The sequence below is a fragment of the Salminus brasiliensis genome, chromosome 7, assembly GCF_030463535.1.
Source record: "Salminus brasiliensis chromosome 7, fSalBra1.hap2, whole genome shotgun sequence".
Classification (NCBI taxonomy): Eukaryota; Metazoa; Chordata; class Actinopteri; order Characiformes; family Bryconidae; genus Salminus; species Salminus brasiliensis.
In genome coordinates, this window is record NC_132884.1 from 10895473 (window position 1) to 11039651 (window position 144179).

Consider the following 144179-nt stretch of genomic DNA (forward strand, 5'->3'; position numbering starts at 1 on the left):
CTAGGGCACTGCAGCTATAGCTACACTGCTCCTCAATAGCTTCACAAAGAGAACAGAGAGCGCTTAAGTCCACATCTCAGCTTCCTTTATAGCCAGCCGGGATTGAATTTCCTTAAGGCTTCTTTGCACAAAGAACATTGTTAAATGGTAGCATACCAGGTAAGATCTACAAAGCTTTAGGGAAACTGGCCATAGATCTGGATATACATGCAGATAACATCTGAGTATAGCCATTAACTAACAAGCTAACATGCTATCAGTGTAGTAGTCTACAGCATACAGTCCCTACTTCACATTCATTTTAAATGTATTGCTGATGGAACATTTCCACAACATGAGAAGATGAAGAAATGTTACTAGATATGAACTTAACTTGACCTAAGAAGCAGTGCTGCCCTGCTGGCCATATGGGCAAAGATATACTTACATAAATAGGATGAAGGGTCTTGTACGACCTCTGTCTCTTATTGGCACAATTGAAGAGAAAAACGCATTGCTGCAGGATTTTATTTACAGTCATGGGTAAACATATCGGCACCCCTGAACTTCTTTCAGAACATGCATAATTTCCTCCAGGAATTTGTTGCAGATACAAATGCTTTGGTGCAACACAAAATAATAAAATCTGATATAATTCCACACAAACCACCAGGAATTGACAAAAATTGTAAAATAATAAATAATTAAATAATTAATAAATCATTTAATTCCAGTCCTGTGATGCTTTTTTCATGTGTATTTGTGGCAAGAAACTAGAGACAATCAATCTTAGTGGCTGTGTACCACACTAAGCAGAAAAAAATGACAAGAAGAAATGCAAGAATGAAAAGAATTGTCAGAGAATGTGAGAACCAAAGTCGTGAAAAAGATCTCAAGACTCATCTCCAGAGATCTTAATGTTCTTGTGTCCACTAAAGAAGCAAATGTTTTACAGTCAGTAGCACTGTAGCTAAACTCCTTGGATGTGGACAGAAAAGCATAATTGATGTAAGATTGTGAAAAAGGATTGTTTGAATAGTGCCTGAACCTGAATCAACTTTCTAACAAATATCAGTGTCAGACTGCACTATCCGTTGTGACCTGAATAAAGTGGAGCACTATGTAGGAGACCCAGGATGACCACACTGAGACATAAAAAAAAGCCAGAACTTACCTGAGGAAGCCACAATCCTTCTTTGAGAATGTCCTGGACAGTGGACAATGTGGACAGTTGATACCAAAATATAGCTTTTTGATAAAGCACATCATTGTTCCATTTTTTTTTTTTTTTGAACATAACCTCAATACGCACCTCAAAATGTTTTAAGATAAAGCACTGGAGAGTTCTGAATTGGTCAGCAATGAGCCCACCTCAAAATCCATAAAAGACCTGTGGAGAGATATCAGAACAGCAGTTGGGAGAAGACACCTGTCAAATCTGAGCGACCTGGAGCAGTTGAGGAAAAGGGTTATGGTTACAGAAAGTCAAGTCAAGTCAAGTCAAATTTATTTGTATAGCGCTTTTTACAACTGTTGTCGTCACAAAGCAGCTTTACATAATTAGTACTTGATAAAGGACAGAGACAGAGAAGAAAGAAGAAATAACATGAAGTAACATGAACATGAAGCATTTCCAGAAAGCATTTATATTTCAGTTACTATTTTAAAAGCGTGCTCTGTGGAATATTAAGTTAAGGGTACCAATAATTCTCACATTTGTCTTTGCTTTTTTGTGTTGTAGCAATGGAAACAAGAAATAAGTATGTCTATGCCAAAGCATATGTAACTGCAATAATGTCTTAGGGGAAATGGTACATTTTCTGAGAGAATAGTAGGGTACCAATATTTTTTGCCTATAAAACTTATTCAAATTCAAAACCTTTGGGGCTCCAAGTGGCTCAGCAATCTAATGTGCTAAACCTGTGGCTGACATCTGTTCAGTGGTGCACAGGTGTCTGTTAGCTGGTGCACCTGGTGCTTCCCTCCGTGCATGTCGGCTGCTGCCAATAAAGCATTGGTGGCAGTTTGAAAAAAGACAGGATGAGACAGGTGCCCTTACCCTCCTAGGGTCAGGAGCATTTCTAGTGCTATGAGTATCTGTGAATGGGTGGGTTCATTGGCAGTACCAAAAGGAAACATTCAACAAACAACAAAAAAATCTAAACCATCAAGCATTCTGAACTTAAGCTTACTGGCAGGAGCGACAATAAAAAAAGATAAGTACAACATTAATAGGTGTTTGTAGAAGGTCTTATCATCCTCCCAGTATGGGCTAAGCCTGCCAGTGTCCCCACTTGACATCAGCCCTGCTTTTCAGGCATCATAATCATTTTACCTCACATTTATTATGCTGAGATTTTGAAAAAAAAAATGGTGGCATGTTTACTTGAAGGCCCATGTAAGAAATATCTTGCAGAAGACTAAACTGAGGTGGAGTAATCATTTACAGCAAATGTTAACATACTGTTGGATGGAAGATGGATGAGATCATGTTGGCAACACGATGGCTGTGGAGAAATCTTTGGTTAATTTGCTTATTATTTTAAGTAGCCTAAATTCACCACAGCATTACATCATAAGCCGCAATATGTCACGGATCGTGCCTCATGGAGAGTTGTTTTGCTTGCATAAATCACCTTGTCATCATATGTGTTCTTTTCAAAAGTGGAAATGTACAAGGAGCAGTGGGATGCATTGCAACTAATAGCATTAAATTTGGGTCTGAGACAAGTTATGTAACTAATGTTTCTGAGGTTTGAACAGAAAAGTGGAATCCCTCTGCTACCATGGAAACCCCAGTCCCAACTGGCTTCTGTTGTGCCACAGGACTGCCAGGCAGATACAGCCATGGGCCATTCCCTGAAAACACCCACCGCATGACTGAATCTTATTTGGAGGACTGAGTTTTAATAACATTGGTATGTATATTTAAATCTTTCCAGCATATTTCCCAGCTTTTTCCTCACTGACATTTCTGATGTACAGTTGTGGGTTTTTTCATGGTCAAATATTGGAGCATAATGAACGGTACTGCATTACTTCATGTGAAATGTGAGTACTCTTAAGAGAAATTAATCATTTCAGAACAGCATGAAATGGGTTTAGTCTAATCCTGGTCCATGAGCACACTGCAGCTACATTTTGTGCATTTTTGCTGTTTCTGACACACTTTACTCATCAACCAATTAACAAGCCTTTCATCACTGTGAAATGGGTGCATTTGGTGGCTCCAGAGTGGTGTGGACATCTAAGCGTTCTCTCTCTCTGGGTGGGTGGGAAGGCCTTCTAGGGCAATGCTAGTCAACGCGGGCATCTGTTAGCTGTTATAACAGAAGCAGTGCTTGAAGCAGGCTGGTATATGCATAGTACAGGCACTTTTACATTTGCATACTGTGTACCGAGACTTTCCATAAGCTGCCAGGTGATAACAAAGGTGTTAAATGTCCAAGATTTCCCATTGATTGCACATCAGTGTTTGCTTTTACATTCTGTACATTTCTACAGATTTAAATGCAACTGTTTCAGTCCCACCGTCTCACCACCACTATTGGTCTACATGTACCTGCATTTAAATCAGCCATTGAACATGTACTGGCAGTACGGGCAGTACCTGCACTTATTTCCACTTTAAGCACTAAACAGAAGTAGAAGTTAGCATTTTTCTTATATTGCATTGTGTTAGCAATAGTTTGAAAAGAGGTAGTGCTTCACTTGACACAGAGTAGGTGGTAACATCATGTTTAGTTGCTCCAGGACCTTAACCTGAGCAGTAGAACAGTTTTATGTGGTGGTACGGTGACTTTTATCAATATTATATATAGTTTTCCTTGACACTGTCATCTTTGGCTTGCTCACTGGGGGTCTTAGGTTTCAATGTCTTGTCAATCTCTTGTCCTCTTACTAATTAGTAATTCTGTAAAGCTGCTTTGTGACAATACCAGTTGTAAAAATCGCTATACACATAAATTTGATTCAATTGGATTTATAACCATAACACTCAATTAGCATCTGTTTAAAATGTGAAAGCTTATGTGATGAAAAAATGTGATGTGTGATAAGAGGAGGCTTAGCTATCAGAAAGAATTGGCTTTGGGTGGAAAAACTGAGGAGAAGGACCTAACACATAATTTGTTACACAAGGACAAACACTAAAACACACATCATGAGGGTGGTCCATCACTAGACATCTAGATTAACATCTAGATTATTTATAATTTTTTACTTGTTAATTATATAACTAACTCAATAATCTTTGGATTTTTTAAAAAACGCCAAACAATGACAACTGCATATCAAACACTGCATAGCCTGGGCAAAAAGACAGGACAGCATCAACAAACTCTAATCCAAACTCTAAAACAAACCATTCATTGGAGTTTTGAGGTTTCCATTCATTTAATGTTAGTTTGGCTTCACAATTTGAGGTCTGACCCCTAATAACTGGAAACGCTGCCAAAACATATATGGTTAAAATGAACAGAGATCACATTAAAGCTCTTAAAAGACAGATCTATTTAAACTCTGTCAGAATACATTACATTCTCTTGTGCAGGGGAGGGGTAATAGCAGCACATAGCCTATATGTATGTTAAAGCCCTCATTTATTTTGACAATTTTGTCACTTTTTTAACTCTCCTACAATGAACGAATTAATGTAAGCTCTTTATCTTCTATCCTGAAAAAAGAAAGTTAGCTAATTGCACATAAGGTAAGTGGGAGAGTAAGTGATGCATGCTCAGTGCAAAGAGTACAAATCCATGTTGATGCTTAATGTGGGTGTCTGAGATCTGAAATCAAATAACACAAATGGAAATGCAGCATTATTGAATTTGTTTGCAATAAAAAGGGAGTGCTCTCAAGTGGAAATGGTAGTGAGTTGGAAATGTTTTTTTTAGCCTGAGTGTCTTTCGCTTGCTAATGGCATCCTAACGTTCTGCTCTGGCTGGCATGCTCAATTTGCCATAGAAATTTCATTATGGGTGCTTAACTAATGTGCTTTTGTTGTCATATTCATGTTGCTCCCTAAAAATGCAAACATAATTTTGCGGAAAGATAATATGTTTACAGAAACCACTGACAAATCAGCCTTATGATTATGATTGCCTGGAAGATGGGGCAATAACGCCAAAAGAGCAGTTTATCTTAAATGGAGAAAACAAACGGCCTAAATGCACACGTAATTTGGAAAACTGATATGTGTGCAGAGACCATGGACAACTCTGGCTTTATGATGCCTGGAATCCAAGGGTAAAAATCAAGAATGACAGTTATAACTTTTAATTGAAGCAATGGTCCATTGATTTAATATATTTGACCATGTCAGTATCATCCCAGTTGAATGACCAGATTTATTTTGTTCCCATGTATATAAACTCATGCCTAAACAAGTGTGGATTTATCAGTCTTTGCCTACTGACATAACAGAACTAGTTAAACTACTACAGAAACTTTGCCATGGAGAGCCTGTAACTGTGAAATAGCAACATTTATAGTGTTTAGGTTTGAAGACTGCATTAATAATTTTGTGTTTGCTGATATACTTTGTTCTCTAAACATTATTTCTTTCCAAAATAATTTATGCCTAGGCACATCTTCAGTATAGCATTGACCAATTATGTGTTTTCATTATTTAATCTGAATACATTATCCAAAATCTAAAACTAGGCTTGTATAACCATGTAGATGACTATACAGGCCTACATGCTTTTAGCTACTCAAAAAAACAAAACAAAAAAAATTGATTCTTTACTACTGCAACCACAGTTCTCTAATACTGAAACGGTAAAAGAAGAGATCTGTCACACCTTGGGATTACCAACTGTGTGGAATATCATTAGGAACAGAGTTGGGTGATAACAGAATACATGTAATGGTGTTACATAATCAAGATACAAAAAAAGAGTAACTGTAATCTGTTATAGTGAAGAATTATAATTAGATTACAGTTACATTTTATAAATAGGCTGATTAATAGCAGGATTTCATTACAGCCTAAGGATTCCTACTCATGCCATGTTTGTTTCTAATTAAGTGGCCATATGTGTGTTTGTGAGATGCTGCTGTTGTTCGTCTTCTTTCTTTTGTCATGATGCACATGGAGCTAGCTCAGTGTAATAGCCCCGCCGGATGCGCTTGCCTTCTCTGCATGTCTGTGAAAATGCATTTACTAATGGAAACTTTAAACGAACTTAAAAATAACTTTATTTTTAAAAGTGGGGCAAACTGTTGCCTCAAACTATAATAATACTATAATCATATTCTAAAAAAGACCTCATATGGTTACGCAATAAACTTCTCCTTCGCTGGAGTTAAGGGGCCTAGCCCAAACTCAATTATTAGAAAGATGGTCATACAGTGGGGAAAAAAAGTATTTAGTCAGTCACCAATTGTGCAAGTTCTCTCACTTAAAAAAATGAGAGAGGCCTGTAATTGACATCATAGGTAGACCTCAACTATGAGAGACAAAATGAGAAAAGAAAATTCTGAAAATCACATTGTCTGATTTTGAAAGAATTTATTTGCAAATAATGGTGGAAAATAAGTATTTGGTCACCTACAAACAAGCAAGATTTCTGGCTGCCACAGACCTGTAACTTCTTCTTTAAGAGGCGTCTCTGTCCTCCACTCATTACCTGTATTAATGACACCTGTTTGAACTCGTTAACAGTATAAAAGACACCTCCCCACAACCTCAAGCAGTCACACACTCCAAACTCCACTATGGTGAAGACCAAAGAGCTGTCGAAGGACACCAGACACAAAATTGTAGACCTGCACCAGGCTTGGAAGACTGAATCTGCAATAGGCAAGCAGCTTGGTGTGAAGAAATCTACTGTGGGAGCAATAATCAGAAAATGGCCTACCAGAGACCTACAAGATCACTACTAATCTTCCTCGATCAGGGGCTCCACGCAAGATCTCAGCCCGTGGGGTCAAAATGATCACAAAAGCGGTGAGCAAAAATCCCAGAACCACACAGGGGGACCTAGTGAATGACCTGCAGAAAGCTGGGACCAATGTTACAAAGGCTACCGTCAGTAACACACTACGCCGCCAGGGACTCAGATCTTGCAGTGCCAGACGTGTTCCCCTGCTTAAGCCAGTACATATCCGGGCGCGTCTGAAGTTTGCTAGAGAGCATTTGGATGTTTCGGAAGAGTATTGGGAGAATGTCTTATGGTCAGATGAAACCAAAGTAGAACTGTTTGGTACAAACACAACTTGTTTGGAGGAGAGTGAATGCTGAGTTGCATCCAAAGAACACCATACCAACTGTGAAGCATGGGGGTGGCAACATCATGCTTTGGGGCTGTTTCTCTGCTAAGGGACTAGGACGAATGGTCCGTGTACATGAAAGAATGAACGGGGCCATGTATTGTGAGATTTTGAGTGCAAACCTCCTTCCATCAGCAAGGGCATTGAAGATGAAATGTGGCTGGGTTTTTCAGCATGACAATGATCCCAAGCACACTGCCAGGGCAACAAAGGAGTGGCTTCGTAAGAAGCATTTCAAGGTCCTGGAGTGGCCTAGCCAGTCTCCAGATCTCAACCTCATAGAAAACCTTTGGAGGAAGTTGAAAGTCTGTGTTGCCCGCCGACAGCCCCAAAACATCACTGCTCTAGAGGAGATCTGCATGGAGGAATGGGCCAACATACCAGCAACAGTGTGTGCCAACCTTGTGAAGACTTACAGAAAACGTTTGACCTCTGTCATTGCTAACAAAGGATATATAACAAAGTATTGAGATGAACTTTTGTTATTGACCAAAAACTTTATTTTCCACCATTATTTGCAAATAAATTCTTTAAAAATCAGACAATGTGACTTTCTGTTTGGTTTTTTTCTCATTTTGTCTCTCATAGTTGAGGTCTACCTATGATGTCAATTACAGGCCTCTCATCTTTTTAAGTGGGAGAACTTGCACAATTGGTGACTGACTAAATACTTTTTTTTCCCCACTGTATATTGGCCATAGAGTGTGTCATAAATTCTGCAGTGTTTGTTATTGCCTAAAATTAGATTAGTAAATATTAGGTACTGTTAAGGGCCAGATGTTTTTATTTATAGCCTAGTTTATAACACACATTATTTCATCCTAAATCTGAAACAAACCCATCCTTTATTATCTTATCCAGGTTTTTGATATTAGATCATAGAGAATTGAGAGGATCTTATCTTTTCTATTAAGTTTAGCTCGTGTGGAAATTCAATAAAGAAACTTCGGGTGAATATATTAGGGTCAAATGAAAACTTTTAGTGAAACGGAGTCAATGTAGCTACTCAGAGTGTAGCTACTCATAATACTACTAATATCCTCTTGCAGACAAAACAACGCATATAAATGGCAACAGGGTGTTGTAAACGGCTGTGCTACATAGACTATTGTAAGGCATTTTGCAGTTCGCGAAGCGTATGAGCACGGATCCGCATACTGGGTGCCTTTTCCGGAGCCCGACAGACAGTGGTGTGGCGATCCTGCCTCTTCAACACATACAGTACAGGCTCACCACACGTGATTCCTTAATCAAAAATCCAGTATGGCGGAATCTGACAGCGGACGTTGCTATCGCTACTGCGCTTCACATGAGGACTAAAACAAACTGGGCTTTCTTCGCCGAATAAACACTCCGTCCAACCGCGTTAAGGTGAGCCGGCTGTTCCATCGACTATTGTCCGGTTCGTGTGTTATGTGCTGACTGAAATGGGCGATATCTCAGGCGGCAGTGGTGTGGTATGTAGTCGCTTATATACGTTATTGGAAACAGAATAAACACACACTGGGTGACAAACCAGAACGGGAAGCGACGAGTGAGTTTATTTACTTATGAAATTTTGAGTCGTTATCAGCCGTTTTGTCATGAATGGGACCAAATGTGAGCCGGTTTCAAATGAAAACGAGCGCGCTTTTTTCTAGGTTCCAGCAACAACATAGCACATCCACTGAATGATGTTTGGGGCGGTTTGTTTTTACGGCGTTGTAGTGGTGCGAGGAAATTTCCAGCGGAAAGCCGACGTGTGGCCGACCGAACGCGGGCTAGTTACGACGTTAGCTAGCACTACTAGTATTATGCAATTGTGTGGCTAAGTCACTAATGGCCAATGGTATCGGTGGTCTACGGATGGGCGGGTGTTAGACCATGCGTCGACCATTTTTGTGAATGAGGTGAAGAAGCTGGAGCTGAACCTAGAGACAGGCAACACAGCAGAGAATGCATTTCACAGTCATGGTTCGTGTTCACCAAACAGAGGTGCACGTAGCCTCGAAGCCCATGTATGTGAACTTGGACACAGATTTGGCTGGGGTAAAGCCGTGGCTTAAGCAGCAGCAGGCATATGTAGTGTAAGCATTTGTTGTTTTGGATAAAGTTCAAGGGGCCATTTTATGGTATATGTGAACGAGTAGTAGCTAGATAAAACTGAACATATTACTCAGTGTTTGTCACGTGTATTAGCCATCACGTAGACACACTTAGTTATTTAGTAAGTTATTTATTAGTACATGCCTCACTTCCCAATCTTCACTATTTTGTGTCCTGCCAGTGACAAGGTAAACAATGCTCAGTGTGGTCCATACCTGCCCTTAGGATTGTATAGATATATATTTTTTTGATAGAAAACATTGAGCACAGATCACTTGTCAACTCCAAAGTGAGTAGTGATGCAGAATTGTATATTGATGTGTGCTGTGCAGCCTCTCTTGGCTGTTTGGGGGACAATAGATGCACACACGCAAGGCCCCTCAGCTTACTCAGTGCCCACATGGGGGGACTTGTCCTGCCCTGCTCATGGACTACGCCCTCCCCTCCCTGCCCTCAACCACAGCCCCATCACAGGAGATTAGCATAGATCGACTCTGTGACCGACTTTCTTTCAGTTTCACCCTCCTCCTCCTCCTCCTCCTCCTCCCTTCACCTCTCCCTTCTGCTGTCTGGACATGGCAGGGAGTGGGACTACAGGAAAATGGGTAAATAGCCAATGCTGGCTCATGGTACCCTGACAAGACACCATTGCATTTGCCATCACTGTGTGTTGCACATTCCAAGGGCAAAATTCTGTAGTAATGTTTTTGAAGGCCAAATTGTTTGAATATTTAGACTCATCATAGAATTAGTTTACTTCATTAATTTGTTAAATGTTATTCAGACTGGTTTGATGTAAAATGGGTTAATTTGGAAAAAACTACTGATTTAGATTTCTTTACAGTGGTGATAACAGAACCCTGGGGTCTGCAACACAAATACAGATTTCTTTTTTTGCTATTTTAAGTCACTAGTGAACTACACATGTACACAGAAGACATTTTTGCTTTTTATTGATAATAGTAAACCATGAAAAAAAAGTTTCTTGTGGACTATTTTGCCTATTGTGAACTAAAAAATATTTTATACCAAACCTATTGAAAATCAATATTTTAAAACAATGTGCATACACTGGAACCATATAAAGTTGATTATAAAGACATTTAACTCTTGTTTTTTTTTTATCACCACTGCTATGAACAATTGTGAGCTTTACATCGAAGACACTGTGGCCACATGCACAAAATAACACTACTTTTAAAACTGGTTGGAGAGAAACATTAAATACTGAAACAGCTCAGTACAGCTTACAGAGCATCATTGATGAGTGCAAGTAAAGGCACTTAAACTCGAATACATACTGTTTAAAGACACAGTCTGCGTGAAGAAGCTCCATTGACATCTGTCCTTTTCTTTCTTCAAAACGTTCTTGAAGTAACCCTGATTCTTTTTTTAATGATATTGCCATGAAGGCCTCGATATTCTTGGAGCGAAATGAAGCTTGCAAGGGCTACCCAGCTTTCAAACAACTTTGGCCTAAACTGGTTTTTGAATTTTGTACCAGCAGTCGGTAGCTATCTGGTTACAAGTTTGCATGCACTCTGTGGTTTCATTTTGGCATATGGGCACTCCAGTACTGCAGGTGGCACTATGACATTTTATGGTAATTTCCATGACTGTTGGAAGAGGATTGCATGCTATAAAGAACCATCTTTCAGCATGTGATTGGTTTGTGCTAACACAAACCAATCACATGCTGAACCCTATCTTACACCTCATTGCTATTTTACACCCCACCTAGCTTAAATAGCAACGTTGCTTGCCATAATATCTACGCCGATGGGTGTGGTGGTCTTGAAATGAGTTGTGTTCAGAAAAAAATCTGGTGTATTGCTATCTTGGCAACGGAAAACATGTATGTCACTGACTGAAAACAAAGTTGATGTTTATTGCTATCTTGGCAGTGACCGGCGTGAGCCTAGCGCGTGTACACCCCTGCTTTGCGTCATTGAAATAGTAATCTGCACCTGGTTTTTAAAGGGAATGGCAAAGTGACACGTGGATTGGTTTATTGCATGTTATGCCCAAAACGCACCCATGATTAACTTTGAATATGCTTTTTGCGTGTTATGAGCTGCATAAGACATACTTTTCCCGTCTTTACGATAGCAAAGACACACTGATACGCCCTAAATCAAGCTGCGTAGTGCACAGTGGACAACTCGCCAGAAGACGGAGTTTGTTCAACTGCCATGTGCACACCATGGCGCACAAAGCCTCCATGCAATGTCTGAAGTTGTAAGTTTTGAAGTTGATTATGTATAAAGAGGCCTGTAAGGGGTTTATTCTCATGGGTGCGAAGTTATGATGATGATTGAGTTTATGAAGTTTGATTGAGCAAATGTCGCATGAAAACTAATGAAAGCAGCTGAAAAGTTGCTGACAACAAACTGTTAACTCTTTACTGCAGTTCAACAAATGTCGCAAGCACAATTTCGTTCTGTTGCTTGGTAGTAGAGCCATGAATGTAGCTTTTAATATGTTTTAAACTGAGCATTTTTTTTTCTGGCAATTCTTTTGTCTGTTTGTTATTGTGTAGTCTTAATCTGTTTCATTTTGGTAGTTCTTGTCTTTTGCTCAGGGCATTTACGCTACTTCTTGGTTCATGCTTCTCAAACAAGCGCACTTGTGTGGCTAGAAAAGTGTTTTGTAATATGAATTAGAAGTGCATTGTGGGAGATTATAGTGCCCTCAAAATCACGTTCTAATTCCACTTTACAATATGGACACTCGACTCATAAGGCCCTAAAGCATAAATAGGGATCCATTTCGGTCACAGACATTTATGTATTTATGGTAACAAATGCAGTAAAATCAATAAAATGCTGATATTTTTGCACAGCAGCCCAGCGTTCTGTCCCCCCAGAGTACAATCAATAAATCATCTGATTTCAGTTTGAGACATAAATCTAAATATCTCGTCAGACAATGAAGGATTTGGGGCTACCTAGTGTAGGGTGTACACAAAGAAACTGAGGCCGACCAAGGAATAAAACGATGAAAAGCACTTTACTGGATGCGGTCAACTCAAGATTTGGCACGGTTAAGAAAGAGCCATTGTACTCAGTTGCAACTCTCGTGGAGTTTTGTAGTCTTATATATCCTACATATAGGCCTACGGATAACGTTGTTTTATTTAAAATTGTAATTTTGTATAGACCTTGCAATTTAAAAAAGAAATGTGTTTGTAGTAAATTATGCAGGCCAGCTATGCTTATTATTAGCTGATAAAGCTTATTTCTTGTAGGTATTTCACAAGCTCAGACTCCCTGCAAAAGGCAAAGATTGCTTTGACAATCTTTGGTTGGGAAGATGGAAGAAAAAGGTCCTGCAACTGCCTCAGCTGTGCCAGTTTAGATGAATCCACATGTGGATGCCTTGAGTCAGGAAAAAGAACTGTCTTAGTGGCTTAATTGATTAAATCTGGCAACCTAATGAATCAAGTCATGTAAGCATGAGTTGTACAGTCGAAATCCACGAACCAACAGTGTCTCGGTCAAGCAATCCATTAGAGTGCTGGAGAACTAGCCGAACCCAATTTTATTGTTTATACGCTGACTTTTGTTTATTTATGAGGCTTTATGTTACATGCAATTAACCAAGCACCTCAAACCACGATGTATAGCCATATTTGGAGCATTTAGGACAGAGTTGGTTTTGGTATCGGTACTCTGTATCGGTTCGGAGATACATATATATATATATATATATATATATATATATATATATATATATATATATACACATCATGTACAGGATTGAGAGGTTTCTAGAACTGAGCTATTTGAACTGTTGGTTTGGTTGTACTGATAATTGTTTCCTTATCAAAAATGGGTTGCTTTGAAGTTCCTAATAAACAAGTCCCTTGTACTGCTTTCTGGATGTGAAACAGTTTGTTAAGCACTATGATCAGTGAACAGTTCACCATGTTCACCATGAACAGTTTGTTTTTCGCTTCCCAAAACATTCATTTAAATGGTGTGCTCCATATGCTTAGTGGGCTCTGTGTTTGTGTTATCCTCCATGTTGCAGACTGGATGGGGCAAAGTCATGTGACTACACACACGGTAGTATGTGTTTAATAGGACAGTACATGAACACACAGTGGGGAAAGTACTCTTTTAGTAGAAAGTAGTCTTTTAATGCTGTGCATCAGGCAATACTGTGTGTTTAAATAAAAGGTGCTAATATTAAATGTTGTAGTAAAATCACTGTGGTTTTAGTAACACATTTATATAATGAGACATTCTGGACTGCTTTGTTTAGTTTAGTAGTGACTTTTCTTATAATGAATTCATTAAAAACATAGAAAGGTGTGAGGTTCTTCTACCGGTAAAACATGTTATGTTTTCATGTTCCAATATAAAATAGTTCCACACTGCAGACGCAAAAGAATGCTCCTCAAAACGTGGAACTGGATTAAGATTAAAATAGCCATCTGCATTGCCCCTGATTCTTATCCACCAGATTGGATTTGGACATTCCTAGTTCATAGTGTCTGTAATTAGGCACGTTGCCATAATAGTTAAAACCAAAAAATTGGAACTGGATCGAGCCAAAAATAGCCAAAATTATGCATTGATATATGCCTGGATTAGCACCAATCATTATAGACAGCAGAAGCGAATGGCCAAAGTTACTTTCTTTTTTGATCTGTTGCAGTCCTGAACACTATTCAAGCTGTAGAGATGGTAAAGACTAGCATAAAGAGGAGAAAAACAAGACACTACACATTGCCAATCAATCAGGAACAGAACGGCCAGGTAACTGTTTGCTAAGAAATTACATTAAAAAAACTGTAGCATTCTAGGACAAAGTATTATGGACAGACAAGATGAAGATTAACCCGCACCAGAGTGATAGAATGAGGAAAATGTAGGGGGAAAAAAAGCTCATGAATGAAAAGTCTGAAGCTGACTGCATGTTCTCACCCACCGAATATGTATTTAATGTTACATTTTAATTTAATCTCCAGTAACTTAATAAACAGTAGGTATATGCCCTTTTATTATGTAAAGTCCTTCTGATTATGTGACTGAGTTTAACCAGTCAGTAAGATTTCATGTGTTTTTTGGGAGGTGCTTTGGTCCTTGACATTGTGCTCACAGGTTGTCTTGTACTTATGCTTGCATCATTACAATGCCAATCAATGTAGGCGTCTGCGATCTGACCATACATCTCTTTGGCAACAAGAAATCATATTTCTCAGTCTAAAAATCCAGTTTGATAAAAAACACAATTTTCACTGCAGTGTGAACAAAGCTAAATTAGGAACATGCTTGCATCACCATTATTTGATATTTGTTTATATCTTTGTATGATATGCTTTGTCTCTCCTGCAGGTGGATTCCACAAGACGACAATTCTCTTTAGCTAGTGTTTACTGGTGGCTGAACATCATTGCTCAACTGCTTCAGGAACTTACCTGGACCATACCTATCTTTAAGGAAAATACCTGCCACTATTAACAATGACCTCTCATGGTCAGTCAGGTAAGGCAGCTTTGCATAGTTACAGTTCTTCCCTTTAGCTTGAGTTGAGTTTATAGCTTTTAGATAGAGACAGATCTTGTGTTAAACGCATAATGGCCAATTGACAGGTTCAAGTATTAGTAAATACTTGAAAAAACATTATTGAAGCTGTTATGTGGATGATAATATGTTATACATATGACAGTCAAGCTACAGCAGTGAAAGAAATATTTTCTGCTGACAAATACAGTGTCAGCAAACCACAAAGACAATGGCACATATGACACTTAGTATAAATTTAGCCCAGACTTGGTGCCATCACAGTTCTACAGAAGTAACATGTATGTTCACACTGAGGAACACTTAAAACATAAATCCATTACCAAAAAACATTACCACTGTTTAGCAAAAAAACAAACAAAAAAGCATAAAAAACAAATACGTTTTGGTCTAATGCACGCCCAGGAATCTATGGGCAGTCTTTGTTAGTACACAAGTGTCAGCCTTTTTAATCCAGGTTCTGCCTAATGATATAATGGATTTTCCCATCTAATACCTCTGTAAACACCTACACTTGATGCTACTGGGTTCCCTAATCCACTTTTAGAGAGATCAAACCAGCATTAAGCTATACCACGCTGTTAACTGTGTCTGTTTATTTGCAATTTAACATTCCTTAAGAGTAGTCTAGATTTTATTTTTGATTAGCTGAGTGGCATCTGTGAGTAACAGTTTCATTTTTCTTCAGAGGGCCGAGTGTATCAGTTTCTATATCTGTTGTATTTATTGACTAATATTTCAGCCTTATGTAGTATATGATTGTGACCATCTATGGATGGATGATAGAGACGCTGGGCAGAGCAGGCATCTTCGTCTCATTTGTTAAGAGTTTGTCCCAGGGCTATAGCAATCTGTAGCTTTGCCTTTTTGTTCAAAGTTGTGCATTTTTTTGGAATTTCTTTCTTTTTATGACATTGCACTGATTGACAGTAAACATAAATAAATGTAATAAAACTGTATAGAAACCCAAACACCATATCATATGTGCTTTTTGAACAACTTCCATTCAGGTCGGACACTTGAGTGGTAGGGCCTTGCACACGGTCTGCTTCTTAGTTTGTCCAAACGTATTAATTGGGGAACTCAGTGGTGAGTGTTGTAGAATAGAAAATTTAGTTACATGCTTTAGAACTTGGTGATCATGCACTCTGAACTATATGGTGTGTTTCTTAGATTATCATATCAGTGCAAAACATTTTTTCAAATACTCCATCTTCTTTTTTCTTTTTTTTTTAGAATCGAAACATATTTCTGTTACTAAGAGTCTTGATTTGGGCACTCTATTCCAAGCCAGTACTGTTTATGTTATCCAAAATATAGCTTTAAGACCCAAACCTTGCATAATAATGAAAGAAAGAAATGTAAATGAATGTGAACTAAAGGGATGGTTGGTGCTTACAGGGAGTTGTTGTTGTTAGTAAGAGTATCTTTGTTAGTTCTTGGCTTGTTGGAGTGCTTTTGGACGGCAGCCTTAACCAGACTAATTGGGTTAATCCCACTAATCCCACTAAGGAACTGTGCAGCTCCAGAGACAGTGCGCACTTACGTTCTCTATACTGAACCATAGCACAACACTGCTTGTTTTAAACTGAGATACACAATAGTTTTGCTTGTCTCATGAGACCCCTTAAAAGGACCGGAAGTTCATGTGTAGATTCAGACATTGAGGCCCATGCAACTGAGGACTGGGGAGAGAGGGAGTCATTTTCAGTAGTGCACCCCTTTTTTCTACAACATAATGCATAGATTAGTGTGGGTCTGTCAGTCATAGTCATAGAGTTTTTTTTTATTTATTATTTCATTACACTGCTTAGCTCACTTGTGAGACGTCTCCAGTGGTACTGGATTTCATCTTCACGTTTATTCACCTTGGGTGAGGCATTTTCTGTTTCAAATATCATGCATACATTGTGTTTTATGTGTGTTTTATGAAACAGCATGGTCAGTGATGCAGCTTGTAAAGGTAGCTTGTGTATGCCAGCACTGTATCCACAGAGAAGGCTTTATACTTAAAAAAAAAAAGTTTCTGTTAATAATAAAAGGAACCGTATTGAAAAACTTGCTTTAAATAGAAATCTGTGCAAATATAGATAGACTTGACTGCTACGCTATCACTACACACTATGCAGGTCTGGAAGAGCACTCAATCAAAATAATTAAGATGGTGCATGGTATATAATATTTAATAATGGTATTATTATAGAGTTATTATACTTAATATAAACATAATTCTGATATAATTAATTAGATTGTAATATACTGTCAAATTGATTAAATTATAATTAATAATAAATATAATAATTGATATAAAATTATATATTAAAACATATTACCTATAATAGCTATAATGTAATAATATAATTGTAATGTAATTAAAAAATAATATTAATAATTATGGTATAATATCAGCTGCAACACGTATCATTTTGCTATGAACAAGACCACTGCATCCATCCAGTCATTTTGCTGTCAGTGTATATGTAATACTGGCTAGTCATGTATGCTTTTCTCTGTGGCATACCAAGTACCAGAAAGAAAAGAGACGGCACTGCAAGAAACCACTTTTTTTATTCGTATCATGAGTGTGCACAATGCACGTATACACTTGTACTCGGGCAAAAGCTGTAAATCAGCAGCCACATTCGGCTGGCATGTATTAATAATCTCAAGTGTGCTTCACTGTGTGGTTAAATTTTGTCTCTCTTCCCTTCCCCTGATCTGATAAAGATTTGGATAGATTATGCATTTGGTTTATGTTTTAAAATAGAACTCTTTCACTTGGAAAAGCTGGATCTGAAATTGCCGCACCATCCAAGGTGACAGGTGTGAAATGCTCAGAATACATTCAGAGGTGACACAAAAAACACATCTGTTTGACCCATGGAATGGACCCACTGATTGGACCCATTCCAGTCGTCTTCTTCTTAATGATGCGGCATGAGATTGGAGTTTCATGCACAGCCTAACATCGCCTCAAACCTCAAATTTCTTTAAACATAATTATAAATTAAACTTCTGGTGCAGTAATGTGGATTTAAATGGGATGCAGGTGAGTACAGATGGTTCTGTACTCAAATTCTCTTTTTCATGCTTACCTCGCTTCTCCCCCCTTCCTCCATAACTCTGCATCTCGCTTGCTGTGATCTGTCTCCATCTTTCTGTGTTTATATTTATCTCAGCGTGCCCTGTGTTGAATGCTGGATTAAAAGCCTGTTCTGCTTGAATGGCAGAGCGGCTTAACCATGCACTATTTATAGATCCTGCACGTGCACCTTCACAAACGTGCCAATTGTTTTTGTCCCCCATATCCCACCCACACCCATTCACCCCCCCCCACACGCACGCGCGCGCACGCACACACACACACACACACACACACACACACACACACATATACACACACACACACACACACACACACACACACACACACACACACTACCAAGAAGCCCCATCCCCCTCTCGCTTAGCTCTGATCTTTCTCTGCATGTGTTCCAGGCTAAAATTAGAACAGGCCTCCACAATACACTCTCGACATGCTAATACTTGCTGGAGCAGCCACCACAATAACTAGTGATCAGCATTTGTTGATGGTGGGAGACAAAAATGTCTCTGAACTGCATACTTTCCAGTCTGATTGAAGTCACCCTGCTGTGGATAAGAGAATTAAGGGCTTGTCTGTTCCCCGATGATGCAGTCATGATAACGGAGACACAGTAGGACTCAACATTTATAGTTATAGTTGAGTTATATGGCCGCATCAGTTACTGAGAGTGCACACACTTCAGTCTGGGCAGCTTAGCACAGTAAGGACCATACAGTGCATTAATTAATACTTGTGGGAACATCAACTTAAAGCAACACTATGTAAAATTTAACTTAAAATAAATGATGCTCCAGTGACTTGTTGTACTGAGAATACCGTATGTATCATTGCTATTCTGGGCTCGGCATCCAGCTAACTACACTATGTAACTGGTGAAGTGGGCAGAGAACTTGAGAGCTGCCTATAGTCCTATGCATGTAAAATACATTTGTTAAATGCATTTGTCTTCACTTTTTGTAAAGGTTCTGTATGTCTCAACTTGTAAAGAAATGCATATGTAAAGTATGCCCTTTAGGGGTGGCCTAAAGCGCAAATTACACTTACTGAATGTAGGGGAGCCCAGGATCAAGAAATGACAATTCTGGCATAATGCTGAACTCTCTCTGAACTCTAAACTTGGACATTGTCTGATATAGTTATGTTTTAGTAGTCTCTACGTAAACAGCACAGAAATAAGTAGCTGACTATCTAACTGGTGTTTGGTGCAGTGTACCACCTTCCCTGTAGCAGACTAGGCTTTGATTATCTGGCTGGGCAAATGCACCCTCCTGCACCAGTAACAGTTCTTGTCTGCTAACACTATATGTGCCTTCTGCTTCAGGTTTCATGTTATAGTTTTGCTTTATAGCCCGTCTTTATACCGTCTTTATATTTGTCAGATATCCATCCTGTTTCTTCTGGGCTTTCAGATAAACTCTCGACTGAGCCTGCTGCGCTAATACGTCTGCCACATGGCAGTCTCTGGCACCTCTCAGTATCACTGATGGAGCCATTAGCCTCGTAGTACAAAGTTATTCCTGCTAGAACAAAGAGCTTGGCCGGCAGGCCAGGGAAAAGGGGATGTAGTTAGGACTTGTATCAGGGTTTTGCGCCTGTTCTCGTTTCACAGAAGGTTATGTGTGACTGCGCTAAACAAATAGGGCCTTCATGGGGTCTAAGCTTTGTTTTCAGAGCACGCACGGAAGCGTGCTGATTTTAATTGGAATCAGGGCACAGAGAAAGGAGTCCGGTGGGGAGAGCAGGAGGTGTCGTGGTGTCAGGGTCTTTGTGCCTATCAAGAGGAAGAGAGAGATACTGGATGTTCTGCCAAAGTCCTGACAGCACCAATTACAGTCTACACAGATACTGTCCCTGCCATCCGGCCTTTTGACATTTTGCGCTTTTGTCTGCGTCCATGTCAGACGTTGACGTAAAGATCATAATGATATCAAGTCCTAATTAAGGCGATGATGCGGTATGTCCCTAATTGCATTTTTTCTCGTTTTTTCTTTCTCTCTCTTTTTGTGCATGTCTCTTACTGTGCAGACTTACCCTGAAGCATCCCTGTAAACCAACAGGCAAAAAAGAGGAAATTTAGGTTTATAGAGTAAGTTTGCTAATTCAAATCTAATTAAAATTACTTTACATAACAGAAGTACCTCTTGGCCTCTGTTAGGTAAATCAAGTGGTTTTTAACTTTTGGATACAGTCTGGGTCTCCAGAACAAGAGCTGCTTACCTTACTCTTTATTCTAATTTGTGTCTCATCTCTGCCTTTTAAGCAATCCCAGAGTTCAAAGGATTTTTTTTTCAAGGCTGTTTGCAGTTAATACTTCATTTGGTTAGCTTTTGTAATAATGTAATCTGTACATTAAAACAGTACATGAACACAGGTTTTCCCCTTGCCTTTATGCCCTCCTGGGTTTCATGTTTTTTGGCTGTTTGATTTGCCAGTTGCCATGCTATTGCTCTGCAAACATCAATGGCTTTTTCAGAATGAAAGTGTGACAGATAAAATCTGAAATGGTTGTGAGATGACATTTTCTTATTGTGACTAAAGAACACTAAGCAAATGTGTGGTTTTATCAAAAAGAGCTTTATACTGACATCCCATGTCGTGTAGCCACTTTTTTTTTTTTTAACTGCATTGCCTTGAAATGGACCTTAACCCATGATCCACTGTATTATAACTCTTTATCAATGTTCTTAAAAGTAGTTCACCCTCACAAATGTGTTAAACCAAGGTAAGGTGAGGAAGCTAAGTACGCATTGTTAGCACAATGTTAGCAGTTATGTTTCTAGAATTTAAATTTAAAGCCAATTCTAGACCAGACCTGATTAAAGAGGACCAGCATAAACAGAAACTTAGTTGCTTATAGGTTGTTGGCCTGTTACAGAGAGAATTTGTGACTGTATATTCAATTTACATTTAAGGCATTTAGCAGACGCTCTTATCCAGAGCGACTTACAAAAGTGCTTTGCTATTTACCCAAGAATAACCTCAGCTAGTTTGAATAGGCTAATAATTTAAAGATACCTAAAATAAAGTTTAGAAACTACTAAACACAAGTCAGTAAGGAGACCACTCTGAAATTGCAATGATGTGGGTAGTAATACTGGAGTCTGTTTTTTTTTTTTCTGGGGCACGGGGATGCTTCTGAATCTTTGTCTCATTATCAGACCAGAAAAAAAGCTTCCTTCCCATTTATCTCAATAGCTCAGTTGCTATTTAGGGGTTTGGCCCAGATCACTTCTGATTCTGTCTCATATCATTGTCAGGTTGTACAGAAAGTAACTATGGACCTTAAAGGAATTGTAACCTGATTTAAAGATTTGAACTATATGCATTTACACTAGGTAAACAAATTTGTTTTTGGTTTGTTCAATTGAAATCCTATTGATATGTGGAGTGTGCTATGCAAATCGTATCAGATATGACAACCAAAGACATGCAATGTTCACAGTAGCAGTTGCCACAGGCTGAAGTCATCTCATTTTTATCTTGCTTCTTATTCAGGGTGTTTAAATGTAAATGCTGTACCTTTTAAGGTGAAAAAAATATATATAAATGAAAGTTACACACGTGGACAAAACTGTTGGTACCGCTCGGTTAATAAAAGAAAAACCCACAATGGTCACAGAAATAACTTGAATCTGACAAAAGTAATAATACATAAAGATTTTATATTGAAGATTAACATTGACCATGCTTTAACAGTAAAAAATAATGAAACATAAATGAATGAATAATAAAAAAACTCATGAAACCAGCCTGGACAGAAATGATGGTACCCATAACTTAATATTTTGTTGCACAACCTTTTGAGGCAATCGCTGCAATCAAACGATTCCTGTAACTGTCAGTGAGACTTCTGCACCTCTCAGCAGGTATTTTGGCCTACTCCTCATTAGCAAATCGCTCCAGTTGTCTCAGGTTTGAAGGGTGCCTTTTCCAGACGGCATGTTTCAGCTCCTTCCAAAGATGCTCACTAGGATTTAGGTCAGGGCTCATAGAAGGCCACTTCAGAAGAGTCCAATGTTTTTCTCTTATTCTTGGGTGTTTTTAGCTGTGTGTTTTGGGTCATTGTTGCAAGACCCATGACCTGCGACTGAGACCAAGCTTTCTGACACTGGGCAGCACATTTCCCTCTAGAATCCCTTGATAGTCTTGAGATTTCATTGTACCCTGCACAGATTCAAGACACCCTGCAGCAGCCCCAGAACATAACAGAGCCTCCTCCATGTTTCACAGTAGGGACAGTGTTCTTTTCTTGATATGCTTCAGTTTTCCGTCTGTGAACATAGATCTGATGTGCCTTGGCAAAAAGTTCCATTTTTGTCTCATCTGTCCAGAGGACATTCTCCCAGAAGCTTTGGGGCTTGTCAACATGTAGTTTGGCAAATTCCAGTCTAGCTTTTTTATGATTTGTTTTCAACAATAGTGTCTCCTTGGTCGTCTCCCATGAAGTCCACTTTGGCTCAAACAATGACGGATGATGCGATCTGACACTGATGTTCCTTGAGCTTGAAGTTCACCTTTACTCTCTTTAGAAGTTTTTCTGGGCTCTTTTGTTACCATTCGTATAATCTGTCTCTTTAATTTGTCATCAGTTTTCCTCCTGTGGCCACGTCCAGGGAGGTTGGCTACAGTCCCATGGATCTTAAATTTCTGAATAATATGTGCAACTGTAGTCACAGTACCATCAAGCTGCTTGGAGCTTGCACCTTTAACATGCTTGTTATAATTTTCTTTCTAATCTCCTGAGACAGCATTCTTTTGCTTCCTCTGGTCCATGTTCCTGCATTAGTTGTGGTGATTTAGAAGCATCTTGATATACATGAAGGTTGGAACGGACCATTTGTTAGTATATTCTAATCATCTAATAATAAGTACCATTAAGCATAGGCCTTCTTTACTTCTGAATCTTATTTGCAGACTCAATCTTTTTTACTTTCACTTTGATTCCTTGCTCAAGTAGGTGTGTTTGATACCAAAAGTATTGGTTCGGAGCACCATAATTCCAGTAAACGCAGTTCTACTTCTTCACAGGCAGGGTTGCAATAGGATCATGTTTATCTGCTCCAGAAAGTCCTATTATTTTGGAAGTGCTTCTCTACAGGGACTGGACAAGCTGTGTGTGTAATTGCACAGCCATGTCAGCAATGGGTGCAACTTAAAGTAGCTTTGGACACATAGTGTATGACTGGAAACTGGTTATACATTTTGAGAACATTAACTCATTGAACAGCTTTGACAACATTATGGTGAATAATTCCGGATTTTTTCTTTGTGTAGATGTAAGACTTTCTGGCTCCCAGTACCACATACCCTTAGAGGTTTTGGTCTTATTTGTTACCTGGGAAACACCAGCCCCAGGCATTTCCTTTTCTACAGAGCAGATGCACAATATGAATAAATGGATCTGGACAGTAAAAGCCTATTTAACTTTGAGTGGATGCTTGAGAAAGGCATTTATGTTGTCTCGTGTTTAAAAGCCCTTTGTGTTTAAATGCACTTTACCAGTAACCGTCTTATATGATGTTTATATTCATCCACTTACATGATGGTGATATTCTTTGCATTTCACTGTAAAAATAGGTAAATCTGAGAGATTTCATTTGATTTGTTTAAGAGTCACATGTTTGTTTGAGAGCAGCTTTTTCCTCCTTTATTTACACCTCTTGCGTAGTGACCCTCTAAAATGCAGAGTTATTGCATATATGGCTGCTTAAAACTCTAGTACAGTATATTTTCTGACACAAACTGATTCTAAAACCACCCCCACAGTCTGATAACTATACAGTGTAAAGTTTTAATTTTAAGTCAAATGATTATGTATTGGGGACCTACTCTCCCATAGTACACATAGATTCCATTTTGTTCTCTATTATCAGTGTAAACAAAGCTAGCTTCTACTCTAGAACCTTCAGGCACACATGTAAATTAATTGTGGTTTACAAATTTACCGGAGCAGATGCAGGCTGTGTACTAAACCTTGCTGTGTAAAGATGGCTTCAGATGCCGCCTTTGCAAGCCTTTGTGTAGGCGTATTTCAGAGAATTTGCCGTTTTGCCACACATTCACTAAAAGGCAAGGTGACCTACAGTGTGGCTCTGGCAGCCTCCAGTGTCTATGTTTAGCTTTGCGCTGCCCTTAATTTGTTATTTTTTAGTTTCTAGTCCAGTCTTTTGGACCATGGCAATTGCAGTTTTTTGGTTCATCAGCACTACATCTGACACGTGTAAGTCAAATAACATTGAACCAAAGCTGTCAGCTTCCTGGATTCCATGCAACTGGGTATATTAATTCAATCAATTCAGTTCAGGGATTACACATTCTACACATCTCAATAAATTATACACATGGCATAATTTATTGACATGTATTGAGAAACAAAGCCATTTAGAGTGGTGAAAGATGGTCTGTTGTAGAGAAGTGTACAGACCTGGATTTTCTTTACAATGGTGGCGATAGGCCCTATTTTAGCGATATTTTGATGAGCCGTCCAACACACACCACACAGCTTAATTTAGAGTGTGTCAGTGTGTCTTAGCTATCGTAGGGTACTAAGTCTCCTAATTAATCATGGGTGGGTTTTGAGCGTAACATGCAATAAACCAATCAGTGTGCTGCTTTTCATTCCCTTTAAGAGCCAGGTGCGATCAGACTTTGGCGGATTGCTATTTCAGTGGCACAAAAACGATGGTGTACGCGCCTTTGTTTACAATTTACTATCGAGATAGCAATGGGCGTATGTTGAAGTCTGCCTAGGTTGTTTGCAGTCAGTGGCGCACCTGTGTTTTCTGTTGCCAAGATGTCATTGCGGCAGAAATGTATCTAACCACACCTCATTTTGAGACCACTACGCCCCCTGGCGTAGATATATTCACAAGCACTGTTGCTTTTTAAACGATGCAGACGGAAGGCGTAAAAATAGACTGTTTGCGGGGTGTAAGTATAGGGCCTATAATATCTGAAACCATATAAATTTCTTTTTTTTTTTAAACCAGCACAGAAGAGCGCGCTGAAATCATAGCCTAAAGGTGGAAATTGGTGCACTGAAATCAAGCTCTGTAAACGGGTGCACTGCTATTTATGTCTGAGTTTATAAATCTGGGTAACAAACCATTAGTTTGATGGTCCCCTGCAGATCCTTTGTAGATGATCCACTGTCTTAACATTTATTTTAATTTCCATTAAATGCAACTCCTGCAAACACCTAAGCCTAATGCTAACTTTCTGAACCTAATCCTAAACAGAGCCCTAACCTTAATCCTGTTCACAATTAGCTTTTTAGTCAGTGTCAAAAGAAAGTTTGTTGATAATTTGAGTATCTATGAATAATCTCTAGAGGTTCAAAATAAAGTATGACTGCTAACAAAATCATTCCAGAGTGATCCCTAATCAAGCTGGCTGTCATGTACTGTTGTTAAGATCTAGCTCCATGCTGCACATTTCTATGTCACCCACGCCATAGTGTGGTTAAAAGAATCATGGAAATTTCTATAGAAATAAAGCCAAAACTGTCCACCATGTCGTCATATTTATAACCAGAGTCTACGCAGTATAGAGGCCAGAAGCGGAGCCATACTCTCCTTCTCATTTGGTCGACCTGCCCCTTTCTCTCAGACCAAGTATCTCAGACTGCTTTCATTAAGTTTACAGTGCAGCCATAAAGGACTAAAACCAAAGCGGATTTTCCTCTGGATACCCAGTTTGTCCAATAAGTGTAATGTTTAACCGTACATGTGCAGTTCATGTAGTTATAAAACGATTTGCATTACAATGTTCGCCACTGAGATGAACCAAGCCAGTATGCTTATGTTAGCTGGCTGGCTAACAACTAATTAGATCACATTCTACACTTACTGAAAGAACTTTGAGAACTGACCACGCAACTACAATTCAGCTTCTCCATTGAACAGGTCCTGCAAACTGTCTGTTTCAGCCAATGCTGTTAATCACTTCATTTCAGTGTAACCTGCCTTCTTACAACAGTTTTAAAACTGATGTAGAAAAATATGCAAATATTAGCAAAGGGAAAAGTAATTCAAGGAATTAGACACTCGAAGTGGTAAGACCGTTTAGAGGAAGAAAAATTAGAGCTGTTTTGATATTAAAACATATGAGCATGGGCTGAGCTTCACCTAGCCATCAACCAGACAACACTAGACACCAGACTAGGCACTAGACCTGTGGTTGCTTCACTTTTGAGAGACGTGGTACTGTACATGTATTTTTCATTGGTAAAAACAGTACAAAATGTCTGCCCTGTAAAAAAAAAAATTGTTGCTCTCCAACACCAGACCACAGACGACGTACACTTGTTGTTTCACTTCTTTAATTTTTGCCACTTGGTAATGCATGAATGCAAACTACGGTTGACCGCTGTGACATGCTACAATGATGAACCACGCAAGAGATTAAACGCTGCTAAAGCTTAATGTATAGAAGCACTGATCTGAGAGGAAGTGACTTTCATTGGGTGGGTTTTATTACTACAGTGGTTCAGTCACTTGTTCAGTAGCCAGTGATTCACTAGATCACTTTAAATTTAGGCCACATGTCAAATTAATCAGTGCTAGTGTATGCAAAGATGCAAGGTGCTCAGATTGGTCCCGGATGATTCCAGTGTGACACAGGGACTGAGAAAACCTGAGAGAAAAAAAACATGAAAATATCAGTGTTCACAATAGACCCAGTTTACACCTGGCCACTTCATGTGACTTGTATCCTGATAAGATTTAAGTCACATGCAATTGCACTTGGTAGTCAAATTCATCCCTGGTTTGTCTGAAATCCGATCACTGCGTTGGACACGTTTTGCTTATCCGCTTGTTGCGTGGTAATTATTACTGATGTTTTGGTTGTACTAGGAGGGGTTTTGGTTGTTAAGTGTATCTTGGAGAAATGAATGCATTTGCACTGTTATAACGTTGCTCAAATACGTCCCAGACCACCTCCTGACGTGATTGGATTTTTTTCTATACAGGTAATAATGGCATTGAATGATGTTGATTGCTTTATCTGAAGGTAAAGCCCCCCTAAACCCAATCAAATGTAACACTGTCCCATCAGTGTATAAGGTATCAGACTCCTCTTTCTCATGCAAACACAAACCAGTCAGCTCAGCTCAGAGGAAAGCTGATACTGCATTGATGTATTAAAAATTTCCCTGGACCAGTGCAATCAACCACTAAATGTTTTTTGCAATAGGAAACATCTGTTTAAATAGTCTCTCCAGCATCAGAAGCAGCATCTGCTTTTCTACATCTTTGATTTTTGCATGCCACTACACAGATAGGGCCCAGCATTACCAGCATTTCCATAACTACACAAATCTGATTTTGTTGTATTGTGCTGTGGTTTGCTGTGCATGTGTCCACTCTGATACAGGGCTTGAATTACATTGCTGGTGCTGAATAGGGCATCTTCTAACATTAAGACAACAGCCACAACTCATTGTTTTAAATGAGGATGGCTATGCAAAGTGGCCTCTACTTCCTTCTTGGTGCTGGTAACCACTGCATATCAATTGCACATATCAATTTTTAACCCTTCTCATGACCTGTGCGCACTACTTGTACTCTGCATTTCCCATGCAAATCCCCACAGACTTGCACCTGTGTATGTTTCAGCTTCAGACTAATTTGCCCATCTATCTGTCTGTGCCCGGCCTGCTTGAATAAAATGCTTCTTCTTGGGCCTCTTCAGATTTGTAAGAAATGTCTTAAGGTTTAGGATGCAAATGAGCACAGTTAAAATAAAATCAAAGACCAGTTGTTCCAGGCAAGGTCCAACCCAGCAGCTTCTGAGACCATGGTGAGGTTTTTTTTTTTGAGCAATTAGTGGAGTGTACTATACAGCCAGCTCTTTTTCAAACCTGCATGGACTCTAGCAATTTGACTTCAGCAATAGCATAAATCCAGGTTTACCTTTAAGGATGAGCAGATGGCGGGTGATCCGAGACAAAGGCAGCCCCTGGATGGTGTGCTGCTAAAAATAGAGATGCACGCAGAAACACACACACACACCCTTTTGCTGACTGATGCATGCCGTATTTTTTTTATTATCGGGGGTCTAATTAGAATGCTATCACCGTATTTGCTCAGGGATCATGCGTCCTATGATAATTCTCCAAAAAAGAGCTTGGGTAGAGCATGTGGAGCTCTGGGAGGACGACGTGAAGTTTTCTCTTTTCTGTTTCCTTTTTTTCCCTGGTCCACTTTGTTCTCAGCATACATTAAAAGTAAAATAGATCAACAGATTGAACGAGGAGACGTTTCAGAGGGGAAAGCGGGTTATTTTAACAGGCTATTCCTGACAGTGTCTGGGCTCTTTCTCAGAGCTGAAATCTCGCACTTTGTGTTATTGGAAAGGGACTGATTGTGTGGCTTGGTCTGTATGCCTCCTTGCATACTGATTCTCTCTCTCGCTCTCTCTCTCTCTCTCTCTCTCTCTCTCTCTCTCTCTCTCTCTCGCGCTCTCTCGCGCTCTCTCTCTCTCTCTCTCTCTCTCTCGCTCTTTCTCCGGGTTATTTATAGCCAAGTCTAGCTGCGCTGGGGCTGCTGGGGGACCATGAAAGCCTTTTCATGTTCTCATAGTAATTACCACCGTGGTGCTTGATCTGCAGGAGAAGGAGAGGGGGCAGTGTTGCTACTGCTGCTTCAGACATGTGCTGTTTTCTATCAAACTACGGACGCTTTCACAGATCTGTCTTTTCATCGCCGTTTGATTAGCCTTTTATGCTACTTCTTAGTCATTTTTTTCTGTCCCCTAATTCGCATCCAGACATCCACATGCATCACAAGGAACAGTCATTTTCTTCAGTGACCACTGCCCAATGTGAGAGTGCTACTCATTTGCCATTCTGTGTATTTGACCACTTTTCCAGGTCTGTCTAAGCTAAGTAAGTAATTGGGACTGAGCACACTCTCTCTTGTGTATTTTTACCCGCACAGGTTCACAGATGGAGCAGCCTGTGGAGCTCTTGAAGCAGTCAGCCTTTGACCACATTCCCACAGGTAAGTGTTCATATCTTCAAAGCCTGTGGAACAGTAGAATTAACAACAGATAAAAAAGTGTAATTGTGATTTGCAATGTAATAAAAACAAATTGAATGAATTGAAAATGAAAATAAATTGAAAAAATGATGATGGGAAAGAACATTTGCATTAATGTTAATGAAAGTTAATATACACATGCTTCCAGAGAAATGGTATTATGTGCCAAGTTAATGTCTTACAGACTTAAAATGTTTTGAGTAAACAGAACGTGAACAAAACTCTTTAGTTTTTCATATATAAAACAGTTCTATAATAAACAGTTTATTATACATATTTAAACAGTTCTTTAAAAGCAGTCTGAAACACCCAGCAAATCAAAGAATTCCAGCAAGCCTTCAGAAGAGTTTTCTGCATGATTATTGTTTAAAATGTAAACAGTCATTCAGAGTAGTTTGTTGTGAAAGGCTGTGTTCTAAAAAAAATGCACTGAATCAAAATTGTTAATGTTTCTGTTGATAGTAAAAATCAGACAAGATAAGTTGAATGCATGAATACCTTAAGGAGTTATTCCATTCTAAGTGGTTCTAAATCGCAGCCTCATGATTAAAAAAAGTTTGCATTAAATCTAGGAATGTCCCAATTAAGGCTGCAGCAGAGATTTTAAGGGTTTGATGACAATATCACAAAAATATCACAGTTTTACGGTATCACAGTATAGTATTTCACAATTCTTCCTCTTGTTGTTGTTCTTCCAGTATATCACTAGACACACACAAGGTGACTTTATTAAAACAACTAGGAGCATTTTAAGAAAAGTCGCTACTAAACTAAATAAATCAGTCCATAATGTTTTATTATAGAAACACCAAAAAATAAAGTATTCAATAGTATTAAATAGTATTTAACAGCTTGGACTTGGATCGGATCATGGAGCAAAATAACCTGTCAAAAACAACCCTTTTTAAAACAGATCTGATTGTTCAGGTTACTCGCAGCACACAATAAACATTGTAGCAGTTCATTCAAGGCATATTGCAGCGTTCTGGGACATCAGAGGGCAGTAATGGCTAATAACTATAGCTGACCCATGCCATTGATAGACAAACTCAGAAGGTTTGTAAACACACAGGTTGGTAGCTCTACCGACTGGACAACTTGCATTTGGAAGCAGCTCATGTTAGTAAATCGTTAAGGAACAGACTGACCTAATACATTTGCGTTCTGTGGAAAATCTGACTCGTAGCCCAATGTGTACTGTAGACTAGAATAAACCTTATTGTCCAACCAAGGCTGGACTTCTTTGGCCTCATCTTAGATACATGATTAAAACATCAGTTACACACACATTACAACACACATCACATACATGTTAAAAGGAAAGAAAAGGCCCAGTCAGTCTCTTCTGGTCTTGTTTAAGTATTCTTTATTTATTTTTTTGCTTTTTGCCTCTTACCTGGTGTCCCTAGCCATATTATTTTACATATTGGCTACTAAAACAATTACAAAATCATGGATTCACGCCCTCCCTCTAGTGATTTAGAACCAGCAGCCGGAGTCAGAGAGAGCACAATTGGCATTTCCTCCCCATAACACTCTTAGTGTGATGTTGGTTAGCACAAATGTTTGTTAGCTGGTGTGGCAGAGCTGGGGAGCCACACTTTTCTTCAGGCATGCTGGCTGCCTAGCGATGCTGGCTGCAAGACTGGTTGGTTTTCCCAATTGTGGCACAATTGGATCTGTCCCACTCTATCACGCTGAATGAGTTGTTGATGTGAGATGAATTGTTTAAAAATAGAATTTAATGGCCATCTTCCATCAAAATAGCATTAGCAGCTTATGTACTAATACCCAATGTCCAAGGAAATGGAAAAAGTGTTTTAGAGCATTTCCAATGCATTGGTTTAAGAAAATCACACTGTTTCAATGCAGCACTGCCGGAGTCAAAGAGAGCACAATTGGCATTTCCTCCCCATAACACTCTTAGTGTGATGTTGGTTAGCACAAATGTTTTGGTATTGGCATCATCCAGCCAGAAGTAAATTCATTGTTGATGTAACACTGATTTCTTCTATCGCATCACCACATTTCAAACTGTTGTGTTGAGTCTAAAATAGGGAAGTTAACACCTTTTTTGTTTGTTTTGTTTTTTTAGAATAAAAATATGCGAAAGGAATTCTAGCCACACAGACACCGTAGAGGTGCTTTTAAATGCCTTATTTGGAAAAAAAAGAGCAAACAGGCCACATGTATTAATTTCATCTCATTGTAACGCCTTTATTTAGCACACTGAATTATAGATGAGGTCTTAAGTGCTAGGCAGGGAGGGACGAGAGGAGAGATGGAGGGTGGAAAGGGTTTGGGAAGGCTACAATAGGAACCCCATGCAAATGAAAAATTTTGCATTAGCATTTCAAACCACCAGCATGACCAGATGATTTCAGCAGCTAGGGCTCGCCCGGTTCCATCTGTTCTCTGCTCCCACTCTCACTTTCTTTCACTCTGTCTTCATTTTTGTCCTCCATGTGTGTGTGCTGTTAGCCGTCCCTCAATGTATTTCAGGCCTTTTGTTCCACCTGCTCTAATTTTGTTCCTCAGGCTTTCAAACTTTCTAACTTCTATAGCCCTGCGGCACCCTGCTCATCTCCTGCTCATGTCCTCCTCCATGTCACCCTGCGTCTTTCTCCAGTATGTCTCGGCATTTCATATGCAGAAGGCTCCACACAGAGCCTCAAAGAAGGAGAATGTGTGCACAATGCAAAATTCTGTTATTTATTATGGAAAAATAGATTTGTAATTTTAGATATATATGTATATATGTGTGTGTGTGTGTGTGTGTGTGTGTATATATATATATATATATAATATTGGATAAACAGGGATAAACATATGTAATGATGCCGCTTTAGCCATGTAATGGCCCCACTTGTGTAAATCACATGGCTAATGCATTACATATGTTTATCCCTAATTAAGCTGTCCCTTAGAGAGACGTGCTTTACTTTAGGAGGTCTCTATGTAAACATGCTATGCCATCTATTTATTTTTTTTAGTATCCAGTCAGACACAGCAGTAACTGCATGTTGCAGAAGCGCCTTCATATCTGAAATGTGAATAGAGATTAAAGACATCTCGAGTGAGATAGTTTAAAACCTTTTAAACAAACATGTTCACACCACCATTCTGCACTTTCACAAAACTACCTGAAAACACATAGTTTTATTTCATAAAGTGTAGTTCTTTTTAAACAGGCTCTGCTGCAGACTGTTTAAAATTGAGTACTATTCCCTGAAGAAAAAAGTCTGGACACACATGAAGTAGATGATAGTGCAATTAAGCCAGTAGTGTGCAAAGCACAGATTATGCAATAAGCCATCTCAGGCCACTACTGCTTTATCCTCAGTCACAAACATAGTAACCGCTCAGTCAACCATCCAGTAATTGAGTCTGCGTTCATTTTGTTGTGTGGGATTACTTGCAAGAGCAAACAAGAACTTTGTTTGATATTCTTTTGTTTCTCCCCAATCAATGCTTTGCTGTCAACCATTCATCCCCCTGGGGTTTGTCAAACGCATAAACATGCTGGTCAACTGCTAGTACAGCTGCCTTTGTGTGGCAGCAGTGACCCATAAGCTGTGAACGTACGTAGAGCGACAGTAGTAACTGTTCATGATTTACATGCTATCGCCTTGGCCTTCATTCATTACACTCCGAGTGGCTGGATACCATTCCAAATAAAGGATGCAGCATAGCCATACTGCTGTTTCAAGACATTTTATCCCTCAAACAGATGGCTATCTATGTCTCTGTTGAGATGAGCAGATTTTAAAAGGAGGACGTGCGGGTAGGCCAGGTAGGACATCTCCAGCTCATGGGTAGATGCAATTCATCAGGCGTCAGTACGCAAGTCTTGTTGTGACCTGCCTGCTCCCCTAGGGTGCTGAGGTACCTTAGTCTAGATGGCCACATATTCTTCATATGGACAACTCATCTCCATAAGTTGTGTGTTATATTTGGACCCCATGTAGCTCATTAAAATGGAATTAAAGTAGAAGGTCACAAGATCACATTTCAGGTGCTTTTTGAGTACATTTAGGTATTTACATAACATACACTAGTTTAATTTAACGTATGTTCTTCTCTCACTGGTCTGTTTAACACCTTGACCTTTTTTCACTAATGATCTCTTCCTGTAGGTAAAGATAATTCTCTACACATCAAGCAGTTCAAAAGTGCATTATATCTAGATACGTAGCTTATCGGAACATAAACCATTTGCTGCATCTTCTGAACAAGTTTCATGTTTTATTTGTATATTTCTCAACATTATATGACTGAAAATCTACATTATAATCTCTTCAACTGGTGTTCAAACTTGGTATACATAAATGAATAATACATACATAAGTTGTTTATCATTTTTAGTAAATATATTTATAACTGTTTAACTAACACGATCAGAATGGCTGTACAAAGGAATTGTTAAATAAAGAAAAATAGTAAATAAAAATTGGAATTTGAAATTAATTACCAAGGCTAATGTCACTGTAAAGTTGGACATTTTGTCCAAAAATGCATTTCTGTTCGTTCTGTTTATTACATTTTACAAATTATATTTCTTCAATTGTGTGTGTTTAGTTGTCCTACCTCCATCTCTTAATATTGTTTATACATAATATCATTATGTATAAACAATATTATGTATATAATGTATATATAATAACATTATATCCAGTACTGTATTTGTAAGAGGCTTGTCGCTAATGAGAGAGCGATTCTCAACGCTGGGTAACTGGGTTCGTGTCCCAGAGTTGACCCGAGAAAAGGTCGCTCTCTTTCTTTCCTCTGCACAAATACAAACAAACACGTGTTATCACTTCAAGTTTATTATGTCAGCCCACAGTTGTCGTTTAACGCTTTCAACAAATGATTTTTCAGGGGGAAAAAATAGTCAGCAGATTTCTGATTTGTGCTAAAACCAGCAGACAGTATTGTAGCACAACATAAAGTAATACTGAGTAAAGTAGATGCTGTGATTACAGGAGCCACATGTAGCCCAACATTTACATAAGAACTGGGAATGGCCTGATATGTTTCAGTGAATCTGGCTTGGGGCTGATTCAGGCATATTTTAAGGTGTTGTCTATTGGCTATTTTAGGTTCGGTCCACGTCCATTAATTTGTTTTTACCGCAAAGGGTGACATTAATTGATATTATTCATAGCTTGTAAGCAGCCAGGCACATTCTCTGTTTCTTCTTCTTTTTTTATTTTACTTTATCAATGTTCCTTTATAATTTCCCTCCAGTTAAGTTGTTTGATTCCACACACTAGTACCACAACCTGCCAATAACTCATTACTATTTGATAGCTGAACATGCTTGGAGGAGAATGCTAACTTCCGATGCTGTTAAGGCAGGTAACAACATGCTGTCTATCCTTGCAGTAAGTGATAAGGGGAGATGGAGAGCCATCCTTCCCAGCCAGAGAGAGCAAAGCCAGTTGTGCTCTCTCTGATTCTTGCATCTTTTCTGATGCCACAGATGGTCACTGTCCTAAATTGCCATACAAATGTGATCAAATGTTTGTTTTTACTTGATAGATTTTAAAGAAATAATTTGTGTCAGTCTATTCTTAGAAAATACATGTTCTGAAAATATGCTTTTAGGCCATCTCCACAGAATGAACAATGCTGCTTGCTCAACAGTTATACCACTTGTTCTCTGCCTTCCTTTCTTTTTCGTTTTCTTGTTGCTTGTCTGTAAACGATATCGGACACAAGATCCCAACTCTCCTCCTCCCGGCTCCTTCTAACGTCCATTAGTCTAACAAGCAGCGGCCCAAGCATCCGACGCCCAGAGATCATAACAGTTTGCAGGCATTAAATCACAGTGCCCAGGCATTGTCTGACTAAAATAGCCCAGTAATATGAATCGACAGCTCTGGGCACAGTACAACTAACCTAGGCCTGAGCAGAAAAAAGAGAGATGGAAAGATAGAAGAAAAGCAGAGAGAGGAAATGGTGGAGACCCGACCCATCCTACTCTGGTCAGAACTATTTAAACATTATTGATAAAAGTTACCAAACCAAATACAGCAGATAGTTAATAGTGGTATATAGTGGTAATAGTTAAGAGTCCATTTAGGTTTTAACATGGTCATTAAACAAAAGAGAGTGTTAGTTCTGAGAGGAATTGTATGGAGGGCAGAGAATGTTGAGCAGTATCAGAGTGTGTCTGATAAGCTAGAGTAATGCATTTGCAGTTGCAGTTTGAAATTCCACCACAGCCAATGATGAATGATGATTAATGAGTAAGTAGTGGAACCTCAGCTGCAGGCTCATAAATAGCACAAGGTGACTTATAAATAAAACATTGCTTGTACATTCCTCACATTTCCTCTTTAGGGAGCATTGTTTTGTTTTAATGTTTGTCCTGCGATAAAAGAATGTAGGCAGATTAGCAGAGCTGACTGTCTGTCTGTGTGAGAGAGAGAGAGAGACATAGAGGTTGGTGTCTTTCCCCATGATAACAATAACAGCATTATTTATTCATATGCCCTTCTGTCTCTTTCTACCTGCCTACATTTAAACTGGGTCTTAAGTAGCTGGGCGTATAGTTTAATGTATATATTAAAGACATTGACAAATAGTGAAAAGTGATTGAGAATGTAGTGCAACAGTAGGAGAGTGTCACTGTCGTATGTTACCATAACAGTGTAAACCTCTTTTCGACCTGCCACCAATGTGTCTCCGGCTCTGCTGCACCAGCTTATAGATGGCTGAGGGGAGAGAGCACCATCTACCCACCTAGAGAGACCAACCAATTGTGCTCTCTCAGGGTCTGGTCTCTGATGGCGAAACAGCATGGCTCAGGTTCTCAAGCCCTCTAAACTTCCTGTTGGTGATCATGATTGACTGCAGCTGGTAGTTTCTTTGTGCTTATATGAAAAGGGTTAGTTTGACAGCACTTATATAGACCAACACACAATAGAGAAAGACCAAACAGAAGGATGGTTGTACATTTTCACAGGTCAGAAATGTTGAAATTATTGTTAAACAACTGCAGATAATCCGTTTAAGCAATTGTGCACAAATACAAGTTATTGTGAGATGTCTATAAGAAGACTCAAACCATTACCCTCAGCTGAGAGGAAATTGGTTTGGATGGTCAGGAAAAACCCAAGAACCACCACTCTTGGCACAGGCCGGCCATGAACTGTAAGCTGCTGGAATATCCGTGTCACTTTTTACAGTCAAGCAAGTTTTGAAAGACTGCCATCTAAGGTGCACCCTCCTTATTAGCTTAAAAGTTAAGTCACTGCCAGGAAATCAACAAATGTAATTGAACCAAACCAATTTTGCAGAGAAGAGTGTTTAAGTAACCAAAGATTTCTGAATTCTGCTAAAAGCTTGTTCAGGGCTACCAAAAGTTTTTGGTCAACTTACTAAGTACTTTATTATTAAAGGCATTTGTTTTATTAGGCATTTGTAAGTTTACCATTATTTTAAATTACAATCTATTTGAAAACATATAATATCTAAATCTATTACCTGACAGCACAACATGGTTTAAGGCGTTAGACACCAAGTACATTTGCTCTTCACTAAACATTTTATTGAAGTGCAGTTCAGTTCAATTCAGAAATTATGAAATTGTTTTGACTTGAATGTAGTGGACGGTTTGCTGCAAACTTCCCCAAACAAAAAGTATTTGTTTGTGTGTTTGTTTTGTCTGGTCAAATGAGAAGGCAAGCACTGTTTAATGCGGCACTCTAGTCCCTACACTGGTGTTTATCAAAGGCTGCTATGTTGCTGCCTGCGTGCCGTTCTCTTGGCAGTGGTTGCCGCTAACCTGGTCCAAGAAGCCATTATTGTGAGCGTGAAACGTGTCCGGACGCAGGGAAAAGATTACGTAACTGCAGCTCCAGCAGCGGGCTGACTAGCATAAACGCAGAAGATGCCATGCGGGGGGTGGGTGGGTGTTTAGGGGCTTGAGAGTCATGTTGCATTGTTTACCGTTTTTGGAAGTGAAACGTGTCTCTTATCTGCTTCATTTCTGTAAACCTGAGGTAGGCTTTGACGTCAGAGCAGGCCAAGATGGCAGATGGGAAAGATAAGCCCTGCACAGTCATTTCTGACATGCCGCTGACCTGCTCACACAGGGGTCCAGAAATTGAAGTGAATAGAGCAATCCAGATAATGGTGAGGCTGTCCAGAGAGCTGGAGCACCGCAAAGCTGTACTTGATCTCTCAACCATTTTTTGTAAGGTCATCAGGGGTATACTGCCTTCACATAGCTCTGCTGCCATCACACACTAAAACATCTCTCTTTTACTTCCAGCAACCTTTTACAACTCTCACCCCACAAGATCAAATAGAGCATATTCATCAATATAACATTACAAATTTTACATTACACAACATGGTAACCTCCATAAATAATGTAAACTTAAAGTAAACTGTAATAATATATTCCAAATAAGTCATGTAACCTATAATAATAAATATATTGTTAAAATAAATAATGTTAGTTTAAATAAATAATGTAAACTCTAATGATGAATGCCAAAGATAATGTAAACTTAAATAAGTAGTGTAAACTATTATAAACATCAAAAATAATGTATTGTATTTTATTCATAATGCATGAATTCCACAAAATGACTAGCTTATTCAGTTTTGCCTGTCCAGTCAACAAGTATTATATTATATTTTTGCAATTAGCACAACATAAAATTTTTAAAATACTTTTAAATGCGTTTTTTATATATTGTAAATAAAAAAGTATATATTGTAATGAATGTGACAGCCAATAGCCCCTAGCAGCCCACCACAATCCACAAAGGACATGGCGCACTGTGTTATGCATTTTGTTTATCTCCTGTTATGTTTTTACTCCTATTATTTTGCATCCATAAAATTCAAAGTCAGGTTGAGGTTGAAGTACCAAAGGGAGCTACAAAAGCTGACTCATTTGACTACTAATCTTGAGCTATTTGCCAGTTTTACAATAAATGAAATGAGAAACATATATTGAGGAGGTATGTGAACAAGTTATTACTATTAATAGTGTATTCCTATTTAAAGACTAGGTCTTATCTAATCATTTGACAAATTCTTGTTTTCATATATTTTATTCCCCAAAGGTGGTTTCAAAGTGGTGGTGCTGACATCACAACAGTGGTACAGCAATAATTACAGTAGCATTTTTGTCAGGTTTACAGTTGAAAAACTTGAAAATAAAAATGAAAAATATAAAAAGTATAAAATAATGTGTATGTCACCATTCACATACAGTGTATAATATGATTGAGATACATTTTGTATTAGGCTCAATCAGTAAGCTGCTATTTTGAGCTCTGTATGCTTTGTTGTCTTGACTGCATTGATCACAGAGTGTGTAAACTCTGGTAGCTAAAGAGAATGAAAACAGTACAGTAGTGCTGGGCTGTGTACAAGGTCGGCTGTAGCCCTCCAAAAGCTGAATGAATGCTCTTCCCTTGTGTTACAGAACAGGGTTGTCAAGGCTACATCCGTGTTTGAGAGCAACGCTCAGGTTCTGTCCTCGAGTGTGTCTGGAGCACTTTAGAATAAGATTAAGTATGGCAGTCTCAGTGTGTTGTCCAGTCACAAATTGACAACACGCTCCAATAGGGAGAAGATAAAGCAGCATATCTTTACCACGCTGCCCAGTGCTTTCCTGCTATTGATTAGCAATCGCTATTGATTTGTGTCTCAATGGTTTAAATAACCTGCCGAATCACACTTCGCCAATTCCCTCCGGTCTGTTGAAGCTGGGCGCAAGCCGATTCTGTCAAAATTAGGCATCCATGCTGATAAAAGCAGACAAACTAGTGCATAGTTCTTGGAAATGCATGTGATATGATAAGTGATAAACAGTTTTTTGTAATATTTACAACCTAGCATAAGCCAATAAGCATATAAAGGCAAATGTGTGGTTACATGCTGCTTAATTGCATCTTGGTGAATTAATTATACCAGGTTTCTGGGATTACATTTGCACTTGACTATAAATACAATTGGAGTTGTGCTCTGCTGTTGTAGCATAAATGTATGAAGATTGGAACTGGTTGATTGAGTTGCTTGAGTAAACTTGAAATCTAAAGGTTGTACTAAAGTAAACACAACAAATGTGTCCTTACCTTATTACTTCATATAACAAGTTAATATCACTAAGAAAATTTTGATTTTGTGGAGTTTTGTTAATTTATTACTTTTTTATTATTATTATTACTTTTTTTTATATATTTATTTTTATTTTATTTAGTTATTTTGTCTTAAGTCTTAAGTCACAGGTATTGCCAGCGATGATAAAAGGTATTAATTATTTATTCTTCAGAACTTATTAAAATAAATGTGACAATGTTCATTTTATCTTTGTGCATTCTGCCTCATCTTGTCTTCGTGCACTCCAATGGAAAATTGAAAATCCACACTTCTTTCTTTATTAACTAATTTGTGACAAGACTGTGAAGGTGAAGCCACAGGACATGAAGTTGCATTTTGTGTTGCCGAAAAGACACTCTGTTTCCTGTACAGTCCTCATATTCTACATTTATTGTCATTTCTTGACTTCAAAAGAAACAGTTTGGTACGTCAGTACATGAATTGAAATTAAATTCCATTAATCAATATGTCAATACTTCATTCCCAAATAGCAAAAAAAGAAGAAACAAACATTCTCAACTCTCAAGTCAGTGTAAAAAATATTTAATTCAAGACATTTTGGAGCATTATTGGTCCATTCATTACGAAATCAAGGAACACAATGAAAAACAAATAATGGCACCTTCAGAATAATGTAAAAAAAAAAGTTTAAAAAAAAAAAAAAGAAAGAAAGAAAGAAAAAAACTGCAACGACAGCGAAAATGAAGTTGAGTGGATTTGCTGAACTTAAACACGTCACACTTGTGTAACAGAAAAGGGTTGCCAGGGCTACATCTGTGTTTGAGAGCAACACTCTCTTTCTGTGCTCAAGTGTGTCTGGAGTGCTCTAGAATAAGATTAAATATGGCAGTCTCATTGTGCAGCCCAGTGGAAGTAGAGGTGCCCATTGGAAGTGGAAATTCAGTTAGAAGGTTAGATTCTCAACATCCCATCAACACTGCACTTGTGTTTGTAGCTACGGGAGCAGATACTGAGACTCTGAATTTTTTAATTTGTTAGAATGTTTTTGTGTGTGTAAATAAAGTCTTTACAAGTGTTAAAAGATAAACATCCCTTACAGTTTTGCCACAGCTTTTAGTTTGCCATTTCTCGACATCAGAACAACTGAAAATGAAAAACAGGGAACCTCAGATTCTTTATGCAATTTCTATATATAATTAAATTTCAAATTACAAATGTAAATTGCACATTGACACAATTGCACAGCTGTTATTATATTTTATTATTATTATTACCACCATTATTCATCATTACCTTCATTGTTCTTACCATCTCTACTATGATTATATTGTATTGTAAATGTGTGGGACAAACACACAGTTCATGTAAGCATTCAGCCATAGACAAAACTCCCTGATGTCAACAGAGAGAGATGGAGGGAGGGAGGCAGAGCAGTAGGGCGTGAACAAAAAGAGGGTGGGAGGGAGTTAAGAGAGTGCAAGACGGAGAGAGCGTGAGTGAGAGCAAGAACACCAGAGTAGTGTTGGAGCACTGATCAGAGCTGGTCTGCTCTAAAGAGCAAGAGAAAGGCAGACAGGCTGTCCCAGAGAGAGCTTTTCCTACACTCCTCCTCAGCACTGATGGGTAAGAAACATACGCATACACATGCACATACACACAGACAACACACTGTACTAAATGTCTGCTGCAAGATTTTAATGAGCAGTTTTTGTTTAAGGTGTTCTTTGTGTAAGGCAGGGGCTGATGTACAGTTACTTTTGCAATTGTAGTTAGAAGTGTCTGAGCTTTCTGATCCCTCCTCTGCCACACAACTAGTGTTGCTTTGATATTCTGATAAGCTGTGTTTTAGGTGCTCAGTCTGGGTCTGTACAAAGGATTTTGCATTTAGTGTGGGAACAGATCTTGCCAGGAAGTTGTTAGGTTTAACAAAGGCTGTGGTTACGTATCCACTGGTGCTGTTTGTCCATCAGTGATAGCGGAGATTGATCTTTTAAATAATGATAGTTTACAGACAGGATGTATGGTCAAACTTTAACTTTTGGATGCAATTACTAATGTACACTGAGCTGTTCCTTAACTTGGTGTGTGGTCTGATTGACTTGCAGGTGTCGAGGAGAGTTCATTTGAGATTTTTTTTTTCTTCTGTACTCTGTACAGTACTGTGTAAATGTCAGACACCACCATTTATATACAACCTTATGCAAATGTCTGGGTACCCTTGGTCAAATCCCATGTGCAAATGAGTACAAATACAGAGAACACACTTCTGCTCATTCAAAACTGTGTATTTGCTTAATTTAACATATTGCAAAAAAGGGGCTTGTGCAAAATAAAGGCACACTAAACATGTGATGTTAAAAGTAACATATGAGTAATTTTTAATTTCCCAAATATGTTTCCTTCAGAAAATAAATAGAAAGTGTGCTCTGAAAAGTATGCCTGTAGAGCAAGGGTGGGCAACCAGGGTTGGAGTCCAGCCCAGTTTGCTCATTTCCCTGCTGTAACAGACTTACTAAATCTGGCAATTAACAGGTGAGTTGAATCAGGTGTAAAAACTGCAGAAATCCAGCCCTCTCTTGCTGTATAGGATTTGTTTACACTTTTTTACACTTGGTGCATTCTCAACAACATATGTCAACTGTGTTATTTCTAGTCAAGATTGTCAAGCACAACACATTCTTTTCTTAGGAGATATTCATGAAGAAGTTAGATATAAACTAATCCCCTTGCCTATGAAAGGGAACAGGAGTAAAAAAACTAAAAAAAAAACTGATACACCCCCAAAACTGCCCCATTAGATGATGGGCACTAGAGAGAGGAGAAAAACAAGCTCCGCTCTTGCCTAAGATGTGAAAACATCCACAGGTGTTTCTGTCCATCCTTCCACTGTCAGAAGATGACTCAGTGCTATGGATCTATGGAGCCTTTTCCTGAAAATGTAAGAAATGAAAGTGGTACTACACTGTGCTGTAGTGTATCATGTGAATCTTCTTTTCTACTATGCACTCTTGATCAAATGCCTTAGTTTTATTGTTTTAACATCCTCTAAAATCTATTGTATAATAGACAATGCTAATTACATTCATAGCAATGTTCTGGTCACCAGCTGAGCTGAGGAAAGTAAATTTATATTATTGTCTGATTTGAATTACTTTGGTCAGGCAAGCAGATACTTCCAACTTTGGCTACAAGAGCGTCGATTTGCTGGCGCCGTGGGTGTGTTGGTTTTGGTGCGTGTGAAGTCATAAGAGCTCAAACTCCAAAATCTTCCATCATATTTCCATACCCATGTGTGGCTGTTTAGCTTCCAACAGGGTGGTAGTAAGCGCGTTTGTGCGTTTGCGCGCGCGCGCGCGTGTGTGTGTGTGTGTGTGTGTGTGTGTGTGTGTGTGTGTGTGTTATGTGGCCTGAAGTGAGAACATGGGCACACTTCCCTGTTGTGAAATGAGGCTTGTATTGAAGCCTTTTTCTTTGCCCTCACACAGCTTTTCTTTTCTGCTATTCCCTCTTGACTTCCCTGCTCTTTTATCATCTGGAGATCAATAATTAAAGACAGTGCCCTCCTCTCTCTGAAATGTTAGTCTATTATCTGAGCAGTGGGAGTTCGTCTGTCTATGTGGAATGTTGTTACTCATAACGCAGCTAGAGCCACTTGGTTACTGTGGACTACCCTAAAAAATGAGACAGAATATAGATAGTTAAACCAATGCATCCATTTAAAGGGAAAAAAGAAATCATTTGATCCCAGTAGCCAAAACTGTACCCAAAATGTAACCAAGAAGTAATGAAAGGTTATACCATTCCTATTGTTTTACATCATCAGCCACATGCCTTAAACTGTGCCTGATCAGTAATCTTAAAATAACTCATTTATGTGGTTTATGACACTTAATGCCTAGCTGCTATCTATAGACAAAACATTGAGAAGAGAACATGTTTCTTAATCTAAAATACACTTACAATCTCCTCAAGTTTTGGAACTGCAAGGCATTTGGGTTTGATGTTGAAAGGTGAGTCATGTATATAAGAATGTCAACCTTTATTTACTGGTATTTACATCCATCTATCATCTCATATTCATCCTTTGATCTCAAGCCCATATTGTCTTCAATGTATATCCAAAACAGAAGAAATGGCCTTGCTTTTCCAATATGTTCTGTGTGTGTGTGTGTGTGTGTGTGTGTGTGTGTGTGTGTGTGTGTGTGTGTGTGTGTGTACTCATTAGCCTCATGTGGTTTCGGACACTGTTCATTAAATGACATAATGCTAAAAAGTAAGTAGAAAGTGGTTGGTGTGGCGCTATGCATAACACCACTACCTGCCAGTGAGCTACCACACCAATTTCCGGTCTGGGTGACTGTGCTGCACTACACCAATAACCTTTGGCAAGACTCCTAACACTGCATTGGCCCACCTCTGTAATACAAGTAATCGTGTAAGTCGCTTTGGATAAGAGCATCAGCAAAATGCCGTAAATGTAAAAACTGTAGAAAGTAAAGACAACATTCAAGCAAAATGAATGGATCCTGTTACAGTTTAGTGCAATGTCAGGGAGACTGGAATTGACCATATTTTGCTCCAAACAGGCCATTGGCAATCGGCCAATGTATTACTTTGATTTTGGCAGATTTGTATTGCATTTGCCTTGCTTTGCTTTGATTTTTTGTTACTTACATAGGCAGCTTTTTTTTTTTTTATTATTTAAAATGTCAGTTTTGCTCAGTAAAAATTATGTACATCGCAGCTTTCAGTAACAAAAAGAAGTTGTCAAGTTGTCATAGAGCTCGGTTAGAGAGTCGTTTTTATTACTATCCAATGAAAAAAAAATTTAATCATATTTGTCTGTAAAAAATTACTAACGTCTAAACAAGACTGAGCCCTTTTAGAAACAAGTCATGTGGACTGATGATGTAAAAATAGAACTTTCTGGCTACAATAAGTAAATGTATGTTTAGAGAAAAAAGGGTGCAGAATTTCACGACAACTGATATGATGTGAATAATACATACAATAATACACAAAAGATTCTCAGAACTATGTTAAATCCAGCAGTCATGTTGAATTTTCAGTGATGCTAGAAGCTTAGCAGCAAAAGTGCTGCAATCTACCCCTGTACAGTAGCATCTGCCATGTTAAGTGCATTTGCATTCTGCATCCAAGGAAACATCAATTCATTACCAAAAAGAATCTGCTGTTAACGTCCTATAGTGCCGCTGTGCTTATGCAACGTTGGCCAGCCATTCTTGGCTGCGTATTGCTAACTCAGCTCCACTGCTCTGATCTGCTACTCTGATAATCCACTAGCACCGGGCTGTGCCTCATTTATTTCCACATAAAAGAAACACCTTGAGAAGTGCCATGCTGTTAATTTCCCCAGAGCCTTATGGGCTTGAAAAGTACTATGAGCTATTACTGCTACGGCTTCCAGTGATAATTTGACAATGAATCATAGCTTCTTGGCGTCTGTCAGTGATGGTGAGGGTATGTGTGTGAGTGTGTTTTTGTGTCTGTGTGTGAGGACCAGAGAGAGATAGTGGTAGAAAGTGGGAGAGAGTCCTCATGTAAAGGGAAAACTCTTTGAAAGCATGTGTAAAAGGGAGAGAATTTGTCCACGCTTTGCATTATGGCCGGAGGGTCATTAACAGCAAGCTTCAGACAGAGCTGCAGGTAAATGTATCAGCGCCTCTCGAGCTGTTTGTTAGCCTGTAAACAAATATTTCCCCCCTACCGCTGGTATTTATTCAGAGCTGATGTGGAGGAAGCCGTTGGTCTTGGAGTGTTTCCTGATGTAGGTAGTGCTGGACCGCCGGGCCTGTTCCTCAATAGACTCTTTGTGGCTTTGGCTGGCTAATTCTCTGTACAGCTCCACACTGCACTCTCTGCCTGCAACCTCTGGGATCTGCAGCCGCTTGCTTTATTGAAGAATCAGATAATTGGGCACCTTAAATAAATGTTTTCACTCTCTTTCTAACATCTCAAAATGTAACTAAGATGTTATGCCTCAATGGACTGGCGTCTAAGCAGAGCAAGATTTGTCATTAGGAATGGTCAGCTGGTGGTGCAACCCATGTTAAGAAGATAAAATAAGGTTTTATCTTATCTTCCTGTTTTTCTTTAGCAATTTGGAAATGTTTAATATCCATTGGAGGAGTATAGCAGCGTCCAACACCTTTTTTTCCAACCTGAGGCAACATCTGCATGGAAAAAATCCAGATGGGTCTAATCAGGTGATCGCTGATTTTACTGAAAAACAGTAGGTAATTCAGCCTGTAATTTTATCAGAGTACGACAGAGGAAAAACACAGACATTGTCGACCCGGACGAGAATAAACTCACAGGGGCGAGAATTACCCCAAAACCTTATGTAAGTGTAGTCCTGTGTAAATATGGCTTAAACCTTTTTCTAATAAAAAGGATCTGCTGCTTTTTTCAGTGGTGTTTGAGCATTGTGCCACAGACACTTGTTTTTTACCGTTGGGGAATGTTGGGGTTTGTTATAGAATATTTGGTTGTTATTCTCTGGCCTTAATACCACCACACGTTTAAAGAAAAAAAAAGTAGCACTTAATGAAAACAACATCATGTTAAGCATGGGTTAATCCATTATGCTTTAGGTTGTGTGGCTGCCATTGGTGCAAGAAACATTAAACTGGTGCTTTAAAAAAGTTTTTGCTCCCTTCCCAATTGTGTTTCTTCTTGTATTTTGCATATTTGTCACCTTTAAATTGTTACATTCTCAGGACCACCAACATTCCTGCAATTAGTGGCCTAATGCTATGTCAGTATTGCAAAAGCCATTATCACACATGTCTAACCCCCTTATAATATTATACATGCCTTGTTCAAAACTTTGATTCTCTCTCTTTTTTTATCTCTATCTCTGTCTTTTTTTTTTTTTTTTTTTTTTTTTTTAAAAGTTGACCTGAGCTCTGCTCTTCCTCTGAGAGTTCCCCCAGCGGCCATTCCAATGGACCTGCGAGTGGATTCGTCTCCTGGTGCTGGTTCGGGTACAGGCACAGGCCTAGTGTCAGATGGAGTGGACTCAGGCCTGCGAGAGCAGCAGCTGCAGCAGGAGCTCCTGGCATTGAAACACAAGCAGCAGGTCCAGCGACAGCTTCTCATTGCTGAATTCCAGCGGCAGCATGAGCAGCTTTCACGTCAGCATGAAGCCCAGCTGCAAGAGCACATCAAGGTCAGGGATATTGTTACTCCCTCTTCACCTTTGGATTGCCGTATTCCTTTGTTTTCTTCTTTTGTAGATGAGCTTTGCCTATTGTACCTTAAGTAGAATATGAAAAACCCTTCATTTTAAGGGGACAATTAATTTCCTAGAAACCAACTCTTCTAATAAGCTCTAGTTCAACAAAAGTAGAGATGTACTCTCTCTCTCTCTCTCTCTCTCTCTCTCTCTCTCTCTTACTTTTGATATCATACACCTGCGCTGGTTAACATTGTGGTGAATGATGGGATGAGGGAAGGACATCCTGCCCACACAAATGGAGAAAAGCTGTAGCATCGTAGTGGATCAAACCTACATTTATGATCGAATGATCAGGCCAAAACACTCTTTCTCTGCTTTTAAACACACTGTTTTGGGCATGTGGTATTGCCACTTGTCCATAATTTCTGCAATAGTTTGCATTTAAGCAGTTGTGACAAAAATGTGATATGGCATAGTAGCTTTGCACACACACTTTACATACTTATAAGGTAAGTACGAAGGTGGTAAGTGCAAACGCAGGTAGGCACGATATTCTTCAAATCTTCATTTTCTGCTTTAAAAGTCCACACTGCAGGCATTGTGTTAATCTACTACTGTCTGTCTACCACAGTGTTATTATTAGGGTTGTATAGTATAGATATATACAGTGTCGAAAAAAAGTATTTAGTCAGTCACCAATTGTGCAAGTTCTCTCACTTAAAAAAATGAGAGAGGCCTGTAATTGACATCATAGGTAGACCTCAACTATGAGAGACAAAATAAGAAAAGAAAATTCTGAAAATCACATTGTCTGATTTTGAAAGAATTTATTTGCAAATAATGGTGGAAAATAATTATTTGGTCACCTACAAACAAGCAAGATTTCTGTCTGTCACAGACCTGTAACAACTTCTTTAAGAGGCTTCTCTGTCCTCCACTCATTACCTGTGTGAATGACACCTGTTTGAACTCGTTAACAGTATAAAAGACACCTGCCCACAACCTCAAACAGTCACACACTCCAAACTCCACTATGGTGAAGACCAAAGAGCTGTCGAAGGACACCAGACACAAAATTGTAGACCTGCACCAGGCTTGGAAGACTGAATCTGCAATAGGCAAGCAGCTTGGTGTGAAGAAATCTACTGTGGGAGCAATAATCAGAAAATGGGAGACCTACAAGACCACTGCTAATCTCCCTCGATCAGGGGCTCCACGCAAGATCTCAGCCCATTGGTTCAAACTGATCACAAGAACAGTGAGCAAAAATCCCAGAACCACACGGGGGGACCTAGTGAATGACCTGCAAAAAACTGGGACCAACGTTACAAAGGCTACCGTCAGTAACACACTGCCGCCGCCAGGGACTCAGATCTTGCAGTGCCAGACGTGTTCCCCTGCTTAAACCAGTACATATCCGGGCGCGTCTGAAGTTTGCTAGAGAGAATTTGGATGTTCCGGAAGAGTATTGGGAGAATGTCTTATGGTCAGATGAAACCAAAGTAGAACTGTTTGGTACAAACACAACTCGTTGTGTTTGGAGGAGAGTAAATGCTGAGTTGCATCCAAAGAACACCATACCAACTGTGAAGCATGGGGGTGGCAGCATCATGCTTTGGGGCTGTTTCTCTGCAAAGGGACTAGGACGACTGGTCCGTGTACATGAAAGAATGAATGGGGCCATGTATTGTGAGATTTTGAGTGCAAACCTCCTTCCATCAGCAAGGGCATTGAAGATGAAACGTGGCTGGGTCTTTCAGCATGACAATGATCCCAAGCACACTGCCAAGGCAACAAAGGAGTGGCTTCGTAAGAAGCATTTCAAGGTCCTGGAGTGGCCTAGCCAGTCTCCAGATCTCAAACCCCATAGAAAACCTTTGAAGGGAGTCTGTGTTGCCCGCCGACAGCCCCAAAACATCACTGCTCTAGAGGAGATCTGCATGGAGGAATGGGCCAACATACCAGCAATGGTGTGTGCCAACCTTGTGAAGACTTACAGAAAACGTTTGACCTCTGTCATTGCCAACAAAGGATATGTAACAAAGTATTAAGATAAACTTTTGTTATTGACTTATTTTCCACCATTATTTGCAAATAAATTCTTTAAAAATCAGACAATGTGATTTTCAGAATTTTTTTTCTCATTTTGTCTCTCATAGCTGAGGTCTACCTATGATGTCAATTACAGGCCTCTCTCATCTTTTTAAGTGGGAGAACTTGCACAATTGGTGACTGACTAAATACTTTTTCCCCACTGTAAATACTCATAGTATAAAAACACACTACCAAACTTTTTAATGCAATCAGAACAGTGGAATCTGCAGACCATGTTCCATGTCATTAAACATATTAATGTTATTTTACAAAGCCCCCCCCCCCCCCGATCATTTGTCTCTTCGCTGTTTAATCATGGGTATCTGATGTAGTAAAAACATTTAACAGTAAACATCAGTGTGAGGGTCGCCTGCCTCGTGATCCCGAACCAAGGTTTCACAGGAAGCACAGAATGCTAAGAAAACACAGTCTATGAAATTACATCTAATTAAATTAATCAAATATTGGCACAGGCCTGGCTACTTAAGGTCTCTGGGTGCAGCGTATACTGCAGATGCTCAGAGCCGTGTTTACTCTCACACAGGTCGAGAAGCTGGCTGGTTTGGAGGCATGTCCTTGGCCTATTGTACACAAAGCCATTGACCCAACATCTCAAATATCATTACTTGCCATGTGCCTGGCTTGTAATTAGCAATATGTGCTGGGTGAATGGAGGTGTTGTCCAGGGCGGTACCCTCTAAGTTGACTCACCAGCTTATTAGCTGCTCTTGGTTCAGATAGATTCTGGATGTCAACTAAATGTACTTACTATGTGTTTCTATGTATTTATTTATATATTCATTTATTTTTGTATTTTAACAAGTGAATTTAAGTTAAAACTGCAAGCAGAGGTTTGCGAGTCTTTGTAGGTGACTTGTTCTGCTTAACATATTGGTCACATGCATTAGTTGTGCGCTTAAGGGTGTTATGAAAAAATGCAAAGATACTTGTAAATAAACTTGCTTTGAAATTTGTAAAGATAATACTGAGAAGGTGAAATTAAAAAGGTACTGCAGTCCATAAGTAGACTTATTATAAGTAGTCTTATTGTCACTTTTATGAACTCTTGTATCTCTGTTTTTACTGTTTGTTTTTTTTTTTTACTTTTTAACATGATGTAAATCTACCAGTTGTTCTTTACATTGTGTTATGATAATTGTGTTAACAAAGTTATGATAGAATAGAAATGTTTAAACCGCCCCAACAGATTGAGTGCATGTTCCATGTGCCACTCACTCACTACCCTCCTAAACACGTACATTCCCCACACACTCTTGGTGCATATCTTTCTGTCCCAGAGGGGTTCCCAGCCCCTCAAATTAGGGTCGATATCCAATCATGTTTAGTTCATTTTTAATATGACTCTGTAAAGGAACTGGGAGCAGTTTTTGTTGTTTCCCTTCACAATTTACCACAAATTGTTCTTGCCCTGATGCAGAAGGATATCCAAACAAGTTAGCAAGCCAGTGGTTTAGATTTCTCTGATTAGCAAATCAGGCTTGAGGCATGTGGACTACCTGAAGAGACAAACATTTTTTGGAATTGCCTTAACAGTTCCCAGACCTAAACTTCATAAGCATAAACAATGCTGCTAAAGCTAGTAGAAAACATAGTTTTTCCAGCTTATAAAGAGTTCATCCTGCTTCTGTTGGAGTAACTGTCTCTACTAAGGATAAGGATAGACAGTATAGACCGTTACTCCAACAAGGGCAGGATGAACTCTAACAGTGAATAAGCTGGTGTCCCACGAACATTGTGTGTGTGTGTATAGTTGCTGTAAGGCAAACATCTTGCATCTCCATTTTTGTGTTTCAGGTTTTGACACTGTGAATCTGGCAGTTGTTCTTTACATCATTGGCCATTGGCTTGCTCACTGGGGGTCTTTTCATGTCTTTTTATGTTATTTATTTTTTCTTTTTTTGTCTTTTACTAATTACTGATTATGTAAAGCTGCTTTGTGACAACAACAGTTGTAAAAAGTGCTGTACAAATAAATTTGACTTGACTTGACATTGTGTCATTTATGATGAATAGACCAATACAAATTCTCGACAGTTACTCCAAATGAAATATTTATACATTGACTTCTATTAAAAGTTGTTTTCCTTATTGTAAAAATCTTCCTTTTTGGAGATTTTCAAGGTTTTGATTAATTTATATAAAGGATCTAACTGTGACCGTCTACACTTGAATTAAGCTCTAGCGCACAATGTAAAACCCCTTAGTTATACAAAGAGGAAAAGATACAGAGAAAAAAGCAGGATGAGAGTGGGAAGGAAACATTGTAAATACAAACCATTTCCAAAAACTATTTTGTATTTTTTCCTAAAGCAGTGCTGGTAAATATATATTTAAGAAGCTGCGATTTCATTATGAAGGACTTCTCATTTTCTGTTAACACTAAGGTATCAAACCGTAGACAACACCCACACACACGGAGCGCTGCAGCTACAGGTGCCAGCTCATCTGGAGTGGTTATTTATAGCACATACCTGAGGCACTGGTGTTCCGCTTCTGAGCTCCTGGGGGAATTCTGGAAGAAGAAAAAACAGTTCCTCTTTTATCTGCTTTATCAGAAGTGCTTTAAGTCTGACCTCATGCACATCTTCTTATCATAGTTTAATGGATGTAATTGTTGCTAGCTTTGAAGTTAAAGTGTAAGATTTCTTTATCCTGCCATGGTCCTCTCAGTCAATGGTTATGGTTAATATTTGTAACTATGCCCTGTTCACTTTTTTTAGGAATCAAAAATTTTGGGGTGTTGTTTGAAAACATAGTGGAGAACTTGCAGTGCACTCTTCCAATTCAACATTATTATACATTTACATTTACGGCATTTAGCAGACACTCTTATCCAGAGCGACTTACAAAAGTGCTTTGCTCTTTACCCAAGGATAACCTCAGCTAGTTAGAATAGACTAATAATTCAAAATATACCTCTAAGCTTAGACATTACTAAATACAAGTCAATAAGGTGACCACTCTACTATTCGCCCAAGTATTCTCGGGAGAGGTGGGTCTTCAGTCTGCGTTTGAAAACAGCAAGCGACTCTGCTGTTCAGACACCCAGAGGAAGTTTGTTCCACCACTTTGGGACAGAGAAAAGCCTGGACGCTTGTCTTCCGCGGATTTTGAGGGATGGCGGGTCGAGCCGAGCCGCACTCGAAGGCCTTCTCGGATCGTCTTTTGACCATTGCCATCAAGTACGGAGGGGCTGGTCCGTTCTTGTCTTTGTAGGCCAGCGAGAGAATGCAGCAGTGGAGTGACATGGCTGAATTTAGAAACGTTGAAGACGACCGGTGCCGCTGCATTCTGGATAAGTTGCAGGGGCCTGATGGTACACAGAGGGAGACCAGCCAGAAGAGAGTTGCAGTAGTCAAGTCTCGAAGTGACGAGAGACTAAACAAGCACCCGGGCAGCCTCTCTAGAGAGGAAGGGTCGAATTCTTTGGATGTTGTACAGGAGAAATCTGCATGACCGAGTTATATTTGCAACATGACTTGAGAACAATAACTGATCATCCATGACTACACCAAGACTTTGAGCTTCTGTAGAAGGAGTGACCAGTGAGTTCTCGAAGGAGATGGCAAGATAGTTTTTAAGTCCAGCAGTTCCCAGGATGTACAGCAGCTCTGTCTTGCTGGGGTTAAGTTTGAGGTGGTGAGCCGCCATCCAAGAAGAGACGTCGGCGAGACATGCTAAAATGCGGGTAGAAACCTGTGTCAGACGGTGGGAAAGAAGGGATGAGTTGAGTGTCATCAGCGTAACAGTGGTAAGAGAATCCATGAGAGGATATCACTTTACCAAGAGAGCTAATGTAAAGTGAGAAAATAAGAGGAACCAAGAACCGAGCCTTGTGGAACGCCAGTGGAGAGACTACAAGGAGCGGATGTGTCCCCCTGCCATGTTACCTGGTATGAGCGTCCCTGAAGGTACGATGCAAACCATCGCCATGCAGAGCCAGTAACTCCAAGGCCAGCAAGGATAGTTGCCGTAGTAGCAATGCTGGAAATACCAGTAATGTACAGAATGTGTTACTACTGTAAGAGGGTGATGCTAGTGTATGAAATGAAACACTTAAATCGCTGGTTGTGTTCCTCATAAGAGTGTTCCATGTGCTATTCCAGATTTCCATTGTATGGAGTATTATTTACATAGGTGACCATTTTAAACTCAGCAGAATTAAATTAAGATCTTAAGGGGCGTATTTCCCCTCTACTCAACACAATGCTAGTCAGTGCTGTTAACTGATGTAACACAACTTTCGATTTCAGTCTCTTCTAAGCACTTTCCATTGTGCAGTGAAGGTGTGTTAGCCGCAATTTGAGAACACATGAGCTACTCTTTCCTCTTCCAGCGCTGGTAGCATCGTGTGACAACCCAAGGGTGGTGTTATGCTGTCTGTAAGTGTTTAAGGTGTCTGACAAGGGTCTGATGAAATAATACCTATTCCTCTTTCCTTCTTCAGCATCAGCAGGAACTGCTGGCTCTCCAGCATCAGCAGGAGCTATTGGAGCACCAGAGGAAGATGGAGAAGCATCGTGTGGAGCAAGAGCTGGAGAAACAGCAACGGGAGCAGAAACTCCAACTCCTCAAGAACAAAGAGAGGGGTCAGGAGAGTGAGTCCAGTACTTTTTTGTTTTTAACATTAGAGTTGAATGTAATCTTAAATGTAGTGGTGTTGCTAGGTAGCAGTATCTTTGCTAGCAGTAGCTTTAACTGTGTTTAGAGTAAGTGACTATATGTAAATTAACAGTGACCGCCCTAATCGATATAGGACTTGCAAGATAATAGCAGCAAGCACACATTGTGGAAATGAAAGCAAGAATCAAAGCAAAGATTTAATGTACATGGTCAAAAATATACATGCAGCACCTAATTATATATGGATATGTGGTGTGAGTACCTGTCCTTTTGAAACACCCACTTATTATTATTATTATTATTCCTGCCCATCCAAACCAGTTCCCTCTGGAAGGAAGTTAAGGACTGTGGCTTCTTATTAACAAAGCTTATTACAGATAAGGCCTAATATTTAGTACCTGCAGGGACCTCTGTGCAAACAGGTGGGGATATTCCTCATTAATAGAAGTAAAATAACTGGTGGGCTATTGGGCATTTAAGTTGCTGTATGTACGTTTCTGGCCCTGTATGTATAATTTTGGCCATGTTATAATTTTAGAATATTAGTATCTTTGCAATAATACAGCAGTACAGAAATGCTGTTGTGAACATAAACTTGTAAATATTAAGCACCCAAATCATTTAAAACATGTGGCTATTATCCTATATTTAAGTGCCTTTAAAGGAGACTTTAAGAAGATGCAAAGATCGACTCCAGAGGGCTAATTATACTTTCAGCACATCTTTAAGACTTGTGCCTTAGTTTAGCCACTGAATCTGATCACCCCTAGTTGCCAAAGGTTTACTATACAGAAAGTAATATGTAGCTGCACTTCTGAGATCGCTACCAATTTTTCATTTTCAGTCCTCTCAAATTTGCAGCCAACTGTGCCTTTAGACCTGTGCTCCATTTTGTTCGCAACACACAGGCAGAAGTTGTACAAATTGCACCTAATACTATCCACATTAGATGCTGCTGTGAATTTGAACTGCTGTTAATACAGTTGTATCGAGTTTTTAGCAAATTTAAAGCTTTTTTTTATAGGTTTATGTACTACACAAATGTGAAGTGAAAAACAGCAAAAATAGAGACACACGATTTTGTGTGACCGCGATGATAAGTAAATTTAAAAGTGCCTTCAGGACATCATTTACCATATCTTGCTCCAAACGTCACAAACACTATTGATTCCCTTCTGCCGGTCCGAGCTCTGAGCAGCCGGCCTGTCGGTTTGTTTGATTGACGCTTGTTGTGACAAGTGGGTGTTTATGGAGGTAAACATGGCAGTATCTCCAGTGGCAGCAGCTGTAATTCAGGATGGCAGGAGCCTCTCTGGCCTGCGGCCTGTCACTCAACACCTTCTTCCCTCGTCACAGCCTTCTGAGACTCATTTGCAGCCGACAAAGCCAGGAAGGCCTGAGAGAGAGAGAGAGCTCAGCTTGCTGGAGTGCTGCGTAAGAAAGCATGAATAGAGTTCAACTTAAGATAGGCCTGGGTTGGCATTGAGGACCGCTAATAATGGTAATTTAAAGACTGTTAAAAACTACTGTCTGTCAGAAAACTACTGTGTCCGTTTGGTAAATGTATATTACTTATGTCAAATAAGTGAGCAAGTTGTTTCAAGAGCATCTTGTACGGATGAATATTGCATACAACAACCTAGATTAAAAAAAGCAACTTCTCAATCAGTTGCTTTTTAACTTTGCACTGGAAAGCTAATGTAGCTATCACTAACATTTTTTGGTAAAAACAAAAGAACGCAGTAGAGAAAGATTCACTGATGAATGGAAAGAGGAAAAAATGTGTTCCTTCTTTGGGGCAACCTAGTTTTTTGTTTTTTTTTTCTTCCAATTTGTTACTGTCAATTAACCCACCTGTTTATAGCTCCCCAATGTCAAATGTTTAAGCTCAATGTGAATGTGAACCTCATCCAGACGCCACACTTTTGTCTGTTTTTAAAGATATACATTATGTAACCAGGCCGTATTTGTATGTTGTATGAACATAGTTGTTCCGAAATACTTAAAAAAGAGAACTGAAATGACTTCCTTTAGTAGAACAGTTCCAATACAAAAACTCTAGGAAAAGTAAGTTATTATATTAGTGAGTAAAATGCCTTTTAGCACTACTCGTTTCATATGAACTAGACATTCATCTTTGGGTCTGCTTTTTGACTTTTTCATTTCCTCTCAGTTATAAAATTTAAGGAAAAAATTTAAGGAAAAAATAAGTGTGGTTTAGTTTTCATTCTTTTATTTTAACACAAAATTAGGTTTTTGTACAAGCATGATATCTGTCTGGCATTGCAGCTACAAACTTGCCCAATCAGCTTCTTTCGTCCAGTCTCTACATTAACTTGGTTTACTGTCACTGAGCAAAGACCAAAATTACCAAAATAAAAGGACAAAGTCCCTGTCAATACCCTTCATTCTCTGAAGAAACATTGCATGAGCTTTGAATAACGTGATCCTGTAGTGTATGATTATCAGGTTCACATTTCTTTTACATTACAAAACCAGAATGTCTTAATTCATCTGTTTTTGTATATTTGTGCTCAGGTTTATCAGTTAAACATGTATTTGTGTAATGAATTGTTGGTTAATGCCACAATAGCAGCTTTTGTAGAGAAAGGCACAAATCAGTTAATCCTCAGATCAGTTTATACCAGTCTTTTTTCTAAATTAACCCAACTCTCCACATTTTAACTGATATCCATAATTTAGACTATTTCATGATGTATAAAGAATAGAATGTTTGAGTGACAACTGGGGGGGGGGGGTGAAATGTTGACATTTTATTGATTTGCAACCTTATAAGAACAAAGGTTATGTTTCTCTGTAATGCTAATCATAATTTCTGTACTTTATAAGTTGTTTAATTATCAGTTTTAGAAACAGAAAATGGATATCTGCATCTAACGTACCAACTAAATGAATAAACCAACCCTTCAACATCTAAATCACTTCTATCTCATATCACCCATACTTGCGTAAACTCATTTTTTTCATTGTTGTGGACAGGTGCAGTGGCCAGTACAGAGGTGAAAATGAGACTGCAGGAGTTTGTGCTAAATAAGAAGAAAGCACTCGCCCAGCGAAACCTTAACCACTGCATATCCAACAACCCGCGCTACTGGTACGGGTAAGAGAATGTATACAAATCACATTTTTGAGGGTGGACTGCCTGGTGCCTTTTACACCCTGGGTTATTCATTTGCATTAAAGAAATATGCCTTAAAGGTCAAAATGTACAAAATAGCATTTTTTATATTTGTAGATTTGTCATTGAAATACAGAAGATTTATGTATTTATTTGATTTACATATTTAGTCAGGCAATTAATTTAATGCAGGTGATTTGTTTTCTCTCTCTTTAATTTGAATGCTTTAGGTTGCACCTTTCACAAACCTTTTTAACTTTCTCTCCATGCTTGTGGTCTCTCAGACAACACTCTGAAAGAAGTGGTCCAACATAAATGTTCCTTAACTTAAAGCACAATTTGTTACGTTTACCTTGTTGGATGGGTCTAGAGCAATGCCCACTTGAAAGAAGAGGGATGAGCATGGTAGTGCAAACATAAAGAAAAACTCTTCAAAAGCACAAGCAGTGGACTTAGTAAAACCTGATACCCAGTCCAAAACACATTTGACTGACTAGCAAGTCAAGTCAAGTCAAGTCAAGTGGGTTTTATTGTCATTTCAACTACATACAGAGTACACAGTGAAACGAAACAACGTTCCTCCAGGACCATGGTGCAACATAGACAGTGCATACAAGACACAAGTGCAACACAAACAAACAAGTGCGGACAGACAACACAACACAGTACAGACCAGAGAATAATAAATAATGACGGTAGTGTGCAAATTGTGCAATGTACAATAAATGGAGTCCAGTGAGGTAGTAAAGTTATTAGTGCAAATGCTTGTGCAAAAAATGCTTCCCATGTTATCTGGGGTAAATGGTTGGAAAGAGAGAGAGAGAGGGAGAGTGTACATGTACCAGAAAGATATCAGTTTGGAAGTTGAGTTGTGTTGAGGAGTCTGATGGCTTGGGGGAAGAAGCTGTTGCAGAGTCTGGACGTGTTGGACCGGCAAACTGTTTACCCGCATTATATATCTGACATGCCCAGAACAAGATGACCTGGACTTTTTTTTTACCACCTGTGGCAGGTGCTATTTATGCATGTCTGAACACAGAGAAAACAGTTGGCTCTTTGAAGAGAAGAGACCCTTCTGCGGTACCCTTTGTTGTCTAATGTGTCAACAGCAATACATTCAGGCACATTGTCCCCTTTAATTCATTGAAATCTGCCACCAGAGCAGTTACTGCACAAGGTTGGCATAGTAGAGCCATCTGTGTGCTACTGCAACTTAGCTCTATTTTAAGGAAACAAACAACATGCATATGGATCCCTGTATATACTGAGCAAATGTGCACACATTAGCGTTGGTAAATTTATAAGACTACGTACTGTATTGCCAATTAAATGGAGCACCAGTACCAAATGTGAACTGGAGTGATATATAACGCCCCCCCCCCACCACAACTTTGGCATTCTGAAAAGTGTTCCCTGAGGTGATTAAGCATCATTGAATACCATATTAATATCATGAGCACTGGGCAAAAATAATAAATCTAATCTAATTCTGTAACACATCTAGTCTACTGTTATGTTAAGTTGTTCAAGCAAAATGCCCTACTGTTAGATGCTCAACCCACAGGAAGTGCTTTAATTAATAATAGCTTAAGTTTTGTATTTTTTTAAAGACAAAATATTGGTATCAGCTGATATTCAAAGCTCTATTTAAAAAAACGTGATTGTTATCAAGCCATCTCTAGCCGAGAGCCATTTGTGTTCTAGGACTAATCATCCAACATCGGTACCTGACCTCAGTAATGCTCTTAGGGGGGTGATCCAACATCTTTCCAATAGATTAAGAAAGAAGCGGTTACTGCAGCAAACAATGGGCAAACTTCCTATTTATACCCTTGGAATTCTGAATAAATTGTAAAGGAGCAGACTTGCACACTTCTGGCTGTATAATGCAGGTCCATACCATAGTTTAGAGGTCCATCAAAACCAGAACTATAACAATAACATGAGTACAGTGAATGTTTTGAAGCATGTCGCTGATGAAAGGTTGCCAGACGTGCACGTCTCTTCCTGACACCTGCCTTTTTGAGGTGAGTGCGGTTTTCAACGGCTGAGCCCCCTGTACCCTGTGAAAAGATCTAATGCAAACATTCAATAATGGTTTATTACATGCTGTTGAGAGGCTGTTGAGAGGTTGTTATTTTTCTATAATCTTGAGTGCTCTCGGGCGCTTACTGCTGTCAATGGTAGCTTCAGGGTAGCTAGTTCCTGACTACTTGGGATCATTCTGTTTGCTGGCATGAGTACTGAGGGCAATGTGTAGACAAAGCAGACTAGCACCCTGACCATTGGTGGCTAAGTTGCCTTCATAACAGTGTGTTGTGAAACATGAGGTGGTACAGCGGGAGTGTGTGGTTTGTGGTGTCTGAGGCTAGCCTCAGCAGAGAGGCGCTCTGTGATTTTGAGAGACTGTCCTGCGAATGGGAGGGCTGGCCGGAAATGTGGCATGAAGCAAGCTCAGCAGAGCAGAACATTGGTTTGGCTTTGGCCCATCCTAGGCCTCTCACTGCCAGGGAACCATGGAGCCTGTTTTTATGTGGATCATGGTTACACCTGACGCCCAGAGGCTTTCCTTGAGTAGCAGAGCAGCTTCCCAGTCCGTGCAGTATATATAGAAACTAAGCTGCAAAAAAGTTATTTTCAGTGCATTGTTTTGTGATGTCACAAAACAGATCAAAGATAAATATACTAATTATGGCCATGTTTTTGTTACAGTAAAACGGTCAATGGAAGGTTTATGTTCTCTCCAATACTACTATTAGTGTTGTGCAAATGAACAGGTTTGGAATAGTTAATAGAAAGATAAATTCTAATTGGGTTCCATGTTGTCCATAATTTGGTATTAATGTTACCTCTTTCTCAGTGCCTTTCCTCTTATCTGTTTTTACAGGAAAACCCAGCACAGTTCTCTAGACCAAAGCTCTCCCCCTCAGACTGGAGTGTCTGCTTATAACCACCCTGCCGTGGGTGTCTACGACTCCAAGGACTTCCCACTTCGCAAGACAGGTGTTGCACTATGTCCACACACACACCCAGACTACCACATATACTTTGGTTTAACAGAGCAAGCAACAGAAATTTTTTGGATTCATGAAGGACTGTAACATGATATATGTCCCAGTTCTGCTGAATCAGCTGCACTGAAAGTCATTGTGACGTTTTGTGATAATGGACTCCAGCTTTAAGAGAAATCTTGAGAGAAAATGTTTGAGAATATCTGTGGATGTGCGCAGTAATTTAACCCCTCCTTCAGAATGGTTATGTAGGATTCTAATGGAATGTATGCATAGGAAACCATTATTGGGTCGTTAGGCAGTGCAGTGGCGCTGGTACTGTATAATTATTCACTTAGCGGCAAGGCCGATGTGATGCTGTTGACTCTAGCCTCACCGCTGGAGATTAGCCAGTTTACTCTGGCTGCTGGGACCACATTCCACCCTGCTGGGATGGATTAGGGAGTGGACTAGTATGTGTGTGTACTTGCATGTGTGTATGTGTGTACGAATGTGCTGTGTATGTGCATGTACGTGTGCTGTAGTTTTATTAGTTGTCTGTGGATCTAATCTCTGACGACTATGCACAGTTAAATTTGGCCATAATGGTGGAACATGACTGACTGATTTTGCATGTAGTTAGTGGTTAATAGCAGTAGCTGCCCTGTTTGCAGCTCTGATGGATTCCGGATCATGCCACAGATAAAGTGAAACTGCGCTGTGCTGTAGGTGAGTGGAAACTATCGGTTGTCTCCACCAGGAGCAGGAGCCCTCCTCAATAACCTAATTCATTTCTCCCAGCCTTTTTCCTCTACAGCAGTGACAAGTTTGTGGGATTTGCTTATGTTAATGACGTCCCGTTAGTTAGGAGAGCCTTTATTTAATGCCTGTTCCATGCCATGCGAGCGTCACTTCCAGTAATGGGCAAATGAATCAACGAAGCATTCTTTTCTCTCATGGCCGCACAAATGCAAAAGGTTCTCTGCACACAGACTCACAAAAATGCAGCCTGACACACTAATGCACTCCCTGCATCTATACATTACACTGTAATTATAGTCTTCAGTTGAAACATGATTTTTCTGATCACTGCTTTTCTTTATTATACTTATGCCAGTGTATAAAATCATGTGAAAAAGGTAGGACACTCCATAAAAAGCTTTGTCTTCTAAAATATTCACAAACAAATTGAAATGATCTTATTTTATTTTATGAACAATACTACGAAATGTTGGTAATATAACAAACAATCAAACTGTAAAATGTAATTACTAGAAATAATAGAGATGTAATTTTCTTGTGAGGAAAAAGTCATCCTCCCTATAGCTGGCATTTCCCCCTAAAATAACTTTAGTTGGATGTTTAGTTGGATGTCTTTCAGTCTCTGACATCAACTGGGAGAAAGTTTTTTCCCACTCCTCCATACAGAATTCCTTCAGCTGTGTGATGTCTCATTTGTAGTTTCTAGACAGATGTTCTCACATTTCCCTCAAGCGCTCTCTGATGCGATAAAAAAATCCTAGTGGATTCTATGATGGAGAGCTCTCCAGGACCTACTGCAGAAAAGCAGTCCAAAACCATGACATTTTAACAGTTTATATGGGTTTTTGTGCTTAAATACTGTGTCTGATTTACGCCAAACATTCTCTCTTCTCCAAATAATTCAACTTTGGGGTTATTTGTCCAAAGCACATTATTCCAGATGTCTTAGTCTTGCTCTGGGTTGGGGCAGTGGTGGCTTAATGGTTAGAGCACCGGAGTATTGATGACAAGGTTGTAGGTTCGATACCCGGGCTGCCACTGTTTGGGCCCTTGAGCAAGGCCTTTCACCCTCACTGCTCCCTGGGTTCCACAGCAATGGCTACCCACTGCTCCGGGCTTGTGTGCTCACGGTCACTGTGTGTGTGTTTGATCACTAGTGTGTACAGTGGGGCAAAAAAGTGATTAGGTACACTTCAACTATGAAAGACAAAATGAGAAAAAAAATCCAGGAAATCACATTGTAGGATTTTTAAAGAATTTGTTTGTAAAATATGGTGGAAAATAAGTATTTGGTTAATAACAAAAGTTCAACTCAATACTTTGTCACATAACCTTTGTTGTAAATGACAGAGGTCAAACGTTTCATGTAAGTCTTCACCAGGTTTGCACACACTGTAGCTGGTATTTTGGCCCATTCCTCCATGCAGATCTCCTCTAGAGCAGTGACATTTTGGGGCTGTCGCTGGGCAACACGGACTTTCAACTCCCTCCACTATTTTTATATTGGGTTGAGGTCTGGAGACTGGCTAGGCCACTCCAGGACCTTGACATGCTTTTACAGAGACACTCCTTAGTTGCCCGAGCGGTGTTTTAGGGATCATTGTCATTCTGGAAGACCCAGCCACGTTTCATCTTCAATGCTCCCACTGATGGAAGAAGGTTTTGGCTTAAAGTCTCACGATACATGGCCCATTCATTCTTCCATTAACACAAATCAGTCGTCCTGTCACCATTGGAGAAAAACAGCACCCAAAGCATGATGTTTCCACCCCCATGCTTCACAGTAGGTATGGTGTTCTTTGGATGCAACTCAACATTCTTCTTCCTCCAAACACAACGAGTTGAGTTTTTACAAAAAGTTCTATTTTGGTTTTATCTGACCACATGATATTCTCCCAGTCCTCTACTGGATCATCCATATGCTCTCTTGGAAACTTCAGACGGGCCTGGACATGTACTGGCTTAAGCAGGGGGACACGCCTGGCACTGCAAGATTTGAGTCCCTCTCGGCGTAATGTGTTACTGATGGTAGCCTTTGTTACTTTGTTACTCCCAGCGCTCTGCAGGTCATTCATCAGGTCCCTCTGTGTAGTTATGTGATTTTTGTTCACTGTTCTCATGATCATTTTGACCCTACGGGATGAGATCTTGGGTGGGGCCCCAGATCGAAGGATATTATCAATGGTCTTGTATGTCTTGTATTTTTTTTACAATTGCTCCTACAGTTGATTTATTCACACCAAGCTGCTTGCCTGTTGTAGATTCACTCTTTCCAGCCTGGTGCAGGTCTACCATTTTTTTTCCTGTGTCCTTTGACAGGTCTTTGGTCTTGGCCATGGTTAAGTTTGGAGTCTGACTGTTTAAGGCTGTGGACAGGTGTTTTTATACAGATAACAAGGTCAAACAGGTCCCATTAATACAGGTAATGAGTGGAGGACAGAAGAGCTTCTTTAAAAAGAAGTTACAGGTCTGTGAGAGCCAGAAATCTTGCTTGTTTGTGGGTGACCAAATACTTATTTTCCACCATAATTTACAAATAAATTCTTTAAATTTATTGTTTTTTAAATTTCTTTTGATATTTTTTTCTCATTTTGTCTCTAATAGTTGAAGTGTACCTATGATGAAAATTACAGACCTCTGTCATCTTTTCTGCCCCACTGTATGTGTGTGTTCACTACACAGATGGGTTAAAGGCAGAGGCCAAACTCCATTTGTGTTGGACACAAATGGTTGTCATGTTAGGTTTTCTCTGAAAAATCTTATCTTAGTTGTTTTTTTTTGTTGTTGTTTTTTTTTGACATCTGGCAATGCAGTGAAACTGACATGGTTGTGGTGTGTTAGTGTGTGTTTAGTGTGGTCCCAGGACGCTGCCCACAGGACACTGTTGGCTAGATATTTCTGGTTGTGGACTATTCTAGGTTCCCCCTGTCACATGATGCCACCAAAACAGCGAGGGTAGAGGCTAGCAATGAACACCTAAACAAGCTTGGAGAAGAACACTGACTGTCACTCTTACTACATCAGCTAGCAAATGCCCAGCATTGTACTGAATGATCAGGGAAAGGGAGGACCATCCTACCCATCCAGAGAGAATGAGTCCCTGCTCAGTCACTGCAGTGCATCACCCGGGTATCAAACTCAGTCTTCCAAAGATAGAGGTGGCCACTAATGTTAAAGTTGTATCATCATTGTAAATTTGTAACAAAATAATCAGAATTTTGTACTGCTGTACCAAGGACTAAAACACCATCATCTCTGTCCTAGTATTCAGCGATGGCTCAATCCGCTGATTATGACTGTTAAGCAGCATGCGAATGAATGAGGCCTATTACAAAGCCTCTGTGTGCCGCATTCACTCTCTGCTGCATGAAAGGATTAATGGAGCAATTCTGTCCTGTACTACTTGTACCAGTGCCCATTCATGATGGGGTTGTGTGAATGGGGCAGACCACACATAGCTGGACAGACTCTTTCATCCAACATGCATAAGTGGGTGGGAGCCAACTCTGAGGTCAATGACCTCTCGCGGAGGGCAGGGCTGAATGGGTGCCCTACCCTGCCCCAGCCCCCGGTCCTCACACATCTAGCATTGTGGTGGTCACAGCCTTGCACTGTTCCCACGTTACACTCAACCAGGGCCATGGTAAGGGAAGATGTGAAAAAAGAGAGAAGAGAAACTGGACTAGTTGGACCAAATTAAAAATGCTTTACAATCAGAGCAATGAAGCTCCTCCTTACAAAAGAGTACGTCTTTATGATAGATCTGCCATTTTTTAGCAGCAAATCAAGCTGCATGATCGAGATGAGTGTCTGGAAATAGTAAAGGTGACATAGAATGCATTTATTGAGTATTATAATTTGTTCTTGTCTTTGTCCTTTGTAAGTAGTAGGAGTAGTAGTATGTATGTGACTTTGGTGGGGGGGATGCCCAAATGTGGTTTAGACGCCCATTTACAACCCTGTTATTTTGTCTCAGATTGAAACATACTGAATTTCTTTTTAATGGTGGGCTTGTAAAAAAAATAAATAATAAGCTCTGCTGTTATTGGCTGGTCTACAGCACCACAACTGCTCACATGAGCCCCATAGCACAGCCTCCACTAGCTTTCTTTAACAAGAATTATTTTTTTGTAATTCTTACCAGATAGTGTAGCTGTCTTTTCAATGTCTTTTCTGTGCAGTGTGCTAGCTAAAGAGTTTGTTGCCTGGTAAGCTTTTAGCCAAGTTGTTGCGTGTCAAGCTCCCCTTCTGCAGACCCTGGCACAGAAGGCTGAGATCACAAGACCTGGTTTGTGTAGCGGGTGTAGAGTCTGACAGTGATGTGCTGCTCTCCAGTGTTATACGTTTCAACAGCATCATAGTCTCTCAAAGTGTCTGTTTTTGATGGACAGCATTCATTTTGTGCACACTCGAGCACAAGTGGAGTGAGCTACAGTGGGGGAAAAAAAAGCATTTAGTCAGTCACCAATTGTGCAAGTTCTCCCCCTTAAAAAAATGAGAGAGGCCTGTAATTGACATCATAGGTAGACCTCAACTATGAGAGACAAAATAAGAAAAAAAATTCTGAAAATCACATTTTCAATTTATTTGCAAATAATGGTGGAAAATAAGTATTTGGTCACCTACAAACAAGCATGATTTCTTGCTGTCACAGATCTGTAACTTCTTCTTTAAGAGGCTTCTCTGTCCTCCACTCATTACCTGTATTAATGGCACCTGTTTGAACTCGTTAACAGTATAAAAGACACCTGCCCACAACCTCAAACAGTCACACTCCAAACGCCACTATGGTGAAGACCAAAGAGCTGTCAAAGGACACCAGAAACAAAATTGTAGACCTGCACCAGGCTGGGAAGACTGAATCTGCAATAGGCAAGCAGCTTGGTGTGAAGAAATCTACTGTGGGAGCAATAATCGGATCAAATAAATTCTTTAAAAATCAGACAATGTGATTTTCAGAATTTTTTTTTTCTTGTCAATTACAGGCCTCTCTCATCTTTTTAAGTGGGAGAACTTGCACAATTGGTGACTGACTAAATACTTTTTTTCCCCCACTGTATTTCTACACCCAATTTTCATATCTGCTGGAATGCCGAAATGTCAAAACTACAGCCAATCAGAAATCTCAGGAGGCATTGTACCAATTATCTCTCAGCTTATTATGTTCTTTATTCCAATATGTGTGTTTATTGACATTATCTAGTCTGTTGTGCTTGTAACATTTTTACCATTAGCTAGATGGATGGCTTACTTTCTAGCATTAAATAAAATGTAAATAATTTATTAATAAGACATTCTGTCACAAATAATGTTTTGGTGGTTTTTGGTGTAACTTGTGTTTTTGGCTTATGTAATGTGTTTTTTGGCATACAACTTTATATGATTCGCTTGAGGTTACTTCAAATGAATAACTAGCTTGCGAGTATGTATGAGTTTCAATAATGTTGAGTTTTTTCAAGTTTTGCCTGTACGCATTTTGAAAGGAAATTACTATGTTAAGCAGGTTTTTATGTTTTGAATGAAAGCAGAGTGTTGGGAAGCGTATAGAAATTCATTAGCTCTGTACTGTGTTACCCTAGCACTGTTAAAAAGTCAGTATATTTTACAGGAAGCAATATAGTAAAATAGTGTTCTCTAAATGACTGGGACAATTTCCAGTCTTTTAATAATGTTGTCTTTTAAAAATATCATACTTTATTAGCAGGCCCATTATAGAAACATGTCAAGAAACTTTTACAATGAAAAGAATGTTTCCTCATTCAACATTGACTATCTAACGCATGTTGTCTAAATGAAATCTCTACTTGAATTATCTTAATGGATAACAAGACTCATTTAGCCATTGATAAAGCCTAGAGCCATGTCATTAGCATTTCTGCACTGTGCTGAGTGTAATAAACCTACTTAAAAATGAATTATAAACTATTTTAAGGACTGCGTCCAAGTTTATTTTGTACAGAACGACCCACAACCTCTATCCACCCCAACATGGGTTGACCAGGCACCAACAAATGGTCCTAGCAGAAGCATGTCATTTTCCCTCCCATCATGAAACGCACCAATGCTGTGACATGGAATAACAGGAGCAATTTTACTGTAGCTAATTTTGCCCTTGTAAATTGGTAAATCTCTTCTCTCTGAATAGCGTCAGAACCAAACCTGAAGGTGCGCTCTCGTCTGAAGCAGAAGGTCACAGAGAGGCGGAGCAGTCCACTGTTACGCAGGAGAGACAACCCCATCAGCACCACCAAGAAACGCTCTCTCGACATGGCAGGTATTGTCTCAACACACAGTGCTAGACTCATGCATGTTTTTATATGTATTTGGGACCTATAGTGCTTCTTTTGTGGTCTTGCGTTTGATATAGCACATCATCTTACCACATCAGTATTCTCACTTCCACCTTTGTTCTTGAGCTGTGGTCTGATCAAGTCAAGTCAAGTGGGTTTTATTGTCATTTCAACTACATACAGAGTACACAGTGAAACGAAACAACATTCCTCCAGGACCATGGTGCAACATAGACAGTGCATACAAAACACAAGTGCAACACAAAGTGCGCACAGACAACACAACACAGTACAGACAGAGAATAATAAATAATTGGGGGTAGTGTACAAATTAGGCAGTGTGTAATAAATATTGACTCCAGTGAGTTAGTAAGGTTATTAGTGCAAATGCTTTGTGCAAAAATGCTTCCCATCTCTTGTTTGATTTTGCTGCTGTAAAAACTGACTTTCCCCGTGGGATAAATAAAGTGATCTATCTATCTTTCTTTTTTATCTGGGGTAAATGGTTGGAGAGAGAGAGAGAGAGTGTGTGCGCATGTAACAGAAAAGACATCAGTTCAGAAGTTGAGTTGAGTTGAGAAGTCTGATGGCTTGGGGGAAGAAGCTATTGCAGAGTCTGGTCGTGTTGGACCGGATGCTGCAGTACCTTCTTCCTGATGGCAGGAGGGAGAACAGTCTGTATGAAGGGTGGGTGGAGTCATCCACAATGCTGGTTGCTTTGCGGATGCAGTGGGCAGTGTAAATGTCAATGACGGAGGGGAGAGAGACTCCGATGATCCTCTCAGCTGTCCTCACAATGCGTTGGAGGGTCTTGCAGTCAGAGGCTGTGCAGGTCCCAAACCAGGCAGTGATGCAACTGCTTAGGATGCTCTCTATGGTCCCTCTATAGAAGAGGGTGAGGATGGGTGGAGGGAGACGGGCCTTTCTCAGCTTCCAGAGGAAGTAGAGACGCTGCTGGGCTTTCTTGGCTGTAGAGCTGGTGTTCAGGGACCAGGTGAGGTTCTCCGCTAGGTGAACACCAAGGAACTTGGTGCTCCTAACAATCTCCACAGAGGAGCCGTTGATGTTGAGCGGAGACTGGTCATGTCTTAGGCTTCATTTCATTGGTTCAAATGGAAGTACCTTACAATGACTGTAGGCTTTCTTTGATACAAGACAATTCAACCATGAAGCTAGTTTTGACCACTTCACTTGGGAAATCTGACTCTTAAGCTCAGTTCACATATTTTCAATATTGTGTTGAGGTCAGGACTTCGGGAAGGCTTTTCCAAAAGCTCAGCTTTAGCCTTCTTTATTATTTCCACATCACATTTGTATTGTCTTGTTGTAACAGCCAGTTGTGTCCACATGTCACTTTTCTAACTGATGGTTTGAGGTTATGCTGAAGAATTCTAAGGTATTTTCCCTGCTTCATTATTTGATCCACTTTGTGCAATGTAGTAGTTCCACTTTAGTTGTGCATCCACAGATGGGCTACAGCATCTAATTGTTAATTAGCAAGTTAGACCTAAGGTGTTTCTGATAAAGTGACCAGAAAGTGATTAACATATACTAGCATTCAAAAGTTGGAAATCCCTTAGCATATTAATAGATACAATTAATTAATTTATATACATGAATTGAAACATGTAAACTCACCCTGGTATAGTGTATTAAAATAATTTGATATACGTTCCTCAAAGGCAATGACTTTATATTGCTGAAAACATTCCAAACATTTGAATGGTTGTGTAACACTTCTGTTACGCACTTTTTACAGCCTAACACTTACTGCTCTAAGTCTTTATAATTTGTGGATTCAGTGCATTACACACCATCTCAGTTCTGTAATGTATTTGTGTTCTGTATTCTTGTTGTCCAGACTCTGCATGTAGCAGTGCTCCAGGATCAGGCCCAAGCTCCCCCAACAACAGCTCACACAGCAACTTGTGTGAGAATGGCATCAGTGTGGCTGTCTCCAGCAGCTCAGCAGAGGTAAAGATACTTCAGCACTTGTGGACACTTAAGCAACTGTGTGTACACACTACTGTGGAAAGCCTGCACAAATGTTTTAATTTTTTTATTTTTTTTGTTAGTTTTACTTGTTAGTTTTACTTGTTAGTGTGTGTGTGTGTGTGTGTGTGCGCGCGCGCATGCATGTGCATATGTCTGATGTCTGTGTGTATTTGCTCCAGCCGTCTCTAACTAACAGGCTTGCTGGACGAGATGGCTCAGTGAATCAGCTGTCTCTATATACCTCTCCCTCGCTACCCAACATCACTTTGGGCCTGCCAGCCACCGCTACTAATAATGTGAGTTACTCCTTCAGTCTTCCATCACTCTTCTTCTATCTCTCTTTCTTACCTGATTCCTCAGCAAAACATACATTGTGTTGTTTATTAAAGATCAACATTTAAACTAAAAGGTTAACATTCACATGAACATAATCTATCAATTACCCCAGTTGCAGTTTATTAACCAAGACATGGCTGAAAACTGATGTCTGCATGTTCGGTATACACAAGATATGCTTGGCTAACATTGCTAAAAAAAAAAAAAAAAAAAAAAAAGGATTTGTCACTGTACTGTGTACTGCACAGCGAAATGTGTCCTCCGCACACACACACTAGTGATCTAGGGTTAGGGAGTACACACACACCCAGAGCAGTGGGCAGCCAACTCCAGCGCCCGGAGAGCAGAGAGGGTAAAGGGCCTTGCTCAAGGGCCCAACAGTGGCAGCTTGCCGAGCCTGGGAATCAAACCCATAACCCTGTTATCGATAGCCCAGCGCTCTAACCGCTGAGCCACCACTGCCCCAGAACAAACGCTGTCACCAGTCTCATCTTGGTAAATGCATGTCAAAAGTAAAAAAAAAAAAATACATTGTGTGGATTGTCATTGAACATTTAAAATGAAAATTGGATATTGGAATATTAGAATAATAAAAAGTTGTGCTAAGGTAAAAGTGGTCCCAGTTAACCACTATGGTTGACCCATCATTCGGCTCTGAGAGGTTGTTGTGTTTATAGACTAAGTAAGTAACCAATGTTTTTAATAGTAATGTTGTTTTCTGCCTAAAACAAGTAAATATTTGGATGCAGAGTGAGCATGTGTTTGGTGAAATGAGATTGGTAACAATCTAAGACCAATGTTTGTTACCAATGACAGCCTACCTTTTCCTGTTCTAAACTAGAAAAGCACAATTAACAAACTACCAAACATATCTCAGCTGATTGACTGCATTCGGGGTAAGTGATAAATTAAGTTAATTACTTTTTCTGTTGCTAAACATTCCCTTTACATTACATTTACATTAACGGCATTTAGCAGACGCTCTTATCCAGAGCGACTTACAAAGTGCTTTGCTATTTACCCAAGAAGAGCCTTAGCTAGTTAGAATAGACTAATAATTCAAAAGATACCTCTAAGCTTTAGACATTGCTAAACACAATACAATAAGGTGACCATAGAACTATTCCTCCAAGTACTCTCTGAAGAGGTGGGTCTTCAGTTTGCGTTTGAAGACAGCGAGCGACTGGGCCGTTCGGACACCCAGGGGCAGCTCGTTCCACCACTTTGGTGCCAGGACAGAAAAAAGCCTGGACGCTTGTCTTCCGCGGATTTTAAGGGATGGCGGGTCGAGCCGAGCCGTACTTGAAGCTCGAAGGGCTCTTGGTGCGGATCGGCTTTTGACCATTGCCATCAGATACGGAGGGGCAGGTCCGTTCTTGGCTTTGTAGGCCAGTGTCAGGGTTTTAAATCTGATGCGGGCAGCTACAGGAAGCCAGTGGAGAGAACGCAGCAGTGGAGTGACATGGCTAAATTTTGGGACATTGAAGACAACCCGTGCCGCTGCATTCTGGATGAGTTGCAGGGGCCTGATGGTGCGCAGAGGGAGACCAGCCAGAAGAGAATTGCAGTAGTCAAGTCTGGAATTGACGAGAGACTGAACAAGCACCTGGGCGAGCTCTCTAGAGAGGAAGGGTCGAATTCTCCGGATGTTGTACAGAAGAAATCTGCAGGACCGAGTTACGTTTACAACATGACTTGAGAACGATAACTGATCATCCATCACTACACCAAGGCTTCGAGCTTCTGTAGAAGGAGTGACCAGTGAGTTCTCAAAGGTGATGGCAAGATCGTTTTTTGGTCCAGCAGTTCCCAGGATGTACAGCAGCTCCGTCTTGCTGGGGTTGAGTTTGAGGTGGTGAGCCGCCATCCAAGAAGAGACTTCGGCGAGGCATGCTGAGATGCGGGCAGAAACCTGTGTGTCAGATGGTGGGAAAGAGAGCATGAGTTGAGTGTCATCGGCGACACTTATACTTATAAGTATACTTATACTTATACTATACTTTACTTATACTTATGTTATGCATACGCTCACTTGGCATATCATCAGGTAAAGATACTACACTGATGCACTTTGCAGGTATACAATTATGGACTGCAGCCAAGTATTGCTACACAACTTTTATTTTTTTCCCCACTTTGTCATTCCAAAAAATTAACCATTGTTGGATTGCCACTGACCATATATTTGGGAGGTGGCAAAAATATAGGTGGACTATTCTTAAATGTATTGACTATGCATAACAGCAGATGAACTACAGTCAGTAACTGTATATGCAGACTATGTGGTAAATATATAATATGTAGACAAAGTGACAGAAAAATACAAAGTATGTGTGCCTAATAAACCCAGTGCATATTGGCAAAATGTAGCCTTAATAGCTGATAACTATTATGGGATCTTGTTAGTTTGGAATGCAGTTTTTGAACATCTAGCTCCCCGGTTCACTTGGGCTTATAACTGACTGTCCTTATTGGGTAATTTCCAGTGACTTTGTTATATATATATATATATATATATATTTTTTTTTTTTAATTGTTTCAATTTGCTATCTAGGTGACCTCTACCCAGCAGGACAGTGACCACCTGTCCATGACCAATTTACCCATAACCACCCCGTTCCTGGCCACCTCTCACCTGCCTTCTTACCTGGGTACTTCTGACTCAGCCAGTTCCCACAATGCCCTGCTGCAGCACATGGTCCTTCTGGAGCAGTCAGCCACAGCGAGTCCTTTAGCTACAGGTGAGTATGGCAGAATTGTCCAGTTTTAATAACGCAAATTGATGGGTACAGAGGCAAGATTCTGTTGCCTCAATGGAAAAGCCATACATTATAGTTCCAGAAGTATCATTAGCTCAAAAGGTTGTTTAGAAAACCCAGATCGTCGCGTGAAAATCCCTAGCTAAACATAATGAAATAAAAATAAATGATGACAGTAGACAATATGATAAATGACATAGTCACAGTGTAGTAAGGGAAACGTGTAAACACACCAACCCATTAACATTTAAGGTTTACTTAATTGGAAGACTCTTGGAAGAGATCGGTCTTCATTCGGCATTTGAAGACAGTAAGCTTCCAAGGGAAGTTTGTTCCACCACTTATTTGCGAGGACAGAAAAAAGTCTTCCACTTGTCTTCCGGGCTTCTTAAAGGATGGTGGGTCAAACCGAGATGTACTTGAAGCTCAAAGAACTCTTGGTACAGATCAGGTTTTGACCATTGCTATCAAGTCTGTATGGTCCATTCTTGGCTTTGTAGGCCAGCGTCAAGGTTTTAAATCTGATGCAGGCAGCTACAGGAAGCTATTCTGTTTCATTGTTCTATGTGGTGGAGGGTTTTTCCCCTTAACCCCCACCACTTCCTACCCTTTAGTTAATTAGATCAGTGTTCCAAGGCGGTCCCAACAGGCAGTTCTGGCCGTGGAACACCATGTGCCATGCCGAGGGGAGGAGCAGTGGGGGAGTCGGTCTTCCCGCCAGCACCGCATGCCAGTCAGCCCCACTCTGCCATGCTCTCATAAGTCCCCAAAGAATGGATCTCTAATTCCCTGAATGGGAGCCGGCAGGGGGAACAATGCACAGCCCCAAATTGGTGCAGTGACCCGGGACAGTGTTCCTAGTCTTCCCAGTGCTATTTTCAGCTGCCAATTTGGCTATTCATTGAGCCAGTCATCGACTGCTTCTTCTGTCCATGGTTGGGTGAGGAAATCAGGGGATCAGTGAATGTTTTGGCAGAATGTTTGGTGCAGTATTTTTTACAAGGTTCAGGGAGGTTGCTCTGAAGAGTTTAGTAACTAAACTAACTAACTTGATGTATCATTTAGTCCACATGCTGTCAATCAGGCATGACATATTATGTATGTGTGCATTCTTCAGATTTGGGTTGAATTGTAAACACAACCTGTTCAAAAGGTTGCAAATGTTGTTGTTTTTTTTAAACAGACAAACCGATGTCTTAAAATTTTAAGTAATGCCATGTATACACTACATGACTTTCAGAGTCGTCAGATTGTTGTACTCTTCACACTACACAACTTGTCTTGTAATCAGGAATCCTTTAATCGTGGTGGTCAGCAACGCAGGGTCACAAACCACATGATCTTTCACCAGGAAGAGCCTGCAAAGAGTCTTTTAGCTCTACAAAACACGAAAACACTTTCACACAGAGTATAACTGTTGCGGTGTCAGGAGACAAGACATGTGGACACAAGACACACGTGGACAAAATTGTTGGTACCTCTCGGTTAATGAAAGAGAAACCCACAATGGTCACAGAAATAACTTGAATCTTACAAAAGTAATAATAAACAAAAATTATGTGAAAATTAACAAATGAAAATCCAACATTGATTTTGAACTATGCTTCAACAGAATTATTTAAAAAAATAAACTCATGAAACAGGCCTGGGCAAAAATTATGGTACCCTTAACTTAATATTTTGTTGCACAACCTTTTGAGGCAATCACTGCAATCAAACGATCCCTGTAATTGTCAGTGAGACTTCTGTACCTCTCATGAGCAAACTGCTCCAGTTGTCTCAGGTTTGAAGGGTGGCTTTTCCAGACGGCATGTTTCTGCTTCTTCCAAAGATGCTCATAGAAGGCCACTTCAGAATAGTCCAATGTTTTCCTCGTAGCCATTCTTGATGTCCATCAATATTCCTCCTGCGGCCACGTCCAGGTTGGCTACAGTCCCATGGATCTTACATTTCTGAATAACGTGCAACTGTAGTCACAGGAACATCAAGCTGCTTGGAGATGGTTTTATAACCACCCAGCCCGACCTGCTGGAAAATTGCCCGCTGAGGTCCCCTCTACCTGCATCAAACCAGTTGCCACTTACCGGTCCAACCAGCAGGCCCCCCACCCACCACCACCCATATGAGACCAGCGTCTCATCCCTCTACCACTGCTACCTGTTTAATGACCATGTTAAAACCTAAATGGACTCGTAACTATCTGCCACTATTAATATCACCATTATTAACTATCTGTTGTATCTGGTTTGGTAATTATCATTAATGTTTAAATAGTTCTGACCAGAGGAGGATGGGTCCCCCTTGTGAGTCTTGGTTCCTCCCAAGGTTTCTTCCTCCAGCTCTGAGGGAGTTTTTCCTTGCCACTGTTGCCGTTGGCTTGCTCATTGGGGGTCTTTGATCCTTCATGTCTTGCATTATTTCTTTCTTCTTTGTCTATGTCTTTTATTAATTACTAATTATGTAAAGCTGCTTTGTGACGACAACAGTTATAAAAAGCGCTATACAAATAAATCTGACTTGACTTATAACCTTTACCTTTAACATGCTTGTCTATAATTCTCTTTCCTTCACTTCCTCTGGTCCAAGTTGAGTGTGGTACACACCATATCACCAAACAGCACGGTGACTACCTGTAGCCCTATATATAGGCCCACTGACTGATTACAAGATTGTAGACACCTGTGATGCTAATTAGTAGACACACCTTGATTTAACATGTCCCTTTGGTCACATTATTCTCAGGGGTACCATAATTTTTGTCCAGGCCAGGTTTATTGAGTTTACTTTTTAAAATAAAAAAGGTTAAAGCATGGTTCAAAATCAATGTCAGATTTTCATTTGGGTTTTTTTTGTTATAGAATTTTTGTTTATTATTACATTTGTTATATTTAAGTTATTTCTGTGACCATTGTAGCCATGCTTGTTGATGTTGTATTACTTCACTCTCTTTGGCTGTAGCTTGTCACTGCACTAACTTTCAGCAACACTACCGGATTTAGAGTCACTGACAGGTCCAGATATTACCATGCTAGATATTTAGATTTATATATTTATATTTATAAAGTTTATTTGCTGAATAGAAAAGTGCAGTCAACATTTATGAAAGTTTCACAAACATTTAAAAACATTACAACATTTTGTAGAAAAAAAAAACATTTTTGAATGAAAACAACATTAAATACAAACCGGATAAAAAAAAAGTTGGGACACTAAACAAATTGTGAATAAAAACTGAATGCAATGATGTGGAGATGGCAAATGTCAATATTTTATTCGTAATAGAACATAGATGACAGATCAAAAGTTTAATCTGAGTAAATGTAACATTTTAAAGGAGAAATATGTTGATTCAAAATTTCATGGCGTCAACAAATCCCAAAAAAGTTGGGACAAGGCCATTTTTACCACTGTGTGGCATCCCCCCTTCTTCTTGCAACACTCAACAGACGTCTGGGGACAGAGGAGACCAGTTTCTCAAGTTTAGAAATAGGAATGCTCTCCCATTCATGTCTAATACAGGCCTCTAACTGTTCAATTGTCTTGGGCCTTCTTTGTCGCACCTTCCTCTTTATGATGCGCCAAATGTTCTCTATAGGTGAAAGATCTGGACTGCAGGCTGGCCATTTCAATACCCGGATCCTTCTCCTACGTAGCCATGATGATGTGATTGCTGCAGAATGTGGTCTGGCATTATCTTGTTAAAAAATGCAGGGTCTTCCCTGAAAGAGATGACGTCTAGATGGGAGCATATGTTGTTCTAGAACCTGAACATAGTTCTCTGCATTAACGGTGCCTTTCCAGACATGCAAGCTGCCCATGCCACAAGCACTCATGCAACCCCATACCTTCAGTGATGCAGGCTTCTGAACGGAGCATTGATAACAACTTGGGTTATCCTTGTCCTCTCTGGTCCGGATGACATGTCATCCCAGTGTTCCATAAGGAACTTCAAATTGTGACTCATCTGACCACAGAACAGTCTTCCATTTTGCCACACTCCATTTTAAAAGACCCCTGGCCCAGTGCAAACGTCTGAGCTTGTGGAGCTTGCTTAGAAATGGCTTTGTCTTTGCACTGTAGAGTTTCAGCTGGCAACGGCAGATGGCACAGTGGATTGTGTTCACTGACAATGATTTCTGGAAGTATTCCTGAGCCCATTCTGTTATTTCCTTGACAGTGGCATTCATGTTTGAGGTGCAGTGACGTTTAAGGGCCCGGAGATCACGAGCATCCAGTAGAGTTTTACGGCCTTGACCCTTACGCACAGCGATTGTTCCAGATTCTCTGAATCTTTTGATGATGTTAAGCACTGTTGATGATGATAACTTAAAAGTCTTTGCTATGGTGGGTAACACCATTCTGGTATTGCTGCACTATCTTTCTGCGCAACAATGGTGGAATTGGTGATTCTCTTACCATCTTGGCTTCAGAGAGACACTGACACTCTGAGAAGCTCTTTTTATACCCAATCATGTTGTCAATTGACCTAATTGGTCTTCCAGCTGTTCGTTATATGCTCAATTTCCTTTTTCCAGCCACTTATTGCCACTTGTCCCAACTTTTTTGGGATTTGTTGACGCCATGAAATTTTGAATCAACATATTTCTCCTTTAAAATGTTACATTTACTCAGATTAAACTTTTGATCTGTCATCTATGTTCTATTAAGAATAAAATATTGACATTTGCCATTTCCACATCATTGCATTCAGTTTTTATTCACAATTTGTTTAGTGTCCCAACTTTTTTGGAATCCGGTTTGTACTATATCAAAAACAATTACACTGTGCATCCTTCAGAAATATATCCGTTACACATGCTGCAAGTTTTAATGAGCAGTATCTCACCTCTCTAATCCATCACCCACCACTCTGCTGTCCGTAGGCATCAGTGCCCTTCCTCTGCAGTCTCCTGCCCTGCATAAGCTGAGGCAGCACCGTCCGCTGGGCCGCACCCAGTCTGCCCCTCTGCCCCAGAGCAACCAGGCCCTTCAGCAGCTGGTGGTTCAGCAGCAGCACCAGCAGTTCCTGGAGAAACATAAGCAGCAGTTCCAACAGCTCCACATCAACAAGGTGAGAACACATGATTATGGCTTCACATGCTATGGAGTGCTGGGCATACAAGTCATATGGAAGCATAGAAGACATGTAGAAATATGCATAGTAGTAGGAATCAGTGGCGCACAATTAGTTTTTGGCTGACTAATTGTAAAAATACAAAGTACAGAATGTTGTTCCAAACACAGTTTTATACAGTTCTATACTGTAAGTATAGTCTACTGTACACAAAGTAGAAACACAGATTTCAGCATAATAACTGGCTAGAGGGCTGGCTTAGAAAAGGCATTTTTGGTTACTGGCTGGCTAAGTGAGTGACTGATTAACTGACTGACTAGTTTTTCTTGTACTGATGGTCTGAGGACTACATTTTGCCACAAAGCTAACAAGTATATTAGTAAAAATAACAAGTATAAGTACTGCCTAGAGGACATGTAATCTTAGGTAAGCTGAAATATTATTGTTAAGGGAAGTGGTGCGAAGACATACTGTGGCATTAATATGTGTGTCAAAGTCCTTAGCATGTTGACTTAACATCGCTACTGCGGTGCTAGCATCGCGCCCAACATTGCTACTGCGGTGTTAGCATTGCTACCATGATGACAAGCCATGTTCATGAGGTCTTGGGCCTTTCACATCTAAAAACTTGTGGTCTACATCTTAAGGCTCTGAGGGCAAGGTTTGAGTCCTTCATCAGGCAGGGTCCCATGAAATGGTACATGACACAAAATAGGTCATTTTGTGCCACAGCACCTTTTTCAAAATAAAGAGCCGACATTTTGGTCCCAAACTCTTCATTGTTGAAATAGAAGTGATGTGACAATTCAAGTGGAAGGTTCTGCAGGGGACTGTGGTAACTTACCCTTCGTAGTTGCCTTGGCACAGTGAGCAACTTGAGCGCTGACTGAGTGTAGGAATTTTCCCAGTTCAGTAGCAACAACATGTTGGAACGTTATAAGTAACTAAAACTAACTTTACAGCCATATCCGCACCTGCGCGGCTCTCATTCACTGCTCTTGTTTCGAGCACATGAGACACTAACTGCCATTCATAGGTGATAAAATGTGCAGTTACAGTAACATAAGTTGTACTATTAGGGCAGGGTTAGTATTATTTGGGCAAGTGGAGCAACATAATTTTACCACAGGATGTTTATAAAGTTGTGATGTGGCAATTCAGTACCACGTTTTTTGGTTTCATATAATGTTAACTTTTTTTAGTACTTTTTGAACTTTTTTTTGTTTAACTTTTGTTAGTACTGTAATCCCACACACAATGCAGTGTGATTATGTATCATGTATAACCACTTTTAAAAACAGGTGGTTCAGTAGTTAGAGCAGTAGGCTATTAATGATTAATGATGAGGTTTTTGAGGGTCCATACCCAGACTCAGCAAGCTGACAGTGTGTGTGTGTTTGCTCACTAGTGTGTAAGTGTGTGTTCACTACACAGAAGGGTTATAGGCAGAGGCCAAACTCCATCAGCGTCTAACACAAATGGTGAATATTGTTGTCTTGTATTGTCAGTGTACAGCTTATAGTAAAAATAAGCAGTTGAGGTTTGCAACATTTGCCACAAATTAAAACGACCTGTGTAATTTGTGTCATACATGAAACAACTAAATGTCTCTGTGAGCAGCAGTGTTCAAAAGTTTATTTTTTTTCAGGAAATGGCATTCAGCAACTCATATTACATTATTTACAGTGTACCATTTACAGTACCCTTTGTCCAAATAAAAAAAAAAACACAAAACAAAATAAATAACCAAACAAATGTTTGAAATGTATGATTATTTCTTAAAAATGTTAGAGTGAGTCTTCTGTTAGAATATGATTTCTTAGCTGCTGTGGGAAGCATTAAAGGCCAAATAAATATTATGCATGGAAACTGTTATTAAAGGATCTGTACATTTCTGTTGTTACATTGTTAAATCCATCAATTTGTGCAGGAAATATGACACCATAACGGTGGAAAACCTACCAGCCTCTGTGATTGCAACACTGTAGCAATGCCATGGTAACCTAAAGAAAATGTGACCCTTGTTTGGTTGAGCAGGATGTATGTTCCAAAGTTAGTTTGTAGTGAGTCAGCACTGGGGAATGTCTCAGGTAGACTGTGGGCAGAATTCATCTCTCTCACTCTAGTTTGCTCTGCCAATGGTTTGTTTTATGTGGTTAACAGTGCAGGATACACTGCATAGAGGAAGTTCATAACATTGGCCGGTAAACATTGCACACTGATATTTAGAAAGGACATATTGTGCTGGTACTGGCCAAATTAGAAATGGAAATGACTCTGGGAGAAAAGTATCAGATGTACATTAAAAAAACAATATGTATTCATGCAGACGCAGCATGTATTTACAGTAGGCATGGACAGTATAGTGAAACTATATCAGCATATAAAGGTTTTTTTCTATACATGGTACATTTGATAGTCGATAAAAAAGCAAGTAGAAAAATGCTGAATAGCTTGTATATATAGCCTTGTGATATGTATAATTTATTGATAAACAGTTCAGCACGAGTACGTTTAAGGAGTGATTATATAAATCAAAATGGGTAATTAAAGAGCACATGTAGTCTTTGAATAGTATTCAGAGCAATTACTGTAACTGTCCTTAAGATAAATGAGAAGCTCTGTTGAAGCAGTATTAGTACTACTTTTGTCCCTGTTGTTTTTAATATGTGCTATATGTCCGAATATGTCCAAATATTTGTGGAAACCCCTTCTGATTAATGCTAATTCAGCTACTTTAAGTTGCACCTATTGCTGACACAAATGTGCAAATGCACACACACAGCTGGTCTAGTCCATGTTGATAAGTATTGCCAATAGAATAGGACTGGAGCAGATAAACACAAACCTCCTGGCATCATGCCTAATACCAGGTGTGGGCTAGAGGGGTATAAAACCCCTCAACATTAAGCTGTGGAGCTGTGGGACTAGACATGTCATGATAATTACGTTATCGACTTATAGTACAGTAATATATGGACATGGCCTTGATAATTTATATTATTTTATTGATATTGCCCATTATGTTTACTTTCATATATTTTAGCTGAGATGTTGATTTTAGCCAGTTGCACTGTTCTGTTCTCTCATTTGTGATGATGAAAAGGACGGTCTGTGAGCACACAGTGCATCAGTAATGGCGCCTCCAAACAGGTGTGGTTTGGCAAGCATGTGAATCACAGATTAACTGACAAACCTTAACCGTATGGTGGGTGTGGTGACAAACCATGAACTTTGTTGAAACATTTCATGCCCAATAACTGCCTCATTTTTCTGGTACCGATAGTCTGAGGACTATATTTTGCCACAAAGCTAAAAAGTATATTACTAAAAGTAACAAGTATAAGGGCTGCCCAGAGGGGATCTTAAATAATAAGAATCTTAATCTTATATAAGATGAAATATTATTAAGGGAAGTGGTGCGAAGACGTACTGTGGCATTAATGTGTGTGTCAAAGTCCTTAGCAATAGCATGTCGACTTAACATCGCTACTGCGGCGTTAGCATCGCGCCCAGCATTGCTACCGCAGTGTTAGCATTGCTATCATGGCGTTAGTCACCACTTGTACATTTGGTTCAAATGAAATGGTACATAAAAAAATAGGTCATTTTGTGCCACAATACCTTTTTCAAAATAAAAAGTAGAAATTTTGGTCCCTTGTCACGATAATTAAGTTATCATGGCGTTAGTCACCACTTATAGTACAATAATATATGGACATGACCTCTAATTTTTTCTGACCTTAATATTGCCCATAGCGATCACACTGTTTATTCAAGTGGTCCATTGCATTTTGTAGCGGCAAGAAAACAGAAACTGCTATCGACTCACAACTTGTTGCGTCTGATGTAAAACAAACATTGCGGAAGCACAGTGTTGGTAAAAAAAAAGAAAAAAGATTGTCATATTGTTGTTGTTTTACCATATTATACTCTGCCTAAACTGCTCCTTCTGTATGTCTTCTCCATGTTTTATACTGAAAATTTGTATGTATTGTTTTGTTTGTTGTCTGTGATGCTCTGTGCGCTGACAATTCAAAGCGTCTTTGAATGTCTTTGAGCGCTATTTCGGAATAAAGTATTATTGTTGTTGTTATCAGAAAACAGCATAACTAGCAAACCGAGAGCACAGAAGGTGATTGGGTTGTCTTTATATGACAATGGTATTTATTTTAATACATCAAGCATTGTCACACATCTAAAGTGACATCATTCTTCTGTTTCAGTGGAGAGCAAAGTCTGTCTCCAACAGATCTGACACTTAAAAAAAAAACTTTGATTCATTCTGAATAGTGAGTTTTGTGATCAGAGAAGAGCCCATTATTGGGAATGAGCCAGTATGTTGTTTAAAAATTTATTTTATTTTTATTTTTTTTATTTGTTATGTAGGGTATTAAACATTTACATTCAAGTTCTATTTCAGAATATTCTTAGTTCATTGCTATTTAAGTGGATGTAATTGCATTATTATGCTATTATATTATCATTATCATTTATAGCAATTATATGTGGGATAAAATATTGTATAAGCAAAAATATAAGTTATCATGACAGGCCAAAGTGGAACTGTGTTCTTTGGAATGATGGTGCTCCAATACTTTAAGGATGATTTAGGGAGTTGGGAATGAGGTGGAGTGTGAGAACAATCAGCACAGAGAAGCACGACATTAGTGCTTTGCTTAAAAATATGAGGATCAGTTGTCCATTGTCACACTTCTAGAAATCTGTCTTAAATAAGGTAAGTATTGCATAGGGTTGCAATATTGTGGGAATTCTTGGGATTTGTTTTCTGGAAATTAACAGGAACAAATGGGTAATTATATACATATACGGCATAATCTTGGCTAAAATAATTAGGTATGATACTATAACAGTTTTTATTGACAGTAATAGCATTGAAACATTTAAGCAACTATTAAATAAATAATCTCACAGTTGCTTGCTATCAGGTAAATCAGGAAAGGTTCATGAGCAATTTCATTTGCTGTACATGTGACGGAGGAATAAACAGTAAATGCAGGAGTGTGGACTCAATAGCCCTTCAGTGTGTAATGTGCCATGTGCCTGGGATTAAGGAGTAGCTTTGCTATTTAACTGTTTTTGGGATCACATCTAATTAATTTTGCCAAGATTATGCTTTAGTATGTGTGTGTATATATATATATTTTTTTTTGTTTGTTTGTTTTTGTTTTGTTTTGTTTTGTTTTTGTTTGTTTTTTTTGTTTTTTTCTTGTTGTTTTTTTTTTTTTTTTTTTTTTACCAACTGTATGTAAGTATGCAAGTTTCTCACCTTTAGCTTTTAATATTCCCATTTTATTCCCATTAATTCCTGTTAATTCCCATAATTACCTGTTAATTTCTGTTAACTCCCAGGTTAAATCATTTAAGAATTCCAAACTTTAAGAATTCCCAGAATATTGCAACCCAAGTGGGCAAACAAAAAAGAGAAGCTTGTTAGGAATAGGGTGCATGGATGAGGCAACAGGTGGGGGGGTTGCAGATTCTGACGTCAAAAATGTTCCTCTGGCACCATTCCAGGGCTTCGTTTGTCCGCCAAAACTGGCACTTTATCAACAGGCATCCAATGTGGGACACAGGGACAGTAGCCATGGTGACTGGACGGTGCTGGACTAGGACTGTCGATCCCCAGTGATATGAGGGGCAATATCAGAAAATCCAATGTGTGTTTATGTATCTCTCTTTAACTGTTTCTTGGATGTTTGGTTTCATTAAAGAATGTCTGATTATCGTAGTTTGACCCAAGTGATGGGAAGTTGCGACTCTACCTGAGTTGTGACTCTTTCACAAGGAGGAGCAAAAGGTTTACCAAGTGTTTTATGGAGCTCTTTTTAATAGAGTTTCATTTTCATTTCATTCATACGAATGCCTCGATGGTGTCTGCTTTAGGTAATGCCAATGTGTACACAATTATTGATTAGAACATCAGCCATATGGATGGCTCCTGTTTCAAGCTGCAGGCACGCTGGGTCTTTTTTCATCACTACAACTGGGCATGCATACAAGCACACTGGAAATCAGAGGTGTGAACAGTCATCTATTTTGGTGTTAGCAGTTTAGCTAAACTTGCTAAAACTACAAAATAACAAAAAAAACAATGAAGAGTTAACCCAGTTTCTGACCAAGTTTCATAATGGGAACAGTTACCTGAGGTTTTGCAGTGCATGATCATCGCCACTGATCTACCCTTGTGTTAGATACTGACAAAGCCTGGAGAGGTGGGCCGGCAGCATCAAAGCCACCCTGAGGAGACAGAGGAGGAGCTTAGGGAACAACAGGACTCCACCCAGGAGGAGGGCCTACCGCTCGGTGTCATTATCAAGCAGGAGCCCCCAGACCCCAAGGAGGAAGAAAGACAAGAAGAGCAAGAGTTACTCTTCAGACAGGTTAGGCAAGAATGTGAAAATGCTAATGTAGTGCATAAAATAACTGACTCTGGGAACACATTTGGATGTATAGAATGTTTTGTATAATACTAAACTTGCAAGTTCAGCAAAGTTCTGGCCTGATCTTCTTTAAGGTATTATCACATAAAAACTGGATAAAGACTCACACTGTGCCCACTCCAGAGGTATATCGCCAAGCTGTCTGTCGCAGTGCTACTCAGACTTGCCCTTAGCCCACACAGTGAGGGACAGCCCGACTAAACAAAGCTTTCTTGCAGGTTAACTTACTGAAGAAGTTATCTTCAGTGAAATCTTAGCTAATGACATATGCTGATTGTGTGGTAGACAATGCCACTGTGTCCATGACGAACTAAAACGTGTCCAGTTTAATATATGTACCTCATAGAAGATCAGACCTTTAACCACTTTCCTGTTGGATGGGCATTCAGGAAATGCACACACAAAGAATGCTGGCATGACTGGATGGATGAACTTCAGACATACTAAAGACGCAGATAGCTGGTTGGCCAGCTTGCTCACTTATATGCTTTCTAAATTACCTTTAGGTCGCCTGATTGCTTTGACTCGTAGAGAGGACTGAGCCATGTTAGCCTGGTGATTGGTCGGGGTTATGCTGAAATAAGCCTGACCAAGTTTTAGAACCCCCTGCTCTATATCAAAAGAAGAGCAATACTGGTGAAATATCGCAGACATTTATTAGACTTTGAGAAGATATTCATAAGACATATTTGTACATTTACACTGAGGGCCATGAGGAGCCAGATTACCTTAATTAAAAAAGAAAACTCATATATAGATTCACAGGGGCTTTAACAGTGCAAATTTTAAATTTGCAAGTAACTGGAAGTGCATAATATGTAGCATTTCAGCACTATTTGTGTTAGGACTACCATTCTTTACAACATCACATAATGCTTTTTAATTACCCTTGTATTTTTTTAAATTTTAAAAATATTTCATTAAATTGTATATTTTATAAATGTATGGGACTTGTTTTTGTTGTGTCTTTGTCACAGTATGCCAAGAAAAATTCACTACTTCTGTATTGATTTTGACCACCATCTGGTGGATGTCTTTGGTACATGCTTATTAAAAGCAAGTCTTTACTTGCTTTTAATAAACCAGTTGTATGCTTTTTGGATAAGAATTATAGGATGTTCACTGATTCTGCGTGTTTATAGTAGGATTTGTGTCTGTATCTTGAGCAGCAGGCCCTCTTGCTGGAGCAGCAAAGGATTCATCAGCTTAGAAACTACCAAGCCACCATGGAGGCAGCCGGCCTGTCAGTCAGCTTTCCTGGACACCGGCCTCTGTCGAGGGCCCAGTCATCTCCTGCATCAGCTTCCTTTATCACTGTGCAGGACCCGCCCACTAAACCTCGCTTCACTACAGGTCAGACTAGCACCCTGTGACTGCTAGTGGGCAGATGTGAATTTGTATATGTACATATATCTGAACTCATTGAATATTCATTTACTTGACTGGGTATTTTAAACATACATGTGTAGTTTGGCAGAAAAAAATGTAAATAGGTCTTCTAAGCAGGCAGGTGAGACACAACCAGTGAGACCATTCTTGAATGCAGCACTTAAATCAAAACAGAGCTATGCATTTTTCTTTTTAAATGTGAAGTGGTGAATGATGAATCTAATTTTATTGTGCTAGATGCAAGAGGATACATTTTAAATGTTTATGTTCTTGTAGTAATAGCTAGATAAAATATTGTAGAGTGAATTAATTTTATTCCATTTAAGTTATCCAAATGCTCATGGTCGAAAAGAAAGAATAGATAAAATGTCCGTCCCCAGGCACAATTTACAATCTCTCTGATAATTAGATACATTAAGTAATCTTTCATGTCACCATTGTCATGTTCCCTACAAAGTGTGTACACATGCTTGAACTCCACAGGTCTTGTGTATGACTCTCTGATGCAGAAGCATCAGTGTATGTGTGGAAACACCAACACACACCCAGAGCACGCAGGCCGCATTCAGAGTATTTGGTCCCGGCTGCAGGAGACAGGCTTACGCGGGCAGTGTGAGGTATTATCACAGCACATTTGATTCAACAACTGTAACTACTGTCATTGCATAAACTGTAGTCAAGAAATACTGTTGGTGATGAAAGTACATGTTAAAAAAAAAAAAGAGAGACTATTTGATATTCAGCCACAGTGAATGGGTAGAGACTGCTGTATGTTCATGTTTAAAAAAAGGAAAAAAGCCATAAATATATTACACAATTGTGTGAAACAATTCTTTAAGCATTTGATTATCATTTTACTAAAATTGGGAGCTGGGGAAATAAAACTAAACACGTAATACTGATTTAATGTTTTTTAAAAATATAATTATTAAAAATGCCATTCCACTCTCTGAGAAACATTTACCAGTAGAGAACATTCAAAACAACTTCCAATATGGCCAGATTCTAGTAAGTTTACCTTTACCAGGACTACTGAAACAGTGTGCTTTGGTCAGATACATCTTGAGTCTTGTCCCAATGTTTTTTTTTTTTCCAGAGTAAGGGTTTTCTCTTGTTCAGTCTCTTTCTGATGGTAGAGGTTGGTCTTGGACATCAACTGGCAAGACCGTCCTGTAGGTTGTTTGAAATGTTCTCCACTTTGTAAATTATTTAGCAGACAGTGGCATGATAAAGCTCTTATAAAGTTCTTTGGGTCTCGACCACTCATCAACAATTAATCACAGGTTTGAATAAGAAAGGCTCCTCCAAAATCCTCTCAAACAATGTTCTAATCATCTGCAGCTAATGTGGTGTCCCTGATGCTAATTGCTAATTTCTAATAATTATGTTCTACAAATGATTTTTTAAGGCTTTTGTTCAGTTTTATGTATTTAGTTGTATTATCTTTCAAATTGGTAAAATGAAGATCACATTTTCATATGTTTAGATATGTTAATATGTTGTAGGGTGTCCTTTTTCACATGACTATGTATTAATATTTATTTCGATAGATTTAATATGTGTGAACATATTGGACTATAGCCAGCAGAGGGAGCTGTGCCCTAAAGGAATCTCAGACCTATTGGTATAGCACATTCAATAGACTCATTCTGCTCTCTTTTACTAGTGTATTCGTGGTAGGAAGGCTACTCTGGAGGAGCTGCAGACTGTCCACTCAGAGGCTCATGTCATGCTGTATGGGACCAACCCTCTGCGCCAGAAACTGGATAGTAAGTTGGGCAAACAAATACAAACCGGATTCCAAAAAAGTTGGGACACTAAACAAATTGTGAATAAAAACTGAATGTGATGTGGAGATGGCAAATGTCAATATTTTATTCGAAATAGAACATAGATGACAGATCAAAAGTTTAATCTGAGTAAATGTAACATTTTAAAGGAGAAATATGTTGATTCAGTTTCACAGTGTCAACAAATCCCAAAAAAGTTGGGACAAGTTGCAATAAGTGGCTGGAAAAAGGAAATTGAGCATATAACAAACAGCTTGAAGACCATTTAACACTAATTAGGTCAATTGACACCATGATTGGGTATAAAAAGAGCTTCTCAGAGTGTCAGTGTCTCTCTGAAGCCAAGATGGTAAGAGAATCACCAATTCCACCATTGTTGCGCAGAAAGATAGTGCAGCAATACCAGAATGGTGTTACCCAGCGTAAAATAGCAAAGACTTTTAAGTTATCATCATCAACAGTGCTTAACATCATCAAAAGATTCAGAGAATCTGGAACAATCGCTGTGCGTAAGGGTCAAGGCCGTAAAACTCTACTGGATGCTCGTGATCTCCGGGCCCTTAAACGTCACTGCACCTCAAACAGGAATGCCACTGTCAAGGAAATAACAGAATGGGCTCAGGAATACTTCCAGAAATCATTGTCAGTGAACACAATCCACCGTGCCATCCGCCGTTGCCAGCTGAAACTCTACAGTGCAAAGAGGAAGCCATTTCTAAGCAAGCTCCACAAGCTCAGACGTTTGCACTGGGCCAGGGGTCTTTTAAAATGGAGTGTGGCAAAATGGAAGACTGTTCTGTGGTCAGATGAGTCACGATTTGAAGTTCTTTATGGAACACTGGGACGCCATGTCATCCAGACCAGAGAGGACAAGGATAACCCAAGTTGTAATCAACGCTCCGTTCAAAAGCCTGCATCACTGATGGTATGAGTGCTTGTGGCATGGGCAGCTTGCATGTCTGGAAAGGCACCGTTAATGCAGAGAACTATGTTCAGGTTCTAGAACAACATATGCTCCCATCTAGACGTCATCTCTTTCAGGGAAGACCCTGCATTTTTCAACAAGATAATGCCAGACCACATTCTGCAGCAATCACAACATCATGGCTACGTAGAAGAAGGATCCAGGTACTGAAATGGCCAGCCTGCAGTCCAGATCTTTCACCTATAGAGAACATTTGGCGCATCATAAAGAGGCCCAAGCGACAAAGAAGGCCCAAGACGATTGAACAGTTAGAGGCCTGTATTAGACATGAATGGGAGAGCATTCCTATTTCTAAACTTGAGAAACTGGTCTCCTCTGTCCCCAGACGTCTGTTGAGTGTTGCAAGAAGAAGGGGGGATGCCACACAGTGGTAAAAATGGCCTTGTCCCAACTTTTTTGGGATTTGTTGACGCCATGAAATTTTGAAACAACATATTTTTCCCTTAAAATGATACATTCTCTCAGTTTAAACTTTTGATCTGTGATTTGTGTTCTATTCTGAATAAAATATTAGATGTTGGCACCTCCACATCATTGCATTCAGTTTTTATTCACAATTTGTTTAGTGTCCCAACTTTTGTGGAATCCGGTTTGTATACACAGTGATTTTAAAATGTTCATAGTACGTGCAATATATATATACGAGTTGTAGGATGTTGGCACAATAGGTGATTTAAAGAGGAATGAGGTTAAAATAAAAGGTTTGTATATTAAGACATACACTCAAGCAATGATCACAAATGATGATTACAGTATATATTTCTAGTATTTAATAACAACGTTTTGTTCCATAAGTGCTTGAAATACTAAATAAATAATCTAAACTACCCTTTATGTCTGTGAGTTATTACTAAATAAATCTAATTTCATATTCTCCCTCTCATTTCCAAAGGCTCTGTAATATCCATGTTTGTCAGATTGCCGTGCGGTGGGATTGGGGTAAGTGTAAATAGGACATGTGTGCAGACATTTTATCAAGAAATGAGAATAAAATAATTAGATTATTTGTCTGCTTATCTATATTTTTAGTTTTATTTGTACTTAGTTTTCTTTTATTGTGTGTGTGTCAGGTGGATAGTGACACAATCTGGAATGAGGTGCACTCCTCAAGTGCAGCACGTCTAGCTGTTGGCTCTGTGGTTGAGCTTGTCTTTAAAGTTGTATCAGGAGAACTAAAGGTAGCCACTACTTTTTTCTCTCATTCTCAGCCTCTCAATACATAATAGAGGTGAATTCTTTCACAAATACAGACTTTTTTTTCCTCTGTCTTTGCAGAATGGCTTTGCTGTTGTGAGGCCTCCAGGACACCATGCTGAGGAGAGTACTCCTATGTGAGTGTTTTGCGTCCAGTGTTTTAAGCCTTTTCACCTGTTGCGGATGCAAAACAATTGCAGCATATAGCATTGTGTGAAAACCGGTTCACAGAGACTCACAGTTCATGGGCCACATTCATGGAAAAACACACATTAAATTTCTCTCACTCCCGCATGAGCGTTCGATTGCTTAAACAAATTGTAGTGGCATTGTGAGCATATGCAATAGTCATATTAATGCACATTCTGTGCTGAATATGCTTAGAAATACATTTGGTTGTCTGTCTTCTCTCTCTGTTTCTTCACCCTCTTTGTTACTTTCTGAATGTAATGAAACTCTGTTAGAAAAACTGTGACCCTGACTTCTCTTTTCTTCCTTATATCACAGGGGGTTCTGCTACTTTAACTCAGTTGCCATAGCAGCTAAACTTTTACAACAAAGGCTCAATGTCAGCAGAATACTGATTGTTGACTGGGTAAGTTTCTTTTTAAAGAGTTTTTCTCCTGCTTATTCACATACTGGAGTCTCAATATGCAATAATGGAGAAATTGTGCTATTATGACAGGACAATAATTAAAATCATCAGTTGTTAATGCAAATATTCTCACAGGATGTGCACCATGGCAATGGCACTCAGCAAGCTTTCTATGACGATCCCAATGTTCTTTACATCTCTATCCATCGCTACGATGATGGGAACTTCTTTCCTGGAAGTGGAGCTCCTGATGAGGTAATCAACCAGTGACAGAAACTCAGTAACAAATATGTGAATGTATGAGCATTGATTCCCTAACAAGCCTTTGTAAATCACTCCTTACTAGGTTGGGAGTGGCCCAGGTGTGGGTTTCAATGTGAACATTGCCTTCACTGGGGGGCTAGACCCACCAATGGGGGACGCCGAATACCTGTCTGCTTTCAGGTAAGATCCTTCTTTTTTGCACATTTCTGGCAGAGACCAAACAAAACATGGCCAGTCCAAACCAGAATAAAATTACAGAGCATCTGTAAAAAAGGAAATTCCAGGACTGTATATAAATGTAATGCTATTCAAATAGGGCTATGGTCAAAATCCAGTTATAAACAAAGAACATAACAGCACAGAACATTACATAATCATTTGTGATTGCCAGTTTTTGAGCAATGTCCTTAGGCATGCTGTGGGAGCTAAAAGGTTGCAGACAACGAACCAAATCATTAAATCTACCTGCCGACATCCATGACTCTCAGTGTGTCCAGAATCAGCCTTAATTATAAGAAAACTATCAAAGATAAGACAGATGAAGCTGAATGTAGGTTACTTGTCAGAGTAAAAAGTGGGAATCATTTGATAATCAGAAATCTTCTAAAATATTTGTGAAAATAGTCTCATCTGTATTAATCTACAATAATGGTGTATTTAATACATTTCACTTATGTTAGGCTGCATTATCAGAGTATTATAACTAGATATAAAACAGCTGCTGCCATTTTTGATTTTGTGTATACAGTGGGGGGAAAAAGTATTTCACCAGTCACCAATTGTGCAAGTTCTCCAACTTAAAAAAATGAGAGAGGCCTGTAATTGACATCATAGGTAGACCTCAACTATGAGAGACAAAATGAGAAAAAAAATTCAGAAAATCACATTGTCTGATTTTGAAAGAATTTATTTGCAAATAATAGTGGAAAATAAGTATTTGGTCACCTACAAACAAGCAAGATTTCTGGCTGCCACAGACCTGTAACTTCTTCTTTAAGAGGCATCTCTGTCCTCCATTCATTACCTGTGTTGATGGCACCTGTTTGAACTCGTTAACAGTATAAAAGACACCTGCCCACAACCTCAAACAGTCACACTCCAAACTCCACTATGGTGAAGACCAAAGAGCTGTCGAAGGACACCAGACACAAAATTGTAGACCTGCACCAGGCTGGGAAGACTGAATCTGCAATAGGCAAGCAGCTTGGTGTGAAGAAATCTACTGTGGGAGCAATAATCAGAAAATGGGGGACCTACAAGACCACTGCTAATCTCCCTCGATCAGGGGCTCCACGCAATATCTCAGCCCGTGGGGTCAAAATGATCACAAGAACGGTGAGCAAAAATCCCAGAACCACACGGGGGGACCTAGTGAATGACCTGCAGAAAGCTGGGACCAACGTTACAAAGGCTACCGTCAGTAACACACTACGCCGCCAGGGACTCAGGTCTTGCAGTGCCAGACGTGTTCCCCTGCTTAAGCCAGTACCTATCCGGGCGCGTCTGAAGTTTGCTAGAGAGCATTTGGATGTTTCGGAAGAGTATTGGGAGAATGTCTTATGGTCAGATGAAACCAAAGTAGAACTGTTTGGTTCAAACACAAGAGGAGAAGGAGGAGAGTGAATGCTGAGTTGCATCCAAAGAACACCATACCAACTGTGAAGCATGGGGGTGGCAACATCATGCTTTGGGGCTGTTTCTCTGGTCCGTGTACATGAAAGAATGAATGGGGCCATGTATTGTGAGATTTTGAGTGCAAACCTCCTTCCATCAGCAAGGGCATTGAAGATGAAACGTGGCTGGGTCTTTCAGCATGACAATGACCCCAGGCACACTGCCAGGACAACAAAGGAGTGGCTTCGTAAGAAGCATTTCATGGTCCTGGAGTGGCCTAGCCAGTCTCCAGATCTCAACCCTATAGAAAACCTTTGGAGGGAGTTGAAAGTCCGTGTTGCCCGCCGACAGCCCTAAAACATCACTTCTCTAGAGGAGATCTGCATGGAGGAATGGGCCAACATACCAGCAACGGTGTGTGCCAACCTTGTGAAGACTTACAGAAAACGTTTGACCTCTGTCATTACCAACAAAGGATATACAGTGAGTCCAAGAAGTATTTGATCCCTTGCTGATTTTCTTCGTTGGCCCACTAATAAAGACATGATCATTCTATACTTTTAATGGTAGATGTATTCTTACATGGAGAGACAGAATATTAAAAAGAAAATCCAGAAAATAAATCTAAGGAATATATATTAATTGATTTGTATTTCATGGAGTGAAATAAGTATTTGATCCCTTAGTATTCATTAGCAGTTCTGGCTTTTACAGACCAGTTAGACACTCCCAATCAACTTGTTACCTGACCTGAAGCCACCTGTTCTCACTAATCACTTGTGTGAAAAACACCTGTCCACAGAATCAGACAGATCACACAGATTTCAAGTCTCCAACATGGGTAAAACCAAAGAGCTGTCACAGGACCTCAGAGTCAGAATTGTTGACCTTCACAAAGCTGGAATGGGCTACAAAAAGATTAGTAAGGTGTTGGATGTGAAAGTAACAACTATTGGTGCAATTATCAGAAAGTTTAAAGAGTATAACATGACAATCAACAGACCTCGGCCCGGTGCTCCAAAGAAGATTTCGCCTCGTGGGGTGGCAATGATGCTGAGAACAGTCAGAAATCGTCCTGCAACCACTCGGCAGGAGTTAGCAAATGACCTGAAGGCAGCTGGGACCACAGTTTGCAAGGAAACAATTGGCAACACTTTGCGCAACAATGGATTCACATCCTGCAGTGCCCGAAAGGTACCCCTGCTGAAGAGAGCACATGTGGAGGCGCGCCTCAAGTATGCCAATGATCATTTGAAAGATGAACCAAGTTATTGGGAGAAGGTTTTGTGGTCAGACGAGACCAAAATTGAACTTTTTGGCCTCAACTCCACCCGCCATGTGTGGAGGAAGAAAAATGCTGCCTATGACCCCAAGAACACTGTGCCCACCGTCAAGCATGGAGGTGGAAGCATAATGTTTTGGGGGTGTTTCTCTGCCAAGGGTACAGGGCTACTTCACCGCATCACTGGGAAGATGGATGGAGCCATGTACCGCACAATCCTGAGGGACAACCTCCTCCCCTCTGCCAGGGATCTGAAAATGGGCCGTGGTTGGGTCTTCCAACATGATAACGACCCTAAACATACAGCAAAGGCAACAAAGGATTGGCTCAAGAAAAATCACATTAAGGTCATGGAGTGGCCCAGCCAGTCGCCAGACCTCAATCCGATCGAAAATCTATGGAGGGAGCTGAAGGTCAGAGTTGCCAAGCGACAGCCCACCAACCTTCATGATTTAGAGAGGATCTGCAAAGAAGAGTGGGCCAAAATTCCCCCTGGTGTGTGTGCTAAACTTGTGGTTAACTACAACAAACGTCTCACCGCTGTGCTTGCAAACAAAGGCTTTGCCACTAAGTATTGAGTGTGTTTGGCAAGAGGGATCAAATACTTATTTTCCTCATTGAAATACAAATTAATTAAAATATATTCTTTAAAATTATATTCTGGATTTTTGTCTTGATATTCTGTCTCTCCATGTTAGAATATATCTACCATTAAAAGTGCAGAAGGATAGTGTCTTTATTAGTGGGCAAACAAAGAAAATCAGCAAGGGATCAAATACTTCTTGGACTCACTGTATAACAAAGTATTGAGATTAACTTTTGTTATTGACCAAATACTTATTTTCCACCATTATTTGCAAATAAATTCTTAAAAAATCAGACAATGTGATTTTCTCATTTTGTATCTCATAGTTGAGGTCTACCTATGATGTCAATTACAGTTTTAAATTTTTAAGTGGGAGAACTTGCACAATTGGTGACTGACTAAATACTTTTTTCCCCACTGTACGTTCTGGAGTGACATACTTTCTCAGAAATTTATCCCACCCTCATGAGACTGTCCTCAGTTTCACTTCGAAGGTATGTTGGTAGTGAATCTGTTCATGTGTAAGACCTTCTATTGAGCTTAAGTCCTAACCCATGCAGGAGCTACAGCTTTTAGCTGCACATACTGCACACAAAATGTATGTTTTTTTTTATTTCAGAAACTTCAAGTTTATTACCAACAACAAAAACATGTGCAGATATTCAGTGTTCATTCAGTTCTTTGAGTTTAAGTAAAGCATGATGACAGATGAAAAAATGACTTTGATTTATCAATTTATCGTGATAATATTGTATGTCATGAGAACACTATACTGCCCAATAGTAGTATTCAGTTTTGTGCCACAAATACCAGATTGCACTTGTATGACATGTTTGTGCTCAAATCATATGCCTTTATATGCTATGAAAACAATGCACTCACAAAACACATCAACACATTCTATTTCTGGAGCAACAGTGGGAGGAAATATTGATTTCAGCCACTATTACTAACTCCTCTGTTTGACCCCATGGCAATACCATATATCTTCTGGCTCTGGCTTATCAAAAGAAGAATACATGGACAGAAGCATTACCCAAGACTAAGGCCTTGTTTCTATTCCTGCGCACAATCAGAGAGAGGTGTGATCAGGCTTTCAGTTGTATCCATGTCAAGAGTACATATCGCAAAAGTAACACCAACCATGGTCAGCATGCAGTCTGTGCAGCAGGTTGCAGCTGACTCTAAGGCAAGTTTTTAGGCAGTTTATTTAAAATCCATGACCGTGAGCTACAGCACTTTGCATATCGTGAACCACATATATATCAGCCAAGAAAGCAGGCACAACGTACCAGGAAACCATACAAGATTAAACTGAGCTTAAATCAAAAGCAGCTTTTGGCCATGAGAATTTGATCCAGACCAGTTCTCTCCTGATGCCAGATGACAGGGCTTTGAAGTCTTTTTTTTTATTTTTTTTCCCTCTGTTCACGGTTTTGTTCTGTACACTTTGTCAGGACATCCATCTGAACACTCCAACAGTCTAGCCTTAACCCTTTGATAGAGCATAAAAGATGATCTATTTTCAGGCATGTGCAACCGTACCTCCGACCAGTTTACACCTCTGTAACAAAAATAGTTGACACATTGCATGCGCAATGTACGTACAGCCAAATGTGCTTAAAATGTTATCAGTCTTAAACTCTACCCTCTGAAGCAGTAAATCTGCGGTTCTTTATAATGCTCTCCTATTTTACTGATAGCCAAACATAAACACATTGTCTTTAGTTAAATGCCATTAGCCTTTTTTATTATTGTAAGCCAGAAATTGCATACCAACAGTGTACTCTGCAAATGATGACCTGAACACCTATTCATTTATGTATTTATCTAATCAGCCAATTGTGTGCATAAAATTTTGATTTAGGTAATGTCCACATCAGCCATCAGAACAAGCAATTTTAAGCATGTCATGGTTATTGATGCAAGATGGATTGATTTGAGTATTTGTGCAACTACTGATCTCCTGCTTGACAGATTATAGGGTCAGAAATTGGTTGCAACGCTATGTATCCATTTGCCCAACCAGCCTAGCATCAATGGTCTATTAAAATCAGTCTATAATCACTCAAATGCCACAGCTTGTATGAGTATTGCAGCTTACCAAGAACATCCTATTCATGGCCACAATTTAACATCATGTCAAGGATTTAATTCATTCCACAATGAGCTTAGGCAGATTTGGTAACATAAGAAGTTCCTACACAGTATTAATCTAGTATACCCAGTAAAGTGCTTGGTGCATGTACAATGTGTTAAAGAACAGTTTGAATTTCTCTGAATTTCTGAATGTGTGCACATTTCAAACACTGAATGACATTACATCTTAAACCACAACCTAATATGCATAAAAGGGACCATGATGGAAAACAGAACAATGTGACAGACAAACAGACATTTTACATATTTAAGAAAATATATTAACACCCTTTCCTATGTGAAAAAGTGAATGACCGCTTACTTTCAGTTTTACACACTGCAACTTTTCTGTATTCTGCAGTATCTGTATATACACTGCTCAAAAAAATAAAGGGAACACGTAAACAACACAATATAACTCCAAGTAAATCAAATTTCTTTGCAATCAAACTGTCCACTTAGGAAGCAACACTGATTGACCATCAATTTCACATGCTGTTGTGTGAATGGAATAAACAACAGGTGGAAATTATTGGCAATTGGCAAGACACACCTAATAAAGGAGTGGTTCTGCAGATGGGGACCACAGACTACTTCTCAGTACCTATGCTTTCTGGCTGATGTTTTGATCCCTTTTGAATGTTGGTGGTGCTTTCACACTTGTGGCAGCATGAGACGGACTCACACAAGTGGCTCAGGTAGTGCAGCTCATCCAGGATGGCACATCAATGTGAGCTGTGGCAAGAAGGTTTGCTGTGTCTGTCAGAGTAGTGTCCAGAGGCTGGAGGCGCTACCAGTACACGTGGAGGAGGCCATAGATGTAATGTCCCCCACACACCACTGAATGTAAATGTGTCAGTTGTTGTGCACTTGTGTCCTTGCTCTGTGCAAATATGCAAAGCATGCCAAATTTTTCATGTGTGTGTTTTGTTTTGCTTTGTTTCCATCCATCTGTCCAGAAAAAAAACAGCAAGTGAAATTGCCTGGATTCAGACAGAATGCTAATTACAATTTAATTTAATTTAATTACAGACAAACTGACAATCAGTTGTACGGTTTATGTATTTGATTGAGGTGTTTCGGTTAACGAGATTAAATTGATTGGAAGTGTGGGTTTCACTGTGGCATTGGCACACAAAGCCTTTATTAAGGTACTGACAAATCTGTTCTCGATGCCTCGATGCAAACCTCTTTCAGGAAGACATGTTATTCAGACACATGAAGCTGGAAAGGGCTGCAAAAGCATTGCTAAAGAATCATTCACAGTTAAACACATTGTCTACAAATTGAGACAATTCAGGTTATTGTTACTATGAGAGGGCATTTGGTTAAGATCACTCAAAGAGCTCAGAGGGCAATTCTAAAAGAGGTGAGAAAGAACTAAAGGGTAACAGCAAAAATTACCTACAGAAAACTCTATGTTGTTCATGGAAAGCCCCTGCTGTCTGAAAAAGACATTGCTGCTCATTTCAAATTTGCCCAAGGCTACCTGAATGTTTCACAATGTTTTAAGTAAACAGGTTTTAGGAATAGATGTGACAAATGTGGAATTTTGTTTTGCACAAATGCACAATGCAAGAGAGAGAAAAAAAGAAAGGCTGCCACCAACAAAAAAAAAAACACATCCCAGCTATAAAGTATGGTGGTGGAGGCATCATGTCTAAGGCTGCTTTGCTGTTTGGGGCAGCAGTGAACTCAAACATGTATCAAAACGGTAGAATCTAATACAATTCTTTCAACCATAAAAGATTGTGTACGCCAAAGAGACGTTGCAACAAGATAATAACACATGAATTACAAGTACACATGTACATGAACTAAGTAATAGCTGACAAAGAATGTCTGATTTGTATTTTTGAATGGCCAAGTCAGTGTCTTGACCATAACCCTACAGTTTATTAAATTCTGTTGTTGTCTGTTCCAGCTTACACATTGGATGTTCACACAATCTGCTCAATATTAATGTTTATGTGCAAATTTCACATTCCATATATTTACACAGAACAAGGACAACAATGTCTCAGCAACAACTAAGACATTGACATTCAGTGGTGTGTGGGCATTGCGAGATACTGGATTACAGGGAGACAAGCTTGGACAATAAATGTTTCTGGGGTATAAATGCCCCCAGCATTGAGCTGTGGAGCAGTGGAACTGTGTGTTCTGGAATGATGGTGCTCCATCCAATATGTTTGTGGTGAGTTGGGCATGAGGTGGGGTGGTGATCATTCAACATCCTGACCTCACTACGCTCTTGTCGCTGAATGCAATTTGATTTTTACAGCAATGCTCGTAAAAATAGAGGAGAAAGCCTTCTCTGGACAGTAGAGACAGCAGAACACAGCAGAAACCATTGTCTCAGAAGAATCAATGAATGAGCAGGAGTCCAAGTGCTTTTGTATAGTGTAAGTTTGCTTGCGTCCAGATGCCAAGTTTGCGTAATAGGGCATAGGAGTGAGTCCTTATCTGAGTTTGCAAGTGGTTATTTTATGATTATATTACTATTCATTTGAAGAGAACTTATGTTTTGGATATATTTCATTTGGTATGTGGATGTATTGCCTAAACATTTTGCAGTTAAGGTTTGGTTAATGAATATGATCTGATGGAGTAACTTGCTATTTGAGTTGTCCTTTTTGGTGTCCAATTATTGCTATGTTTACAATTTACTGCTTAATTCACTACATGCTGTACCAACTACCTTAAGTGAGACTTCAGGGCACTAGGTAAACAAACTGTAACTTTCATGGCTATCTGTTTAAAGTCAATGTTTTTTTGACTTGCTTTTTTCTTTTTTTACACCATGTAGTCCAAACTGCAGTATGAACCGAGCTATGACTAGTTTACCATTACACATACATACATACATACATACATACACACATTTGTATTATACTGGAAAAGTATTATACAGAGAAATATTCTGATTGTAATATTTGGGCTTCTGTGATGAACAAAGTTCTCAGTACAGAATATTTGAAATAGACTTGTGTTTGCTGAAGAAAGCTAGTTTAGCCAAGGGCATCTAATCTGTTCTGTGCTAGCTGTGAATGTGGGCGATGCAGGTTTAATCTAGTACACACAGAATATCTCTTTTTTTATCTCTCAAGATTGTCTCTGAAAAGTCAAAATATCAGTCAAAAATTATTATGCTTTGACATTTTGTTGTTTTGCCCTTATTTTTTTCTTGCCCTTCTTTCTATCTTTGGACTGTTTCTGTAGGACGGTGGTGATACCCATTGCAAATGAGTTTGCTCCAGATGTTGTGCTGGTCTCTGCAGGCTTTGATGCCGTGGAGGGGCACCCACCTCCACTCGGGGGCTACAAAGTCACATCCAAATGTAAGCATTTAATTGTAGGGATAATAGTAATAGTAGTTTTGAGGAGTGAATTTTGGGAACAGTGGTGTTTTTTGAAAAATCATCTTTAGTACTTTGACTCATTAAATCTCTATGAAGAAAACATGGCTTGTAAATGTCTTGCTGAAGTTGCATGTTGGTCAATCTTTTGTATGCTGTAGGTTTTGGTTACCTCACAAAACAGTTGATGGGGTTGGCTGGAGGGCGTGTGGTGTTGGCACTGGAGGGAGGCCATGACCTCAGAGCCATATGCGATGCCTCAGAGGCCTGTGTGTCTGCTTTGCTGGGGAAAGAGGTGAGATTAGTAGCTTAAGTTCTCAGTTTTGTTCTTTGCACTTGACAGTCCTGTAGTGTTTTTCCTCGTAATTTCCACTGATGCCTAGATTTTCCTAATGAGTAATAATGTTGTAGTTTACTGAAGATGATGTGTGATTTGTTTAATTTGTGCATTTGTGTGTTTGTCTTTGTGTATCGAAGCTGGACCCACTCTGCCCAGACCTCCTAAAGCAGAGGCCCAATGCAAATGCTGTCAGCTCCTTGGAAAATGTTCTTGAAACTCAGAGTGAGTCTGTGTTTTATAAATCCTCTCCCACTTACACAAAGCTTGAACTGACAATTGTGTGTGTGTGTGTGTGTGTGTGTGTGTGTGTGTGTGTGTCTGTGGTGTGGGGGGGAGCAGGTAAGTACTGGAGGTCCATTCAGCTGTTCATATCTTCAGTGGGCTTCTCTCTGCTGGAGGCTCAGCGGTGTGACTCAGAAGAGAACGAGACTGTCAGTGCCATGGCCTCTTTGTCTGTGGCAACCATGGAGAAAAGGTACAGAACACTAGTCTAAATGATACACACCATATAGCCACGAGAAACCTGGTATGATTTGTGTAAAAATGCCACAATTGTGATACATATTTGGCTTCTGATACATTTTTGGTTAAAATGTTGATGAAAGAATTGTCCCTCCATTTTCACAGACTCAAATATTAGCCCATGTATGAGCTTTGGGTAAATAGCAAAGAAACAGTAGCATAATAAAAAACTAATAGGATTTATCCCAGTTTGGCTGGAAATTATTACAGAATCGCATGAGAGAAATAAAATAAAAATAATAACAGAGGCATGCCCTCCTAGTTAGGCTACTCAGTATACACTGTCTGCAACCTGGTAGGAATGTTTTTACCTGAGGTGAAGCAGGTCAGTAAGTGAATAGATTAAACTTCTTTTTCTTCTAGGACTGAAGATGAGCCCATGGAAGAAGAGCCACCGCTGTAATGGTGCTGTGAACTGGATTCGAGCCTGATCGCCACACTACACTTGCGGGTCCTCAGGATCTCTGTGTGTTTCCCTTTGTCTCCCCTGGCTGAAGGCAGTGTTAGGCAGCCAAGAGGGCAGTGAGAGGGAGCACTGGGGCAGAAAGCCTAACTGGAAATGTTAGCGCTGGCAGCCCACTAGCACTGTGGCCCCCCACGCAACGCGTACAAGTTGCAGAGACTCGAGATGTTTATTGGAGGCGCCTCTGACCATAACCGACCAACGACCCGTTGCTCGTGTTGTGTCCCATTATTTTCAGCCAATAGTTTATCATTCAGAGAGAGAAGGAGAGAGAATTATGAACACAGGGATGAAAGATGAGGTGTAAGAAACAAGAGGTCAAGGGTGCAGTGAGCGTTCTGAGGCAACTGGAAACTGATTGACTAACAACTCTAGGCTCTTTTGCGCAGATCTTGTTTGTTGACCTCCATAGTGAAGCATAGGAACTGCAGACAAGCATTTTTCACCACCAGATGGTGCTGTGTCTCATTGCCACCTCTATGGTTCAGCAGTGGTGTTAAAAGCGTGTGCCTTTATTGAGAGCTGGTGAATTTTAGGAAGAAATCTGAGGAGCTCTGCCTTAAGTCAGTTTTTAATATTTTTTTTTTTGACAGAGAGAGACAAAATCTCTGTGGATTTCAGTGGATGGTGAAATAACTTGCAAATGGCAGACAACCTTTTCAGCATGTTTACTCAGACAGTCCAACCCATAAAATGTCTGAAACTGACTTAACCTTTCCTTAGTGATGTGCTGTACAAATGCTTTGAACAGTAGGTGCCAGTGAAACAGGAGGACGTGGCCGTCCTCATGTTTCTGAGCCAAGCTTAGTATTTGAGTCACCTTATGTAGCTTTCGCAAGAGAACTGTAAGATGGCCATAATTTTTTCAAATTTATTAACTGGCATGTGCATTGCAAGAGAAAAGTCAGCTGCAAAATTAGAATGCTTCAGAAGACTAATTGATAGGACAACGAAGAAGAAAAAAAATCTAACCAAAGCATGGGTTTGCATTCTGTTTTACAACACTATTTTAAACTTGTTCATGTTCCTGTGCTGTCACACAAATGACTTTGTGGGTGAAATTGTGGGAGGAGAGACTAAATGACTCATTTGGTCGCCAAAGGAAACTTACCACTGACATTACTGACGTTTAAAACAGCATTTCAGGAAGGAACGGTCTGGATGCCGTTGTACAACATATCGGTTCTGTCTCCGCAACAGTGTAACAATTCAACAGCAAAAAGAGAACAGGACAATCTAAAAAGTGGAAAAGTGCTGGTTTGTTCTGAAGACCCCCTGAGCATGAGAATGAAATGGTAATAACAGGTTTATTACAGCATGCATGATTAAGTATTTTGTTTTAAGTCTAGAGATTGCACTCGAGTTTGACTTCCTTTGAGCTAGCCACAACTCCCCAAAAGGGGTTGCCGCCTCTAAAAGACTGAAAAGGTTGGCTTACTTACCATAATTACAAACTCATCTTACTAGTTATGTTAGGCATAGTGATATTGGTAACATTGTTACCTTTATATGTTTTTGTACTATTCTTTGAAGTCATTCCTGTTTTTGTACAATTTTCTTCATTCCATTTCTACATTTTCCCATTTGTACTTTTCATTGTTTTATATATATATATGTATCTATATATATAGATATATATATATATAATTATTTATTTTCTTTTAATTATTTGTTTCTGTTGATGGATTCTATTTTATTTTGCTGTTACTTGTACAGTATGCATTTGGTACCATGTACTTTAACATCTTGTGATGAACACTTGGGTTATGAGCTGCTCATGACCATTTCTATTTTGTACATTTTCTCACGAGAACTGACTGTACTTCATGCTTTGTTCATAGTAGATTTCTATATGAAAGAAATATATCATGAATATGAAGCAAACTGATGTTTCTCATTATGGCAGTTCATAGAGGCCTTTTGTCTGTACATTTTATATCAAGTCCTTTTTGTGTTTGTATTGTAGTTGAGTAGCATATTTGCCACGACTAAACTGTGAACAATGCAAACAGATTATTTTAGTTGTCATGTAGGTGTAAAAGTCTGCATGCGCACACACACAGAGACACACACACACACATTACAACACTACCTGTGCTAATTTTGAACTTGGAAAAAAAGTTGTTTGCTGAATCACCATGTAGTAGGTTAATCAGACAAATTCAGAATTTAAAGGTGATTCTGATCTGTGAACTGAAAGTGTGGTAGCAATGTTTTCAAGGAAGCAAAATGCACAGATATTTAAAAAGTTGATTCTGGATATCAAGCACACAAAAATACAAGTGATCAAGTAGTGCATGTGGTCTACTTTTAAAAAAAAAAAAAGCTTTCCTAAAAAAAATAAAGGCATTAATGGCATTTTTTTCAATTATAATTTTATTATAAACCATGCTTTTCACTGAGCAAACAAATTTAAGAATTTCTTTGGAACAAAAAAAAAGCTATTTAGAAAATTCTCACAAAAATGGATGATACAAATCTGACTGTTAACACCATCATACAACATGAAACAAATGGGCAACAATATTCATTACTTCCTTTTTCTAAGCACTTTAAGGACAAAGAAATTATTCATGGAACATCTTGCTTGTTTGTGACTTTTTTTTCCTCATTGCACGTTAAAGAATTATTAACAAGCTACTGTCTGTTAACTTGTTCAGGATCTGTTACTTGCATGCTATATATGCTGCCAGCCTGACTTGATTTCAGTTTGGTACACAGCTGTATGGAGTCCCAGCTGTGTTCTAATTTCTCCTTGTCGTCTTTGTGGTTGCACTGGTCTACAGTGTTCTCTTAAGGCTACAGCTTCTTCTTCCTTCAAGCCATAGTCAGTAAGTCATAAGAATTTATCTCCCTCTACACATATGGCTAAAGTGAAAGTCCCAGTTGGAAAGTGATCCATTTCCCATTCACTACCAATCCAGCATGCACTTACTTGGTGGCAGCAAAAAAGACAGTTTTCACTAGTCAGACGAAGCCATAGCCCATGCTCCCTCCATCCTCCAGACGGAAAATGCATAGCTCAGTCTCTCCTGTACGGCATAGCTGCAAGCGTAGTTTCTATTCTCTGTGGCATCACTCTGAAGCACTTGGTAGAGGAAGTCGATGTATCTGGAGGCCAGTTTTAGGGTCTGGATCTTGCTCAGTTTGTCTGAGGGCAAGGTTGGGATCATTTTGCGCAGGGAGGCAAATGCTTCGTTCAGGGACTGAGTCCTCTGTCTTTCTCGGACGTTGGCCAGCACCCTCTGCTTCTGTGTGTCCTCAGGTGGCTGGCACCTGAACCCACTTGCCTTTTCTCTCCGTTTAACCAGTTCTGGACCCCCTGCCCAGTCTAAGCTTGAACTCAGTCTCTTCCTCATCTCTGGGTGTGCACATAGCCGTTCAGAATCTTCCTCACTGCTGGTTAAACTCTCCCCTGGGGATGGTGGGCAATGCAAGTACTCCTCCATGGTTGGCATTAAATAGCACACACATTCAGATGAAGGAAAGAAGGAAAAATAATGAGATGCTGGGTTGCTGCAAATCTTCAGTCTTCAAGGGGTTTTACTCAGAAGTTCTACAGAGCTTTTATTGGAGAGGAAACATGCTCTCCGTGCTTTCTGATTGGTACTTTTCCTCATGGCTCAGGTTACAATGTATCATGCCTCATACAGTGTCCAGAAAAGGTTTCATGCACTTGTACCTAGAATTACACATTCAATATTACTAAGACCATTTGTAGTATATCTTAAGAATCGTTGAACACTCAAACTTTGTCAAACCTGTTCTTGTTTTGTGTTAGCTTAGAAATTCATTGTTTCCCTAATTTATTATGGTATTATTTGGTCTACTGATAAATTAATTAGTTCACCTGTGTGTAGCAAAATAGTAAACAACCTCATCTTAACAACAACTATCAGCTGTTGAGATAAACTACCAATGATATAAAATGAGATAGATTTTGACTGAGGGAGAAGCCTTGAATTCCCTGAAACCCCTAAATCACTGCAGAAACACGTGCATGAGGCCTCAGATTCTCCCTCTGTACCATTATGGGCCCAAGGGTCCCACACACAGCTGAATATAGGGGAAGAAAGCAATGTGTGTGCATTATGCCTTACCCTGATCAGGTTCAGCACTCACTCGTGCAGGATCAAAGAGGTACTGAGGTGCATGTGCAGCTCACAGAGCCATTCCATCAGTTTCACTTGGTTTGCTACACCCTTCAAACACACTTCACCCTTTTCAAATAACAGAGTATAATAAGTGAAGTATAGCCTCAGGCTGTCTAATAGAAATACTCCAAACCAGATGGACAAAATGTTTTCTCTTCTAAGCAAAAATATTCCTAACCTTAAAGTTCAAGACCAAGACTTAAACCTACCACACCAACCTGTTATTTATAGATCTACAACTTCTGTCTAATACTTATACCACTTTTGTCCTTTTCCTTATATACAAACCACTTCCATCCTACTATTCATTGACCTACCACTTCTGCCCTATTCTTCATAGACTTATCGCATCCATTCTATTCCTCATAGGCTTAATGTTTTTATTCTTTTCCTCATACACCTCCCACTGCCATCCTATTCCTCATACACTTACTTCAGTCCTATGTATGATAGACGTGCCACTTATATCCTATTTCCCTTAAAGGTTTGCCGCGTTAATCCTTTTCCCTCATAGACTTACCATTTCCATCCCAGAAGCTTATCCAATTGACCAGTAAAGCCAATTACTAATATTAGTAAACAATCAGACAATTCAATTCATGATTATTGAGAGTATGAACAGATAAGAAACTAATATTAGTGTAAGAGCGCACAGGTGTCTTTTGTGCACTGAATTGGTCTTGATGTACCTACACATTGTGTTGTATGATCCTACTTTACAAAGAGTATCTTTAAAATCATCTGAAATAAAGTTTCATCAATTGTTTGTTCTCTTTTTGCATGAGGACCTAGGACGTTAGGGTAACTGGCAGGCAAAATCAAATAAAAATCATCATCTGAGTTCATCGAAAAGTGAAGGCAGCAAGAGTGAGCAGACATGTTCCACGTCTGGTATTGATTTCAGTGCTGCAGCCTTTCCAACTGCTCTTCTTGACATTTAAGGCAACCAACTAGGAGAATATGCATGAATCACATCATGAGAATTTTTCTTGTTCTGTTTTGTAACTCTGAAGAGTCCCAGTTTGGTAAACCACTATAATGCAGTGGTCTAACTTGCAAACCAGTCACTTGCATCATCAGATATGATGCTGGTCCTAATAGGGTATTCCTGACACTGTTCTTCCTACTATGTGGACCTGCTTGACACTGTGGCAATTTGTACATGCCACTCATTATTCTGTTGCAATGGAAAGCTTAATCTGTGCATACTGATCAGCCATACAATTAAAACCACCAACAGGAGCAGTGAATAACATTCATATAGGCAAATATATAATAAATAATAATAATATAATAATAATATAATAACATTCATATTAGGCAAAAAGTGAAACGTAAAGAGTAGGAGGTGTTCCCAGTATGCAGTGGTTAGTACCTACCAAAAAGTGGTCAGAAGAAGGACAACCAGTGAGGCCCCACTCTGCAACTTACAGAACTTAAAGGATCTGGGACATTTTTCAGAGGTCTTCAAATACCTACGAATTGTGATGCTTTGAGGTCTAGAGAAGGATGGCTCCCATTTTTTGAGTCTTCCTCTCAGTGTGTCTTACTTAAGGTCCAAGGCACTGCTGCTACCGGTATCCTTATCTTACTCGATATGTGTCTGGACCAGACCAGTGGCAAGACTATATATAGTATTCTATGTAAGCAACAGGCAAGGCTTTGGCTACAGTAGCTGTCATTATTTAGGAGCTGTCCACTTCAGCACCAGTCTCAGTGGGGCAGCTTTGATCAGTTACTTCTTTATGAATTAATCATGGGACTGAGAAAATGACCAAAATATAGGTAGTATTCATGTTTAGTCAAGTTTTTGAATGCCTATTCAATTAAATTCAATTCAATTGGACAATTATTTAGAAATAGAATTAAATACAATATAAAACAAATCAATTACATAAGTAAAAGAACAACATAGTGACATGGCCATCTATCTGCTGAGCTTCACAGGAACAGTATCACAAGAACTGTCTGCCCCTTTTTTAACTCAAATCCATGACTTTGAGTTATACCCATGACCACATCATGAAAGACAAAAGACTATGGTAATAAATACCAGATCACTGATGATGGCAGCAACAGGAAATGGGAAATATAAACTCATCCTTCAGATCTGGAATGCGCCTCCATCAGACGCAGCATCAGATCTATGAATCACAGCATGAAATCATCAAAAGCTGAGGAGACAAAAGCCCATCAGAACGCCACAGGAAGCATGCATCTCAACAAGAATCTGGTTTGAATAATAGCTTAGTCTCAGCCCGGCCCCTTCACTTGAAACCAACGTAGAACAAATAAAATGTGCTTTGCGAGTGAGGCTGCTTAGAATACGCCCTTAAGTGGTTTACATGGTAGTTTAAACCACTTTTTAATAATAACACAACTTCCACACAAGGATGTGAGATTCCTAGCTGCTTTGCTTGTCTATTTTGTAGACTATCACAGTGATTCATGGTCAAAACATCATTCGGAATTGAGAACCTGATTATCTACTAAGAAGAGAAATAAGAAGAAGAACCTGAATCAAAGATGGGGAGAATGTGGGACAACCTGCAGATTAAAAATTATCACTTATTATGTAGTTAAATAGATGCAAGTAGAACATACTTTTTTATTACAGTGTATATAAGTGATATATTAGAAATTCACTCCTATATTATTTGAATCACCCTCTTGGTGGCTGTAATATATCGCCTCAGGCTACAACCTAGAGCTACTTGCTAAAGTCTTCATACAGTGAAAACATTCCCAAATAAAAACAATCCAAAATATACATATGTAAAACTGATAAACTGTTAAAACTAGCCTCTCAGTCTTGTTCTTAGTCCCTCTTGTTGAGCAAGTTGGAATACTTGCACATATACTGCTTTTGAATAGAACTATTTACAAACAATAGGTGTTTGAAAAGTTTGTCTTTTTTATATATAATTTGAACAAGGCAATCATGACTGCTCTTATCGTAAGTCTTCTTGCCTAGCTGATTGTTCTGTGTGTGAGTGGAGACTTGGCAGATGGACAGACAATGAGCCTGTCTATAGGAGATAAATCAAACATCCCATTTCGTGACTTCAGAAACTACCATAAACCACAAGGCTTCAATATATGTCAACAGTGAGCTGAATAAAGGTGAATCTCTTCGCCTTTAGCACGCAATACGGCCCTCAGGGTAGTCTAAGGCCTGTATCTGTTTTCATCAGACATCAAACCTGAACGACGATGCAAAGCCTAAATATAATATGTATGTTTGTTTGTTTTCAAACAAAGATAATACAGAGAGGATTCATAATCAGATTGAACTTTTGATTTCTAAACATACATATTGTATTTGGGCTTTGCACCGACATTCAGATTTGATGTCTGATGATACCTGCAGGAGTTTTTGAAAGCTGGTATCAACAACAATGGAGAATCATAAATGACTTCTGAAATTCAGACTAAATATTGTCTAGTGTCTAACAAGTCTAAAAGATATTCATTCCAGTTTGATGTACAATTCCAACCAAAGCATTTTACTTTGTTATTTCAGCACACAGCACTACAGTTTTCATAAAATCATTGGTGATTAGGGGAGTGCTATTAGAGTTTGATGTGGGGTCTCTGCTGCCACCATCTGCATCAGGCATGAAATCACAAGTTGGACATTACAAATAGAAATGGAAGGCCTAAAGAATGAAAAAACGCCTATATATATGTTGTACTGATATTTATTTTATAGCTTTTTGATTCTGAAAATTAAACATATAAAGGGCAGTCTAGAACAAACAAATTCAGACATAATACATAATGCTTAATAATATCTTATATTAACCTAATGTGCTGCTACCTCTGATCTATGAAATTATGATGAAAACAAAGTGTCCATTTAGTTATACAGTACCAAGAACATTTTAAGAAACTCTTCAATTAATAAATTAACTTAGCTGACAGACAGGTGATAGCTAAATAATGCCTAATCCTTCTCTGTCAACACCTGTATGTCTATGTATGAAGCTCTTCTTTCCTAAATGCCTGGAGTGGAGAACGGACTCTTTTTTTTTTCACTTCTTACAGTATGTGTCTCAAAGTATTTTTGCAACTGCTCTGCAAATGTTCTTTACAAGAACACAAATCATACACTTGATATCAGGGATGGCCATATTTCTTTGTCTCTGACAGATTTACGGAATGTGTAAAATACTGTACAACACTAAGATGGTGTGTTTTCAACTAAGCCAGGGGGCACAGACAGACCGACCACATCAGAGACTCATTTGTGTATGTGAGGAAGCAACCATCAGGCTTTTTCAAATAGACACAGATCAGCTGTGGATGCTGAAACTAAAGCGTGAGTGAATCATAATGCATAAGAGAGGGACACCCACACACTCCGCCACTACATGCAATGAATCCAACAGCACCTAGCAACAGTGTCTGGAGTCTCTCGTCTCTGTAAATATGCTCATATAAAGCAAGATGCAGGCTTTGAAAGACTAGTTTATTTTACTGTCACATCTTCTCTGTTTGAGCTGAAATTAAAAGGCACTGGTGTATGGGAAATGCATTAAAAGCAAAGTTGTATTGGTGGCTTTTAATGGCTTTTATTCATTAGGCATGAGGTCGCCACAGGGAGGCTAAAACCAAATCTTTCAGTGCAAATGCAAAACTCAGACATTGAGATGCAGAGGCTATAATTAGCAATAATTAGCAATATAATTATTATTTAATGTTTATAATTAACTATATTAATTATGTGCTTACATTTATGGTAATGGTATGGTAATGGATCGTACACTGATGTGTATGTACGAATTTGTATGAATGTGCATGTGTATGTATGAATTATGTTCGCTATCACAGTTCCAACTTTCATATCCATTGAAAGAAAGTCAAGGGCGATGATGTCTAGGCTATTATTTTCCCTTTTTTTTTGGGGGGGGGGGGTTCCAATTCTAATTTTTGGGTAGGTTCAAATGCCTAAAACTTAATTATTATTAATCTTAATTAATGTCTATATCATCATTTTCATTCCTTTTTATCATCTCTTGGAGTTAAGCAGGCTGTTTTTGTTGCTGTGCCTTTTGGTGATGTACAGTGGCAATCAAATTATTGAAACCCCATTGCAAATTAGGTTTTAGCCAAATTTGCTAATTTTTAGCGGTTTGCAATAAACCAATCAAACAAGAACAATTTAAGTAGCTCAACAGAACTTATATAACAAATGCTTTCACCAAATTCAACATAAAATGCCACTTTTAATGACTACTGCAGTTTCAGAATTATTCAACTCCTTCACACGTATTAGTACTAGACTTGATGCTTGACTTGAGTTCTTGAGGAATCGTAACCCACTTTTCTTGTGCCCTAGGCTCAGCAGATGTGCACGTCTTGGAAATTGGGTGTGGAGACCTTCAGTGTTTAGAATGCACCTTACTGTGCAAACTGAAACCTCAGTGTCTGCTGCCAATAAATCTTGCTGCAGGTCTTTTGCAATCACTCGAGGTTGAATCATTTTGATTGCAACAGGGCCCTGAGCTCTATAGTCCCTATATAGTCCCCCCCCCCAAAAGAAAAGTTAGAAAGCTAGTTTGAAGCGACTAGGATCCGAAAAAAAATGCAAAAGCTTAGATATTACTACATACAAAACTCAGCATTGATACAATACTCAACATACACTACACTTTGCCTTAGGACTCTTGAAAAAGGTGCAGCATTTAGAAAGACTTTGAATTTGAATTATTTTTATGATAATCAAACATACAAATCACTCATGGGAGGAACTGGTGAAGCTGGTGTACTTTATTCCTGTGTTGCTGTTAGCTAACTTAACACTTTTGTTACAGGTCAACATTCAATTTGGCATTTCCTTGTTTCCTTATCTCTTGTGTTCTATGTAATGTGTTTTCAATGCAGCATTAACCATTGCTACTTTTACTTTAAATGGTATATTAAATATTAAATGTATATAAATATAATGATATATTATATTTAAAATATACCATTTTATTATTCTGTCTTCAGATGTTTTGAAGCCACTTTGAACACTGCTGCTCCTTGGGGAAGTAATGAAAAACATACACTGGGTTATATTTATTATTGGACATGCAAAATGCAACAGAGCATCCAGTCATGGTGCCGCTAGTATTTCCAATTCAGCCAAATGGGGAAACATGGTTTTCATTGATCAGCAGCGATATCATTCATGAACACAAGCCCTGAAAAAAAATACTTTTCATGATATATTCCCTTATGAAATGTAAATGTTTAGTATATACAGTAGTCACTGGCTGTATCTCTGAAAAAGCTGATCTTATAGCAGAAGGAAAATATACTTATAATAAAGATGCATGTAAGTAATTTTAGAGCAATGCTATTGGGCATGTTATCAAACAATGTTTACACAACATAAAAGGCACCTGATGTTTAACCAGTATAAAAAGCCAAAAAATAAATTATTTTCAGTTATTATTTTATTATCAATGGAAGCATAAAAGGCATGCTCAATCTTTCACACACACACACAGATGGCTGTGCAATCAAAAGGGGTGAGAACAGTTCTGTGAGCAGATAAGAGCAGTGGGGGTCAGGCTGCATTTGCTCTTTGACTATGCCTGGAATGCTGCGAATGCCACTGATCCCACCAAGTCCCAGGACGCCTCACACATTCCCACTGGCCTGAGCAGAAACCAGAGCTACCTGCCACAGTGAAAGCTCACACGCTGCAGACTCAGCTGTGGGAAAGAGATCTGTAATCAGTGAATGTTTATCCATGTCTCTCCCTTCTCTATCTCTCTTTGTGTAATTAAAATAAAGATTCTAGGTGTGATAACTGGACAAAGAGGTTGATACTGAGGCACACACACACCATCAAAGCTTCTGATATGCTGTACAATGTGACTCGCTCAACTTACATACACTATCTGGAAGTATTGGCAGTATGGGCAGTGGTGGCTCAGCGGTTAGAGCACCGGGATATCGATAACAGGGTTGTGGGTTCGATTCCCGGGCTCGGCAAGCTGCCACTGTTGGGCCCTTGAGCAAGGCCCTTTACCCTCTCTGCTCCCCGGGCGCTGGAGTTGGCTGCCCACCGCTCTGGGTGTGTGTGTGTACTCACTGCCCCTAACACGTGTGTGTGTGTGAGTGTGTGTTCACTACCAGATGGGTTAAATGCGGAGGACACATTTCGCTGTACAGTCCACACTGTACAGTGACAAATACGTGCACCTTTATCTTTACCTTTTATCTTTTACCTTTATTGAGACACCTGCCCATTCATTGCGTCTTCTGAACTCAAAGGTCTTTTGCTTGTCAGTAACTGTCGCTACTTTCCTGGGAAAGCTTTCCACTAACTTTTGGAGCACATTTCATTGCATTTAGTGACAAGAGAGTTAGTGAGCTCAGACTGTTGAATGATCACCACCCTACCTCAACTTCAACTTCTCAACCCATCCCTAAATTATTGGATTTGTTCATCTGCTCCAGTGAGTCCTACTCTACTGGCAATAGTTCTCTACAGGGACTAGACAAGATGTGTGTGTGTTTACATTTGCACATCTGTGCAGGCATGGGTGCAACTTAAAAGTAACTGAATGCATTCATTAGAAGGGGTGTTCACAAACATACAGTGTATCTGTTTTGTGCATTGGTCAAGCATGTAGACAATGTTTTCACCAGGCATAAAGTTGAGCATGACACATTCCTTTAATAATTTAGGCAAGATTCTGACGATTCTTCCTTGCCAATGGCTTTTGGTCCTGTGAAGTTCTGAGATTTTAGATAATGTTTAGGCCGGGGCAAACCTTCAAGCTCCTCTTGAGGTAGTTAATTGCGGAATTTAAGGTTTGTTTAGTGTATTATTCTGCTGCTTTTCATTTTAGTTTTTTTAATAGACAGTATGATATTTGTTTCCAGACATTGCTGATATTTAACTAAATACATCCACTTATCATGATTGATCCACCTTCATGGAATTTGGCTTCATTTTTATATTTTATATTTTATATTTATATTCCATAGTCATGCATATTGCTCGATTTTTTTTTTTTTTTTTTAAGTAAACATGGCAGGGTCTGGTTTATTTTAAGAATGTATGTACATTTTTATTATAACTAAACTATGATGTAGCTAAATGGGGACAATACATTGTTTTAAATAAAGCAAAAAACATTGGAGAATGACATATTCCATTACAGAAATCAGTTATCTCTTCTCATACCAATATTCCGTTCCACCTTAAATGGTGCAGCAGTCACATTCTGGCGCCTGTACAGACGCAGACATTTGTCATAATTTAAGGTGGAACAGAAAATTCAAATAACATGCTAACTTCAGCCTCGTTCTTTGTGTCAGCTGTCTGTAACACACGCTGCGTGGCTGACGTGGCCCCCTTCACAAAACAACCGGGCGCACATGGACGATGTTAAGTCCCTCGATCACATTTCTGCACAGATTTCTCCGGTGCCGCTCAGACCTGTTCGGCGTACACGTCGATGAGGAATTAACAGCCCACGCTTGTGTTTTTTTACACCGCTAATTGCTGACAACAACTAATGTCTGTCAACCCACTCTCCTTCGTCAGTTATTGCGGAAAATACGTACGCGCACACACGCTCGCCGACGCCTAACAAGAGCAAGCTCAAGATTTCACTTCCCAAAGGGAGCCTACTGCTACATATAAATACAGGTAGTTTAAATGTAGACCATACATTTAGGCTATGTGTGGGAGTTTTATGACCCTGACTAAGAACACACACACACGCACAACTGTGCTCTGAGAAGGGTCCTCAATGGCAGGGCTTTGTGGGTTGTGTATGCGGAGAGCCTGACTGAAGAACACTTCAAGCCCTCATCGCTTCAGCTCTGCGCGCGTCGCCATGGCAACAACACCGTTTCTGGCTAAACTTCTCCCTCTAACATCACTCAATCTCCAGTCGGTTAGAGTGTGAAATGTAACGTTACTTTATTTATTTGTTTGTTTGTTTATTTGTTTATTTATTTTTAAAGTCAGTCCCCACTGATAGTAAAAGTTGACCCTCTGTTGAAGGGTCTTCCTACAGCCAGTAAAAATAAACATAAATCAATTTAGCAGGGCAATGTCAGCAGAAAACCTTAGAGCATATTGATTTCTGTCTTCATGAACCTGAAGGCATTTTTTTGTATTTAAACATTTCAAGAAGTTTAAATACAAAAAAACTGCAAGCACTGTTAACCCTCATATGTTCTTTAGGATTCATTTTATTAAATGAACCAAGAAAACATATGTAAAAAGTAATATGATGAGGGGATGACAGTATTAATGCACTGTCAACACAATGAAATGAATACTAACAACACTGAAATTAGCTTTTCTTTTTGTACCAAAAACATGACCATATGAAACCTCTCTGTTTTTGCTGTCTGCCTTTCAGATTGATATACACTTGTATTCAACATTTTGAATTATAAAAATATAAATGTTTTTTTACTAAAATAATAGTAATAAAAAAACATATAGAAATTTATATATAGAATTTTTTTGTAGGTTGCTAGGAACCATTCTGTTCTTGTTTTAAGAATTTGAATCCAATCTTCCTCACATAATGCATCTAGTATTTTTGGGCTGTCTTGCACGCTCATTTTGTGGAACACATTCTGTAAACTACCTTTGGTGATTGTGGCCAAAGGATTCTACTCTTAATTCATGAGTCATTGCAAGTAAAATTTATTTGTATAGCAACTGTTGTTGTCACAAAGCAGCTTTACATAATTAGTAATAAGTAAAAGACAAAAAAGCGGGCAGTCTTCCAGCAGGACGGGCTGGGTGACCATTTACTCGGAGAAGGTAAAGAGACTAGAGATTCAGAGTTAGTTCTGAATGAATTTATAGAGAGCAGAGAATGTTGAGCAGTATCACAGTGTGTCTGACGACTCTGACGGGTCTAACTATAACAGCCTAATTAAAAGGAGAGATCCAGAAGGTAACACAGACACGGGAGCACCCTGAAGCGCTAGTGTGCACTACTGCACTACTGTCAGGTTGTTCCAGCAGGAACCTCAATAAACTTCAGCTGGTGCAAAATGCTGCAGCCAGGGTCCTTACTAAAACTAGAAAATTTGACCATATCAGTCCAGTTCTATCAGCACTTCATTGGCTCCCAGTTAAATTCCGTATTGAATACAAAATTCTTCTATTAACATATAAGGCCCTACATGGCCTCACTCCTGAGTACCTGCGGGATCTTATTGTATATTACGAACCATCAAGACTACTTAGATCTCAGGGTGCTGGCCTCTTACTCATTCCCAAAATTCAGAAAACCTCAGCAAGGGGAAGAGCCTTTTCTTATAAAGCCCCCCAACTCTGGAATAACCTTCCAGATAATGTTCGGGACTCAGACACAGTCTCAATCTTTAAATCTAAGCTGAAAACTTATATGTTTAGTTTAGCTTTTGGTAATTAATGTTTCTTAGATAAGGGCTGCAGGTCCAGGGGTTTGAGGACCCAGGGAATTGTAGTACACTGAGATGCTGGAGCTATCGTCTCGCTGCTTACACGCGATCACTCAGGTTTGTTGACGGTGGAGCAGATAGATGCTGGTGTTCTCAGGGTGCGCCCGTGTCCGTGTTACCTTCTGGCTCTCTCCTTTTAATTATGCTGTGATAATCAGACCTGCCGGAGTCGTCAGACATACCCTGATGCTGATGCTCAACATTCTCTGCCCTCCATAAAATTCCTCTTAGAACTAACTTTTCTCTTTTTACCTTCTTCGAGTAAATGGCCACCCAGCCCGACCTGCTGGAAGATTGCCCGCTAAGGTCCCCTCTACCTGCGTCTAACCAGCTGCCACCTACCAGTCCGGCCAGCGGGTCCCCCCCAACCCGCCACCACCCATGGCTCACCCGCCTGCCGCTGCTGCCTGTTTGGTGGCCATGCTGAAACCTAGATTGACTCGTGTCTGTCTGACACTATTAATATCACCACTATTAACTTTCTGTTGTATCTGCTTTGGTAATTTTTATCATTAATGTTTAAATAGTCTGGCCAGAGGAGGATGGGTCCCCCTTGTGAGTCTTGGTTCCTCCCAAGGTTTCTTCCTCCAGCTCTGAGGGAGTTTTTCCTTGCCACTGTCGCCGTTGGCTTGCTCACGGGGGTCTTTGACCCTTCATGTTATCATGTCTCTGTCCTTTATTAAGTACTAATTATGTAAAGCTGCTTTGTGATGACAACAGTTGTAAAAAGCGCTATACAAATAAATTTGACTTGACTTGACTTGACTAGTGTCCATCTGCTCCACCGTCCACAAACCTGAGTGATTTTGTGTAAGCAGCGAAACGACAGCTCCAGCATCTCAGTGTACTACAATTCCCTGTGTCTGCAAACCTCTGGACCTGCAACCTTTATCTAAGAGGAAACATTAATTACCAAAAGCTAAACTAAACAGATGAGTTTTCAGCCTAGATTTAATGATTAAGACTGTGTCTGAGTCCCAAACATTATCTGAAGGGGTATTCCAGAATTGGGGGGCTTTATAAGAAAAGGCTCTTCCCGCTGCCGAAGTTTTTGCCGAAATTTTGGAAACTACTAAGAAGCCAACACCCTGAGATCTAAGTATTCTTGATGGTTCATAATATGTAATAAGATCTCGCAGGCACTCAGGAGCGAGGCCATGTAGGGTTAATAGATGTAGTATGTTAATTGAAGAATTTTGTGTTCAATACAGAATTTAACTGGGGGCCAATGAAGTGCTGGTAGAACTGGACTGATATGGACAAATGTTCTAGTTTTAGTAAGGACCCTGGCTGCAGCATTTTGAACTAGTTAAAGTTTACTGAGGTTCCTGCTGGAACAAGCTGACAAAAGTGCATTACAGTAATCTTGCATTAAGGTAATAAAAGCGTGTACTAGCTTTTCTGCAACCTATAGAGATAAGGAGTTTCTTAGTTTGGCGATGTTCCTAAGATGCATAAAGGCTATCTTACTAATATTGGCTATATGTTGCTCAAATGATAGATCTGTATCGAATGTGACACCAAGATTTTTAGCTGCTAGAACAGGAATAATGGAAAGCATCAGCCAAGTCTAATATTAAGTCTGATAGTTTATTTCTAGTATCCTTTGGACCTAAAAGAAGAACCTCGTTTTTGTCACTGTTACGAAGAAGGAAGTTATGTGACATCCAGAGTTTTACATCCTTTACTCAGTCCTCCATTTTCTGTAATAATTTATCGTCAGGTTTGGCTGATATATAGAGCTGTGTGTCATCTGCATAACAATGGAAATTTACGTCATGTCTGCTTATAACTGAGCCCAGTGGTAACATGTATAATGTAAATAATAGCGGTACTAAAATAGAGCCTCGCAGAACTCAATGTCTTACTTTTGTGTAATTTGAAGATAAATCTTTTATCTTTACAAACTGATAGCGTCCCGTTAGATATGATTTGAACCACAATAGGGCTGTTCCTGTGATTCCAACCATGTTCTCTAATCTTTCTAGTAAAATAGTATGATCTATTGTATCAAAGGCTGCACTGATGTCGAGTAGGGCTAATAAAGATATGTAGCCTTGATCAGAGGCAAGATGGAGATTGTTTATAATCTTCACTAGGGCTGTCTCAGTTATATGATGGAGTCCAAATCCAAATTGGAATTTCTCATACATGTAATTTTTACTCAGGTATAAGCAGAGCTGTTGGGCCACAGCCTTTTCTAATATCTTGGATATAAATGTTAAGTTGGAGATGGGTCTGTAATTTAGACAATGCACTAGGAGCAAGATATGGTTTATTGATTAAAGGTTTTATGACTGCTAATTTAAGGGGTTTGAGTACATGCCCTAAGATAAGGGATGAATTTACTATTGATGAAAGAGGTCTGGTTATAATTGGGAGTATTTATTTTAGTATTTATGAGAGAATTGGGCCAAGTGTACAGGTTGTATAATTTGCTGAGGAAATAATATTTTCTAGTTTTGGCTGTGGAAGTGGGTAGAAGGCTTCCAGCCTTTGTTCTACAACTAAGTTATGTTCTAAAACAGCTACACCAGGTGACAGCCATGTTTGGGTTGGATTTGTTGTCTAATGTTTTCTATTTTATTATTAAAATAGTCCATAAAAACTACTGGTTAAAGAAGTTGGAATCAGGGGTTGAGTTTCTGCCTGGCTTTTAGTAAGTTTAGAGATACTTAAAAGTACTCTGGGATCGGTGTGGCCAAATACGCTGAGCGAGCTTTCTATACTGACTATGGCTGTCCTTCCGGGCAGAGTGGAACACCTTTAGTTTGGTTGTCTGCCACTTACGCTCTAGTTCCTGAATTGTTTGTTTTAAGGTATGAGTTACATCATTGTACCACGGTGCCACTTTGTCTAAGGTTGAGCCTTCGCTATTTTCTAGACCGTTTATTAACTAGCTCTGTTTGGTCTGTAGAAGTGTAAGCTAAGGTCGATAGGTCTGGGAGGTTTTCAGTAAACTGTACAGCGGTCATTGGGGTTATTGCGTGCCTTAGACAGTGGCGGAGGGGACAAATGAACATTTTGCCTAAAATGTTGCTCATAGGAGATTAGATAATGGTCTGATATTACTGAGCTTTGAGGTAGAATATTTAAATTACCAATGCAACACCCAGGGTCAGGACTAAATCTAGGGTATGATTACAGTAATGTGTGGGTCCAGTTACGTTTTGTATGATGCCAACAGAATCTAAGATCGAAACAAATGCCTTTGTTAATGGATCGTCTGCTTTTTCAAAATGAATATTAAAGTCTCCTACTATTATAACTTTGTCACTGCACGCTGCAAAATCACTAAATTCTTTTCAAAATTCAGAGTAGGGCCCTGGAGGCCTATAAATATTTGTTGTGAATAAAAATATGTGAATATTTGTGACCGGCTTTGATATATTAATGTAGAAGTACATACAGTGTTTTTGAATAATTTTAAGTGTATTCTGGTAGATTATGAATACTCCACCTCCTCTGCCTAATAATCTAGGGCTATGTACATATTTATAACCTGTGGGGATGGCTTCATTTAGTGCTAAATATTGATTTGGTCAAATCCAGGTTTCATCAAGATTTTTCTGAACTTCCCTTGTTTTATAGTTATTGGATAATTTTTAGATCCCAGCCAGCTTGTGTCACTGTTTGTCACGCTTGATACAGAGATGGACGTACTCGCAGGATATTATTTAATAAAGGAAAACAAACAGAACAAAACTACAAACCAAACACTTTGATATGAAACCAGAAACAAACTGAAACAGAACAAACAGGAAAAGCAAACTAAACAGAGCAAACCTACAAACCATAAACTGGTGAGATCACAAACACAGGACCATGCACATTTAAACATGCACAAGACCAGTCAAGGCTGAAACAAAGGGGTACTTATACAGAGGGAACACCTGGGAGTAACAAGGGGGCGTGGTTACAAAGGAGACACTGGTGGAAACACTAATGGACAGGCGTGGCTAGGACAGACAAGACACAAACAGAGCCATGTGCTTGGGAGGCAGAACAGGGGCAGGGGTACTTATACAGGGGAACACCTGGGAGTAACAAGGGGGCGTGGTTACAAAGGAGACACTGATGGAAACACTAATGGACAGGCGTGGCTAGGACAGACAAGACACAAACAGAGCCATGTGCTTGGGAGGCAGAACAGGGGCAGGCATGACAACTTCTTAAGTAGCCCATGGTAGCCCAGTGTCTGCACAAAGAATAAAATAACTTATTATTATTATTATTATTATTAATAAGTAATAAGTAGTAATAACATTTGCAGAAAATGTAAAGAAAAATAAAGGGTGCCCAAGCTTCTGTATGTAAATTATTAAAACAAATTATAAATTATAAAAATTTCAGTTCTGATTGCCTGCGCTGTATTTAAAAAGCAATCTGGGCTGCAACATTCCTTATTTCTATGAGTGGGTGGCGCTAAACTGCTATTGGCTGAATAGGTGAATTATATGTCAATGCATTTGTTTTGTGACATCACAAAATAACCAGCAACCAGCTGGATCCATGAAGAGGGGAGTTAAAGAACATATTATGTTCTGATATTCACATCAGCTTATATATATATATAAGAGAGAGAGAGAGAGAGAGAGAGAATTTCCCCACTGCGGGACTAATAAAGGACTATGTTATATATATATATATATATATATATATATATATATATATATATATATATATATATATATATATATATATATATTAATTCATGTTTATCATGTAATTTAATTTATCATATAATATATCTTGACATATATGTATGAATCATATCCAGCCTGAAATTCATCTACACATTCTACAGTGTAGAATGCATTTGCAAATGTTTTCAGTTTTATGCAAACACAAGCCAATGGTTCTGTACATGCTAGAATTTAATAAAATAGCACTTTTCTCAACTTTTGCAAAATACACACATGCAAGCTCACACACACTCAAATGTTTTGTGTAAAAACAGCTAGGCAGAGGGCGTTCGGGTGTTCCATTCCAACAGCAGTAAGGACCATTTGCAGAGGCGTAGGCTGCCCTCATGACTATTCATCACCACTCCAATCTCGCCAGAAAATTCAAATGACACCACCGATATTTTCCTCCAGTCTTCTGCAGGAAGGAAAAGCTTCTCAATGTAGAAATGTATGTACTGCTTCCATCAATATTCTGAAACAACAAAGGCTGTGTGTTTCTGTTTGAAAGTCTGCATGTATGTATGTGTTGGTTATTGTGTGTGGTCAACCTCTAACCACAATCAATCCCACCTCCAACTTGCACATGAGTGAAAAGGAAGTGGATCAGGCCCTCTCTTTTATTTCCCCCCCCCCCCCCCCCCCAAACTTGCCTCTACCTCTTTGCACTGAGTAGGTGTGAGGTGGGATATACCGTGGAGAAGAGGACGAACAGAGGATAATGGAGGATAAAGGAGATGCCCACTCAACGGTTTGAGTCACAGCTCTGGAAAGAGAGAGAGAGTGAAAAACATGATAGAAGAGAAATAGATAGAAAGACAGAGGGAGAAAGCACTTTTGAAAGCTAGAATAAGAGAAAACCATAAAGATCGAAAAGAAAAGAAATCGCAAAGAAAAAAATGCTAAATTAAGAGAGAGATAGGTAGTTGTCTTAAAATCATCTATAGGGGAACCAGAAGGAAACATAAATACTGGGCTCTTTTCCAACTGTGTACACTAGCTAACACTGTTGAAATAGAAACTATTAACAAACTCAGCCAGGTTTCTAAAGTGAATCATAACCTTTCCTTGAAATGAACAAGTTACAGCATCCAGTGCATCTGGGTAAATAACATCATCATTTACTTACTTACTGTTTCAAAAAAATATATAAAAATAAATAAATAATTTTTAAAAATATGCAGTAAAGCATTTCATTTGAGGTGAACCTGCTTAATGTCACTCCCAAATATATTAATTGAAGCAAAGATACTTTTGGTACCCAAAATAACCTCTTAGTTGAGAGGTTTAATTTAGTTCATTGTGTAAAAACTATCCATGGAAGAGTTTTTTTATGGAACCAAAAGTGCTTCGTTGATGGCACTGCTCTAACAGACATTCTTTGGCACCTTTATTTTTAAAAGTCTGCCAGTGTCAAATAGAATCAAATTGAGAGGGGGTTCAGTGAGGTGTCAAGGTGTAGTTTTTTGTGAAAAGCTTTTGTAGAGGGCAGCCGTCACCTTTTCTTCCACCTCAAAGCCTCTCCTCCTTCTGCCTCAAACCCCCTTCTCCAACAATAGTCTGTCCACAGCTTGGACCACGCACTCTCCCACACACACACACACGCAAAAGTACTCCTGTAGCTCACACAGCCCCAGCACACTCCCTCATTCTGTCTGTCTTCAAACCATTTTACATATACACATGCATACATACACACACATAGGCATGCGCAGTAAAATACACTCATGTTCTATAGATGTGCAGTAAACCGATTGACCCTGTGGTGAAAACAGGGCAAAGTGGGTGACTCGCCCAGAGCAGAGCATATACAATACTTGTTGGATCAGTCCGATTGCACACTTTGTGATTTCCAAAAAAGGCAGCACGGTCTGTTTGAGTTATGGTTTCAGCCTCAACTGTGACAGTTCCGTTGGTTAACGCATACAGACGTGCCACACTGCAGCAAAAGGGTTAGATAAACACATTAATATCAGCAGAGAGACATTGCTGCATAATTTACATGATTATAGTCCTTAACAGGAACTACCTTCAAGATGTGCCCGGTGCGCAGACGAGAGGCTGGCCAGTGAGCTCACGTTGCCTGGCGACAAAAAGAGGGCCAAGCTCTCCAAAACAGCCTGACAATCGCACAGATATGAGTGATCAGAGGTGTGATGCAAATGAAGCTTGCAAACCAATTCTAGTTCTATCTTGCATGCTGTCCCTCAAAAAGTCCTCGCTGACACATACGTAGCTCAGTGACAGGGCCAAATTCATAAAAGTTACATTCTAACACCTAACCAACAAGATTAATAAATGGATGAGCACTTTTAATCTTATTGGCGGATTCAGAGCTGTGAAAAACTGGTTTGATTGTCAATGACAGCATCTTTTCATTGTTTGTTCTGACATATGCCTGCCCAATATGTCAAAGATTTTAGGTCATTTTATGGATTTAAGGACTACAGATGTATTTACTCAAATTGCCCTGGATTTCTAGTCTGCACCTGAATGCAGTTTGGGTTTTGTAACTCCAAAAAACTTCCTGGGAGTGTTTTGCAAAGTATCTCTAAATAATAATTAAGCATTTTGAAACAATAGTATGTCAAAATATTGAGTTAGCACTTCAAAACTAGTTACTTAGTATCTCAAAATAATAATAGTATCATAAAATATTGACTTATTTTGATAGCTTTTTAAAATAATGCAATAGTATCTCAAAATAATCACATAGCAACCAAAACAATTAGATAGTATCTCAAAATAATGTCTTGTCATCTCAATATATTGACATTGACAATTCACCTAATAATGAAAAACAACATGTGGTGGGATTAGGCTTCCATAGCTTGGTTAATTAGCTGCATACTGCATTTTTCTTGCACTTTTAAAAATAAATGTGCCCAAAAGAGTTTTTGGAACAATATAATATAAGAACTACTTCAGCAGTGGTTCTCAAACTGGTCTTCATGGGCCTCCACGCGGTCTACACTTTTGCTGCAACCTAAGTTGCGACATATAGGGATAGAGGAATGTGACCTGCCAGGTGGTACCTAAGACCAGTCTAGAGAACCACTTTCCTAAAGAACCTCTCAATTATTACATCTTTAAAGAAAATGGTAACACTTTAATTAGTTTGCTTGCATTGAGGCCTTGATGAACAGCATATATTTTACTAATCCATCTTTATTGATTAAATGCAACTACACATAAACAAATGAACAAATGTATAGCTTATTCATTTGAGCATGCGTAGATAATAGAAGTGGTTCCTGAATGAGAACATTTTTTAGTGTAAATGCAGATTAGCTTATAATGACAAGGTGGTATCTTTCTGAATGATTTTAGATTAAATATGTTCACACCAACCATAAGAATGGGAACTAATGTATGTAATCTCAGTAATTTGGAGCATGGCATGATTTTTGGTGACAGATGAGCTGGTTCATATCTTCTTGACTCCTGGGATCTTCAGCACAACAGTTTTAATAGTTTAGTCAGAATAATGTAATAAAGAATAATCATCCAGTGAGAGTCGTTGTACTATTAGCAATTGTACTACAGAAGCACAGCTGAGATACTGAGCTCTCACCAGCAGCATAGGATATACTGACTTAGTATTGAGTTTCACAGTATGACATGAATCTTCTCGTTGCACCACTGATGCCATTTGAGCTGTGAATCTTACAAGCGTTGAGGCTGCTCAGGTTCATCAGCCTAGCTTGCAAGTGTATGTTTGTCCTTCTGCATTATACTCCATCATTTACACTTCTTTCGGTTGTCATGGTTTCTCGGGCAATCTTTCAGCAAGTTCTGCCATTTTCTGTCAATCAAGGTCATGATGTGACAAAGGCGCCGGCTCCAGAGGATGACTAACTCCCATTCAAAGCAGCAGCAGCATTCTGCTTCAGTGCTAGCTGGGTGCTTAAAAAGAAAAAAAGAAAAACTGTCTTAAAGGGGTTGCTAAGAGTGGAATTAAAAACAGTCTAGACCAACAAAATGAATCACAAAGAATAATTCAATGAAGACTGTTATGTTTATTACTTTCACACAGAATATGCAGAAATGGTTGTGTCTCTTTGCCAAACATTCACTCTGATATGACAGTGTGTAGAGCGCATCCCCAGAGCAATGTAACTGGAGTTGACTTAACAGTGAGTGGAACTGTGGCATTCTGAATGCGGTGATGCACTGGTGATGTTGCTGTGCTTCAAAAAGGTGATTTCTGTGTATGTCGCCTATTCTGCACTTTCGAGCGCAGAGGAAAGTGGAAGCCCTCTGTAAGCCCACCACTTCTGCTCTTTCTCTAGCCTTAAGGGAGCAATAGGCTTTTTGCCAAAACACACCCACACAATCCTGTACTATTGCTGCGCTCGCTCCAACACACAAAAACCTCTACAACCATTAAAAAAAAGCAAGAATGCAACCAAAGGACCAACCGTGCTGAAATTTAGCACCATTGTAGCCATTAAACCACTGATGTGGGTGAAAATCAACTTTGTGGTTAATTTGGCATGAAGCAGGACTCATTCCTAAATGGACTCTGGGTAGCGCGCTATCTGTTGTTTAGTTTTGTGTTTGTGTTGTTTTGCCTCTCCACCAGACTGAACCGTGAGTCAGGTTCACATGACGCCCACACACTCGCCCACACACACCCACAGGCCGTATGCACGCGTACTGACTGATACACAAACACACACATTCTCGTGCTGTCCTTCAAGCCATCTGAGAAGTACGTCCCAGGTGAGTCCATCACTCAAAGCACCAACAACTGAGAGGGAGAAGGAAAAGGAAAGCAAATAAAAAGGATAGAAAATCTTGTTTGGTTGGGGTTTTTTTGGCATTTAAAGACGAGCAGTTACATTTTTCTTCAATTTGTACAGGTTTTATTAATGTAATTAATTGATCACTTACAATGTTAATTATCAGTATTTTGACCTTCACAACCCTAGACTAATATCAATATATTAGTCTAGGGTTAATAATACCCTAGTTTTGTGGTCAGAATTTTGGTCAGTTGCACCTGAAATGCATCTTTGATGGCACAAAGCTATTTGGCACAAAGCTGGTATTTGGCTAAGGCTCTTATTCACAGTGAATTTAGTGTTGGTATAACATGGTGTGCCTGCCCAGATGATAAAACTGAACCCTAGGCTGCCACAGGGTGTTGTTACTTACTACACAACACAAAGCAAACAACAGCTACTAAGTTATATCATCAATGTTATATGTAAAATGCTAATGCTAATAATCTTATTGTGAATGTATGTAAAAAACAAACAAACCATAACTTACTGTATGGGCAGTGGTGGCGTAGTGATTAGAGGACTGGGTTGTTGCTGACAGGGATGTGGGTTCGATACCCAGGTTCTCCAAGCTGCTACTGTTGGGCCCTTGAGCAAGGCCCATAACCCTCTCTGCTCCCTGGGCACTAAGAGGAAGGATGGCCACCACTCCGGGCACCTATGCTCACTGTACCACTGTGTGTATTTGTTTACTAGTGTATTTGTGTATGTTCACTGCACGGATAGGTTAAATGTCGAGGCCAAATTCTATCTTTGTACAAAACAAATAGTGAAAGCGGTTGTCTTTGATAATTTACACATGCACAGGCTAATGAAAAGACTATCCTTTTATGCAACTTTAGAAATTACAGTGTCTCCACATTCTTCTGACAGAAAAAACGCACATGCTCAAACCACAAGCTCAACACATGCAGCAGGTTCCTTATCCCTGTGTGTCTCTAATCAATAAGGATAGAGGTGGAGGTGGGTGTGAAGTTTGACACAGAGTTTAACAGAGAAGGGGAGCTTGAGGGAGCTTAGCCTGTTCCACATCTGCTGATGACAGCAAACCCAACACCAGCACAGAAGCACAATTAGAACATGTTAAACATGTTAAAATGTATTTTATGCATCTCAAAATAAGAATACTGAACATCACTTTTCATCTTTTTTCACATCTCTTGCAGTTTTTTCAACGTTATGTAAAAGGTATAGACTGATCTTAGACCAGCATTCTCACTCTGCGTCCTGTTTCATTATGAACTCTGGATCCTGAAACTTCTCTGCTTCTGGTGCAATCAGCAAAACGCACTCCAACTTTTATCTAGAGAGTGCGTGTAATTCTAATGAACCATCGACCAGCTTTGGTGTCCACATTGTTTTGTACATATACATAAAAACTCTGGGTGTTGGTTTGCTCTCCTGACACGAATGTTGCTGGTAATTATTTAATAGCGAGTCTGAGCAGTCAAGCTGTGCATGCTGGAGAGCGAAGTGACGCTCGTTCTCTTGCCTCTCCGCCCACTCACCATTTTAATCCTTTAACCAGCGCCACTGCATCAGCATGCTAATGATCACGGCTGCTAATCTGCCTCGCTAAACCCACTCAAGAGACCCGCATTTAACAGCCTGCGGATTAGCCCTATACATGCTGCTGGACATGAGACTAGAACAGTGTACAACACTTTGGGGACTTTTGAGGATGGTTGGCACATAAATTAAATCAACAGGGACATAAGTGAGATCATGGTTTATATTGTTCTGTGGAAAACATCAAACAGAAAAAAGTTACAGGAAAAAAACAGCATGTTTTAAATATGTGCTGCCAATGCATTATTGCATGCGTTAATGGATAATCTGAATATTTTTTTGGTCTGAGGGTCACTACTATACACAGTAATGTAATTAGGCTGTGTCGTACAGTATTGCGAGATACTACAGTCCATGCTGTAACTGAAATGATTATGTGGTTATTGAATTGAGTCTGATTGTGTAATTGAGGGTGAATGATAGTAATTTTGCTCAGTAACAAGCATGTTACTATCATATCACTCCAGGATGCTTTAAAGAGGAGCGGACTGGAAACAATGAAGTAAAAAAAATATAACGTGTTGCCAAATTAGCTATTGGCAGCGTCTGAGAAACTGAAGTAACAGCACAGCATTTATGGATGGCAGTGAGCATTAAGAAAGATTTGTAACATGACTATCTTTCATTTGTTTTATAGCTCCTGATGGAAAAAGAATTATCTACATGTGACTCAATTCATTCAAAGTACTGTTTAGCAGTATTACAGAATTGCAGTATAACAATGTGATTTATGATTTGTGATAGAAAACCTTTTGTACAAGGGATTTCACTAATTTGTCCTGTAATGCTCAGACAGGACATCAACGTAGTGTTCTACTTTTGTTCTTCATGCTTTTCTATTTTAATCAGACTGCTTTATTCAAATTAAATGTGACCTGTATGGTCTTAAAACTGGCATCGCTCATTTATTTTAGAGCAGTCGGCTCTGTTTATACTGGGGCTGCGGCATGTTAGAACCAATCGTTTGCTAAAGGAGGCTTAAATATTATACTCTATATTTGGCCCTGTGTTGCAGTAAAAATGAAACAAAAGCCATATCTACAAAACATGACAAATAAAAAAGCAAATCTATTCCACACTATTTCTTTTGAGTCAAAGCCAACAAAGCAAAGCAAATATGCAACAAAAATGCTATTCAGAGTAATAAATCAGAGTAACTAAATTGTTAGAGAGGGCTTTATATACACACAATATTTCAGTGCTATGTGATAATTCATTTTGCCATTTTAAGAGAAAAACTTTCATTAGAATTTATGTCTAATAACTGATAACCAAAATTATTTCAAATATATAGATTTTGCAGAAGATTGTGGTAGAAACCTTTAAGTGAGTTCCACTGTCATGTGAAAGGCACAGGGGCCATCAAAGATTTGCATATATGTTGACTGGATGCAACCTACAGCAGAGTAGTATACAGTAAAACTTGGCTCCTGTATTTACTCTTACAGATATTGTGACTGGACATTGTGTGCAATAATTTAACATAATCCTTCATGAGGGTTGAGCAATAACCACTGCAATGATTAATAAACAATGACAAATTCTGGTTTCTTGGAGTCAGTTTATACCTTGCAGTAACACCTTGCAGATTGATTGTATCAATCAAATCAGATGCTGTAATCTGGCATCAATTTTCATTTCTATTTCCTGTAACTGACTGGAAACATGACTTCTCACCTGCTACTACCAGTGTGTTATATACTATCAAACCTTGGGAATAAACATTTAAAACAGTGAATCATCTGCACTGGAAAAGGGGATGTCTTTATCTTCCAGATGCTGTACTTTTACAGTTATCAACACAACTACTGTCCAGAGAACCTTTTGAACACAGCAGACAAGATTGTTGGGAATAATTGTGTCTGGGTTCACAATTACAGAATACCTTACATTCCCTTTCTCCCCATTTTAAGATATTAAACTTAATTTGTGTTTTTGCATTCAGCCATGGAGGTGGAGAAGAGTAACACAGTGGTGTTATCTCAGGAGATCATGAACAGTGTGAAGGAACACTTGGGGAATCCACATCACAGTAGAACAACAGGTGTTTCTCACACTTTTGTCATGACATACAGAAACAAGTAATAGTAGCAATTACTCTATAGTAATACAACATTTTTGACAGACATTTCTGCTTACATAACTGCATCCAGATATCCAAATGCCTCTCTGATCACCTCTGCATGTGATTTTCGTGATCCAGTTGATTGAAACCTTAATGTGACCTAATCACCAAAAACACTTTTTTATATAACATGTAAACAGCATCTATGTGTGTATTGTGGGCTCCCTGCTGGTTTCTCTGTGTGCACTAATTTACAGGTTGATGATCGACCCCAGCTGGCAGTATTATAGAGTGCTTTTCTGTGTAGTTAAAATAGTCCTTTGCATTTTCTAATGGAGCCAATTACAGGAATGTGCAAGGCATCTGCTGTTCCACTGCACTGTGAAACTGCTCTCAGTTTCCAGGAACCATACCAAAGACTTACCACAACTCTCTTTTCTGCAATTTTATGCATATTAACTTGAATATCTGACTGACACATCACTGATGTTTATTACATGATATGACTGCAACTATGATGTCTGATGCCTGAGACAATGTTTTATGACAGTTTTGAGCAATGTTTTTGGTGTAAAACTAAACCAATTTGTGGTGGAGAGGTACATGCAATGTAAGCTTTTTTTTGTTATTTACCACTTTATCATTATCAACATTACACATAAAGCCCAGATAACATGTGTTGGTTCATTGATGGTTTTGTACAAAAAAATAAATTGTCTGCATTTGTGTTCAAGAGCAATTACAACTAGCAACCTGGTTCCTCACCAGAACTGTAAAGAAATCTGATTGTAATGCCATTTGCCATTTGCAATTTCACACCTGCTGTTTACATCTTACAGATTCAATTATGCATAATTTAGAATTCCCCTTTAAACAGTATGTACATATGCATATTGCGTAATGAAAAGACTCATTGTCACTGTGTTTTGTGGTTTTGTTTTTAAAATTTTGAAACAAGCTAAAATAATGGTGATTACTATTCAAAGCTGAAGAGGCAACATCATAATACTGGTAAACCTTGTTTTATCTTATAGTTAATACTAATATAATTATAATAATAATTATGTATAAAAGCATATATAATTACTGTACATTTAGTGTCTTAGGGGATGCCAGTATTTGTGTTTGTAAAGGAAAATGAAAATGAAAAAATGGACTATTGTGCACAGCTATAAGCTTTAATGATGTTAGAATACATTATGATAAGTCTGTGCATGGCTGGCAAACCCACTCTATTAACATATATGATTTGTTCCAAGAGGCAGCCTCTATTAAAATCAGAGGACGGTTGAGGGAGAGGGTGTATACCATGCATGTAGGAGTAGGCTTGTGCAAATGTTCTAGTGTGTATGCCGAGGTGTGTGTGAGGGTGTACGTGAGTCAGGTTTTGTGTATGTGTGTTGGAGGCTGAGAGCCCTTGAGAGTTGTGTAGGCAAGGGTCCTCTGTATGCACACACACACAGTGTGGGGGGTGGACAGGTATTTGGAGCTAAGCCTGTCAGCAGACAGTCGATTGACAGAGTAAGAGAGTCAGATATATAGCAGTGAGGCTTTACACTGTACCTTAAAAGAAAGAACAGAAAGAAACCGAGCTGAAGAGAGAAACAACAAAATGCAACCAAGCAACATCAACATAACCAGGGAGAGAAGAAAATATATGGGGATGCATCTGGACACCAAAGGAATTTATCAAATAAAGCTGAAGGAACAAGGTCTTGGGTAAGGTCTTGGTCTTCATCACTGATTGAAGAAGCAAAGGAGTGAAAGAGAGAGAGAGAGAGAGAGAGAGAGAGAGAGAGAGAGAGAGAGAATTGCCATGGAGATGAAATCCACCAGTGACATGTACACCCAGTAATTCAGGTTGAGCATCTCAAATGTAGGGAGGGAAGGTTTACCTTAACCTGAGAGGGCAGTAGAAGCTCGTAACTGAGTTGGAGTTAATGTGAGACCAGATGAACACCTTGCCTATGGACTATAAGAAACACACTGAGCAACTCAGCAACACAGTGCTACCACGGTGGGTGTAGCCTAAATAGCTTATTTAAAGCACAGCCTTGAGTATTATCAGCCACACTGTGCAGATAAGATTACTGAGCTGACAGGTCCGTCGCGAACATCTCACTGAACCCGAGAAAATCCTTTTGACTCTAAACTTGGAATCCAGGTTCTTCCACACTGTAGCCGTCATTTAACGAATTGGGTCGTTTTCTTTTCTTGTAAGCTGATGTTGTTAATGCTGAGAATAAGTGAGCCGCGGAGGATAATTAAGGGAGGAATTGAACTGGAATCCGGAACGGAGGACATTTCCGACTGACACATCGGTATGCACGACACAAGAGCGAGCCGATAAGGCGAAAGGGAAAAGTGGGGAAACGGCCAGCGGACTGGGTGATGAGATCACTGACAAAAAAGTATTTTGTAGCCCTATGGGCTGCCTGAACCATCTAAGTATATGTTTCTGTCGCAGCTAGTGTACTAAACCGATGTTTTTTTGTGTTCCTCTTTCTGTTGTTTTCGAACAGAAGAAGTCCCAGCGAAGGAAAAAATTCACAGCGCTTTTACTGGGAGTCAACTCGGAAGAACCACCGCACAGCTCCGAAGACTCGTCTCGGGATTCCGTTCGTTAAAAATCGCGCTAAAAGGTAGGGTAAAGCTGCCGAATGCGGTTTGAACGCCGATATAAGTTTTAGCAGGTCTAGATAAGAGACGTTACCCTTTGACCAGCCTCGTTTTTTGTCTTGATGTTTAAAAACTAAACATGGGAATTGTGTCAAATGCAGCCATTGCTCTCCCTGACTCCGAATGTGTTTTTCTAACGTCTCTGTTTATACTTTCCGTACCTTGTTGCTAAGAAAGAGTAGAAGTATATCGATTGAGTTTGGAAGCTAAGTTTTGTGCTGGAGGGGTGGGGGAAGAGTTTGGTGGTGGCCCGTGTCGAAGTGTGTGGTCTCCGGATTTGGACTGACTGGTATAGACTGCCAACGACTCTGCGGCTAGAGCTATAACCTGAAGCGGCTCTAAAGGGCTCCCTCGCGGTGCGTTTTGGAAGCGCGACTTATAGGTGACTTGATGGGCAAAAGCAACGGGGCCCGGGGTCGAGCGCGGTTTGAGAGGGGTCTCCGTAGACTACCGAGAGGGGTGGTTTTCCCCTTTCCGAAATCGAGGAAAGAGAGGGGGTGGTGTTCTGGCGTGCTTTGGAACGCGGGAGAGCCCGAGACTGAATGAAGGGTGGGGGGATTGAATATGTGTGCAAGAGAATAGAGAAAACGAGGGAGACAGTACCTCAAATACAAGCTCCTCGCGTTGGCCTTTGAGACTGACAACTGTTGAGCAGCTCGTACTGGAGACGGATAAAAACCTGCTCGCATTTACTCTTTTCGGGGCTTTTGGCGGTTTAACGGAATTTTAAACAACCGGTGACGTTGAGTTTTTTGTGCCCAGTCTTACTGCATATATATATACATACATGTATGTGTGTATAATACAGATACTTTGGTGTTAGCTTGCTAGTTTGAGCTTTTAAAGAATTTCTATGTTAGCGTAGCGTTTCTCTTTTTTGTACGTTTGTACAGTTTATATATTATGACAAATAGTCCGAGAGGAATTCCCACAGAATATATCATTTTATATTAAATCGTGAGAAACATTATGATTAATATGACAAATGATTCATCATACACATTATTCGAGGTGTATATGGCAGATAGGTAAGACAGGCATCTGCTTTTGTTCAGTATTTGGATTTGAAGGGATATTTGTCTGTGAACACATGAACATTTTGTCTGTTTGCAGCGACTGAGAGTGACTGTTTTCTCTCTCTTACGTAAGGGATTGTAATAGGCCGGCAGATAAACCATGACAGCCTAGAACAGTCCTTTCTCCGTTCTCAGTCTAGTTTCTTAGTTGCTGAAAGTTAATGTTTAAGGAAACTTTTTTTTTTATTTTTGCTCAGTAGATTTTTCCACTTTGTGTCATTTGAAAATTATGTTTTAGTTTGTAGGGGAAAACTCACAGACTGTATTGCCACAGGTACACATCACTGAATTACTGGTGTACTGGTGCATTACTGTATATATTTAGGGCACACTTGTTCAGAACGGGAACCATCTAAGTATCTAAGGAACGGTTTTGTTCTATTTAATGCAGGTTATCCATATGGAGGCTTTACAAAAGGCTAACAAAATTCAATGCTCTTGAGTACATTTTCTGGATTAGACACTTTTTTCTCTGATTAGTTTCTACTACATTTCTTATTAATGCATGGGGGTTTTTTTACCCCCACATTGTTCTTCATGAGGAAACCTAAGCAGTTTTAGATACAATGAAAGGCATGTTCCCCTCCCCCTCAATAAATCATTGAATGGCCTGTCCCTGACTCACCCATTCAGAAAAATGTCACAGAAAGGACAGCCCTCAGGATGGGATAGGTCAAAACGAAGGATGCCTGCCCACCTCTGATCCCGCCTTTCTTTTAAAAGGACCACCTGGCAGCATGTGACTCATTACCACATGGGAGTAGAAAAGGAAATTGAAAAAAGTCAAAATGTTGAATAAGAAATGGAGAGTGACAAAGAATAATGGGAATAAACATAAAGGTGAGAGTAAAAAGAATCAAGCCTGACCCTTTCCCAAATATGTTGGCGTAGGTGGTGGGTTGTTCTGTAAGTACAGCTTGCTTCTTTGTCATGTCATGCATTTCTTATGTAACATCCTATAGACATATTGGTAATGGTCTCACTTGGCCAAATAATGGCTTTAAAAAGCCATTGTAAGGTAATGACGAATAGAGAATGAAAGTCTTGGGATTGTGCTGTAATGGGTGAAGGTAATGTGTGTGTGAATCTGTAGCTGATAGAGGTCCATTTACAGTGCACTTGCCTCGCTGACAGTCCTGTAAAAGTGAATACTCGTTAAACTCAAGATGGAAGCCAACACAGATTAACCTTAAAGCTGTTTCTCATTCTCCCCACAGGAATGGGTAACTGAGCAAAATGTCAGTACTCTCCCTCAACGAGTCCCCGTGTCAGAGAAGACTCCTATGGAAGAGTTTAAAGGGGGAGTTCTGATGGAGGTATTTAATGTCACCATTGGATTGTAAAATGTTGTGTCTGGTTATGTTATGTTAGCTTTGGGGTCAGTGCCTGTGATAGAAAAAGTTGATGAATTCTCAGCTTCTCCTCATCATTAATTATGCCTTTATATCATCTCTCCTCTGTGTATTGGAGGGAGTTTTCAGTTTCTGTTCCTCTTCTGAGGTCTGAAGCTGGCACTGACAGACTCTTTTCAGCTTTTTCTCAGCCTCTGCCTGAACTTCATCTGATTCCATTTTACCTATGGGAGGGAATCCTAACTAAATTTGTAACTGATCTGAATCAGTAACTGTTTATATCAATCAGTCAGCTTTTATTAACCTTTTTCAAGACATTTGAGACATGGACTCCACAAGACCTCAGAAGGAGTCCCGTGGTAGCTGGCACCCCAAGATGTTAGCAGCAGATCCTTTAAGGCCTGTAAGTTGTGAAGTGGGCCTCCATAGATCAATGAGCATCAGTAAGCCTTAGATGCCCATGACCCTGTTGCCGGTTCTCCGGTTGTCCTTCCTTGGATCACTTTTGGTAGGTACTCACCACTGCATACCAGACAAACCCAACAAGATCTGCCTGATGTTTTGGAGATGCTCTTACCCAGTCGTCTAGTCATCACAATGTGGCTCTTGTCAAAGTATCTTGGCGATTGGTGTCTCAGTGGTGCTAATGTCACGGCTGTACTGTGTGTTTAATTACATATATACATTACTTTTTACATATGACTACATATACTTCAGTATGTTGTTAAACAGTGCAACTCTCAACAGTCCCAGTTGTCAACTCTGAATTGTCACATTTCCCAAACTTGATGTTGTAATACAGGCCCATACTCTATAGTGAGGGCGTATTGTTTCTAAGGTAATGATATAATTGACAGTAAAATATATTCAGAAATGTTTGAGAGTGCTTCTGCTATACCAAGGAGACTTCTGGTACCATAGACTGCATACAGTGCTGCCTTACAGTTACATCACACATATGTGTTTATTAATATTACTAACATTGGCTTACTCAATATGAATTTGGCATGTCTGTGTTTCAGTGGATGTAACAGCATTGCCACAGCGCCCTTGCTTCACATGAAACAGTGAGTATCTGCTAAACGTTTACAGCAGAGAGAAAGAGAGAGAGAGAGAGAGAGTGTAAGGGAGTGAGAGCGTACGCGAGAGAGAGAGAGAGAGAGAGAGAGACTGAAAGCGCCAAGCCATGTGGGTGAAGGGTAAAGCATGATTTTATGAATGGGCTGTTTAAACAAGCCATCTGATTGGACGGTCATGTGGGTCAGTCTATCTGTAGTGAAATGTGACACTGTGCCATACATAACTTTTTAGGTGTCATTGAACCTATTTGAGATGTTGCCTAAAAATAACCTAAAAAAGCTTTAGTTTTTTTACTATAAACATTTATTGTAAACTATTTTATTGATTTCTAAATATGGTATTGATTTAGTTGGTGTATTCTTTTCTACATAGTGCCTTGATATTGAACTCTTTTCACACTAATGCTATTCTTATTAGTAGAAGTAGGAAACACAAACTGGCAGTGGCAAGGCCACAATTAGTGTACAAGGGCACTTGTCACATGGTGAGACAATGATGAAGAGAGAAGCTGTATGTGTTTGGGTTGTGTCTGTGGTGGGGGGTTCATTAAGTGCAGATCATTTGCTCTCAAGCACATCCTGTTATTTTTTTTTTTATAACTCACCATTCAGTCTGTCCTCTCAAATTTCCATAGCTTGAGGTTCACCGGCATGTCACTTGAAATTGGGCCAATTTCTCGAGTCAGGGCTTGAAGAAAGAAATGAGGGTGTATTTGTGAAAAGGCAGAAAAGAAATGACAAAGTGTGTGTGTGCATGTGTGGCGGGGTTGTAGGGGGTGAGCGGGACAAGGGAAGTGTGACTAACCAAGGTCAGAATTCCCATGTAAGATGTATTCAGGTGTGTCTTGATGGTAACATTGTCTGTATTTATTCTACCTCCAACCTTTATGATTCTGATTCTGTGAATTATAACCTTTATCTGTTTAAATATTTCAGAATTACAGAATCCATCTTCTCCCCCACACCCACACTTGATTCCATGATCATGCCAACTTCCCATGCCCTAAGCTTTTGTCTTTTGCCGATTCATGGAAAAAAACTGATGTGTCATGTGTCGTCATACAGCCTGTGACATCACGGAAACAGGCAGTCCAGCAAGCAGCAGTGGAAAAAGAGACGCGGCAACCTTCAGTTCGACAACAAAGTGACGGCAAGGGAGAGAGGGCGAATGAGAGAGAGAGAGAGAGAGAGAGAGAGAGAGAGAGTGAGAGTGAGAGAGAGAGAGAGAGAGAGAGAAAGAGAGACAGAGAGACAGACATGTCTTGAAACTGAATGAGTGACAGTCTCCTAACACCTGTTTTGAACAGACACAAACCTGTTTAGTCTTGGGCCTAAAGCCATTACACTGCATTCAGTAACAAAAGAAGAAAGAGGTACATCCATCATGGATCATGTAACCGATGAAACTTCCACCTTTAAAGTTGATACAATTAACAGATGTAGTGTGCACTTTAAGGCCCACACCCACCTTCATCCCATTGTACAGCATCTATAAGCTACCTATAAAAAAAGTGTAATACTGATATCTAAGTGACAAAAGCTTAGTTCATTGCACTCCTTGCCCCAATAGACACATTTACAATGGATGATCAGTCCTTTAGGCAGTGATGCGCTTGTGTGTGTATGTGTTGGGGGTATCAGTAGAAGGTTGTTTTTTTACCTGGGTAAGATGAGTCAGCTCTCCTAATCTGAAGAGGGTTAAATTGGAGGTAAACTCCTGTTTAACTTTCCACTGCCTGAACCCAAGGCCAGCACATCTGTCTAGTTTGATCTCCTTTTTCCATGTCACGATAATGCGACTACACTGTGCAACAGGATCAGACAGAAGATGAGCCCTCCTCTCTGTCAGGATTGCCAACCACAGACGTAAAGAAAAAAAAGTTACTCACAATTTTATCTTTTGTAATAGGCTTGGTGGAGAGACACAACTACAAATAATGCTACATTATGACATGTCTGTTTTTACCTCTGCAAACCACAAGGACCTCTAGGTGGTTGAGAACCAAATCAGTGAAATGCCATTATGTTAAGAATACGTTTCCTTCTATTTTACACTTTTTATTCAGATAATTCTTGGCAATGTCATAAATCCTTACTAGGGGTAAAATAATATACTCTTCCCACAATTTGACTCTGTGTTCTCAATAGTTTTGAACAAAATTTGAATCAAGAAAAGTCATGAGTGTATCCACGTTCCTCTATAACCACTACTGAGACTGGAGATAAAAGGCAAAAGAAGTGTGATGCATAACCTGAACATGCTGCAGTGGGTTGTTGATTGGTTCTGGTTGTTCACAAATGTAGATGTTCAAACAATGCAGCTGCATTAGATAACAGAGCGTTTAGCATATTGCCTGTTCTCCACGACACACACTTTTGTTTTTTTTGCATAGGCGTTCTCTCTGAACATTGGTTTCTCAGGGGCCTCTCAGTTGCTCAGTAGTCAGTGTAGGTCCTGTCTGCCTGTCAGCAGCTACATCTGGCTACTGGGTCTCTAATAGGCTTTATTTACAAGTGATTCTGACACCATAGGTCACTAAAGTGCAGATATTACTGATCCGTTTGATTAATGCTTCTACAATTTTAATATGGAGTTAAGGAATACAAGTGTAATGAATGTAACATAGCTTTAACCTTGGAGCATTACACAAATATTAAAGAACAGAAATTAAGCTCTGAAAACAGTCTTGCCAAATCTAACCAGAACATGAAATATTTAAAGTTGTCCCAAGATGGTTTTGTACCTGGCATTCAGTGTAGATATCTGTGTTTGCGAACCTACAGCTACATTGTCTGCTGGGTTTCAGAGCCATCTTATAAGCACCTTTAATAAAATATCTGGTACAAGAAAGATTTAAGCCATGTCCTGGTGACTGAAATGTTGAACTTGAATAAATAAATTTTAATTAAGTTGTTTTTTGTTGTTAATTTAAAATAAAATTTGGTCATTTTAGGTTACCATTTGCAAGTTTTCATTCAGGTGCACAGTATACAACTTGGCCAACAGCAATCCCAGAAACGTTTCTCTCAAAAAACACAAGAAAAAGAAAATATGCAGCAAAAATTACACATTTCTGCCATTTGTTTCAGCATTATGCAGATTCTCATGCCAAACATAACACTCACTTATTACCAGACAACTCTAACTCCTTGCTCACTGGGGGTCTTTGATCCTTCATGTCTTACGTTATTTTTTTTTGTCTCTTTGTTTTTTGTCTCTTTTATTAATTATTAATTATGTAAAGCTCCTTTGTGACAAGTTGTAAAAAGCGCTATACAAATAAATTTGACTTGACGCTTTAGTGCCCACAGAGCAAGGCTTCTCCCTACTGAAGACAAATGTCCTGCACACTTAAATGGAAAACTGACTAAAGTATACTTAAACTGGCTGCAACAATAACTATGAGCTGAGAAAACAAACCCTGTAGTATGAACATCCACCCATTTAGTCGTGAATTTGTGTAACCCAGCAGAAGAAGCACATGTTCCATGAGACACCTGTAATCTTGAGGCATATTTCCTAACTTTCAGTGAAAGACTTATCAATGATGACTCACCTCAATTCATCTACCCGTCAACCTTTGACTCCAAAACTGGTTTTAGTTCAACAGAAAAAAATTGGTTTTAGAAGGCTCTGGAAAGATAATTTGCATAACAACCAGTGATAAATAATGGCCAACAGTGTAATGCAACCACTTAGTCATTAACTTTTTAAGTTCTGAAAATCTATGCTCTATCACATTTAATGGCCAAACAGTTTTGCCTTGTGCCACAGGAGGAGCCAAATAATGAACCAAATTTTACATTTGTTTTCTTATAGATCACATACACATTAAAAGGCATGATTGTGAACCTTACAGAAAGCTTAAAGGAAACCCTTGATAGAAAACATCTTGCACACAATTTAAGTATTTTCCTACACCGGTCCTCTGAACACCTTGCATTTTTAATAGATCATATTAAAATGACATTTTGTATAACTATTAAATCAAATCTGGAGGTTACACTGCCAAAAGACCAATAGTCAAAGACAAGATCTCTTCACACTGTATTGCAATCAAACAAAAATGTGCATGGATATGTTGTGAACTTGTTTTAATAACTCGTAAAACATTCTTCAAACAATAAAACAATTTAATGGTTTCTGTACAACGCTTGCTAAGCAGTTTTATTTCTATATAGAAAATGCAGGAGTAGAGTTTAAATGACAAAACTCCTTCAAATTTAATGGCAGGTACTCTGGGAAAAATAACAGCATTCCATCAACAAATATCTTCAAGCAATAAATATGTATTTATAAATAGTGTAAATGTACATCAAGATTAGAAACAACCAAAGGGGGAAAAAAACAATCACAATTTAAACTTTATTCCTTAGTCTATGTGCAATTCATTTTTCTTTGTGACTTGGCTGTTATTTTTTTCTCACTTAATTTATTTTCCTTTTTCTTACATAAACAAAAATATTGAACAACATGGTTTCAAAGTAACAAGACAAAACTTAAAAGCAGTAAAAAATTATATCACCTAAATCTTCACATTACAAAGTTTTTTTATTTATTTATTTTTTTTCCTTATTTTTGTAGTTTTTGCCATCCAAAGAAGTCGTAAAATTGCTATCTACCATACAAAAAGACTAGCTAGGCTAGTGCTCCCTTATGTAAGGGAAAAACTTTGAGACAATGGAAAAAAGGATCATGTATCAGCCCATTAACAAAATACAAAAAACAAATAACCAAGGGGGGGGGGGGGGGGGGTGTCTCAAGTCAGTAGTCTTTTAAGTGACGATGCCAGTTGTGACAGACAATATGTACAAAAACTTTTCCCATAATTTTCTTCCCCGTGTTTTGATTTAATTTATGTAGAGAAGCAGAGTCGAGCCATATAGAAGGGAGGGGTCTCGGGAGAGGAAGTGCATCCACTACCACCCCCTGTAGGCCGACACGACGCGCTGCAGTTTATTAACAGGTTGCATAGACACACAGCCACTTCAGCCGGCAGCCCTAGGCGGTCGCCATGGTCACCAGCCATGCACCAGACTGCCTCGACTTTCCTGAATATCAGAAATGGTCCATTTTAATAAAGTTCCTGTAATGCGATAATGTCCACAACTACAGAGTCTTAATGTCAAGATGAAGATGAATGCAGGGGAGGAGCCTGGGGGGGGGGGGGGAACAAACAAAAAAAACCCACAATATCATAAGTTATTTTTCCCAGAAATGACAAAAGTTGGCATAAAGAATTATGCTTTCTTTCCTGGAACACTTATTTATTTAAAAACAGTCGACTGTCTATTAGACAACATTTCTGCAGCCATCAGTGCTATAAATGTGACTGTCTGCCTAACTAGGTACCTGGGAATAGGAACCAATCATTAGACATGCTATGTAGGTAATATGATAAAGACTTACTAATGAGAACTGGTCATAGACTTGCATGAGGTCCTCCATCTTGTACTGTTCTAGCACCACAAAGCCTTCCAGCTCACTGCTACCTTTGCGTGCACAGTCCTGGCAATGAACCACAAACGTCTTCCGGGAGCAGCTTTCATTTGTGACGAACAGAAGATTGAAAACTTCCACCTATAAAATTTTAGTTATGTTATTATATGTAACAAATTCTCCAAGTAGTACTAAAAACAGAATTATGCATTGAACAAAACGATCTGTGAATAATGATAAAGTAAAAAATACAAATCAAATGTTAATTAAAAAAATTGCCAACCTCACAGATGGTGCAGTAGCGTGCAGGTTCATCCCTGCTCCTTCCATGCCAAATGGTCTCCTTTCCTGCAGTCACCAGAGCCTCCTTTACTGTCTGACACTGTTTCAGGGTCCGAAGCAAGCAGAACCTGCAAACCACAACAGCAAAACCCACAATCAAACTCTAGCTTGGACTAGAATAAGGCTTTATACCATGCAAGCACACATACACTGTTCTCATCTTCCGATTACTGTCCACTGACTTGCTTTTTACCATGACAATTTTCTCACCCAAGCCTACAGTGCCAATTTAAAATAAACACTACACTTTCTCAATTGCTTTGTAAAACCTCTTTGATAGTCCAATTATTTTTTTTATAGCAATAGCCCTAGATTGGTAAAAACTTTAAAGGACCATCTGCAAATTATGTTTAATTTAAAGTGTTTGTTGTGCTTTGAACATGTGAAAGGAGAAACATTTTAAACCACATGCCTTTACATACATACAATCAGAATTTAAACAGAGCAGACGTGGACGTACAAGTTAAAATATAAAAACTAAAGTCTGACAAAGCAAACCTCTTACTATGTACAGAAGTGCATACTACAACAGATACTACAACAGAACAAACAATAAGAAAAAGTCAAAAGGGCATCCCCTCAAAGTAACAACTCACTTGATCATCTCAAAGAGCTTGTGATCGGACACTTTGATGTTCCTTGCCATGTTCCAGGAGAGATGCACCATAGGAACTGCTGACTTTACGCTCTGAAGCTTGTTCCACTCGTAGCGTTCCACAGCCAGCTTGTACTGATGTGCTGTGGAACACGCATACTAACTCACAAAAAATGCAGTAAAGAGACAGAGACTATCCTATAACAGGCCTATCATGTTCGGACATTCTCTGGCTTTTGTTGGAGTAACTGTCTCTGGTGTTCAGAAAATGAAAGAAAATCTTTGGGGCACTGTCTAGAGACTCTGATTGCACTGTTGCCTTGCCCTTAGTGAGGTCAGAATGTTGAATGGTCACCACCCACTTTACCCCCAATTCCCCTCCTCATTCTAAACGTCCAGAGAGCGCAGTTCCAGAGCTCTGTGCTGGGGGGGCTTTATACCCCTAGCCCAAACCTGGCATTAGGTATGGTGCCAACAGGTTCATAATTACCTGCTCCAAAGAGTCCCATTCTATTGACAATACTGCTCCACGGGGACTAGACAATCTGTGTGTGTACACATTTGCACATCTGTCAGCAATAGGTGCCATTTAAAGTAGCTGAACACTAGCTAGCTGTTGTGCTTGTGCTGACAGTTAGTTTGAATTTGGTTCCTTCAGTGGCACTAATTAATGTAAGCTGTAATTAAAACTGCAAGTTGAAAGTTGTTCAATTTTAATGTAAAATTGTTGGGTTTTAATCCTACTGTAGTAGATCATGCAGTGTATTACAAAACAGACAAACATACCAGTCAGTGGGCCAACATTCCAGGAGATGTTATTGCACCAGCCAATGGCCTGGACCCAGTGCACAGTGCCTGTGTTGAGCCACACCAGGTCTCCAGGCCGCTGAATAAACCGGTATACTGGCACATTGGCCTCATACAAGTCCTCCAGGTTAGGCCACCATGAACCCATCAGGAAATTGATGTTATTCTTTTCACAGAATTCACTCATCACTCCCCAGTATGGCTCAGGCACAGCAAACCACTCACAGTCCCCTGGTCCAATGTTGACATTTACTGAGCAGAAGTTGTTGTTTTCTTGATGACCTGAATGAAGCAAACAAGGATGCAAATACTGAGTAACCACCCCGACACAAGTGTACACACCTTACTTGCATAAAACATCACCCCCACAGAGTGATCCAAAAGAGACGAGCAAGTAAGCATGAAGGTCTATCCAACTATAATGGTACTCACCCGGTGTTCTACTGCCAGGGACCTTCATAAAGAGCTGGACAGTGTTCATGCCTAGTATGGTGTGGCCAACATGGCTAAGCAAGTTCCCTGCAGACACCACCCTAGCAAACGCAGGCAGCTTACTAAGCTCTTGTAGCTGCAACTTCCACCTGCAGGGGGAGCCACAACACAAATATGCAATGGAGCATGTAATGGAGGTATCAGATTCAATTAGTACACTGTATGAGAAAATTAATTAACTTACTTTTTCTCATCTGAAACATCAATATTTGTCCCAAACTTTATTTGCTTAAAAGGACCTTTCCTTCTTCTTGCAACACTAGGGAGACAAAAGGAAAAAAAGGGGAAAAGGTCAATAAATACAAAATGCATAATCAAATCACAGCAAAAAACAAAAACAAAAATAAACAAAAAACAAACATATAAACCCTACTTTTCTGATGAAGACATCTCCGAGTCTGAGAGTTCCTTCTGGCCCTTTTTTTCATTTTCCTCCTTAAAAAGGGACAAGCATAGAAATTAAACATATATGCTAAATGTGATTTGCCATTTAAAACCAAAAGAAACAAACCAATGCAAACCCTGAACCTGGTGTGTAGAACAAAAACCAGAGTCAAAATGCTAGTGATAGTATTATATAAACAAAAAAGCAAATTTAAAAAGTACAATACAATAAGTATCAAAAAAAAAAAAAAAAAAAAAAAAAAGCACCTCAATGCTGTCGGTCATCAACAGACAGCTTTACAGCCCCTCAGAGTTTAGACATTTAGACCAGACTAATTAGCAAACATACCCGTAGTGACTCCTGGAAGGATGCTGCCTGGTACTGGGCGTACTTGGCAATAGTGGTAAGGGAACGGCTGCCCTCACATCTCCACTGCTTCCTAGTGCCACTGGCATCCCAATTCTCATCAGCTGGCTGGCACAGCTGTGTTCGCACCTCCACCAGGTGCTCTGGGTTAGCTTCCACCAGAGTCTTAGTAGAAAAGAGACCAAGGTCTAAACAGACAAGTGGAAAAGGGAACGCAGACATTAAGTAATAGTATATAAAAAGTAAATGCATGAAAGTGGAATAGCAGGCATCTGCCTGTATAACTTTGAACCAGTAATCATTACCCTTTAGCTTAAAATTTTAAATAAAATTATTAAATCTTTATAAGTAGCACAGCAGTATAATATTTCGTGTTAAAAAAAAAAAATTCGAATCAATCTGATTATCAAAATGAGTTATTCAACTTAATCAGTAATGGTTTCCAGCAGGCCACTTAAACACACCAACTGATGCAATTGGGAATGTACTTGCTTACATTATATTATGAAAAACTGCAACTTCAACCTCAAGCAGCATTAATAAGCCGGGTTCAATTAGTTTGCACAAAAATCCCATCAATAAATTTTTATTCATTAGTGCAGTGTTTCTACTAGTAATTTAAGTATTCTAGAAAGGCTCATCTCCTCTGCTATAATATTTATAATAAAACCTGACACTGCTGTTCATTTAAGGTCAAGAAAAGGTTGATCCATTCCAAGCTTCAGTCTCTCAAGGGAGAAAAAGTTATTTGCATCAACTGAAGTCAGGATAAAGTTTTATTCTGTTACACAGACACACACAACTAAATGTATGAAGCCCTAACCCAGTTTGAGAGCTCCTGCCAGGCCACGGATAACGGTGACTGGGTTGGATGGATTGGTGCAGAACTGGTGCAGTGGGGGAAAGAATGCATCTCTCTTATTCTCCAACTGCAACATAGGAAAATAGAAAGAAAGAAATAAAGAAAGAAAGAAAAAGAGGGGAAAAAAAAAAACAAACAAAAAAAAAACCACACATTAATCCTAGTTAAAGACTATGCAAAATTAACTAAAGCTAAAATGTGTGTGCTGATTGGGTCAAGTTATTTTAAGTTACGAGACCCTCACAAATAACATTGGACATGCACTCACATAGATACTAGGTGTGGGGGGATTGAGCTTGTCCTTCGGCAGAGGGGGCGTTGGAGGAGGAGGAAGGCGAGGTGGGGGGCACTTATCCAGGAGGATGCTGCTGCTTGACAGACCATTCTTTCCAAGGTTTCTGCATGAGTGTGAACGATGTATTTAGTAAACATAAAGCACACAAAACATGTATGCATACATCCACAAAGTTGTCATTTACACATTTAGACATACTTAAACATTACTCAGCAGTCTCAATACAAAACAGCTAAAGACTATTACATCAGAGTTAAATTATGATCTTAAGGATCTCTCCAAAGGCGAAATATATTTTGACATTTTGACATGTTGAGTTGCTAATGTGCAATATATTGCCAACTGTAAAATTGTAAAGTTTTCAACTAGATTTTTAAAATGCATAAGTGGCCAAGTTCTGACCTACCACAAGGGGGGGGCATAGGGATAAGCATAAAAACACTGTACTCACCTGCAAGCTTTAAGGATGTCTGAAGAGGTTGGATAGATAGATACTGTGGACGATGAGTGCGAGGGTCTATGGGGAGGGGCCAGTTTGAAACAAATATCTGGTGTTTCTGCCTTTAACGGGCTCCGAGAGTCCTCGGAACAAGCCCCTCCCCCACTTCCATTTACAGTGACCGTGGGTGGTGGTCCCGGTGTGGTGGAGCCGGGCTTGTTAAGGCTGGCCATTAGCTCATTAGCGCGGGGTGACGGGGAAGTGGTGGAAAGGGCCGAAGCAGGGGAGGAGGCTGCTGAGCTGCCTGGAGCAGGCAGAGTGACCGCTGTATGAATGTGGTTGACCCTTGGGCCTGCAGCTGGGCTCTCCTTGCCCACCAGTAGGGCAGAGAGCTGGGGATTGTCTGAGGAATGGGCTGATGGCGAACCAGACGTGGACGTGGGGGTGTGGCTGGGGCTATGGTGGTTGGTGGCAGTGGGACCATTGCCTTGCGGATGGTCACTCTCTTTGGTCAGGGGGGCACCTGAGGTAGCTGTGTGTATGGAGGAGGAAGCAGGAGAGGAGGCTGAGGAAGGGGTGGGCGAGGATAGGTGATTGACAGCAGGCTCCGAGGGATCAATGGGAGTCGTGGCGGAATGTCCAACCTGATTGTGAGGGCCACCGTCGGCCAAACTGCTGGAAGAGAGAGCCCGGTCTCCATTAGGACCTGCCCAATGTGAACCTGGGCCTTTCTGAAGCCCCTGCGGAATAAGACAGAATTATGGAGAAACAACCATTTAATCGGATGTACAATGTCAAATTACAGCAATAACTAGAGGAGTAAATACATTTTTACAATGGAGAAGGGCGATACCACTTGCCTTCTACTTTAC

At 39.5% G+C, this 144179-nt stretch overlaps 3 protein-coding genes and 1 long non-coding RNA gene across 27 annotated transcripts in view; 2 read left to right on the plus strand and 2 right to left on the minus strand.

Annotated features, from left to right (window-relative positions):
- The first annotated feature begins 8488 nt into the window (after positions 1 to 8488).
- On the plus strand, positions 8489 to 101261 carry LOC140559965 (histone deacetylase 4-like). 9 transcript variants are annotated; one of them, XM_072683820.1, is made up of 26 exons: positions 8489 to 8625; positions 14682 to 14831; positions 28917 to 28979; positions 46025 to 46299; positions 52871 to 53021; positions 56047 to 56167; positions 59073 to 59188; positions 66083 to 66211; positions 68089 to 68201; positions 68402 to 68518; positions 71113 to 71299; positions 76201 to 76388; positions 82607 to 82795; positions 84025 to 84208; positions 84728 to 84861; positions 85911 to 86013; positions 87912 to 87958; positions 88090 to 88197; positions 88295 to 88350; positions 88721 to 88808; positions 88944 to 89063; positions 89155 to 89252; positions 97916 to 98034; positions 98214 to 98347; positions 98530 to 98867; positions 99278 to 101261. In XM_072683820.1, exons 2-26 carry the CDS (start codon positions 14810 to 14812, stop codon positions 99315 to 99317), a joined length of 3240 nt encoding a protein of 1079 aa, XP_072539921.1. In that variant the 5' UTR covers positions 8489 to 8625; positions 14682 to 14809; the 3' UTR covers positions 99318 to 101261. The 9 variants fall into 9 exon arrangements, with proteins under 9 accessions (XP_072539921.1, XP_072539924.1, XP_072539922.1 ...); XM_072683821.1 differs by lacking the exon at positions 8489 to 8625 and adding an exon at positions 8627 to 8711; XM_072683822.1 differs by lacking the exon at positions 8489 to 8625 and adding an exon at positions 14048 to 14102.
- A 1079-nt stretch (positions 101262 to 102340) lies between these two features.
- LOC140559966 (twist-related protein 2-like) lies at positions 102341 to 102826 on the minus strand. Its single transcript, XM_072683828.1, has one exon. It carries the CDS (start codon positions 102824 to 102826, stop codon positions 102341 to 102343), a length of 486 nt encoding a protein of 161 aa, XP_072539929.1.
- A 25745-nt stretch (positions 102827 to 128571) lies between these two features.
- Positions 128572 to 137436, plus strand: LOC140559968 (uncharacterized). 12 transcript variants are annotated; one of them, XR_011979937.1, is made up of 4 exons: positions 129122 to 129509; positions 129621 to 132169; positions 133228 to 133272; positions 134221 to 137436. It is a non-coding gene; the product is annotated as an uncharacterized lncRNA (long non-coding RNA). The 12 variants fall into 12 exon arrangements; XR_011979934.1 differs by having other exon boundaries at positions 133228 to 137436; XR_011979932.1 differs by having other exon boundaries at positions 129621 to 129740; positions 132071 to 137436.
- kdm6al (lysine (K)-specific demethylase 6A, like) overlaps positions 137365 to 144179 on the minus strand; it is a 33562-nt gene continuing 26747 nt past the window's right edge. For 3 of the 5 annotated variants that reach the window (XM_072683831.1, XM_072683829.1, XM_072683833.1), the window contains 12 exons: positions 143320 to 144047; positions 142842 to 142971; positions 142535 to 142640; positions 141694 to 141899; positions 141334 to 141395; positions 141145 to 141219; positions 140901 to 141049; positions 140448 to 140750; positions 139663 to 139804; positions 139008 to 139134; positions 138695 to 138865; positions 137365 to 138336 (listed from right to left, as the gene is read on the minus strand). In XM_072683831.1, the coding sequence (XP_072539932.1) occupies positions 138304 to 138336; positions 138695 to 138865; positions 139008 to 139134; positions 139663 to 139804; positions 140448 to 140750; positions 140901 to 141049; positions 141145 to 141219; positions 141334 to 141395; positions 141694 to 141899; positions 142535 to 142640; positions 142842 to 142971; positions 143320 to 144047 (2232 nt within the window). In that variant the 3' untranslated portion in view covers positions 137365 to 138303. Of the gene's footprint in view, positions 138441 to 138694; positions 138866 to 139007; positions 139135 to 139662; positions 139805 to 140447; positions 140751 to 140900; positions 141050 to 141144; positions 141220 to 141333; positions 141396 to 141693; positions 141900 to 142534; positions 142641 to 142841; positions 142972 to 143319; positions 144048 to 144179 lie in introns of all 5 variants that reach the window. The other 2 variants (XM_072683832.1, XM_072683830.1) reach the window with 1 other exon arrangement.

What these genes read in the sequence shown, in the direction of transcription:
- LOC140559965 (XM_072683818.1), top strand. Translation starts at nt 28,755, where the DNA reads ATGCATCACAAGGAACAGTCATTTTCTTCAGTGACCACTGCCCAAT. An exon ending in CTTCCCACTTCGCAAGACAG is followed by an intron (nt 59,189 to 66,082) that starts GTGTTGCACTAT and finishes CTCTCTGAATAG; the next exon opens with CGTCAGAACCAAACCTGAAG. An exon ending in CTGCTTTGCTGGGGAAAGAG is followed by an intron (nt 98,348 to 98,529) that starts GTGAGATTAGTA and finishes TGTGTATCGAAG; the next exon opens with CTGGACCCACTCTGCCCAGA.
- LOC140559966 (XM_072683828.1), bottom strand. Translation starts at nt 102,826, where the DNA reads ATGGAGGAGTACTTGCATTGCCCACCATCCCCAGGGGAGAGTTTAACC.